General features: G+C 38.3%; 1 protein-coding gene and 1 pseudogene across 1 annotated transcript; one reads left to right on the forward strand and one right to left on the reverse strand.

Moving 5' to 3' along the window:
- Positions 1–30,493: 30,493 nt before the first annotated feature.
- On the reverse strand, positions 30,494–66,231 carry LOC139716252 (ectonucleotide pyrophosphatase/phosphodiesterase family member 5-like; annotated as a pseudogene).
- Positions 66,232–68,482: 2,251 nt separating this feature from the next.
- Positions 68,483–102,006, forward strand: LOC139716209 (uncharacterized). Its single transcript, XM_071627771.1, has 9 exons — positions 68,483–69,408; positions 73,988–74,071; positions 81,376–81,594; positions 85,922–86,108; positions 89,360–89,436; positions 91,824–92,921; positions 93,243–93,319; positions 98,539–98,658; positions 100,174–102,006. The coding sequence occupies exons 1-9, from the start codon at positions 68,487–68,489 to the stop codon at positions 100,369–100,371; spliced, it is 2,982 nt and encodes a 993-aa protein (XP_071483872.1). The 5' UTR covers positions 68,483–68,486; the 3' UTR covers positions 100,372–102,006.
- Positions 102,007–118,304: the final 16,298 nt, after the last annotated feature.

Raw genomic sequence — 118,304 nt, forward strand, 5'->3', positions numbered from 1 at the left:
CCTTCATTCATCTTTTAAACGTTTTCTGAAAGCAATACATTATTATTTTTTTTGAGGGGGGGGGGGGGGGCTTTCCAAAGCTCTTTTTTTAAGGCTCCTTCAAAACATTCTAGTTCGATTAGAAATTCTAAAGACAGGCATTTGTTACAAACCTGGGACTGTATAGTTACAAAGTCCTACTAGCCTACCTTAAAACTGCCCCAATTTTTACACGTGGATGGACAATCTTTCACGTCTGGCTCCAGAAAGATTTGGAACCAACGCCTTCATTTCATACAAAACTAAATCGAGAATATAGATATCTGTTACACAAAGATATTCAAAAGGTTTGTAATGAAAAAAGAAGCTTTTGTTCAACTAATGTGAAATTCATACATGGCAACAGTTCCATATCCCTCTGCTCATTTCTACACTGCAAGAGGTATGTAGGCCCTACCCTTTCTTTCCTCTGCCAAATACGCGGTACTTTATTCAAACGGAACTCCTGCATCAAAGAAGAGATATAACTGGAATGTAAAGTTACAGGTGTGGATGGCACGCATGAACGCCACATGAGTTGACCCTTTTCCTGGTAAAGCACATCCGGGTCTTAAAGGTCCTGTTTACCTTTGGGAGCAGTGATTTAAAAACATTTGAAGATGTCACACTTGATGCATATGTGTAGGTCTGTTGTATCAAAAAACATCCTACCATATAAAATTTTCGCAATAAAGCCTAAAATATGAGGAGATGTCAGTATTTGTCTTAATAAACCATAACTACGGACGGGTTTAGTCTGGAGACATTTTTGTTATAACTATTGTTCACAATTTGTGTATTTAACAGTACTTAACATCGATAATACGGATTTGAATTTTACAGTAGTTGTTTCTATCCTACCTCACCATTTCAGAACTATTTCAAAGCACTAATGATGGGTTTTCGTTTTATCTGCAAATGGTAAATCATGCCTTTAAGCAGTGTTAAGTCTTCTCAAAGTAGACAAGGACCGTTCTGCAGTGGCAAACAAACACACACACTCAAAAGTTTCTCTACCTATAGCAGAGATTTCTAGTTTGCTTAGATGACTTATTGAGGACTCTCGCTACATCTCTTGTATTGTCTACAGCCTAACCTTCACAGAGAACACGGATAAACTTTATACAATCTTTTCGCAATCGCTGAAAACCTTCAAGCACTGAAAGAGACCATTTTACGAATTCTTTTCAAAAGTGGGAATGCAGGATACAGATAATAAGATCACAATGTAAAAGCTTTGTTTGTACTTTTTATATGACATTCCTGGGCCTTTCATAATGATGAAATCAGCCTTTTGAATGGGCATTTTGTAGGCAAGAAGGATGGCGTCCTTGGTAATCCGTATTGAGAATGATCATGACAATATTGTTCTTCAATTCTCCTTAAAAAAATGTATTCATCCGAGCGCGATTTCCAAGTTTGGGAATAATAGGTCATTCATATGTATGAAAGGCTGAAAATCTTTATCATGAAACTGCAGCGTGGCGGGATGTGTTTTGACCTGATTTTGAAAGAAAAAAAAAAATCAGTATTCATTGATTCCAGTGGTGCAAAATAATGTCGCGCAATATACAACAATAGATGCACAGTATTATTGAAACTGAACGCAGGTCATGATTTTAAGATATACAGTATGTCCCCCAAAAATACAATCAGATTTTCACATTGATAACACCCAATATGATTAAACTATCTAAATGCTACTACAGGGTCTTAGAATATAACACCTTAGCTCTATTTTGCAGAAAACCCTATTCAATTTGGTTAAGCGGTCACAGAGATATGTGGATTCTTGTAAAGCATGTCATGAGTCTGATTCTTCCGAGTTTAGCACTTCGATGCTCTTGTAGACCGGGGGCCCAGAGCATTTATTCAGCTGAAAAGGGTCACACTTTTTAATGGTCTCATCGTATAAGGATGTGTTCAAGGGTCAATAAAATGAATTGCTGGCAAGTCACATCCTGTACCGTAAGCCTAGGGACCACAAAAAGGGACCCCGAAAAATCGATTTATTCAGCCGAAGGGGGTCACGGACAAAAGTTGGTGGATATTGTTCCTTTGGGTGTACTTATCATGAAAACAGCAATGCCAGCTATTTTATCCTGTACGGGGCCCCAGACAGTAGCCCCAAAGGGCCCCACAACTCTATGGTGTTATTCAGCTGAAAAGGGTCACGGCTAATTTCTTTTGCAATGGAAGTAGTTCCCATCAGAGATATCCGAAACACCAATGCCAGCTATTTTATCCTGTACGGGGCCCCAGACAGTAGCCCCAAAGGGCCCCACCCTCCATAGGCCTACGTACAAACACACACAAACATTGATTTTATTCAGTTGAAAAGAGTCACGGCTTATTTCTTTTGCAATTGAAGTAGTTCCCATCAGAGATATCCAAAACACCAATACCAGCTATTTTATTCTGTACGGGGCCCCAGACAGTAGCCCTAAAGTGCCCCACCCCCATAGGCCATACGTACAAACACACACAAACATTGATTTTATTCAGTTGCAAAAGAGTCACAGCTAATTTCTTTTGCAATTGAAGTAGTTCCCATCAGAGATATCCAAAACACCAAAACCAGCTATTTTATCCCGTACGGGGGCCCCAGACAGTAGCCCCAAGGTGCCCCACCCCTCCCCCCCCCCCCCATAGGCCATACGTACAAACACACACAAACATTGATTCTATTCGTGCAGTTGAGAAGAGTCACGGCTAATTTCATTTGCAATGGAAGGAGTACCCATCAGAGATATCAAAAACACCAAAGCCAGCTATCTTATCGAGTACGGGGCCCTGGACAGTTGGACAGTAGCCCCAAAGGAGCTCCCCTCCCCCCCCCCCCCCCCACACACACACACATTGATTTTATTCAGCTGAAAAGGGTCACGGCTACTTTCTTTTGCAATCGGAAGTAGTACTCATCAGAGATATCCAAAGCACTAAAGCCAGTTATTTTATCCTGTACGGGGCCCCAGACAGTAGCCCCAAAGTGCCCCCTACACACACACACACACACACACACACACACACACACACATACATACACACACACACATATTGGTTTCATTCAGCTGAAAAGGGTCACGGCTAATTTCTTTTGCAATGGAAGCAGTATCCATCGTATATCCTGCACGGGGCCCCACACAGCAGCTCCAAAGTGTTTTGCTTTATTCTCTTTATTGTTTGCATCTCTTCTTCTTCTTAAATATGCGCTCCTTTGTCTTCATTTTCGCGACAACGACAACGTCCTCCTCATCATCATCAGTTTTGCTGTTCTGGCAAACATTTTCCAGCGTATCGGCTACGTTCGATTTTAGAGCGGCGAGAGCGGGGAAAGCGTAGGAACAGCGTAGCTAAAGCGGCCAACAGCGTTATCGAAGCAGGAATGAAGCGTCGTAGGAACAGGCCTTGATTTTATACGGGAGTAGAGAACTTATATTAGTGAGAGCGTCGTTAAAGCGGGAAGGGCGTGCTTTGATCAAGAAAGCGGCGCAGCAGCGGGACCATGTCGTCGGTGTCTAGTTTAGACTATACTTCCCGTTCTTGTGCCGCTGTTACTACGGTCAGTAAAACCTTGAATTGTTACGCTCATCCCGCGGTATTTACACTGTCACTGCTCTCTCCCCGTTTGAGCTACGATTCAAAATAGGTCAATCTTAATGGGGAGATGGGGAAGAAATTTTGAACCAGTTCAAAATTTCTTCCCGATCTGTAAAATTGCCAGATCCAACCCCATCACCCAAACGCTGCTGCTACGATGCTCTCGGTTCCCGTACACTTTTGCCGCTCTCTCCCGATCTGACAGATTGAATAGATCGGGATGCAGGTCTTGATAGTGGAATTACATGTGGGGACACTTGGGGCTCCGTACAGCTATATAAATGGTTTCGGTGTTTTTGATACCTCGTTGAGTACTACTTCCATTGCAAAAGAAATTATAGCAGTGATTCTTTTCACTTAGAATAAAATAATACGGGAGCACTTTCCAGCTTATGGCTGGGGGCCCCTTAACTGGATGGGTTTGTGTTTTACGTATCTCAGCTGTCAATTCCACTGCCAAGGAAAATAGGCATACATGAATCTTTTCACTTAAAAACAATTAATTCATATGGGGTGGGGATACCTTGGGGTTATACCTGTCAAGGGCCCTGTATCCGGGCCAATTTCGCACCTCTTTTAATCGAATTCTTTAATGATTAATTAAATTTAGCAAAAATTTCGCCTAGATGACATGATAGTTCAATGTCATAATCTCTTCATTCAAATTTATTTTGAAACATTCACATTGCCTCTAACCTTATTCTAAATTACACTTTTCAAGTGAAATCCATATATAAGACAAGCACCATTCCACTATCCGTTCATTCATAATGATATAGTCACGTGATTACATGCTGCTCTCGTTCATTCAAATTGATTTCTGGCCATCTAATTTAACATGTTCTGCAGTCAATTAAACAGATATGTTCATGCTTGGCCTCTTTCCTTATTTTCTTTCATCGTAGTTATTGCTTTGTAAGCATCATAGCACTTCGTGTTTTCGAATTCGTTTAAGAGACTTTGACACCAGTTTGTTTGTTTGTTTTTTTTTTTTTGTTTTTTTTTTTTTTTAACGTGCTTTTTGAATCTGAAGAAGTAAGAAGCCACAAATTATCTGGCCGTTACGAGCGCTTTATTACGAGCGGTCGGCCAGTTCCAAGAAGTCAAGGTTATGATCCTCAAATGTTCTCAAATGTTCTCAAATGTTTTAAATAATTCTTTCTATGTTTTCTAGAGATATACGTCTGTATCTATTGTGCTGTCATGACTATAAAAAATGAAGTTAATGTGCATTACTGGTACACGTGATAGGCCTATCATGACATGTATATGAAAGAGAAGGAGCGTTACCAGTCTAGTTACAGAACAACCAAATCCAGTTATACTAGATAAGAAAATTATACTTTTACTGCTTTATAACAGTAATTCATAGATGAAACGAAAACACACATACAAAGACACGTTAAAATGATCTGAAACAAAGAAATAGCATGATTTGAATTTGAATTAACACGTTTGGAATTTGACTGTCTTTCGCGAAATGTAATGACTGAAATACCCTTTTCGGCAAGTCAAGGCGAATTTGAATGAATGTAGGGTACCAGCCAATTTGAATACCCATTTTACGAATTCGAACCCTCTATCAACTGAACCAACAAAAGTGCGAAATTGGCTGGGAAAACCTAACTGGCTTTGATGTTTTGGGTATCTATGATGTAAACTAAGGCCTACTTCGATTGTAAAAGAAAAACAACTATGACTCTTTTCAGCTAAATGATGTCATCGTAATTATGTGGGGGAGGGGCACTTTATGGCTACTGTACTGGGCCCAGTACAAGATGAAACGACTGGTTTTCGTAATATGGTCATCTTGATTGTGCACTATACAGAAGTACAGTTGTATGCTTCCTTTGCAAATTTCTTGAGTGTTTTGCTACTGTAACCTATAGGACCCCGTATACAGGATAAGATAACTTGCTTTGGTGTTTGTGATATCCCTGTTCAGTAGGGCCTGATATTTACGTTACAAAAGAATTTGTAAGACCATTTTCAGCTGATTCACAGTACATGTATAATGGATGGGACACTGTGGAGCTACTGTCTGGGGCTCTGTACAGGATAAAATATCTAGCCTTGGTGTGTTGAATATCTCTGATAGGTACTACTTCCAGTGCAAAAGAAATTACCCGTGTTTTGGGCTATACTGTCCGGGGCCCCGTTCAGGATAAAATAACTGGCTTTGGTATTTTGGATATCTCTGATGGGTACTACTTCCATTGCAAAAGAAATTACCCGTGTTTTGGGCTATACTGTCCGGGGCCCCGTTCAGGATAAAATAACTGGCTTTGGTATTTTGGATATCTCTGATGGGTACTACTTCCATTGCAAAAGAAATTAGCCGTGACCCTTTTTAGCTGAATGAAGCTAATGTGTGTGTGTGTGTGTGTGTGTGTGTGTGTGTATGTATGTGTGTGTGTGTGTGTGTGTGTGTATATGTGTGTATGTGGAGAGGGGGGGGGGGCACTTTGGGGCTACTGTCTAGGGCCCCGTACAGGATAAAATAACTGGCTTTGGTGCTTTGGATATCTCTGATGGGTATTATTTACTCCCATTGCACAAGAAATTAGCCGTGACCCTTTTTGGCTGAATGAAACTAATGTGTGTGTGTGGGGGGGGGGGGGTGCACTTTGGGGCTACTGTCTGGGACCCCGTACAGGATAAAATAATTAGCTTTAGTGTTTTGGATATCTCTGATGAGTATGCCTACTACTTCCAATTGCAAAAGAAAGTAGACATGACCCTTTTCAACTGAATAAAATCAATGTGTGTGTGTGTGGGGGGGGGGGGGAGGGAGCAATTTGGGGCTACTGACTGGGGCCCCGTGCAGGATAAAATAGCTGGCTTTGGTATTTTGGATATCTCTGAAAGGTACTACTTCCATTGGAAAAGAAATTAGCCGTGACCCTTTTCAGCTGAATGAAACTAATGCGTGTGTGTGTGTGTGTGTGTGTGTGGGGGGGGGGGGCACTTTGGGGCTACTGTCTGGGGCCCCGTACAGGATGAAATAGCTGGATTTGGTGTTTTGGATATCTCTGATGAGTACTACTTCCATTGCAAAAAAAAAAAAAAAAAAAATTAGCCGTGACTCTTCTCAACTGCACGAATAAAATCAATGTTTGTGTGTGTTTGTACGTATGGCCTATGGTGGTGGGGCACTTTAGGGCTACTGTCTGGGGCCCCGTACAGAATAAAATAGCTGGTATTGGTGTTTTGGATATCTCTGATGGGAACTACTTCAATTGCAAAAGAAATAAGCCGTGACTCTTTTCAACTGAATAAAATCAATGTTTGTGTGTGTTTTGTACGTAGGCCTATGGAGGGTGGGGCCCTTTGGGGCTACTGTCTGGGGCCCCGTACAGGATAAAATAGCTGGCATTGGTGTTTCGGATATCTCTGATGGGAACTACTTCCATTGCAAAAGAAATTAGCCGTGACCCTTTTCAGCTGAATAACACCATAGAGTTGTGGGGCCCTTTGGGGCTACTGTCTGGGGCCCCGTACAGGATAAAATAGCTGGCATTGCTGTTTTCATGATAAGTACACCCAAAGGAACAATATCCACCAACTTTTGTCCGTGACCCCCTTCGGCTGAATAAATCGATTTTTCGGGGTCCCTTTTTGTGGTCCCTGGGCTTACGGTACAGGATGTGACTTGCCAGCAATTCATTTTATTGACCCTTGAACACATCCTTATACGATGAGACCATTAAAAAGTGTGACCCTTTTCAGCTGAATAAATCTTCTGGGCCCCCGGTCTATTGTGTGTGAATTACAAATTCCATGGACAGAACTTGGAGGGAAGAGATTCTGATTCTCGATATCCTCTACAAAATTCCCCATTTCTCTTTGACCACTGAAGCAAATCGAATATTTTTTCTTTGTAAGATATGGGCAATGAGTTATAGTTTCATACCCTCAATTTTTATTCAGATTGAGTCACTATGAAGTATTTGTAAAGATATCATTGCGGAGGGTACCGTTGTATTTTTTTTTTTTTTAAGGGGGGGGGGAACATATGGTAGAGTTTGTCCGATGTAGATTCATAAATGGGATCATACTGGCCTCATTGAATTCGATAATCTACAACATGGTATGATATGTCAAGGAGCTGATAATCTACAACATGGTATGATATGTCAAGGAGCTGATAATCTACAACATGGTATGATATGTCAAGGAGCTGATAACCTACAACATGGTATGATATGTCAAGGAGATACTGAAACTGGCAAGAGTGCATCCTAGGCTGAGTTTGTGGAGACCATCACACTCATGATACTGCTACATGCTTATAACCCCTATAACCGCAGACCACGCCAGGTCATTGCACAATAAAAGTTAAGTAAAGTTACCTGTCTTGTATCAGCAAGACTTCTTTCTTCTCTAGGTAAGAAGCAGGCATCAGATGATAGGTTTTTGCCCCCCCCCCCCCCACTCCCAAAAGTCAGGAGCGCTGCAAGCAACAACTGCTGCTGAAGCGACTATTCAATTTCAATTCAATTCAATTCATTTCAATTCAATTCAATTCAATCCAATTCAATTCAATTCAATTCAATTCAATTCAATTCAATTCAATTCAATTCAATTCAATTCAATTCAATTCAATTCAATTCAATTCAATTCAATTCAATTCAATTCAATTCAATTCAATGAATGCCTAGCTGTGGAATTAAGTATGTATTATAGTGCCACGTAATTTGGCTTTCGCAGTATATTTAATTGATTATAGGATCTCGATGATTGTCTAGATATCACTGCAATAAAAAAAAATGTGGTTATGTGTATAGGTAAGAATAAAAGTCATACTCTCATACTGTCATGTTTAGTGACGCAATAAATCAAGATCCCTGTATAACATCGGACAAGATTGGTTTTAGATAAACCAAGCTATACTACAGAAACCTGGAGAAGATGATATATTTTGCAAGCTATACCTACCCTGTCTCTTAGCCTTTAACTTAACCAAGCAGCAGTACCTTAAAAGCAAACAACAAAAATGATTGTATAAGATTTGTTTTGAAATACACTAATATCTACAACTTTATGTCTCGATACAAGGACAATTTGGAACTTTGGCCGTAATGGAATACGAACGCAAATGTGTGCAATTTTTTGTTCGTTTGATGGCTTTCTTTTTATAGCGTTCTTGGCCCCATGTGATTGATTCTCTGTCATGACCCTTGCTTTCTTAGAATCACCAAAGAGGGCGTCTTTTGACTAAAGATAATTCCCCCGGAATAATGTCAAAACATAAGAAGTAAAACCAAAGCAATGATTTATGTCTTTATGTCTTACAACCAATGACAAACACCTCAAACATTCGACGATAATGCTGAATGCATAGAACGTAGGAATATTTTTTTTTCTTTTTATCACTGCTACACCTAAAACAATTCGATCAACATTTTAGATCAAAAGAGCCTTGTTCAAAATGTTATGATGCTAAGAATGTGTCTACTGTGATCAAAGAGAAATGTGACTGAGCTTTAAAGAGTTTTGAAATGTGTATCACTAAAATTGTTGTTCACATTGGTTGATTGATGACATATGCACACTTTGATGTCAATCTCTCAATCGATTTCCATAATTTTTATACCTAATGTGATGCATTTTGTCCTTTCGTCATTTCTTGATGCTAATGTATTTATGTTTATCATTTGATGATGTTATGTATATTATCATAGGTTATCTGTTTCTTTCTGATGAATTTAAAATAGTTATATGAATTTGAAGAGAATTATTGTGGTATGTTTGTCTATTTTTCTCAAGTTTTGTGAAGAAAACTTTAAAAAAATTATAACTGCAATCAGACGTCTTTGAAAAAATGAATAATAAATGAATTAGCACATAACTCATCTGTCTTCTGAGTCTACAAACAAAATGTAGTCCCTCTAGATTCTCCTGATAGCGTGTCAAGATCTTAGTTGTCAAACCTTACCTAAATCCTCTTGTTCTCAGACCCGAAGAAGGTCGGGAAGGAGAGAACTTTATCTCGTCTCCTCCGGGGCACTTTTAAAATTAACCGCAGACTTGCCATAACCTCAGTACACACTTAGACTTAGACCATCCCGCGGTCTATGTTTGAGCATGCTTTACAATTACTGCTTTATTTGCTAGTTTATTCATGTGTTACAAATTGTCCCGTTTACAGTGTATTCATACTCTGTATTGAGTAATAATGATATACCTAAAAATTGAAAAGCATATCCGCAGGCCATTAGTGGCACGGGGTTTAAGATGAATCTTGGGTATTGTTGTCCCACTGTTGATAATGGCGGACATTTTTTTTTTTTTTTTTTTGCGCTTGAAGCCTTTGTGTTAGCATGTATTACGAGTAGGTTAAGTATACAGCTGTGTGTTTTGTACAGATGCAAATCGAATCGTACTACTATCGTGCATCCTCAATTACATTGTATATCCTGTCCCATATACTGCACAATATGCCAAATTCTCAGCCATATAGAGAGAAGAAACAAGGAGTAAGTCGAAAATAAAGTAAGTTACTAGAATTCCACCAAAAATGGTATCCGATAAATTGTGCTTGAGGGCCGCTATCAAAAATATTCTCAATTCCAGTGACACTTCAGGTTAAAATCCCTGTAGAGTATCAGACGAGGAAGATTGGTCCTGTATAAACAAAGCTAATATAAGATCCTAGAGAAGAATAGAACGATGGTATGGGTTATGCACTTTACAAGCTACAATAAGGAGATGTGCATTTTGGACAAGCTTACTTACAGACATTAGTCGTGTCTTTGCAAAATATATATCGCAAAAAAAAAACCTAATATGGGTGTTATGTCATGATGTCTCGATGGAACAATTTTAAACTTTGGCTATATAGGGTAAATTTCTTCTCATCATTACCCTCTCATGGTAACCGCAGTGTACCATATCTTTATAAAATCTATGAATTCGAATATGAAACTAAATGCATTATTATGTTCAGGGTTTTTTTTTTTTCTCCATCCTGCTAAATACATTATAGGTCACGTATGTAGGTTTCCTGGGCTGCCACGTGTTCAAGCATCCGCTTATAGTGGCAGTCCTTCTTCTGTATAATTTCTTGATAGGTAATTACTTGCATTTTTTTTTTTTATTTCTTGGAATAAGCGAAATTGGCATCTTTTGGCTGAAAATGATAATCAACCCATACAGGAAGGAAGTCAAAATATGATAAAACCAGAGCCATGACGTACGTTGTACATCCAATCATAATCGCCTCAGTGGTCGATAATGCTAACATGCATACATGTATGAAACAGCTCGATCTTCTTCTTTGAGGTATAGAAACCCCCATTCCAAATGTTATTATTTTGAGCATATGTCAAAGTAGCATCGACATTTTCCCCCTTTTTTTAAGTGTTCCTGATATTAAACCTAACTAAGCCCCCCCCCCCATTTCGCGCAATTTCTCACCATCGCAAAAAGTTACCGCACCACTTTTTGTTTATAGTCTCCCAAATGTTTTGACACCAAATTCACGTTGTTTTGAAGTTACGCATATGTATATCAATTTACACATAGTGATTATACTCAATAGCAGACACATAAATGCACACACAATCTCGTCATGGTCTTAATGGCCAAGTTCGACAAAGATTATCTTTTTCCCAAACAAATCAACGCATTACCCTGAAAACAAGATTACATAAATGATCTCTCTTTCCTCACACACTACATAGTTATTCAGAAAGAAGCAGACACCCAATTATGGTATATCACATTATCAAACCATCGGAACCTTACCTTTATAATGGTCTGAGCTGAATTCCGGATTGCAGGTTTCCTCAGGACCGAGGTTTCAGTCAGGAGCCAGGAACAAACAAGTGACTCGAGTTCAAGATATTCCATATTTATGTCTCAGAAACAATGTAATTTTTACATCCTGGTCACAAAGAGATATGAATATCAAGCTCAAGTTTATGCCACGATTGTCCCCCTCATTGGTTGTTGTATTACGTCCGGATTACAAACTCCACTCAGCCTTGAATACAGAACTAGTCAACCAATAACAACTCTCTATAGGGATCGCTAGTGGTGGTTAGCTTCAGAATTCCCGAAAGAAAGATCATGATGTCATAGTACAGTACACACCGTCGCGAGATTAGCTTTAAACTGTAAAAGGGGAATGGAACCTAAATTTATATGTGTATTGAGAGAACGAAGTGATGAAACTAGAACTCAGCTGTGAAGTTCGAGGAAACTCGGGCTATCCATTAAAAAAAAAAAAAAAATGAAATTATTATCGTGGGTGCCGCCATCGCTGCATGACAAAACATCAACAGTTCGTGACGTCGCCACATCAGTGACGACGCATAAAAATGTGAAGAGAATTCAACACACATTCTCAACATTATTTTGCAAATATCATGAAAACTTGGCGTCACACATAATTTCTTGATTATGCTATTATATGTGTATATATATTTCGAATATGCATATTACTTTTAAGCACATGTTTTGTACATGTACACTTATATATTCCTGAAAATATGTCTGTGATATTAATGTGACCAACAAAATACATGGCGAGGGAACATGCAAGTTATGCTGAGTCGGGGGGGGGGGGGGGGGGGAGGAGGTGCATTTCAATGTCTTTTGTTAAACATTTCAGTACCTTGGCAATGATTGACAGATGATGTCATCTGAGGAATATTGGTTTTGAAGGATTTTTTTCTTGGCGTTCCCAAGTAATCTGAAGAAAAATAGAAAAAAAAATCGTTAAAAATGTATGGAATATGTTTCTAGATATTCGTTCCACCGCAAAAGAGATGTTGAGGGTATCACAAATCAACACAAATCAACATGCATTTGGATTTCAGGGGCCTTTAGGGACGGGCCTCGTGATCACCGGCCCGTGACTGACAACCAACTAACGTTTAGATCATTATAGTAGTCGGCGACCAGTCGGTGACTAGTCGCCGCCTATAGTTTTCGCTTATAATGCAACCATAGATTAGATATCAATAAAACCTTCGGATGGGTTATGGACCCCGTATTCACCGGCCGCGGCACTGCAACGACGATAGTTGTGCCGACATGTGCGCTGGCAAAGCAGGCAAGAAAGTTTGTGCGTGGCGCGTGCCTGGAAGGCAACATGGCGTTTCGTCAGCCGTTTTCAAGCGAAGAGCGAGGCTTTATGGTCCTTACTTTAAGAGTGGATATGTAAATGTGTGCATATTATAGAACTTACATGCCACAATTCAGTTTGGACTAAAGCGCCGCATCTACGCCCCAATCACATTTTGCCAGATAGGTCAACCGTTCAAGAAACGGGCGACATGTGTTCATCCGTTGTTCAAATCGTTAGTCCGGTGGACAAAATGATGTAAAGTTTCCGTTTTAGAGGGGAGTACATGCACAGTCTATATGATAGGGGCCGAATAAAATGAAGAAACAACGCACCTGGGGTGATTGTGCGCAGGGTACTGGAATGTGCGCAAATGCATGAGAAATAAATATGAACCGCATGCCCATGGGACAAAACGCACGATTAACAAACGGGTGACGCATAAAACGTAAATCGAACGTGAGAGATCCATTCATATGACGGCTATCGGGCTATAAATACAGCTGTACTTCCATCATCTTGGGTCGTTCTGGCTCTATTACCTCTACACTTCACTTCACATCTCATCAGCTTCCATCAATAAGCCAAAGGGATCGAAAGCAAAGACTTGGCTTTGTCCTCAATATGTGGCTTCTTTTGCTAGACCTTTGAAACTACTTTCTTCATTTTGGTCCCAAATATCACTTACATGCAGGTTCATCCAAAAGTTTCTAACTTTACACAAAGTCACTTTCATACATGCCCGGTGTTACTTAAAAATATTAAGCTTTCTCTATGTTTTCTCTTTTTTGATTTTTTTTTCCAGATGTTTTATTATGGTGATTAACAGCTGGATCAACATTGCTTTCCTCAAGGAAAGACACATAATTATTCTTCATTGAACTCATCCAGTGCATTAGAAGATCATGAAGTCAAAGAATATTTTACTGCATTCAAAATATCAATTTCAAGTTGGGACATGGACTCAAGGTTTTAAGCAGTCTCTTTTTTCTCTCAAACAGTTTCTATGATACATCAATTCTAATGCAGAACAGTAAGATGATTCATTTAGATTTCCGAATTCAATTCAATTCAATTCAAAGTCTATTTCATTTTTCGACAAAACATATAAGTTACACTTCTTTTGACAACAGAGAATAAGGTAAACAGAACCTTATGTATCGAAAAGAATGTAAAACAACTGAGGAGGACCTAATAGTAATTATACATTGTAGTAAAAAAAAAAAACAGAATTGATCGAAATAAAGTACATGTGTAACTTTGCTTAAAGTGCGAAAAATGGCGAGACCCACTAAAAACAGTCCAAGCAACTACCCTGTGAAGAATAACGCCGAAATACCCTATAGAGGATAAAACGGGAGAACCGAGCGAGCTCGCCGAACTTAGGCTCAGTGCCAAGAGAATCGCCTTCACGTGTAAAGTCTATGGGAACCGACAAAACCGCTTCGACATGCGTGTGTTTAAACACACACCGTGTATTTTGCTCCCCTCGGATTGCGCTCGTTTTCCCTTAGAGAGAAGATTATTAGTCTTTCCTTTCATAGACCCTTTTTAAGAATAATCCGCGGGGAGCAAAATTCACACGCTCTCTGTCATAGCACAACATGTTCGAAAATTTTGTCCCCTTAGCCTCATTCAATCCGGCTTGAATTTTTTCAGGCTATCGCTACTGAAACAGAAAAACGCGCACACACCGCGTGCCTCCGTGCAGTTAGCCCAAGTGGAATGGTGATCGTATTGCTCTCTGGCTCGCCTTGCTTGCTTGGTTGCCACTTTCGTGGGCTAACGTTGGCTGCTGTACGGAGGAAGCTCGCTCATCTCACATTCGATATAATGTACATGTAATCACAACTGTAAATTTTGGAAACACATTATGTAGGATGAAATCAATGCTTACATCTTTATAGTATGATCTTCAGGGGACATTAAAAGATGGTATCAACGCAGTTTATCAGAAAAATCAAATGTGCATTGATTACGTCCCTGCGTCGATCTTGAGAAAGTGCTGTGACATTGCACTCTCGCTCGGCAGTGTCTGCTGTGGAAAATCACTGTGAAACACATACCTCCCTGCATACACATACCATCCAGGCCCTAATCAACCGGTGGGGGTGGGGGAGTAATGTTGTTTTTGTGTTTTTATCTTAATTCCTTAGTCGGGTTTCCTCGATACCAGTCAGCTAGCTGCCACTGAGACCATACACGGTTCAGTTTATCCCTGTGCACTAACTAGGCAGAATTATTCAAATCTCTTTCCACCTCCCTGATGGTATGGAATATACGCTGTCATGACTGCATCGATAACATTTTTTGAAGACTAAGATGGCGTTTTGTGTTATATCTACTTGGGACTGTGATAGTGGCTGCACTGCAAAAACTAGGGTGTTAAATATCTAACACCAGCACAGAATCGAAAAATATTAACACTCTTGGTGTTGATTTTAGGTCCCGTTCAGAAAGAATCACACCAACTGGTGTCGAAATATTCAATTACAGGTTGATGTTAGAGTTTTGGTGTCATTAATTGGTGTTGAAATTGCACATGCGCATAAGTCAGAGAATTCGAGCAAAATCATTGGACGAAAGTTGTCATGTGACCTCGCTCTGCGCTCTCGGATCGCGCTGCTGGCCGGCATTTATGGCTAGCTAGCTAGCTGTGTGTGCGCGGTGCATGCATATGTTATGTGTATAGTATGCATTATCAAGGCCATTTTTTATCGATGAGGTTTTCTTCGCCTTCGGGCCGCGGGTAATGAAAATTCGACTCAATAATATCCTCATTAACCAGCAGTTAAACAGCACAATCATGCCGATAAGTGTATAGATTTGTTCTGGAGATCGCCGAATCAGAAAGTTGCTAGCTGCCACTAAATCCAGAAGACATCGTAGGATTCTTTGAACTGAGTAAGTGTACGGTACCTGTTTTTCAGGTGTTTGTCATGAGTCGACTGTACAATACTGCTAATGCATGTGGAGCATGTGGAGCTGCAGCTAGAGTGCGTGCGACAGCGTTGCACCCAAAAGTACTTCTCCTACTATCCTAGTCTACAGACTACAGGTAGTTTTCTAGACTTAGAATCTAGTAGGTCCTAACGTTAGAAACTAAATCATCCCATTAAATTTAGAGTCTAACTGCTACAACGAGCCTTGGGCTTGGACCAAGCCTTCTTGAACTTGAAGCCTTGAGCCTGGGGACCACGCAAAATACTTCTTTATAAGCGAATTTTGTTTGGCAAGAGGAGTTCATATCATGTGCAAATGTACAAAACTACAATTGAAACCTTATCTACTGGTATGTTATGTGATACAATGCATATAGATCTATAGCCATAGAGTCTAGTGTTACTGTAGTTTTTAGATGATAACTATTTCTCTATTTGTGGTAGGTGTCTATACTTTACGTTAGATCTAGACTCTGTAGTCTAGTCCAGGTCTACAGAAATTACATTATCTTCTTGGATAATCGGTGTGCTCTCCCGATGTGCTCCGCTTGTAGTGGGTGCAACGCTGTCGCTTTTGCAATAGTATGTGTGTAGCTACTGTATAGTGTAGTCTGTAGCTAGTCTGTGCAGCTAGTCTGTTACTAGTGTTAGTCTGTTGGTCTGTTTGTTACTTTAATATTAGTCTGTAGTGTTGGTCTGTTACAAAAATGTGAAAGTTTTTGTTGAACTTGCTCTCATTTAATTCTTTCTTTCTACATCAATTTTGTTCTATCTTGGAACAAGTGATCCTTGGGCTAGGCCGGCCTTGGTAATACCAGGTGTGAGTTAATGAGGTCAAATGTCATCTAGGTGGTCAAAGGTCAAATGATAGGTCTGTTAGTCTGTTACAAAAATGTTAAAGTTTTTGTTGAACTTGCTCTCATTTTTTTTATTTCTGCATCAATTTTGTTCTAACTTGGAACGATTGATCCTAGTTGGGTTAATATCAGATTTGAGTTGATAAGGATATTGTCAATGGTCATCTTGGGGTCAAAAGGTTGCTTGTTGTATTGATTGCAAAATCAGGCGAGACTTGTGCCGGCCATGGTTCGAGAACCACCTTGTTATTACAAAAAAAGTTCTTGGTTTGAATGTTTGGAATGATAGGATTTGATAAATTTTATGGACATCTTCAGTAAAAATGTAGGGACAGCTTAAGCCCTAAGGGGGCCGCTCACTTGGTCTAGCCTATCCTGGTCTATCGAGGTAGGCCTTAATACTGTCACAGCCGGGTTCAAAAAATTGCATGGCTATGTAATTCTTTCACCTGGGGTGGCAGTAAGGCCTACCTCTAGACCAGAATAGGCTAGTCCAAGAGCTAGTCTCTAGGTCAATAGGGTTAGAGCACCAGCGAACGACTCCTTTAGGCCTAAGCTTTTCTACATTTTTACTGAAGAAGATGTCAAAAAAATTTATCAAAACCAGTCATTCCACTGGCATTAATCGGGGGGGGGGGGGATAAAGTATGTGATAAATGAGATATGTGTCATTGTATTAACATCATATACTTAAAAAAATTGTCAATGTCTTTCCCAAAAACACTGAAAATTGCCAGAATGTTCAAACACACTAGCGGTATAAAAGTTATAATGCTACTACAACTGTAGCTATTATCCTGTCATGAAACCATACAAACTGCAAAGTATACTTAAGTCATTTTTTTATTACATTTGTAAATTGTAATAGTTTTTCTCTCCCCACGCCCCCCCCCCCTTACAGTCAGAAGAAAATTCAGCTTCAGAGATGGCGAAGATCTTGTTTTAGTGGATGAACATGAAGGCTTTAGTATCGACGATGATGTATTGGGAGATATTGTGACCAGCCAGCCTGATGTTAGCCTCATGGTCCTGAAAGAAGATGAAGAATGGTCCAGTAAGTTTTTAATAAGAGCATTACATTTCTGGAGAAGTAAGCAGTATGCGAACAATTATAGGAATGTTCCATTGAACATTCTCTGTATTTGCAAAAGGTGCTACTGGATACAGCCACTGTATTAAAATGAACAATTCATTGCAAATTAAAGACAAAGGAAGCTAGTCTTCAGCATTGCAAACTTGCATTTTTGCAGAAATGTTTTCTATGCGATCATCTTGAAATTTGTTGGAAATTCCTATCTATAATTATGTCCTACCCATTCAAGGATGGTATTTATTCATGAATGTACGGCTCACAGTTTCCTGGACCTACATGTGTCTTGAAGACACCTCAATATTGTGAATGTTTGATTTAAAAAACATTTTGGTGTGATGTTTGAGTTGAATGATACTGTCCAAAGGATTACATAAACAAGAATCTACAAAAGTCTGGAAACTTATCATTGTTCATCTGTATGGGTATTACCAGGGAGGTGGCCATCTCCCTGGTATCACCAAGTCCCTGGCTGGTGTAAATTTACTCCTAATTCAAGAAGATCTAGTAATTGCAGTGTTTCTAGTATAGTACGCCTTTTTAATTATTTGTTGTGCCTAGCATTCTTATGCTATAAATGTATGATTACGTATTTCAAATCTGGGCGGACAACTCTGTCAAAGTTTACAACAGTAGCATATGACACGAGTGCTGTTTTTCCCATGGTTGGCCCCAGCTGATAAATACTGTGGGGTAAATACTGGTCTTTGCCGGATATTACCGTCTCGCTATTTATGATGAGAATGGGAAACACAGGGGAATAATCAATAAGTCATTTCATGAATTTTGTTAATAAAGGAATACACAAATCATTGTACATGAAGTATGATTAACCAAAATAAGAATAATAATAATAATAATAATAATAATAATTTATGGCAGGAATTCATTCTTATTGCTGGGACAAATTTTTGCGCAACGTTTTCTGATCTATGTATCTGATACCATTTTTGCTGTGTACAAGAATTCGAAAATTGTAGCAGTCACTTGGGAAGGAATTGCTTCTATTGTAAATGTTTACTCCAATCATTCAGTGGCACTTGCTCGACAACTTCTGAAGCTGAATGGAAACTTGACAGTCATGGAGCCCCTGTCATCTTTTGACAGCTCTGACCAGAACAAAGAAGGTATTTTTGCACATTCCCTGGAATGCACCCTCTAATTTCATAAAGAGTCTGAAGTGTCATCAGAAGTTAAAATTAAACCAACCTTATCATTAAACATTCTAGTGATGGTCAATTTTTCATGGAGCATAATCACACTCCCACATAAACACAACACAAATGTGGGCCAGGAAGCTTATTTTCGAGTAGCCATACACAATTTTCCCCACCCTGAGAGGGGACTCCCTCCCGGATCATCCCCTCATCTAGTTATTTCACTCCATAGGATTTTTTTTACAAAAAACAATTTCCAATACTCTGAAAGTATATTGTACTCACTTAAATGTGCATCAGAAAAAGTTTATTTCTAAGATGCCAATTGCTAAATTTTCCCTACCCTTAGATGGGGCAGTCCCTTCCAAACCTTCCCCTGCATTTTACCCATCTAACTTTAACTTTTAACATTTTTAAGTCGTCCAAAGGAAAGACCTTATGCCGTCATATTTGTCCGTCTGTCTCTCCGTCTGTCTGTCAACAATTTGGTATCCACTTTTTCATCGATCTATATCTTGGCTCCGAGTTAACCAAACAAGTTTATATTTGGTATCGGTATCCTTTAGGACTTTCCTGATATTAAGCTCATTTTTGTGTTGAGGTTGAGCTTAAAGGCAAAGATCAAAGGTAATTCAATGTCACATGGGTTATATAAAACAAATGAAAATAGATCTTTCTCGCAATATCTCAAGAACGGTTTGGGCAAACAACTTCAAACTTGGTATATGTATACCTATGGAGGTGACAATGATCTTTGACCTCAACCTTTGACCTTGACCTTTGACCTTGATTAAACATGAAAATAGCTCTTTCTCGTAATATCTCAAGAAAGGTTTGGAGAAACAACTTCAAACTTGGTATATGTATACCTATGGACGTGGCAATGATCTGTGACCTCAAGCTTTGACCTTGACCTTTGACCGTTGCCCTTGTTTATTTGTAGACAACATTTTGAATACTGTCCATATTGGCACGGTTTTCAATTACTCGACACTGGACGACTACTTTGGACGTCGTCCATATTATTATACACTTGGCTTGATTTCTGCTATTCTGATGGCAGAACCCCTTCCCACACACTCCCCCTACTTTGTCCCTTCACTCCCTCACTCAGTGCCCCCCCCCCCTCCTTTTTGTCTCACCTGAACAAAGTTCTGGCAGAGATTGACATAGTAATCACTTTTCCTGTTGCTGTGTTAGAAAAATGTTAAAGGCTTTTGTTGAACTTGCTCTCATTTCTCTATTTCTGCATCAATTTTGTTCAAACTTGGAACAAATAATCCTTGGGTATTACCAGATGTGAGTTGATGAGGATGATGAGGTGAAAGGTCATCTAGGGGTCAAAAGATCAAATGATGCGAGGCCATGTGCATCATTTTTAGCTCACCTTAGCCGAAGGTTCAAGTGAGCTGTTGCCATCCGTTTTTGTCTGCCGTCCCTTGTCCGTTGTGCGGTGTGCGTCATCTGTAAACTTTTATATTTTCATCTTCTTCTGCAGAACGAATGGTCGGCTTTTAGTCAAACTTGCAGAGAATCATTCTGTTGGGTAGAGTTGTTCAAATGATAACTGTAGCCCCATGGGGGCCCAGGGGGAGGGTCCCCAGGGTGCAAAATTCTCAAAATTTCAAACATCTTCTCCAGATCCAAAAGAAGATCAGTCAAGTTGTTTTGTGTGTAGATACCTTTATAAGTAAAGAATGAAAGTTGTTTATGACAACTCCTGTTGTGCCCCCTCCTTGGATTATTCTGTGTCAGTTTTCCTAAGAGTTTTCCCATTCAAATCTCAAAATAATTATATTGCTATAGCGCCCTCTAGACAACTACTGAAACTCCCCTTTAAATGAATGTTGAGTAAAAGTTGCCTTCAATGAGTTTGTACAGAAATTACCAATGAGATTGATAAGTCAAAGTTTAATTCATGTCAAAATGAACAGAGCCCATGGAAGTACAAGAATTGTATATTTATTAAAGGAAAAAAAAATATTTTAATCTTTTACAAAAAGGGAACAATTAAGCTGTGATCATTCAGAGCATTACAAGTTACATTTCAGTGATCACAGCAAGTTCCGAAAATGACCACAAATTACTCACTGGACCATCTCTTCATGTATGAATGATCAAGGTTTTTAATTATAGACAATCAATGACTACTAATCTGATACATGTGATTGTAATAAAGTATCTGCTCACCATGCACTTGTAAGATTTAGGAATAATCTGCATGTGTATTGTTACTAATTGTTTTGCCAGAGTGTCCAAATGGGGGGGGGGGGGGGGGTAAATGATTTTACATGCAACTGTAGTAACTCAGTGAGTAATCATTTCAGGTGTTCACAGTGAGTTTGACTCTTCATTACAAGGTGAGTATTGATCGAAAACTCACAAAAAAGTGCATGTCCTACTTTTCTCCTACTTTTACTGAAATTTAGCTCCTATTTTTTTTTCTCCTACTTTTTCACCATGATCTACGAGAAAGCCTGCTTGATTTTATTATTTTGCATTTTGAAATACAGGATGGAATTCTGGTACATCTGCCATCCTCCTCCTCTTGTGCCTGTTGCCTCCTGCAAGCCAAGGGAGGTCTAAAGCTGCCTCAGCAAAAGTATCCATTTCCTCAGCAATCTCAAGGATTATTCAGTTTCAGAAGGTATGTAGCTTTTCAGTATAAAAGTGGACTATAAATAAATAATGTTATTAGTACCCTCGTCACACCTTGCATGTTCTCACTGCATTCTAGAAAATGTTGCCAAAACTGACTAAATGTGTGTACACAGGGAGTAGATGTAGCAATGGTCTATCTAAGAATTTCCTGAATGTGCTTAGACTGGCTTGGACTAAGAGGGTGCTCAAGAACTTTGGGCCTGTTCAAAAACTGAACCTATCCTAAGATTATTAGGAGTGACAATGCGCTAGAACGAGATGGACCTACTGCAAACAGGGTTGCCATCCTTCAATCCTACTAGGAATATGTTTCAGCGTGACATTTTCACAGCCCTAAATGTAGAGTTATATCAATAAACAAAAGGTCAGTACTTTTTGCCTCGATATTGGAAATTGATTACAAATTTGCAGCAAGAAAATAATTGTGAAGGAAATTTTAAAATCCTTATTTTCACAGTGTCTCCTTTTGTGTGAGTTGAAATGACTCAACCATATTAGAAAGACTCTTCTCAATCAGATACTTAAAACCTGCTTTGAAAATACTTGCATTTTTTACCAGGCCTCTACAGCCTACCTCTATACGTTTATAAAATTTTCTGTGCAAAGTCCTGGTTGAAGAATGTAGCTACAGTGTATATCTCTGTTCAGTTCATTAACCATAAAGTGAATTGAGCGAGATACAAGTTATAGGGGAGACTACGCTGCACATGGATGTCACCATCATGCACAAGCCCTGTGATTTATGCACTTTTCCTATTTGCTCAAGAGTTATGATGGAGCATCACTTGCAGCCAAGCCTTGATAGTCTGCAACATGCAGCCTGAAGGCCACTGCATATCATACAAATCTTTGGTCGCACAACTTGCCGACTATCATATGTGACCGTGCACCTCAAAACGAACATAAAGTCGCACACCCTGATTTTTCGTGAGGACTGAAAATAAGTGAAATGGGTCAACCTAGCCGAACTTGACTTTTTCATATTTTCTGAAAGAGCGGGTCTTCTTTTACATTATGCTAAAATTTGGTATCATAAAACGGGCAGGAAAGTGTGTGTGTTTTTTTTTAGCAGTTTATCTCCAACATTTTTGGTAGAGTAGTGTGATTAGGTGTGTCTTTAGAATCCCTTTTTCATTTCTGAGAAACCTTGTCCACACTCTTCACTTTCAACTCTAATAACTTTTAAAAGGATAGTGCTACTGCTTTTAAAGTTGGCGTTAATTGTGGACAGAATGTGTTAATGAGGCATGCTTAATTATACCCCCGCCAAACGAAGTTTGAAGGGGGTATATAGGAATCAGCGGACGGTCGGGCGGTCGGTCGGGCGGTCGGGCGGTCGGTCGGGCGGTCGGGCGGTCGGGCGGTCGGGCGGTCGGTCCGTTGCAAATCTTGCGTCGCGAACTACTTCCTCAGTTTTCAACCGATTCCCATAAAACTTGGCACAGATGTGTGCCTTGGGTTGTAGATGTGCAAGACGTATTTTTTGACAGTACCCAAAAGTACGTTGCCATGGTAACGGCATATTATGGGCAAAAATGGGTACAAATCTTGCGTCGCGAACTCCTCCCACAGTTTTTGATCAATTTTTATGAAATTAGGTACAGATGTTCATCTGAATATGTTAATGTGCAAGACACATATTTCCGCAGTGGCAAAAAGTGCGTTGCCATGGTAACGGCATGTTGTTGGTAAAATATAGGGCAAAATGCTTCATGGCAAAACTGCTTCATCAGTGTTCTTCCAATTCTCATGGAATTCATATTGAATGTTTGTCTTAGGATATAGGTCAGCATGACACATTTCTTGACAGTGACAAAAAGTATGTTGCCATGGTAACAGCTCACATATTATGAGCCAAAATGATGGAAAATTTTGTGTTGCAAACTACTTCCTCAGTTTTAGCCCAATTTCCATGAAACTTGGTACAGATGTGTGCCTTTGGTTGTAGATGTGCAAGACGCATTTTTTGACAGTACCCGAAAGTACGTTGCCATGGTAACGGCATATTAATGGCAGAAGATCAAGGAAAGATCTTGCGGATTTAACTACTTCCTCAGTTTTTTGACCAAAGCTTGTGAAATGTGGCACACACCTTGATCTTGGTGAGAAGATGTGGAAGACATATTTTTCGGACGTGTCGGAAGCTGCGTTGCCATGGTAACGGCATATAAATGGCAGAAGATCAAGGAAAGATGCGGATTGAACTACTTCCTCTGTATTCGACTGAAGCTCATGAAATGTGGCACACACATTGGTCTTGGTGGGAAGATGTGCAAGACATATTTTTTGGACGTGTCGGAAGCTGCGTTGCCATGGTAACGGCATATTAATGGCGGAAGATCAAGGAAAGATCTTGTGGATTGAACTACTTCCTCAGTTTTTGACAAAAGCTTATGAAATGTGGCACACACAATAGTCTTGGTGGGAAGATGTGCAAGACATATTTTTCGGACGTGTCGGAAGCTGCGTTGCCATGGTAACGGCATTTAAATGGCAGAAGATCAAGGAAAGATCATTCCTTGGGTAAGACTGTCGTCACGGGGCGGGGGTATTAATCACCTTAAGTGATATTTCTAGTTTCAGTTTAATCTGATAATCCCTTCATTGTTGTTACTCTGGCGGTTTACTTCCTGTTTTTTGTCCCATTCATCGCACAGCCAGCACGGTTTGGTAAAGATTAAGCACTTGAATAGACACTGTACTTCAGAGCCTCTTTTCTCAGTTCACACTTCTCCTGAGTTTGTGCTTTCTTTCCAATATTTAGATATGTTAGGAGAGTCCATTTGATTTGAATCATACATCATTTTAAAGCTTAAATTCTGCTCTTTCAGAATATGGTCTTAACCAAAAATTCATGTCTGGCGACTTTTTGTTTGTTTTGAGGTGCAGGGTCACATATTAAATAAACAGTGCGTATATTCTGTTTTATTTCAGATCTTAAGTCGCTGAGTTGTGTGACAGAAAGTCATATCGAATGCGGTGGCCTTTAGTCTAATCAGGCCTCTTAAATTGAGAAAAAAAGTCAGAAAACGTTGTGCTGCTTTGCACATTGCAGACATTTTCCACAAAACATCCAGATCCCCCCACTATATATGTATGTATGTATGATGATGGTAACAGTGATGATAAAGATAGAGTTTTGATAGAATTAACAAGTGGGAAAAGGGTAACTGCTAGTTTCATCGTTTACTAGTACATGTAATTTGTTTCAAACACAGAGTGGAGGGAGCATTCAAGATTTTCTGGATGGCACCAAACAGACCCAGAGCCAACCGTTCCTTCTTGGAATTGGAAATTCTAAGGCCTGTATCAGCAGTTACTTGCTCATTGTCGATCACAAGGCCATTCCATGTGGTGCCCGTACGGTGGAAGGAGCAGTAGATGAACTCTTCAAGACGCACTTTGTCTTTGGCTTGCATTACTGCCAGTCTCTTCATCAGTTCTGGACCTTCATCCAGACAGCTGTTTTCGAGATTGATGTTGGAGTTTCCCGCGAATCACCGAGAGTGCGTGAACTAAGATCCAAATTATTCACACCATGATTTGCTTCAAATGCAAGAGAAATTTTGCAATACCAAAGTTGGTGCAACATTTAAGATTAAGTCATGGACTAAGTGAAGGAGGAAAAGAGGTGTTAATCTGTGGACAGGGAGCTTGTGCAAGAACATTTTATTCTTTTCGTGGATTTCGAGGGCATTTGCAGACTCACCTTAAATCTGGTTTGCCAGATAATCAAGAACAGTTTACTGAAAATGAGAAAGCTGGTGAATCATTCGAAGAGAGCTTTGCAGGAAACAGTAATGATAATGACGACAGTGATCAAGATCAGGATATGAATGCAGAAGATGACATTTTATCCGCTGAAGATTTGAATAGGCAGTGTGCAAAAGTAATTTTAAAATTTTCAGCAAACAGTGCAAACTCTGGAAAAGTTGTAAATGACATTGTGGAATCAACCAGTTTGATTGTAGGTGATGTAGTAAAAAGTGCATCAGCGGCAGTTAAGGCTACTTTCTTGAAACATAAACTGCCCATTGAGTCCGAAGCTTATAGAGAAATACAGACGCATTTTGCTATGCTTGAAAAGCCATTTGAAAATTTGAACTCAGAATATAAGCGGATGAAATATTGTGCAACACTTGGACTTGTTGAACCACAAGAAATAAAGTTAGGCATCCGGTATGAAAGTCGTCTAAATAAAAGAAGTAAGCAGTATGAACAGATTGCTATTGAAGATACCTTTGTTTATATACCCATTTTAGAATCTTTAAAGCAACTTTTGAGCAATGAAGATATATTGCATTTTGCTACTCATGACCATAGGAGCACTGATGGTGTAATGAGAGATTACTGTGATGGTGCACAATTTGAGAAAAATCCCTCTTTTCCATGAAGATGAAAATGCCCTACAAATTCACTGTTTTTATGATGACTTTGAAACTGTAAACCCCATCGTTTCAAAAACAAAAATTCACAAGTTAGGTGCCTTTTATTTCATTTTGAAAAATCTGCCACCAAAGTATAATTCTATTCTTTCCAATATCAATCTTGTAGCTCTGTGGTATGCTGAAGATGCCAAAAAATATGGATTTAATGCTATTCTCAAGCATATTGTGAAAGACATTAACATTCTGTCAACAGTTGGCATTACTCTTCCTAATGGCATTGTGAAGAGGGGAACCATTACTCAAATTAGTGCTGATAATCTAGGTGCAAATGCCCTGTTTGGTTTTGTACAGAGCTTTTCTGCTAATTATTACTGTCGATTGTGTGTGACAAGCAAGGAAGAGGCGCAGAACACATTAAAAGAGGTGTTAATGGAAATGCGCACCAGGCAGACTTATGAGCAACATTTACAAGAAGCTGACGCTCAAACTACACTGTCACATGTGTTTGGAGTTAAACAAAAAACTGTATTGAATGATTGTATTTACTTTCATATCTTGACAAATTTTTCACTTGATATACAGTAATGCATGATCTGTTGGAAGGCATAGTTCAGTATGAGCTGAAACTTGTACTAGAATATTTCATCTATGAAAGGCAACCACCACTCTTGACCCATGATGAACTGAATCAGAGAGTTGCCAGCCATTGCTTAAACCGTACAGATAACAAGAACAAACCATCCTACATTAAACTGAGAACAGCTGGCAATGATGTGGGTCAAAAGGCAATGCAGGCTTGGTGCTTGATAAGAAATCTTCCATTCATCATAGCTCATGACATTGAAGAAGGAAACGTCTACTGGGAACTGCTGCTAAGATTACTAGATTGTATGGATATTATTTTTGCTCCCCAATTAACAGCAGGCTTGATAGCCCAGTTGTCTGTTCTCACTGAAGAACATCACACACACTTTCAAAAAACATTTCCTGCCAATAGGTTGTTGCCAAAGCATCATTTCATGGTGCATTATGCTACATGTTTGAGAGAAGTTGGGCCACTCGTACATGTATGGTGTATGCGGTACGAAGCGAAACATCACTATTTTGGCCGTGTTGCAGAATCTGTACGTAATTACAAAAACATATGTAAATCACTTGCAAAGAAACATCAGACAGCACTAACGTTCCATCTTCAGTCAAACCATCCTTTGGAGTGTCTCGAGGTTGGGCCAGGTACTTCACTTTTATTGTCAGATTTAGATGAAAATATTAGACAGACTGTGCAAGAGAAACTCCAAGTAGAGGAACTCTCTTCTGAAGTCTTTGATGCCAATTGGGTTAAAGTGTATGGTACACATTATCAGTTGTCTCTTTTGGTCTGCCATGATGTCGATGAGCTTCCACTGTTTGGTCAAATAGAGCATATCATTGTACACAACAATGACATTTTTTTTGTACTTCTCTTGCTAGATACATTGCATTATAATTCACACTATCATGCCTTTACAGTAGAAATAAGTTTTCCACGTGGTCATGTTGTCAAGAATCAAAAGGAACTTGTTGACTACAAACCACTAGATTTAATGACAAATTTGTCAAACACAGACTCGAGGAAGTACGTGGCACCAAGGCATGTTCTTTTCAAGTAATTTAGACCTGTAGAGCCGATGTTATGTATGGTTTTGGTAAATGGTAACAAAATGTGCAAAAATAACTTCAATCAATAAGATATTGTGGACTCTTGTTAACCCTATGTAGCCCGGGCTATATTTATCTGTAGCCCCCCCCCCCCCCCCCCCCAGATCTTGGCCGCCGATCATTAATTTAATCTTAAAGAATGCTAATTTTTGGTACATTTTTCCTTTTGAACATCTGACCAAGTGTGCACTGAAAAATTTTATAATATTTTTGTAATGTAATATATGTAATATTTTCCATCTTTTTTTCTTTCAGGAAAAGCAAATTTATGATGCATGTGCATGAAAGCCAAGGATTTGGAAATGCACAGATTGATTTGTTGTTGCTTATTTCCTGGAGGAAAAAGAGAAAGGAAAATGCATGTTTTGATGTACAAATAGCTTTTTGTTAACTTGAATGACAAATATGTCAAACACAGACTCGAGGAAGTACGTGGCACCAAGGCATGTTCTTTTCAAGTAATTTAGACCTGTAGAGCCGATGTTATGTATGGTTTTTGTAAATGGTAACAAAATGTTCAAAAATAACTTCAATCAATAAGATATTGTGGACTCTTGTTAACCCTATGTAGCCCGGGCTATATTTATCTGTAGCCCCCCCCCCCCCCCCCCCCCCCCCCAGATCTTGGCCGCCGATCATTAATTTAATCTTAAAGAGTACTAATTTTTGGTACATTTTTCCTTTTGAACATCCTGACCAAGTGTGCACTGAAAAATTTTATAATATTTTTGTAATGTAATATATGTAATATTTTCCATCTTTTTTTCTTTCAGGAAAAGCAAATTTATGATGCATGTGCATGAAAGCCAAGGATTTGGAAATGCACAGATTGATTTGTTGTTGCTTATTTCCTGGAGGAAAAAGAGAAAGGAAAATGCATGTTTTGATGTACAAATAGCTTTTTGTTAACTTGAATGACAAATTTGTCAAACACAGACTCGAGGAAGTACGTGGCACCAAGGCATGTTCTTTTCAAGTAATTTAGACCTGTAGAGCCGATGTTATGTATGGTTTTGGTAAATGGTAACAAAATGTGCAAAAATAACTTCAATCAATAAGATATTGTGGACTCTTGTTAACCCTATGTAGCCCGGGCTATATTTATCTGTAGCCCCCCCCCCCCCCCCCCTCCAGATCTTGGCCGCCGATCACTAATTTAATCTTAAAGAGTACTAATTTTTGGTACATTTTTCCTTTTGAACATCCTGACCAAGTGTGCACTGAAAAATTTTATAATATTTTTGTAATGTAATATATGTAATATTTTCCATCTTTTTTTCTTTCGGGAAAAGCAAATTTATGATGCATGTGCATGAAAGCCAAGGATTTGGAAATGCACAGATTGATTTGTTGTTACTTATTTCCTGGAGGAAAAAGAGAAAGGAAAATGCATGTTTTGATGTACAAATAGCTTTTTGTTAACTTGGTTGAGGGAAAAAAAAATGAGAAAGAGACTCAAGACAACCAAGTACCTACATGGGTATTTCTTTTCATATGGGTACCAGGAGTAATTGTGTGATATCATGTGATGTCATGTTCATGTTACACATGAAACATTTAGGGGCTAATTGTGAATGAACATGTTACCAAAGAAATATGCGAGTGTTTGTGAGTGTAATGATTATTGGCTTTTATCTTAGGTATAACACAGTACAAAACAGCTTAGTTTCATTACGTATTAACCAATTTGAGGTCATACTTTGGTACCCATATAAATAGAAATACCCACATGCATATTTTTTGCCTTTAACTACTTTAGTATACAGGGTGGCTCCCAAATTGGGCAAAACTTTGTACATTTTAACATTTTCTTCTCTTGATCCAGATGTAGAATACAAGTTGTATTCTTTAGGTGTAAGTTGTGTATTGTTCATCATGAAAATTCCTTTTTCCAGTTTCTTGAATAAACAAGAACCAAGTTTTGTTTGTCAAGATAATTTGGTTTGTTCCTTTTCCCTTCTCTATGTGTAATGTGTAATGAATTTCTGTGTTTGATTGTAATGCATTTATAGAGTGAGTTGGATTGAATTGTTGGTGCTGAATCGTTGGTTTTTGTTTTAACAACAATTTAGGGTTGAATTCTGCATATCACTGTTGTTAAAATAATGGTGTTAAATTTTATCACCGAAAATAGAATTGAATTGCAACACCAAAGATTGGTGTTGGAATCTTTCTTTTTTTTTTTCTTTTTAACACCAAAAATAGAATTGAATTGCAACACCAAAGATTGGTGTTGGAATCTTTTTCTTTTTAATACCACAAATAGAATTGAATTGCAACACCAAAAATTGGTGTTGGAATCTTGTTTTTTACACCAAAAACAGAATTAAATTGCAACACCAAACATTGGTGTTGGATTTTTTTTTAACACCAAAAACAGAATTAAATTGCAACACCAAAGATTGGTGTTGGACTCTTCTTTAACACCAAAAACAGAATTGAATTGCAACACCAAGAGTAGGATTGAATTGTTTAATTCCAGAACTTGGTGTTAAATAACACCAACCGGTGTTTTCCGATATAGATACCGGGAAAGTGTTAAAATCAACACCCATGGTGTTGGATTTAACACCATTGTTTTTGCAGTGTAGATTATTTGAATATGACATGTTTTTGATTTGTTAATTGCAAAACCTGTGACATTATTTTGAATGTTGGATAACATCATTATGGGTGCTTGAAAAGACATCACGTGGATGCAAAGTTGATTAGTTCGTTTTCCATCTTGTTTTCAACTGAAGACGGATGAGAATCGGGTTTTCTTTGATTTCATGTATTCCACAAACTTAAGAGATGTCTAAAAAATGTCAGATGACATCTACTTTCACCGATTGGGTTAACAATGTATCAGCGAAATGATCGATGGTTCTGGACTCGTATGTCAATGAAAATGTTCCCGTCTATGAAATGTCAAGTGTTTCATGTCGCGTATAGAGGATCCAGCATTCAGTAATACTAATTTCTTACTCGTTGTTTTCAGTGGAGTAGGCCTATACTGATAATGGATCCTCAACTTCTCACCTCTTCTCGTGCTGTCGTTCCGGGCTGGTCAAAATACAGAAGACCGAGATTTGTTCTCTCTTCTTTCATCATATCGATCACCGTATCGATACGTTCGCGGTATTGATACGTCTCGTTGTATGTCGTCGGACAATAGGTTGCTGTTTGACCGGATATCTCGACATTCGCACCAGGATAGAAGGAAGACACACTACGACCGCCAGCTAGCTGATTCGTCACCCATATCGGCTCGCCGCCGTAGTTCCACCATCGGGGATCGGTGGTCGTCTGGTCGAATGTAGAGTCGAAGTCGGGGTCGTACATGTTATTTCCTAACAGAAAAGTGGGTTCATGGTGATCAATGTGCATGAAAGAAAAGAGGTGTTCATAGATATATTGCGTTGTCTGAGTACTCTCAGAACGGACGCAATGCCCACAGATATCAGGAAAAGGTAAATAAAGTAGACCTAATTCTCTCAATGATTCTGTTTATATGTATATATATATAATATTATATATATATATATACATATATATATATATATATATATATATACACACAAAATATGTCCGAAGTCAGTGTGCACCTGTGTCATGTGCGACATTGTCGCTTTGGAAACCGACGTCGTCTTTTCCAATGACTCGCGTTCCCGATAAGTTTACAAGATTATAACCCCACTACCGTGCCAGACAAGAGCCCTAGCCACTGTACCTATCATACCATCGCACTCTTTGATTCTCTTTACAAGAACAGAAGAAACCAAGCAAAAAGAAAACCACAATATCCTTTGATACAATCATGTGAATCTGTTCAGTAAATGGATGTGACAGAGTCTTGCTGGATGCATCTCAAAATAACTGACTTATGGTTCATAAACATCAAGTTGAGGATCACGAAAAGTAATATTTCTACATGACTATAAACCTGTGGGGATATTAAATGTTCCGTATTATAGAAATGACTGATAAGTTATCAAAGGATTAATGCGGAGAGGGACCAAAATGGTAAATTCATGCTACAGTCGGGAGGGGGGGGGGGAGGGATGGCGGCGTTCAAAATCACCCATGAATCATTGTAAATAGCAGGACATATTGTCCGCTTACCCACGATGCCGTGTGCCTCCTGGTAGAGTCCTGTAGCGATGCTGTGAAGGCTGGGGAACGTCTTGGAGGCAAAAGGAGGAATGACGCTTGGTGCTGTGGCCCCATTTTCCCTCAGCTCGTTAAAAGCTAGAAGGATGTCACGTTTCTCAAGATAGTCGGCCCGAAATCCATCAAACACAACGAGAATCAATTTTCCGAGCTCGCTTAAATCATTGCTCGTTGTCTCAGATGTAAACTTGGACAATACACACTGCGTGTTAATGAATAGGATCCAGATGCAAAGACCTCGGGAAAGCATTCTGGAATGACCAAAGCTATTTTAGTATCCTCTACAGGATGAAAGACATGACAGACTAAAAACGCAACGTAAAATAAAATGGACTTTGAGCCAAACACGTGAGCTATCATGGTCAGACATGATGGTATGCAATTGGTTGCGTTACATAGGACGCCATTGGAATAGCTCTATGCTCTCTGTCTTTTAACAGCTGCGATATTATTGCTTCTGTGCCTTCTCACGTCATAAAGTTCATCGACATGCGCTTGACAAATATTTACATATTTTGACGAAGCGAAACCTTCTGCTTGTTGAGACAATTAATGTTCTGATCTATAGTTAGAAAGGGCCGATACATATCAAACAAAGAATGATCGAAGGCCAAAGATATTCAGATATTGGTCCTCTCAGCATAGTTAGGGCGCATTGCAGACGATTTACATTAGATTTACGAAGAGAAGAAAGCAGCCCATTTCAATATCATGGTCAATTCTGGTGAAACTAAGTGACTTAACAGTATGATGCAAGGAGTTTGATCGATCGATAGATATTGACGGATCCCTGGTGTATTCCTTACATGAAAAATTACATTAAGGCAAACGTATAATTATATACACATTGTACCTATGGGCCGTATTCTGCTGGACGATTTTACGTTCGTGGGATGTTTTTTTTTTTCTCCTAATATACAGTGAAGTTCAACTCAGTGGTCAACTTGACTGTAATGGGTATATATCTCGCACAAACAGATGATCCACTCCGAGTTTACAGAAAAACCCAATAGATTGGACACACGGCTCCCGTTCTCACACTGGGTTGAAAACGGACATAAAATGCGGGACTTGAGTTTTGGAGATCACTATTATACGTTTTACTGTTATGATAGCACGATGTATGATTCCATCCCTAGTTTTCGCTTAAATATCGCCGCCCGGATGAAAACACCACGAATAGCATACAAATATTGCAATTAATCATAATTAGAAAGAGTAATGGATGAAAGAATCAACAAAGATTGTAACAGGAACAATCTTTGTTGTAACAAAGACCGAAAGACCGAAAGATTGTAGCAAAGACCGAAAGATTGTAACAGGAATAGATTAATAAATAGGGACATTCGGTGCGTTGCATGAGTGACCAAACAAGTATCGTTGGGGAACTTGAAGGCGACCGAAACAATGTGTAGAGCATGATAAGGTGCATCGAACAAACAAGGGAAAAACGCACATGACATCAAGCATTTTAAGAAGTCACTGCAAAACAGTTTCGTTTATTTTGAATGTGAATGACTCTTCTGCATTGTTCTGGCGCCTTTAACCTTTCGATTATAGGCTAAAAGTTACCGGAGGACAATTCCTATCCTATCCTCGACCACTGAATCATTGTGATTGATGCCGTCTTGGAGATTGTGATATTTTCTTCTGTATCCTTTATTTATTTTGTTTTACTTTTGGTGTTTTGTTATTGTTTTGTTCCATATTTTTTGTGCCTCTTATGTTCTTTTGTGGTCTGTGTTGTGTTTGTTATCTGTGTGTGTGCACTTTTTTTAATGCATCCGTTAGTCAATAGTTCATTCATGGTAGACCACGCAGGCTTTCTTCCAAAATTACGACCATGAATCAGAACTTCCGATTTGGTTACTATCATCAGATTTGATGAAGGTGACATTCCCATTCATTAAGAAGGAGAAAGGGAAACATGTTCCCCGTCCCCATCAGCAATAATCAATAATCACCAAAATCATTCTAACACTCTTTCGCAATTCAAAATCGAGAGCTGTCATTGATAGAAGTAGAGAAGAATTTCAGGCACTATACGTATACCAAGATACATCACAGTTGTCTAAAATGATTCAAGTCATACGTTTATTATTGGCAATATTTCTCTTTTCTATATACAGAAAATAAAAAAGGGGTATGAAGTTGCAAGCGAAGATTCAAAACGACATATTCATGTATGTCATACAGAGATATATAGTAGAAGTTCTTTTGTTCGCCAAACAGTGATCACCGGCATTCATTTTAAGCAAACGAAAACGAAATCGTGCATGTGAGATATATTTTATGAATATTCCTGCGAATCAACAATTCAGTGAAGGCCAGTAAAGTAAGCAAACGATGTTAGCCTGAAATTATATTTTATATGCCAAATCAACCAAACACAGCGTATAGATGAGTGAAATGAGTGGTGTCATAATCAATTACTTAATATCATTATTATACGCGTATAGTCGCGTTCATTGTATAGTGGAAACTCAATCATAGTCATCCTCTCAATTAGTCATTATTACTCTGCATTTGGCTGGGACGCTCGAGAACTCATTGTTGTGCCAGTACGTGTCGACAGAGAGAAAAACATCAAGAACAAAAACAATATTAAAAACATGGAAAACCTCTCTTTTTTTTCGGGGGGGGGGGGAAAGTAGGGGGTTATCGAATCTTTCTTCAAGGTGACGCGAGTGTATTTAGTGCTTACTGCAATTCCCATCTCTTCTCGTATTATCTATCTCCCTCTCTGTGAGGATCTTAAGTTAATGGGATTTTCGTGACATGAAGTCAAGGAGCATCACGAACAGAATCAGAATGAGTGCTTGTGGTTTACGTTACAAGATAATATACATTATGCAGACTGAGCTAAACAGAATCAAGAGGAGGTACAGTCCTATTGTATTATGAATGCATGTGTGAGGACCTATACATAGAAAGTCTGGCATGACATGCATGATGAAGTTTCAAGATGGGGGAGATCATCATGAATAATCTGCTCCATCCCAACCCTGTTAACCAATGAGGATTTTACATGAAACGAGGCTGAGAAACAACGCGGCAAAGGACGGCAACACAACGGTCACGGCATTGGAGAGAAGCGGCTCCACATTACTGAATGTTCCGTTGTTAGGGGTGGGGTCTATCTCGAGCACACGACACATCAAGTTGTAGATGTCGACCGCATAGAACGAACCGGTTAAGGCAAAGTTTGACTTGAAGGCGGGGCCAGATGCGATGAAGATTGTTTGCATAGAAGGGAGTGTGTTCAAGAAGCCATGATTCCCGCGATATGCTGAAAATAGTTGTAATGTTGAAGCGGAGAAAGCATTAAGACATTATATTCTTATCATCATTTAATGACAATGATGCACGTATTGTATCATGTTCATGTGATAATAATGACATGTATATCTATTACAGAATACTTTAGCTATCTTATTTAATGATCGATCGCTACTGAGAGAATGCTAGGAATGAAACAACGTAATGCGCCAAAATCTTTTGGGAGTGTATATAGAGTATGAAAATAACAATATTCGAACAGATTAACACGTAGAAGGGTTCAAACACACCTTGATAATAATTGCGTACTTTGAAACCAATATAGATAAGCGCATTACTAGATAAACATCATTGAATAGTCAAATTTGGAAAGAGCAAAGAAATTAGTCTCTTGGGTTTACACCAATGAGGAAGTCAGAGTCCTGCTTAAGACGTCCAAACTAACGATGGTCTGAGTTTTTGCACCATACTCGCAAACTAAATACGGCAAAGGTACAATTTCATGTTTTTCTTTTGGGAGTGTGTTTTGGTGTTCAAGTTTGTTTCCAAAATTCAATGCTTTATAGATCAAAGATGTTGATAAAGCCAAACGATTCTTGCATTACCACAGCACTTTCGAAATATATTTTTAAGAGCAAATTAAAAGGTTATTTGATATGCAAATTTTTGATAATCCCCTCCTTCTTTTATCCCTCTCTCTCCTTCTCTCTCTCTCTCTCTCCCGCTCTCTCTCACACACAACACACACATATACACACACTCCCTCTCTCTGGTTGTTATGCATGTCAGTGAGCTATTGTATTTCTCAGCACTCACCATGATAGTTATTATCTTTTGAACTATCTCGTGGTAAACATCTGTACAAATCTCAGATGAACATTGTTTATTTCGGTGTATGTGTAGATTTATTATAGTTACTCTGTTAAAGAAAGTGAAATATTACAGTAATCATGATTACCTAGATTTCGTATACTTTTGGCCATATTATCATTTATGGGCAACATATTCGTTAGAAACTGTATATTTCTTAATTATTACGTTTCCCTCCACAGTGATTTATTGTATAGTTTTTTGCCAGTTTTAAAAAAATGATAATATTGTTGATGCATTTTTGCCTAAGTTTTGTATTGTTGTTTCAATGTTTGTGTATCATTTCTGATGAATCAAAATCAAATCAATACTGCAATAACAGAAGAACAAGAAAAGATATATCTGAGATGGAAAACTGAACGACCGGGAAAGCAACATGAATATCACCATCTATCGGAGAGTTCAACTACCGGTATACCTACCAAAATGCTTCTGTATACCCAATATGTGCATCAAGCACTAGACAATTTTCAGATACATGTACTGGAGAATAACGATCACTTGTGAATCAAAAGTGACGGAGGCAAACTTAGGAGGACTGTTAATGGAGACTCACTCATCCAGTTCCCCTCCACGCTCCTGTTGGTCCAAACGTGCCATCCCTCATCCATGACGATCAGGATGGGACTGGTTCTCCGGTTGTCACGGTAACAGTATTCCTCTGGGATGTCTTCCTTCCAGTAGACGTTCATTTGAGGATGCGCATCCTTTAATGCCTCGTAAATAGTTGTGAGAGATCCGTCGGTCTCTGAAAAAAACAACAACATATGAAATACAAACGAAAGATAATCAAGGTACTATTGTATGACATACTAAAGGAATAATGATGTGAACAAAATGAACGCTATTCATGACCATAACAGTGACAATAATAATAACGTTCATAATATAACGATACAGATAAAAAATGATATAACAGTCATATTGATAACAATAACGAAATTTAATGATAGCCCTAATTAGGATAACATCATACTATGTATAATACCCGTTACCAAATGAAGTACATTCCTTTCGTCGTTAAACAGCGTAGGTTAGAGTATAAAAATGATGGACCTGCCTATCTACCAAAGGGGGAAAATAGTATGGAGTGAAAGAAGTGAAGAATGCCTAAAGATATGACCTTTGACCCTACACTGCAAAAAGTCCGGTGTTGAATAGTGAACACCGAGCTGGTGTTAAATTTTCGGTGCTCATTTATGGTGTTAAATTAACACCTCCGGGTGTCATTTCCAAATATAAAACTGTTTTTTGAAGAGTTTCTTAGTAACTGCACTTCTTGTTGATTTTTAATTTAAACAAGACGATCAAGAATTTTACATTGAAATACTAGATTTTTGAAAAAATGTGAAAATAGATTTACACCACAGTAACACCAGCTGATGTGGTCTCTTATTGAGGCTGGACGGGTGTTAAACCATTGATATTAACACCAACAAATATCAAATCAACACCATGTGGTGTCATTTTTTAATCAACACCAGTACAGTGTCAAAATAACACCAGGTACAGTGTCAAATTAACACCACGAAGTGTCAGGTGAACACTTTTCAACACCATCACAGTGCATTTTCTACACCTGTGGGTGTGGTCCTCTATTGAAGTTTGATCGGTGTTAGATTTAACACCCATGGTGTTAAATCTAACACCGATGTTTTTACAGTGTATAAAGGATGGAACACTGAGAGATGCATTTCGAGATAGTTTTGACCTAGTATAAAATGCGGAGCATTCGTCGCATGCAGCATCATGAATACTATAGCTGGGTTTCGTGGCATTTCGGTTTCTGCGAATATTGCTCCCATGAACTATCTGCACGATATATGTTAATTAAAAATTCTACCTACAAGCATAACCATATAACCCTAATCCAAATCTTCACATCAAATTAAACCTAAAACCATATCACAACCCCAGTTCTAATTAGTCCTTGAAAATGAGACCGGAGCGATTGTTGCAGGAGCAAAATGTCGTGTCACCTAAACTATGAGTTCATGCAGACTCGACTGTAACTGATAAAGCTCTGTCAAGAAATATAGCTCGTAGAGCGCACACAAATATATAGACCCTATAATAGAAGATCAGAGACAGATCAAGAGTGAGGACGCTACCACGAAAAAAATAATAGACGGCTGGACTTTTAAAAATGCACCTCCATAACTAATTATGTTGAATATAATTTGTCAAGAAATGTGGCCAGTATTGGGTACACGAAATGTGATGCGGCGGCAATGCTGGCGGCGCGTCGCGGCGGCGAAGGCGGCAGCAGCGTAACAAAGTTGAATACAAAGTATCCTCCAGTCCTGTAAGCAGTAGTAGAAAGTAGAAATAGACCTGTAAGTGCGTGTATTCATTGCATTATATATAGCCAAACAGAGGTGTGAAACGGAAAGTGTTGCTCAAGTAATTTCGAAAAAATATGGGTTTGCAATAGGAACTTCTATACTAGGTAGAAGTGGGTGAAATATGCACAGAATCAGCTAAAAATGTATCTTTGATTTTTTCCCTTTCCCAGACAAAATCTAGAATATTAGTAAACAAGTCAAAGACTATAACAACAACTTTCCATCTTGGAGTAACAGGAAGAATATCATTTCATGACTAAGGGTGACATGTTATGTTTGGGGAAGTTCCTTGAAAAATTGAAAAATAAAGACCAACAGTGCTATAGTGTGCATATAGTAATTGAAACTTTAGAAAGTATTTTACCCCCGTTACAAAATTACGATGATAATTACGATGATAATGACAACAACACTCAACTTAAAGTCTCGAAACAGCTAGCGCACAGTATAGTGCCCATGTCCAATAATGTACATAAACATTAAGAAAATCAACCAAACATGGATGTTATGCCAAGTAAAGTGCGTTAAGAAGAGACAAGAATAGTTCAAGAGAGGAGCATTTTTGATACCCATTTGGGAGCCGATTCCAGATTATGCTGATTTTGATGCAGGAAAATATGAGCCAAAATAACCCTAGCAAATGTGTTACCGTGTGATGTATAGCTGTCCTCATAATTACCGTTATACGGCCAAAGTCCGAAGACAGGATCGTTGTTGGTGTAGAAATACAGCCCGCTGTCGACGTAATCGTCGAGGAACACCGTCTGCTCGGCAGCAACGTTCGCCATACCGTGGTCACTGGTTACGATGATATTGACGTCATCAATTAGCTCCGCCTCCGTCAAACTATCCAGGAGGTATCCGAGTGTTGTGTCGCACATGGAAATGGCCTCCACAATCGAATCTGAATCTGGACCCTAAAAAAAAAAATATTATTCTACGAGAGGCAACTTCTTTGTCGATTTATTTCACTCTCATTCTTTTTACGAGACACTGACATCATTAAAATGAATATTCCGTTGGAACACTTTTTGGAATACCTTTTAGTCATCTATCCTTGAGAATGCCTTCATTGTATTTCAAGAGTTTGATAAACGGCGTCCCTTGATCTGCTGTATCATCTCATCTTTAGAAGATACGTTCACCTTAATATACATGTGAAATGAGTGAATGCAGCAATATTACTCAAAACACGTCAATGAAAGTTTGAGGAAAATCGCACAATCTGTTCAAAAGTCATGAATCTTTTTTATTGCCTCCATCTCTGGATGAGAAGACTACTACAACGTTGGATGTGACGTAGAACGATAAAAATAAAGCATAAAGAAAATTTACAGAGCAACATTGTATTATTTTTCACTCTTCTCGCATGATAAAAAAATTGTCCTCTTTGAAAAGGCAGGGGGAATGGCTATCCTTGCTGCTTGACATTTAGATCAGTAACAACTTGAGTATTGTTGAGGGAATTGATGGCGAACTTTATAAAGAGACCGAAGTTATGTGGAATTCTCATTTTATATTTCCTTATAGTGGATACGCATGTGACAGCACAAACTGTAGTATAGTCTTCTGGTCCAGCAGTGACTGCCTAGAAACTTAAAAAAAAAAACCACTTTTGAAGGGTTTGTCTGATTTTCCTTAAGCTTCCACTGATGTCTTCTGCTGATATTCGTGTATTCATTTGATTAACATGTATATCAAAGTGAATTTGTCCTTAAATGTTTAGCGACAATATACCTAATCTAAGGTTGTGAGCTAAGGTAAGAGTGAAACTGGGTTTGATCTTTATAACCAATAAAAATTAATCCCCATTATCATTGAGTTTGATTACTTTCCCCGTATACAGAACTGCTGGAAAGGTTCCAGCCAGATTGCATTTAACATACTATAAATCTAGGCTTCATCATGCAATCCTTTAAGCATCAATGATTGTCATTTTGTGTAATATGAGTCTTCAGCCGTAAGTCTGTATATCAAAGAAAACTGCATTGTGGGTAAAAAGTCGCTTACGCGAGTAAATGTCTGATAGACACGTTGGTCAATCACATGACTTTTTAGTTAATAAGGAATCCCCAAATCATATCTATATACATGCAACACGCAACACGTTGTGGAGATTTACATTGATTCACAAAGAATGATTACACCCTTGTTACTTACATTAGATTAAATTATGTAGATTTAATAATTATACGTGTCTCCATTTTTCGTAATCATCAGATCATGTTGCTATATTATCATAGCATGATCTCTGTGTATACTCAAAGTATTCATTGTCACTGTTATATACCTTACTTATCCCCTCATAGTTTTTTTTTCTTTTTTTATGGTTTTGATATTCCTTTTGTATGCGGAATGGTAGTCCTATATACTAATCATTTTATCCAAGCTGACGCTTAGTTAGTTGGGTTAGTCACTCTTTGTGGGTCTTTGTGCTTGCGTTATTTGCTCGACAACAGAACTCCTGTTTATCAGTCATGCCTAGCACGCCTTTTAGATCAAACCCCTGCGAACTAATATATTTGATGATTAAAGACGGTTATTCAAAATGGCATATTCTCGTACCATCCAGGTGAGAAGTGATGTATAGAGCCCGTATATTCTCGGAAGATTTTACATGAAGTGTCATCACAAATAAAGTATTTGGGTGACGTTTATCTTATCAAGAATCATAAGGATCGAGAGTAAGCAATTATTTGCGATGAACCAGCTATCGTTCTCGACCTTTTGCCTACTAGCCATTTCCTATACATCCAGTGGTTGTCAAGGCAAGGAGGTATAGTCACCGATGGAATTCTGTTTTCATTGTCCAATTCTTGTTTTCACGTCACAATAACACTGGTTCTTTGGCAACAATTTCCATGAATTTAAAGATTGAAGGGAAACTCTTAAATTTTTATTTAGAATAGCCAATTAAAGTAGGGGGTACAGTTTAATGACTATATCAATATTGTTAATAATCATAATTAAAAAAAAGGTGTGCGAGCATTAAACATAGATCTTTATAGATTTGAGAGGTGTAATTATAAAGAGCTTTCAACTATCCTTATTGAGCAAGGGCAGAGTAAAAAGATGGAAAAGATTGTTCTTGTTATCATCACTATGTTGTTATCACTATCATCGTAAGTGTTGTTGTTATTATCAATATAGACCATTATCATGATTAACATCGCTATCAACTAATTTGTAACTAGCGCAGTGAAAAATACGCATCATTTGCAATAGGGGTTATCCGTAATAGTAGCAAGAATAATAGCGACGACATAATCAATTTCAGTATAATTATCCTTACAGTGATTGTAAATATCATTTATCACCACCTTCTTCATCACCTCATTGGTAATTTGCCTGTCACGTATACCTGAAGATGACCCGTGCTATCGGGCTCGTGGAAATATAACAAGCCGAGGTTTGCCTGGCCGCTGGCCATCAACTCAACCACGAGGTCGATACGCTCTTCGAACGGCATCGACTCGTCGTACTGAGGTTGGTAGTAGGTAGCCGTCTGCCCTGAGATATTCACCCTCGCCCCAGGGTAGAAGACGGACACACTGCGACCGCCAGCTTTTTGGTTCGTCACCCAAACGGGTTCGCCACCATAGTTCCACCACCGGGGTTCTGCGGTGCCATCGACGTGGCATCGAACTCGGGATCGTACATATTGTTTCCTGAATGAACAAGAGAACAATATGAACAACAGACGTGAATCGATGAATGAATCTGGATAAGTAAGATCAATAATGAAGGGTGCAAATTGCAAGAAATTGTTGTTATATTTCTCACTTAATAGTTCACCTCTTTATGTGTGAAATTTCATTATGATGATCATTAATGATTTTTAGGGTTAACATTGTATGCAGAAATTCGCTTGAGAGACAATCAAACTTTACCGAGTAGTTGTTACGAGTTATGGCAAGTAGCACAGATACGTAGGCCTACCTTTTAATATCAAGAATGAAGATGTTAAAAAACAGAAGGATTTCATTTTATAGGCATATGAAACTTGACTGTTGCATAAGTTGTGAGAGTTTAACGTTGGTTACAAGTTACCCATCACTTCATATCCCTTAAAAACTTATAAACAGCAACGACAGCATTAAATTTGTTTTCTTTTTTTATTGTGGAGATTGTCATCATTAATCATTTCATATCTATTCAAAAAGAAATTTGTTGGGGAAGGAAGATAGGAAATATCAATGATAACCTAATCTTTGTTGGCACACTCTCTGAGATTATATATTCGATTGTCGTGTCTTTCGTCGTGGATGCATACTTGGAGAAAATATCTCTATGTATTTTTTCTGCTCCTGTTGTCCCCGCACATTAACAATATATATATATATATATATATATATATATATATATATATATGTATATAATCATTAAATTAAAGCACACTGTTGTTGAAAAAAATCGTGTCCATTCATGAAAGGTACTACCGCAATTATTCTCACCCATGATGCCGTGACTCTCCTGGTACAGCCCCGTGGCAACGGTATGGTGGCCGGGGAATGTCTTGGTGGTGAAGGCTGGGATCACGCTGGCTGCTTTGGCTCCAGCCGCTAGCAGACGATCAAAGTTAGGCGTATCGGTTTTGTCGAGGTAATCGTGCCGAAATCCGTCAAACATAACCAGAAGTAACTTTGATTCCACATTCTCCACAGTCTCGCCTGTAATCTCGACAATCAACGACGGAAGAAGGAAACCAATGAATAATAATGAATGACCAGCTTGGGTCCTAGAATACGTCATATTGAACCGATCCAGCCGAATACTGAAAAGGAAGGGAGATTTACAGTCCCGTAATTAGTGATTATCTAAGCAAAGTGACAAAGGTGACAACTTACTGCTAAACTATGCCAGACTACCTGCCCGCAGTGCACGCCTACAACAGTGTCACGTGACTAGGAAGTATCGTACACGCTTCTGACAGAGAACCAGATCAATGGCCTTGGCACTTACACAAACAAAACAAAACAAAACACGGGAAACAGATTCTGGAGTCGTTACGGTTTATCATGGTTTCACTATTTCACTCGTGTACTCGGAACAAACATACATCATGAATAATTGATGAAATTCTTGCGTCGAGTTGTTTTCATTGAAACTGATTGTCAAATTGCCCTACATCAACGTAAATGAGAACTGAATTGATCGATGTTTTAGTAGAAACCACGACAAAATAAATCTTGGACATACATTATAGTTTATACTCAAGCAAGCTAGATTAGTACCTGCAACCTCCTGATCACGGGACACGCGTCTTACCAAATGTTCAATAACAATAAACACCAAATGTGATGTTCAGTGCTTATTTACGTAGGGCAATTTTCAATCAGTTGCAATCCATCATGAAATTTCTAAGTATACACTGCATTACGTGTTTTGTTTAAACAAGAGAGACGAGAGACGAGTCACAAAACCATCGCAAATGACAATCTACTATGTACATAAGGCACTGCATCTGATGCCAGTCTTGCAGGTTTCCAGAGGACTCTTTGTGCAGCAAGCTCATTTTCCCTCTGTCAAGGGTCATTGACCCTTCACCCCTTGCAAACGGCTCCGAAACTGCCTCCACGGTGACTATACAGTACAAAACATATCGAAACATATATAATAAATCATATTTCACTGTTTCATCTCACTCAGAATAAGTATTAGGCTAGAAATTGATGTTGAAGTATACATTGTGTCACGATTTTTTTTTAATGGCCACAACTGCTGTCAGTAATAATAATGTACATGTATATGATATAGCTTCTGGGAATCTACGATCGATGCTTATATGAAATGTACATTCCACGTATTTCACGTGTAATAAATTCATTCGCTTATTTGTTTGTATTCGACAATTTGTACATTTCATTCTTGATATGTTTAATAATTCATTTGCAAAATATGGAATATGGGAGGATAAAACCAAACCTAAACGTGGTGACACAGCTCACGATCGCAACTCAAATGAAGCAATATTGTGTCAGTCTTGTTTCTCGAAGATTTTTTTAAACAAACTCATTTTATATCTGTGCACACAATTCCTGCAGTAATCTTGGCTCACATATTGTTATTTATGTAGTAAAGCTGATCAAAATGTGAATGAAGATATGTCTCTAAATACAAATTCAGAAAACACCTACTCTCTACTTATAATTCTAGATAATTCAAATTACTTTAATTCATGCTTGAGCTTTCACCTGTCCTGATGTCGCAGCACTTGGCGCGTTCTGTATGCAGACCTCTCTTCTTTCTTCTCTCCTCTTCCTTTCCTGTCTTTTGTTCTTCGTAGACTTGTTCTGTTACCGTCTTCTCTCCTCTAGTTACTGTCTCGCGTCTGTGTGGGGGTAATTTAATGTGTGTACGAGTGTGTTGTCCTTGTCACGGTACACGTAGTTCAGCGAACAGTGTCCGGGCATTAGCATTGATACTCTTTTTTAATTCTTTATTTTTTCCCGACCTGCGTATCTCAAAATAAATACATGTATATCTTTACAAATGACTTAAATAATCTATATCAAATACAATAGCTATAAAAAAATCAAATAATATATTATTTACTCATTATTCATCTAGCGATCCACGTCCCACAAGCTTTGCTTTTTAGTGGAACATTATTTTCCATAATCGAATTTATTTTCCGCACGCCCACGAAGTTTTATAAGCATTTTTCCTTCTAATTATTGTATATATTATGTGTGTTATATAATTTATCTCGTATTCTACATGAATCTTTTGCAAATGTTTGAAAAATATATTTTAATGACATGTATACTTTGTACTATGTTTTGATTTTCGTTGATTGGAAATAAACTATTGAATAATTGAATTGAATTGAAAATTGAATTGGAGAGAGAGAGAGTGCAGTTATCTGTTTGTTTGTGTGATATTGTTTTGTTTTGTTTTGTTCTGTTTGATTGCCTCTTGTTTTGCGCCTTTGGGGTTTATGAATTTGCTTCTTTGTTTGTTTGTTTTCTCTTTTACTCTCCGTAAGACTGAATGTTCGATCTTTGTTCACAAGCGAGCCTGGGGGGTGTTTCATAAAGCTGTTCGTAAAGTTACGAACGACTTACGAGCGACTGGTGATTGGTTCTTGTGCTACATTATGGAAATTCTGATAAGTATAGCACATCAGAACTGATCACCAGTCGCTCGTAAGTTGTTCGTAACTTTACGAACAGCTTTATGAAACAGGGCCTTGGTTCTCTTTTTTCCCCACCGCAATCATACTATACCGAAAGTAACGCGAAGAAACGTTAGTCAAGTGTATGACTAATGAATGAGTTCAATGTTTGAGCGAGTAAAGGTGTCCCATATAATCTCATTACATCTTTCGGGAGGATTACGTGACAGTTTTGATCGCGTTGAAAATCTGTCTGATCAAGACCACTGACTGTAAGCTGTATGAGTCTAATAGATTTTGAAGTTGAAATGCATACATGTTTAGAGATAATGTCTTTATGTGATACAGTGAGCAAAAGGGAAATGCAGAGAGGTCAAGTTAAATTTTGCTTTTCAACATTGTTTTGTCAAATAAGGGAAAATAACTCGTCAATGTCAGTTCATATTCCCATACGGACACTTTGATTTATATATAGGCTGCTTTGATATAGTCAAGATTGTGAGGAGATTGATATGTCAGCTATAGGTTCCATTGTTGAGGCATGTTTTGCATACCTGCATGTTAATAATGTGTTCTCAGTTTCGATGCTCGCGGCATAAAACCAAAAATATCCCAGGCTGAAGTGATTACAGACATGACAATTGTGTCATAATGTTTGGAAGCAAAATTATCTTGGCCTGCTGGAGGAATACTGGTTGAATTGAGGAGGCAAACAAGGAGAGAGTACATTGTGCATATGTGGGGCCATTTAAAGGCACTCTAGGAACTCAGGAAGTGTAAAAAAAAAAAGAGATAAAATGACTGAGATATCAACTGAAAGAACCTGAAGCTTTCCCTTTTCTTCTTCTTGTTCTTTTTTTGTTGGGGGTCTTATGTCTTATGTTAAGAAATGATATCAACACATTATGATCAGGTCAAAGCTTAAATGGCTATAGTATACCTAACCATAGTCTTATGGACCGAGCCCTTATTTAAATCATTGATGATTAGGTCAAAGGTTATACGGCTGTCGTTAATGGTGATTGAAGTAATGAGGCCATGGCTGTCTATAGTTCAGTGAAAAGTACAACATTGAGGATCTTTCATAATAGAGATAAGTTATCTAAGTTTGTCGTTAAGATTGATAGTTTGTTAGTATATGGTGTCTCATCCTTAACTCTCCAATTGTTATTTGTGAAGTGTTAATGGTTTTAGCCTAACAGATGATATTGATATGGATATCGATAAACTATAGATTCATTTGAGAGTGCATATGATGACGTCATGTCTGCGTAATCATTATCATATGAAAATAATTCTGTTTAAGCTGTTATTTATTTTCGCGAGGGTTTAATTTTCGCCAATCTCGGGAATCACAGTTGGATCACGAATTTTACAACACGCGCTATCGTATAGGGTGATAATGCATTTACCATAGCGTCCATGTCAATTTGCGAAAATAACATCTCGACAAAACGTCTGGACGCGAAAATAACAGCTTATATACAGTACAAAAAATTAGTAGGCCCTATCTATTAATAACATTCATTGCCACGCTGACGGCCTCTAATACGACATGGATTCTCTCCAGGTGATTTAAATGCTTGAGAGCATCATAGTAACAAGATCAACTAACTTAGTATGCTTATAGGACGAGCAGTTTTTTAAGCAAATTTGCATTATACTGTGGTAGAATTATTGGAAAGCTTCTTGAGCTTCAGAACATTAAATGGAAGCACGAAATTTTTATGCTGATGATTTACAGTTTTGGTGCAAGGGTCCATCTCCTAATCCTTTAATCCATCTCCAAATTGCATACAGGCATAATACAAGAAACTTGGAACATTTCATTCACGTTTTCATTAGATTACGAGAAAAACACTTGACATAGTGGCTGCTTCAAGTTTTTGATTTGATTTGATTTGATTTGATTTCTAGATTTCTTTTTCAGACATAAATGCGACACAAAGTCAATCGAACAAAGCTATATCAAGTACTATATTGTTTTATTAACTGATAGCTGATTCTGTTTGTACTAGCAAAGGAGTATTGTAAAGTTCAATGAGGATAAAACATGTGTTTATGACAAAGTCTGGGCTGCATTGCTTATGAATGTAATTATTGTTAACTGCCTCTTATTTCTTAGAGTTTATGCTTTAACGACCAATTTCGCACTTTTGTCAGTCCAACTCCTTATTGGTGCATTCAATTTAGCAAAAGTTAGCGTAGATGACATGTTCAGTATTTCAATCTTGATCTCTTTATTCAAATTCATTTTGGAGCATTCAAATGACCTTTAACCTCATTCTAATTGACACTTTTTCAATTTAAATTCGTAAAACATGCACCATTTCGTTATTCGTTCTTTCAATTTAGAATTATATGGTCACCTGATCACGTATATGCTGCGCTCGTTCATTCGAATTAATTTTGGGCCATCCAATCTAACATCTTTTGCAATTAATTTAGCTCAAATGTTTATGCTTTGGTTTTTTTCTTTATTTTTTCAATGTATAGTTATTGTTTTGTAAGCATCATTACACTGCATATTTTCGCATTTATTTTACAGATTTTGGCAACAGCTTTTTTTTTCCAATGTGCCTATTGAGTCTCCCAGTCCGAAGATAATATAGTGCATGTAGACACAACTTATCTGGCCGTTGAGCGCTTTATTCCGAGTGTGTCGGCAAGTTCTAGGAAGTCAAAGTTAATATGATCATCTAATGTTCCTATAATTCTTTCTCTGTCTTCTTGAGATATACGTCTGTATCTAATTTGTGCTGTCATGGCTGTAAGAAGATGAAGTTAATCTGTAGTATAGGTACATGTAGGCCTATATGTATGAATGAAAAGGGATGTCACAGAACAACAAACTCGAGTTATATCGGGTTAAAAAATAATACCTTTTCTGCTTAACAGTATCCCCGAATGTGTGGATGAAACAAAAAGTCACATAGAAATGCACATGTTTAAATGTTCTCACCTTTTCACAAAGGAAATAACATGACGTTAATTTGAATGAAAATGTTTGGAATTTGACTGCCCATTCGCGAAATTGAATGACTCAAATCCCCTGTTCGGCGAGTGGTGGCGAATTTGAATGAACGTAGAGTACCAGCCAATTTGAATGCCCTTTTAACGAATTCGAAAGCCACATACGTGTGCAAATTTCATTGATCGAAATGCTAATTGAACGCACACATTGCAATTTTGAAAAAAAAAACAGACTGTGCAATAACGAGGGGTTTTGCTAAATTGAATGAACGTTCTATCAAATGGACAGATGAAAGTGCGAAATTGGTCGGGAAAACCTACTATTATCACACTTTTCAAGTCGAAGTGACGTGCTCGAATGTCAAAAGGTCATGTTGATATCTAAAAAAAAAAATCCCTCGTATCTTTTGGTAGATGCCAACGAAGTGTCCAATAACAAATGCTGAGAACGTTGTACAAGAAGCTACATTACATGCCTACTATATATACTGCATATCCCTACATGATCCTCTTGTCAAGGCCGCTGGCATATTGTGATTTTCAAAGAAAGATACATGTACATGTTTATAAAATGGGTTTTAAAACCTCTGCAATCTGATTGGTCGATTGTCATGTGTTGATTTTTTACTGATCCACACTGAGCCATTGTGTCCGATTCCGCGGTAAAATCAGACGCCGCGGATGGCTCAAGTCTATAGTGTCGTAAGTGTAATCGGTCACATTACAGGGAGAAAGGTTGCATTTCATGAATTTACTGGCCCGTTTTTTAACACGAATGATGTACAGGCCTATTTCGTGGATTAGTGAGTATAAATGCTGTTGTTTAACTTTGGAAACAGTCTAAAACCCACTCGTTGCGCTCTTGGGTATACATGAGTTCAAGTTACACTCGCGCATCTCACCGATCCACTCTGACCACACAACCTGTGCATCGCCTGCCACAGACAGAGAAGTTTCTCTTGCGTTTGCAAATCGTGATGACGCCATCTAGAGGTAGGAATTGTGGATGCACATCACAGTGTTAGAGGAAACCAAAACCCAAAAGTAATGTGAATTGATTGAAAGCAGCAACATTAGTAAAACACATAAGTGAAAGTTTGAGGGAAATCGGACAATCGATGCAAAAGATATCGATTTTTAAAGTTTTGGTGTTGTAGTGACTGGATAAGGAGACAACAATATTATAGAGTTCATGACGTCTTCATATAGTGTGGACAACAATACAAAGAAAATATAAAGGGAATTCCACAAAAATGCATTATTCATGAAAATTACACATTCCATCAATTGAAACTAACATATCGGCAGTAATTATTCCCCCTGCTTTCTGAAAACGGTTAGTCAAGTGCTCGTTTTTTCATTAAACGCTAGAGAAGTGAAAGCATGTTGAATTTTCTTTTAATTATTATTTTCTTTATTTTGTTGTCCACGCATGATGCCATAAACTCAAGTATAATCTCCTCATCAAACGGTTCCAACACCAAAACTTTAAAAATCCATCACTTTTGCATCGATTGTCAGATTTTCCTCAAACTTTCACTGATTTGCTCTATTAATGTTCCTGTTTTCACTTAATCCACGTTTCTCTGTGGATTTTGGTTTCCTTTTATAGAACAAGACAAAAGAGACGTCTGTAGAGAATGACAATTTATTTGTTTATTAATTGATTATCCATTCACTTATTTTGGGGCCTGAAATTGATTAAACATTTTATGAGTCAAATAATAGTTTAGAATATTACCTTATATCATAACACAATCTCGGCGCCACACATTTACACACACACTGGAAAAAAAAAAGTTCAATGAGAGATAATTTTGACCTAAGTCATGATTTGGTTATATACTAAAAAAAAAGATAAAAAACTACAAAAAACTTATTTAACGTGTGAAAACAGATTCGTTTCTCCCATTTCCAAAATGCGTCTTTGAAGTGTATATGCAGCTACCGTAAACAGTGAGAAAAAAGTAGTTTAATTATTGACGTACAAATTACTTTACCAAGATCTACAAGGTATTTTGAAACACAAAATAAGGCATACATGATAAAAATTGAAATTATGCAATCATTCAGATGTGTATGCTGACTATGTGACTGTTCGCGAATTATATGCGGATGGCATAGTTCTTTCGTGTGAGGAAACCATTCCAAACAGCATAATAGTGAGTCAGAAAACAACATCAACGGAAACTAACTGGGAACTAAAATAATTATTGGCAACAGCGAGTTAAAGTGGATTCTAGATGGTACAGTATTAAGCAGCATGATCAATAGTCATCCCAGCCAGATCAAAATAATCATCCCTCAACTTAATCATTGCATACAAATACAATAATAATGGAGCAATTCATGATTGAAAAAAAAACAACAACACAGACAGACAATGCCATTACATGCACACGCACACGCACACGCACACATGCACACATGCACACATGCACACGCACACGCACACGCACATGCACACGCACACATGCACACGCACGCACGCTCAGCGCACATGCACACACAGACACCTGCACTTGCACTCAAACCTCTTCCCACAACCCTTCAATTTCTACTCATACCCCCACACCGACAATGATCCCTCATGGTATGATCTTTGATGATCAAAGTTTGAATGACTCCGAAAGTACTTATTACACAACTGCCGAGTTTAATGCACTCATAAAACAAAATAAATTTCAATCATTTTTGGATTTGTTTAGTCTTCTTCACATCAATGCCAGAAGTTTAAATAAGAATTTTGATTCCATAGAATCATTTCTTTCCTCTTTACAAAATTTTCAATTTAGTATAATTGGCATATCAGAAACTTGGCTTAATACAAATTCACCACCAATGTTTAATTTAGAGCATTATCGAATGTATCGTTCTGATCGTTACTTAGGCAAGGGAGGTGGGGTTGCTTTCTACATTAGAAATAACATTGATATAAAAGTCAGGCATGACTTACATATCGAGGGTACGGAAGATATTTTTGTTGAAATTGTGAACAGTAAAGCAAAAAATATAATAATAGGTAATATATACAGGTCCCCAAGAAATAACATTGATTGTTTTCTAGAAAGTTTTGATCAAATTCTGAGTATTATTTCTCAGGAAAAGAAAGACACTTTTATAATGGGAGATTTTAATATTGATCTTTTAAATAATTCTGATAATCATACAATGCAGTTGCTAAGTTTATTAGCAACTTTCTCATTTCAACCACATATCAACAACCCAACAAGAATTTCTAGTACATCAAAAACTCTTATTGATAATATATTTTCAAATGTAATAAACACAGAATTTACAAATGGTATATTTTATTATGATATATCCGATCATTTACCTGTTTTTACCATCAACAATAGTTCTTTGAAAATAAAACAATATTTTGAAAATAAAAAATCTCAAATGTATTATAAGGAAACAGAAAGTAATATAAATTCTTTGATATCTGATTTAGCGCAGGAAGAATGGGACGATGTATTTGATGAAAGCAATGCTGATACTGCTTATGAAAAATTTATCAGCAGATTATTGTATTATTATCAGAGAAATATTCCTTTGGTTAAACGGAAACCTTTAAAGAAAAATAGACAACCCTGGATTACCAAAGGTATTATGCGGTCTATATCAACCCGTAATAAGTTATATAAGCAAGCAATAAAGAATCAAAGAAATAACTCATTTATGAAATACCGGAAATATAGAAATCAATTAACATCAGTAATAAGATTGTCCCGAAAATTGTATTATTCAACTAATATAGAAAAAAATAAGGATAATCTTTTTTCATTGTGGAAAACTGTCAATGCTCTTATGGGAAAGACGGTAAAAGAAACTACCAACTCTATCATCATTGACAATGAGGAAATTACTGATTTTACCACAATTGCCAATTCATTTAATGATTATTTTATAAATATTGGTCCTAGTTTAGCATCTAATATGAATTCATGTAATACACATTTTACTGATTATTTACCCAATCCTTGTGAAAATTCATTATTTCTCACGCCTACCAATGACCATGAAATAATCAATATTGTTCAGAATCTGAAAACAACTAAATCGAGTGGGCATGATGGTCTTAGTGTTCATTTATTGAAACAAATAATCTTTTACATTGCAAGCCCTCTAACTCACGTATTTAATATGTCTCTTTCAACAGGCATTTTTCCGAACTCATTCAAACTTGCAAAAGTTATTCCCATTCATAAAAAAGATGACTTTAAATTAATGAGTAATTATAGACCAATTTCATTATTACCAAGTATATCCAAAGTTCTTGAAAAAATTGTGTATAAAAGGTTATATCAGTTTTTACAAACCAATAATTTATTGATACCCAATCAATTTGGATTTAGAAGTGGATATTCTACTGACTATGCAATCGCTCACATGTATGATAAAATGATTGAAGCTTTTGCTGATAAAAAGCATGTTATAGGTATATACATGGATTTGTCGAAAGCATTCGACACCATCGACCATGAAGTATTGATACATAAACTTAATACGTATGGTATACGAGGTCACGCTCTGCTCTGGTTTATAAATTATTTGCAAAACCGTCAACAGTATGTTAGTTTTCAGTCTTATGAATCACACAAACTTGATATTAAATGTGGGGTACCTCAAGGCTCCATTTTAGGGCCTCTGTTGTTTAACATTTATATAAATGATATTATAGGTTCTTCTCCATCTTTGAATTTTATACTTTTTGCTGATGATACATCCATTATTACATCAGATTATGATATAGGGACACTTGTTAATCGTTTGAACACTGAATTATTGAATATATTGAATTGGTTTAAATCAAACAAGTTATCTTTGAATGTTAATAAGACAAATTTCGTTTATTTTAGAAAACCCTACTCACAGGATCTTAATGTCAACATATCAATTGATGGGTTTTCTCTTTGCGAGAAACAGGTTATTAGATTTTTAGGCATTACAATCGATTCTCATTTAACATGGAACGAACATATATCCTGTTTACAAAGGACCCTATCAAGAAATATTGGTGTACTCTGGAAGTTGAAAGATCTTTTATCAGAACGATCCCTGATTATTTTATATAATTCTTTAATTTTGCCTCATATATTGTATTCAAATATTGTATGGGGAAATTGTAGTATTACTAAACTGAATTCATTGTATTTACTCCAAAAGCGTGCTATTCGTATTATTACTAATTCCACATATTTATCTCATACAGATCCTTTATTTCATCGTTTGCATACTTTGAAGCTTCAGGACATCCACATTTTACAAACAGGTATATTTATGTACAAGTATGCAACAAATCAACTTCCCTCTTTATTTCATAATATTTTTCACTTAAATTCGAATATACACACATATCCAACTCGCCGTTCGACAGATTTTCACCTTGTAAACCCCAAAACTGTTTTAGCTCAGAAATCAATTAGACATTACGGCCCCGATGTCTGGAATAACCTACCTGATCAATTAAAGCAGTGTACTTCACTGTTTTCCTTTAAAGCTCATTTAAAAAAGTATTTATTATTGAAATATGTCTCCAGTTAGTAGTTTTTGATCAATGTACTTTTTCTTCTTTTTTTCTGAATTCTCAGTAAGCCCTGATCCATGCAAAGTGGTTTTTTTTTCATTCCCTCCCGTTCCTTTCCTTTCTTTGATAATGATATTGCATACATTCATTAAAGCGTATACCTTACCCCCAAAATAGGCATGCTACAGCCTTTATTCTCTCTTGCACTGTCACCTGCACACACGACGCGCTGTCACTCGCACACACCTACACTTTTATTGTCTACTATACCATGCAGCAGTCAATGGTGCTGCGTGCTGTTTTTTTTTTTTCTTGTTCTAAAGCGCCAAGTCACTATTTTTCTTTTCTGTTTTTTTTTTTCTGTAGCAAAATGTGTTTTGTGTATTAAGATTAAGAGTTTTATGAGTACATATATAATTGGTGTTGTATTACATTGGTATCACATATTCAGATAGGGCCTCATCCACGTCAAGCTCTGCTTATGATGACGGTCCCCTGTATTGATTTCTCCTTTGTTATTAGATACAGTAAGCCTTAATATGTTATTTTGATTCATAATTATGCCACTTCAGACTGAATGTTGTTACGCAAATGATTTTTTTTTTGTATTGATTTGTATGTATCTGTATCATTTTGTTTTCATTTGCAATTGTATTTGGAGAAAGAAAATGCAGAAATAAACCAAACAAACAAACAAACAAACATACTATCCGTCTCTATTGACATCCGTTCCTTCTGATGGTTCGTATCATGATGAAAGTAGCGTCATATTCCTCATAGTAACCTTTCTTCCGTGAAAATGGTTTGAAAATCGCCACAAAGGCTGGATCCAATAATCATTGTCTTTCGATCTCTGTACAGATTCCCGAAGACAATATGGCGCAGTGTATATAGCAACAAGAGAGACTACTATTAATGAAAAGAACGATTCATTGTTTCTTTGTGGTTTTACTCAGGAAAATTTCAGCATGTTTCAATTATCAAACGTTAAAAAGGAATCCAAAACCCAAAGAGAAATGTGGATTGATTGAAAGCACCAACATTGGTAGATCACATCATTAATTAAAGTTTCAGTAAAATCAGATAATTGGTGCAAAAGTTATGAATTTTAAGTTTTGGTGTTGGAACCGTTTGATGAGGAGACTACTTGAGTTCATATAACATCATGTGTGGACAACTGCAATTAGAAATATAAATAAAATTAAACATGATTTCACTTTTCTAGCAGAATGAAAGAGCACTTGACTTACCGCTTTCAGAGAGCAGGGAGAATAATTACTTATAAAATGTCAGTATTGAGTTGATGGAATGTGTAATTTTCATGAAATTTTTTTTTTGGGGGGGTATAATATTCGTGATTTTATCAGCCATCATTTATTCGAGACACCAAAGGATAAGTAAATACGATAAAACTGCATTCATTTCATCTGAGAACATGGATACCAACATTATAACCGTCATATACATTGAAATAATTTGTAATTTTGTAATTTGTGACCTGCACTGCTGGATCAGTGCAGTTGACGTGACACGCTACCCCAAAGTTTTCACTCGAATAGTTTGAACAACAGTGATACAGTAATTGCACTTTCTCCGCTATGACGGGTACGCCCACATATCACACACACACATAAACACACACACAGGTTGTTGAGCCCAAGAGCCTGCAACCCAGTTCTCCCTACACGCGCTCCGTGTGTCTCTTTCTGCAGCTGCATACATTGTGCACTTTTCATTACATTGCCTATCTACTGTACACTGACAGCAGGGCGATCGTGAGAACACAATTTAGGAGACTGCATTAATTGCAAACATGTTTACTCAACTCTTCCCATATCAGACGGTGCTGTACTGGAAACTCTGAGGTAAATATTTGCGAGATTTCCCAGATATTGTATCACGTAATTGTGTTAGCGATAGGATTATTATAATAGTGTTTTGCAACCAACTGTGCAGATTCGATCTTCGAGTCGGACTCGGGCATTCGTGACGGTCACCGTCCAATAACACTAGACTCTAGTCTAAGTTACAGAGTAACATTGCACATCTATCAATACATCATGTCTTAACAACGTTACATTGTAGAATCTGGTTGGGAATTATCAAGTAGGATAGACCTACGCGACCCGTCTGGCTTCGCTTCGGCTGTGTTGACGGTGATTATGACCGAATGTTGTCATCTTGTCTGAATGGCCATGGGCTCCTACGGCGCAGCCCATTTACTGCTATACAACCAAATAGGGCGGGCAGGTGTTCGAGATGTGCAAAATGAGAGTGGAATGTCTGTAAAATCTGCAGGTGACAAGAATGCAGATGACAAGAATGGAAAGGCCAAGGGTAAGTCTAACAAGTTAGTGCAATAGTGACGTGTATAATAATGACCTGCCCAGGAGAGAATATCTATCACTAAAATTACCAGGACAGTGTCACAAAATGTAAACTTACAGCCAGATAGATATTAAATGTTTACTGTTAGGGATTGACCGAAAAATCGGTCTGGCGTCTGCACGGTCTGTATCTGGTCGTCGGGGATATGTTCCGTGGCCGTATACCGTGGAGACTGCGTCTAGTCTGGCTTCACGGCCTGGATCCCTTCCTAAGACTTTAAGAAGAGTCCTAGAGTCCTATAGTATAAGTATAACGTTACACATCTTCGGAGGAGAGTGATAACGTCAATAAAAATAAAAGACTCTTCCGCACAGACGGATCTTTCTGTCTACAGTATGTTAGGGACTACTTGGAATTCAACTTGTGGGGCACAAATTGTACGGCTGCACACTCTCCCGAGTCACACTCTACCACTGCTGCACACTACAGTGCATAATCTTCATGTTCAAGCAAGCTGCACTTAACGGAATTACGGAAGAAGCCTAGAGTGACTAGAGTAATCAACCCTGTTTGCGTCAGGCCATGTACAGCATGCCTATTTGCGGCAATGGCATTTGGCAGGGGCCATTTAATTCATTGATGAAAAGGCCCAATCAGATCCACAGACAGTTGCCACTTCACATTAACACTTGCAAGTTGACCGAAAGATTGGTCTTTATCTTGTTGGGAATATGTTCTGCAGAGACTGTCTGGCTTCACAGAATCCCCTTGTCTACGGAGGAGAGCCATAAAACTGAAAAGTTAAAAAAAGATATATATCCGTAGATATATTATTATCAAATGAAAAACTCCTCCAGACAGATTTTTCTGTCTTTGGGAGTAACCTAACTCTGTCCTGCTTTAGGATCTTGTGTATACTAGACAGATATGACTGTGATACTGTATATCTGCATGGTGTTTTTGTTTTATTTTGTTTTGTTTTGTTTTTTATCTGTTTGTAATGCACTTGTCAATGTAATGATGCACCCCACTACCCCCGGACATGGGTGCGTCATGGTCATGTTTTGACTGACCACACGGGGTTTTTGACGGACACCACAGTCACTTTTTTGACGGACAATAACGCTGCAAGTGACGAACACCACAGTCACTTTTTTGACGGACAACACGTTGAAAGTGACGCACACCTCGGTCACTTTTGTGACGGACATCCTCGGTACATTTGACGCACCCCCGTAAATACTGAAACGATTTTTGCATAAGTTTTATTCAAGCAATTTCATTTTCTTTTGGTTCGTACACATAATTTGTAAAAGTTTCGGCAAGTTTCCCTTACCATGTAAGCACCGTATTGTCATTCACCGTACATCACGCTGCTGCTACGATATTCCGTGCAGTAGTATGTATTCTGTGCATGCAATCCATACATGACAATCACATGTGTGCAGAATGCGCTGTGTGTGCGCGGCCATTGCTAGTGCGGTGGATGCATACTGCTGCAGCGCAGGTAGGTACACACCACGCCACGGCATTCATATTCCCGCTCGAGTACTGTGTAACTACAGCCAAGTCGCGGTACGTAGAGATTCGCACAGCTACAGTAACAGCGTCGCGCGCGCGTCTGGCCAGCTGGTCGGGCTATCCCGCGAGCAGAAAATGGCATGCGGCAAGCAGTTCTTCTGCTGCCGTTTCGACAGGAAAGATTTAACTAAGTTGTTACATCGCTGAACAGTCCCTGGTTTGAGATTGAGTATGCATGATTTCATGGGTTTGTTGGAGGGAAAATGTAAGGAGAAAGGGTGGCTTTTAAATTCTTTGCTTGCCAGATTCTGGCAAGCATTTTTTCCTCTTATTCCAAAACGCTTCCCGACTTTGATTTTCACTTGCCGCGGGAAAGCACTCACTGTAATTTCACTCGCGGTACGTGTATCCAGCGTGCAAAAATGTGTGTTATTTTCCATAGCCAAGTGACGTACCATGACGCACCCCTCGGTCAAAATTTTGACCGACAATGATGGGATTTTGACGCACCCCTCGGTCAAAAATTTGACGGACAAAGCTGGTAAAATGACGAACACCTGGGTCACAAATTTGACGGACCAAACGAGGAAATGACGCACCCATGTCCGGGGGTAGTGGGGTGAGTCATTACAGTGACAAGTGCATAAGGCCCCCCCCCCCAAAAAAAAAAAAAAAGAAAGAAAAAAAAAAGAAGGTTGTATTGGCGTAACATGCGATTTTCAAATAGGGTCGGTCGGGCAGATTTTTTTTTTTTTTTTTTTTTTTGCTACCTGCATTTTACGTGTAAAACTCGTGCTCAGCTCAGTAAACAGTTACAACTGCTGCACCGGATGTGCTGTGTTCATCTATTCTACAAATCATTTATGAGGCCGATATTACTGGAATTATACCCCTTCACAGAATTTAAAGATGTTGAAATCCCTATCCTGAATGTTTTCACTTCATATTTTACTATTTTGACTTTAGATAAGATTGATGCAAATTGACCCATATGTACGATCTTTTCATCGCACACGGCGATCTCTATTACAGTCCCACATATACAGACTCGTGTAAGTTCTCCACACAAGAAACCTATGGCAAAACTGTGCACAATACATCGCAGTCTGAATGCTAAGTACATGTATACACTGAATAAATCTTGTTAGAGTACGCGTCCGTGTTGGAAACAGATGACGTACTGATCAAGCGAGGCTTATGCGATGCACTAGATCTCTCCCTCGTACATCCGATATCCCCAGAGCCGTTTCCACTTCCGGGTTTGTGCGATCGTGATCGCAATCAACAAGATATTTGATATCGATAGCAAAAAAAATAATAAATAAACATGGGGTCGGCGGAATTTTTAGGGTCGGGCGGGTTACGCCAATACAACAATTTTTTTTTTTTTGGCCTAATGTTACTAATATTGCAATGACAAGGGACCAGATCCATGAGACTTTTAATACACAACTGTATATGGTCATGACCAGTTGTTGCCTCAAAGTATTTTAGAGCTCTGTGGCAACTGGAAAGTGACTTGCTATTATAAGCCATTGAAAGTTCAAGGTAGCATTTGATATACCGTATGTCCCCCCAAAAAAATTTACATCGGGAACCTCCGCAACAACTTTAGAAATAGTAAATCAATCCAAATACAACTTTAGGTTATGAAATTATATTTAATATTACTTGTACCCTCATCTTACAGAAAACCCAATCTGATTTGCTTCAGTGGTCAAAGAGAAATGAAGATCTTTGTTGAGCATGTCAGGAATCCCTTCCCTCCAAGTTCTGTCCATTGTGTTCACACATTATGCAATTCCAAGAGCATCCAAGAGCTAAATTTGGAAGAAACAGACCCAAGACATGCTTTACAATGATCCACATTTTCTGTGACAACTTAACCAAATTGAATGGGATTTTCTGCAAAATGTAGGTGAGATGTTATATTTTTAGACCCTGAAATAGCATTCAGACAGTTTAATCATAGATATTGAAAGTTATCAATGCAGAAATCCAATTGTTATTTTTTTTTTTTTTTTTTTTTGGGGGGGGGGACAATATACTGTACCAGTTGTACAGTAACATTGTACCACCTACTATTAAAGCTGTACGTCCTATTTGCTAGTTCATACTACAATGTAGCTTTTGCACCTCCGCTATTTAACAGAAAAGAAAAAAATGTTACTGTTTAGATGATATCACTATCAGACTGTAGACAATCTACAGTTTACTTTAGGGTCTCCCTGTGTTTGATTTTTGAAATTGATGTAGTGATTTTGCTCATGATTACCATGATTACTAAATGAGTAGTAACAGAAATATGTTGTTTATGATACAAGTACATGTATCTATGGATGTATACTGTATGGATTACAACTGTGCATGAACGTGTTGGTGTTCCTGTACCACATACTATTATTACAGTTATTGCCAGTGATTGCTGCGATGTAACATACAATGTATTCTACACATTGTATGTATACATACAATGTTGTAATTATGGACTTTCAACTCCTTGTTTACTGTGTGTAAATTCAGTGATCCTTTACTGTCCTTCCATGAGCTGAGCTCAGGGACAATATTTTGTGTGCGTGTACATTTACACTTGGCCTACATGTATACACGTGTACATGTACATTGTACAACACTAACCAGTAAGTTTATGACAGTCTGTAATTGAAATGTTTGTGTATGTAGTTGTTCAAATTTATTTGAAAACTGCTAATTTCCTGTGAGTGAGAACCAAGATGTAGTGAAACATTGCACAAACCTCCTCTATCTATAGGTAGACTATACAAATGTCTGGTTCTTTCCCTAATTTATCTCTTATCTAGCCAATTATTTCTCTGTTTATCTCTCTTTTTCTGTATGTACAGTATCTATTCTCTACTGGTAGTTTTACATACATTCATATTAAATGGGTTAGTCAAATACCGGTTAGTGATTGGCTATAAAACCAAGGAGGTTCAAGAAATGGAGTCACAACAGTCTTATTCGCTTTGATCCCATGCTCGAAGCCGCCACTCAAAAATATTTGAAGTATGTGTCAAACTGGATCTGCAGCTCAGATGCGAAGACAATTGACTCGTGTCTCATTGCATAATCACCAGCCACTTTCCAAGGAAGATATGTCTTTGTGATGGTAATTACTTTTCGCTATCCTTAATTTCAAACGATGGCGGTAGACAATGGTAAAGGCACGGGGGTGCGCGAATAGAAATTGCTCAAATATTGCTGAAATAGATCAAAATTACTCGACTTTACGTGTCTGTACACTAATCTGACATATATATTAATTTATAAAGAACTATACTTTAAGATGATACCATATTTGTTTCATTTGGCGGAAATAAGGAGAAAAGTGATGAAACCGGCTTTCCACAAGGGTAAAATTTCAAACCCTTTCACAAAATACTGCTCAAATTTACACTTTTGCACATATTTTCGAACGGAATTGACTGTTGATTTATATGCTTTATCATTACAAAGTGTAGGTGAAATTTCATTGCATTTGATATACGAGCAGCATATACCCGATATTATGTTAGCGTTAAAAATGATTCTTTAGATTGCTAAGAAAGATGGCAGCTTCAAGCATCGAACATCAAAGGCACAAATGCACCTGTGGAATTCTTTTGTCCATCCATAGAAAACTGACAGCTGATTGAATAATAGTCAGTTGTAACTCCATCTCTCGAACCTCCTTGGCTAAACACAGTCACGTGATGGAGGCACATTGGTTATGTTCGCCAATGGGCAGAACATTTTTGTAATGTTCTCCCATGGGAAAGCATTTTCACGTAACAAATGACAAACGATACCAAACGATTGAACGATCATATTTTTCACGCAATCGATAGGATAAATTTGCCTATTCCAAACAATGTGAAAAAGCAGATGACCAATTATTGTAATGCGTATGCTGTATGAAAGTGTGATTTGAAGGACCTGTGCATAGTGAATTTGGCTCTGTGCGAGTGATCGAGTGCATTGTGCTGATGGTTGACGTTGCGAACATGGCTTCCACAGAAAATTCAACCCATAACAGATGATGGTATTTGACTATAACAGATGATGACTTTTGATGTCGGGAACATGTACCGGTACCAAACGTTCCACCCATAGGGTTTGAAATGCTATTTTGGGAGGCTATAAGTCCCTCAATAGCATTTCAAACCCTTCTGGTGGAACATTCGGTATGCTCCCTCCCCTGCAAGTCATCATCTACTATAATGTACAATGTTCGAGTGCTGCATACACGTACATCTGCATATATTTTTGTACAACTGTACATCAATATACAGTTGTACATTGTATATCACCCAAGTGTGTGTGTGTGTGTCACACACAAACACACTGCAATAGCTTCTGACCATCCGAGCATTGAGAATTTAAGGTTCCTGGGACAAACACTGAACTATTTTTGTTTTTAAATTATATGTTACAAGTACTGTGTATACAGTAACTTGCACAAAATTATAAGCTGAGTTTATTATATTTAGTAACCATGACCCCCCCCCCCCCCAAAAAAAAAAAAAAAAAAAAAGACGAAGAAGAAAAAAGCGTGGCTTCCCTTTTATTCATTTTTACTAGTGAATATTTGTTTCTCCTTTTTTGTTTGTAATGTGTGTTTTGGTGGCAGTGTTGTCTCAAACAGTGACCAGTACTCCTAAAACATCATGCAAGATACACTGTACACTGGTTAGGCTACGGTCACAACTCACAGTGGTAGTCTGGGTGCCAAAGGCTGAACCTTGTTTTGCCGTCCACCCAATGTTTTTTGATGGTTTTACCCTATTTTGGGGGTGCTGAATCCGAATCTGCATGATGCAACTCTTGCATCCTTGAGGGTTTTGAGATATTCAAGATGGCCGCCAAAATGGCCGCCCAAACCGGAAATTCCCATGTATTTCCTTCTAAATGGTGAGAAATTGAAAACAATTCACGGTTTTACCTATTTCGAGGGTGCTGAATCCAAATCTGGATGATGCAACTCTTGCATCCTTGAGGATTTTGAGATATTCAAGATGGCCGCCAAAATGGCCGCCAAAATGGCCGCCAAAATCGGAAATTCCTATGTATTTCCTTCTAAATGGTGAGAAATTGAAAACAATTGATGGTTCTAAGCTATTTCGAGGGTGCTGAACCCGAATCTGGCTGATGCGACTCTTGCATCCTTGAGGATATTGAGACATTCAAGATGGCCGCCAAAATGGCAGCCAAATTACCCGGAAATTCCTATGTATTTCCTTCTAAATGGTGAGAAGTTCAAAACAATTTATGGTTCTAAGCTATTTCGAGGATGCTGAATCCGAATCTTGCTGATGCGACTCTTGCATCATTGAGTATTTTGAGATATTCAAGATGGCCGCCAAAATGGCCACCCAAACCGGAAATTCCTATGTACTTCCTTCTATAGTGGTGAGTAATTGAAAACAATTGATAGTTCGAAGCTATTTCGACGGTGCTGAATCCGAATCAGGATGATGCGACTCTTGCATCCTTGAGGATATTGAGATATTCAAGATGGCCGCCAAAATGGCAGCCAAATTACCCGGAAATTCCTATGTATTTCCTTCTAAATGGTGAGAAGTTCAAAACAATTTATGGTTCTAAGCTATTTCGAGGATGCTGAATCCGAATCTTGCTGATGCGACTCTTGCATCATTGAGGATTTTGAGATATTCAAGATGACCGCCAAAATGGCCGCCAAAACCGGAAATTCCCCTGTATTTCCTTCTTAATGGTGAGAAATTGAAAAACTATTGATGGTTTTACCCTAGTTTGAGGGTGCTGAATCAGAATCTTGACAAAACTCTTACATCCTTAAGGGTTTTGAGATAATAAAGATGGCCACCAAAATGACCGCCAAAAATGGAAACTCACATGTAGAGTAGAGACCCCCTTTTTCCTTCTAAATGGTGTAAAATTGAAAACAAACTGATGGTTTTACCCTATTTTGAGTTTGCTGAATTTCAAGCTGCAGGATCCAGCTCTTGCATCCTTAATGGTTTTGAGATGATAAAGATGGCCGCCAAAATGGCCCCAAATGGCCGTCAAAAACGGAAATTCCCATTTAGGCCCCCTAATTCGGTCTAAATGGTGTAAAATTGAAAAGAATTGGTGGAATTACCCTATTTAGAAGGTGTTGAATCCGAACCTGGTTGATGCAACTCTTGTGTTTTGGGGGGTTTTGATAATTCCAAGATGACCGCAAAAATAACTGTCAATATTGAAATTTTTGAGACCCTATTCAGCACCCTCGACATTTTGTTGTTGCCATTTTTGCGTTCCTTAGGGTTTTGAGATGTCCAAGATGACCGCCAAATTAATTGGCAGAAATTGAAATTCCAATGTTAATTTTTTTTTTTTCTAAATGGTAAAAATTTGAAAATAAATTGATGGTCTCACCCCATTTCGAGGGTGCTGAAGGTTTTGAGATATTTACAAATGTCCTGTATGAACAGAAATTCCTTGATATTTTCTTATAAATTGTGAAATATTGTGCTATAAAGTGAAGCGAGTGATTAAAAGCAATAATCCGTATTCTTGAATTCAACTCGGTTGAGCAAATTTGTCAAATCAGCCAACAATTAATGGCATCCAAAATGAATGTCACAATGGTATTGTAATATACTGAGATATTCCGCCATGTCTCAAACGGAACTTTAACACGTAATGGAAAGAAAATGATATTGACATCATACTGAAACGTACAAACACAAAGATAAGACTGAAAATTTCTTTATGCACAATAATTGTTATAGAGTAATGCCTGTGGTAGCCAATAAGGGCTCCGCAGACTGATGTGAAGTTAATCCTTTTTGTTATAAGAGTAATATTAAAATATGGCCTGCTGGTATTTGGTGTTCAAATTTGTCTTGTATTCTTGTGAGTCTCGCCGCGTACTCTTATGAAACTTGTGGCATATTCTGATTACGTCACTAGAAATGGTTGCATCCATGACCACTATAGTAGATATCAATATAAAGGTAGTTTCAAAAGCACTCTGCGTGATTATGATATTCGTAAGTACTGGACTATCAATTTCTCACGATTTAAAAGGAAATACATGGGAATTTCCAGTTTTGGTGCCCATTTTGGCGGCCATCTTGAATATCTCAAAATCCTCAAGGATGCAAGAGTTGCATCATCCAGATTCGGATTCAGCACCCTCGAAATAGGGTAAAACCATCAAGTGTTTTCAATTTTTCACCATTGAGAATGAAATACGTGAGAATTTCCGGTTTGGGCGGCCATTTTGGCGGCCATCTTGAATATCTCAAAACCCTCAAGGATGCAAGAGTTGCATCATCCAGATTCGGATTCAGCACCCTTGAAATAGGGTAAAACCATCAAAAAACATTGGGTGGACGGTAAAACAAGGTTAGGCCCAAAAAGTGGCTTTGGCACCCAGACTATGGTGTCCGGCCGATTTGTAGCCTGCCTGGTGGCTGTCCTACATGTCGATTTCCCGTCAGTCACCGCTCGATTCTAGGTCACAATTTGGCAAAATAGGGGGATCTTCTCTGTGCAGAGTCCAAGCAGTCACTGATGGCCCACTGGCAACTTTACAATCTCCCACAGGCCACCGGTGGATTTTAAGAAATCACTTGGTGGCCGGACGGTGATTGGTCGGACATCTGCCTCTTTGTCCCCTACACTGTAGGCATACCAGTGATGGCCTGCTGGTCTATGCCAGAAATTTCTCATGAGCTACCTGGGTATCTGACTGCCCCGCGGTCATTGTTCAATTTGATTTGTGTAAACTGTACTACAAATTATGTATGTTTATGTTTTGTTTTTTCCTTTTTGTTAGTTGGTTGTTGAGTACCCAATAAAAACAAACAGCAACAACAAAAAACAATAACACTTGTGCTTTGCACCTGAGAAGGCAACGAGGTCTACGACTCCCCTGGTTGTACCTCAATGACTTTGACAGTAAGGTTCACAAGCCCAGCACTTTTGTGAGAGAGTTAACAAATAACTTTCCTTCTACCTTGTTCTTCTCAAAATAGAGCTTAAAAGGTAAAACTCTTGGTAAAGGATCTAAACATTAAATTATGCACTATCAACCTCCGTTGTGAAACCAAAGATAGATAACGGGTAGAAAATAGGAAATCAAATAGATAATGGTACATAGGAAGGAGGAAACCAAGACAAAAAAAATTGTTTTCCTAGATCAGAATGTTCCAAAATACCTGTCCTTGCTACTCTACTTGTACTATATACTGTAAAAGTGGATATTTTCGCGCGACTAATTTTTCGCGATTGGCCGGGTCAGAAGAGTTTCGCGTGTTTTTAATTCCGCGGAATCAAGACGGCACGCACAGGAACATATGGCAAGCAAAAATATTCGCGGGCTTTTATTTTCGCGCTAGTTTCTGGTTGCGCGAAATGCGCGAAAATTTCAACACCGCGAAAATTTCCACTTTTACAGTATTCTATTTCCTATTTAATCTTATATTTTCATTATCCTCATTTCCTTTCATTATGTCTTCATTCAATAGGCCTACCAGTAGATACAGTAAATAATAGATAACATTTAGAAACCATATATTACCACAATGTCAACATAACAACCCAAACTTTTAGTTTTCATCTCGTCTGCCCCAAAGTGGCTGTCCCTGTCTTCCCTGTCCCCCATGTTGCTAGCCGGGTCCTCTGCTGCATGGCATGGGCTACCTCTTAGAGTGTCAGGTAGAAGCTGCAGCTACCTGTTTCTTCGTTTGACGGAGAAGTTGGTGGGGTTCCTTGGCTCTGTCCGTTCCCCTGTCTGTTCCAGATAGATGGACTGATTTTGCTTCAACACACATTTCCCATAGACACCTGCCCGAGTATACTCTGGACTCTTCAGCAACCGTGCAATTGTACCTAGCACTGTATAGAATAAGAATTTCACAATGCAGACTTTACTAAGCTAATTCCGCAACTTCAAGCATAAATCTAGTCAAAGAGCTTTCTTTAATTTCAGTGTACAAACACACACCCAGGCAGTGGATTTATTGAGACCCTGCAAGTTACAGAGCCATGACTGATTTTCGAGGTCTCTGTGCAACATGGAATTTATATCAATTCCTGTAAAATTAGTTTCTTAGTTATTGAGACTTATGAGGTTTGTCATTTGTAAATTCACAAAAACCCAAAGAAACTGCAGATGAAGCTGAAATCCAGGGCGTAGTAATTGATTGCGTCTACAAGTTTTGGATTGCTTTCTTGGTACCACTGGAATTGCAAACCATTAATAGCACATGTTCACAAGCTAGTATGGATACTATTGGAACACATTGTTGCACACATATGGGTATAAACTTATCACTATGCTAAAAAAAAAAAAAAAAAAAATTGATGCAAAAAATTAGGGAGGAATTAAGGCATTGGCCTGAACATGAGTCACGTCACATTTTGCCAGTGTCCAGAGGACGAAGTATGAGCCAGTTTCCTGCTGGCAGTACAACCAATTAGTAAATGTCAGACGTGAGTCAGAGGTAAACCCCCTCCCTGTCATCAGGCTTTGCCACTGCACCTGTCTGGCCGTATACTGGTATACATGCCCTTCTAGATGACCACCACACTGGCAGCAGTGTCCAGTCATGTTCAAAGAGGTGAGGGGTATGGATTGTGCTGGTGGGGTCACTCGCCTTTTTCTTGAGACACGTGCTGTCCTACCTCTGGTACATAGGACACATTGTGTAGACCCTCTTCATCCCTACAAATGTACTTTTTTTTACTGAACACTTTTGCATGAGGCTTTGCTGTGCCCTTGCTTTTTTTATGGTGGAAGGTAAGTGGTATGTATGGACACATAGGATTTGCTGCCTTTGTTGTGTGATATGTACATCGTACATGATGTATTTTAATCAAATCGTGCCAGGAGTGTGTTTTCAGTACAATCACTGCAAGCATTGAAGGTGGAACTTCACACCAAGGTTAAAGTCTATATTGATGGTTAAGATAAAAATCAAACCAACAAAATGATTGAAGGTTTATTTAATTTTCTGTTGAAAAAAAAAAATACAACGATATGATTTTTTCATTTTCATGTTTGATACTTTTATATTGAATGCACAGTGATATTAAAAAGAAGAAATACACTTTGTATGTTTGCATGAAATATTGATGACTTTTAGAGAGCTGTACAACAAATACTGTCTGCAGTCCGGTTTGTACAGCTTGCAACAATGAACCATAGTAATATTGTTATTTGTATACCAGTATTGTTCAAACCAAGTAGAGAGTTACATATCAAACAGCACTTTTTCAAAAAACAAACAAACATAATTTTCAACCTTTTTTAGTGTATTCTGAACTTTAGCTGATTTTACTGAAACTCTACTGCAATGATTTGTTCAAGCATATGTTGTAAAAGCCAAGATCCCAGGGCATTTGGAGTGTAGTAATGCTGAAGAATAAAAATGCTGGTATTGTACAAATCCCCCTTTCCATGCAGAGTCTGCTTTGAAGTATACCACCACAAGGAAGGTAGTTGAAGCAGCCTTAGATTTGCAAATCAGGGTGTAGAAATTGATGAATGCTCAGTGATTCATATTTTGGGAACTGTAAACACAGTGAACTTGCTTTGAAGTGTAGCCATTACTTTCATGATGTGCAAGTACATTTGTATACTGTACATTTTTTTTTCTTAACATTAAACAAAGACCTCATTAACAGGTCAGACTGCTTTAGATCTTTGTGCATTTAATGTTTTTCTATGATATATAATTTATTAGCTTCAAAGCACAACCATAACATCACTAGCAGTCCAGCTGACCATGAAAAATGCAATTCCCTTTCAGGTACCATAAACTTTCCTGTGGGATATTGTTACTGTATGATTGCGTTTGTTAGTTATTGTGTAATTAATTCATACTGTGTGCATTCTGTCTCTCCACAGAGGCAGTCATGGATTTTCTGAACAAGCCGATGCTGGAGGCCTGGAAGGCCACCAAGAGAACCCTTGCTGAAATTATGGACAGCAATGACGGTGGGAGGAGTCCTGGACCTTCCAGCCAGAGGAGCAGCTTTGACCAGGCTTTCAGTGGGGAACCGGGACCGTCGGGTCTGTCGCATGCTTCTGGCACTGGTAGAAAGTCCAGGTCTAGCATAGGTTACAGCAAGGGTCATCACAAGTCGCTGGAAAGTAACCTCAATGTGGTCAGCCCAGATATGGAGTGTGAGAACAGGCCTGTGGATTATAATAACATTGGTGGCTCTCGCGTTGGGGGGAGTGGTCTTCCTCACAGTACTTCAACAGACTCACTGGACTTTGCCGAAGTCCAGAAATCCCCTAACCCTGATCAGACATCCCCACAGAGTGTTCCCAGGATCAGGTCCAAGGACAAACAGGGGTCTGATAAGGAGAGGACTAAGAATGCATGGACCAAATTTCGATTGGGATATCTGAGCAAAGGGACAAACTCTGTAAATGTGAACGATACAGATGTTGGGAGTGCAGAAAAGTCGCCCATCCTTCCCACGAGAATGGACAAGACATCTCCAACGCATACCATTAGTAGCAGTGTGGGCAGTCCTGGCAAAACCAAGATGGGCAGTCGCACCTCCAGGAGGTCGCGGGGTGACATCACTCAAAAGGGTTTTGACTTTCGCTCCCGATTCCGCAGCAACTCCAGCGATCGTGCCACCATGAGACGGCGGGAGCGCGAGGAGAAAGAACGAACGAGGAGACTGTCCTACACGCGTTCCACCTCCTTTGATGCCAACGAGGCTCAGGTGGAAGATGCGACGACGTCGGAAGATGCAGGGGAGGATCAGGCGGAGAAGGTCAAAAATAAACTGATGTCTATGTGGAATAATGTCAAGTATGGTAGGTATTACATGTTACTATGACATTAACCTTGAATGGTGTTAGAGCCAGTACTTAGATTTGTCATTCAAAATTATCTAGGGGAAAACTGGAATATAAACAGAAATCAATCTCCTTTGCAGCTTGAAAAGGGAGAAGAAAGAACTACAATGTACACTCAAGAGGCTCAGATCTATGTCTTTCCAAAGTGAATGAATTCAATGCAGAATGCATGCAGAATGATAAGTGTTACACTCGGTGAAAGTTTGAGGGAATATAGACACAGTTTAAAAGGTGAGTCTGATTTTTTTTTTTTTAAGTTTGATTAATTCCATGTGCTGCTGTGTCTAAATAGACACAATTAATGACACCAGAATAGTATAACGTTTCATTGTGAATACTACCCTGTAAAGTATTCTCTCAAATTTTAAATGATGAAAAACACTTGGATTTATATTCTAATATTCTCAATCATTTCCAATGGTATTAATAGTGCAGAACACTTTATGCCTTCTGGAGGAGCTTGAGGTGTTTCATTGTCATAGAGAAATGAACTTTTCGGGAAAAAAAAGGAAGAAATCATGAATCAGGAACAGATTGTCAGATTTTCCTTAAATTCACTGAGTGCTTCACAAATCTGTGTGCAATCACTGAACTTACTGAACAATTTTATGAAAAGTATAAGAATTACAAATTGATGTTAATACAGAGATGTACTGGAGCCAACTTACCATATAAATATGAAAAGGAAGGTAGTGTGCCCACTTCTATTACATACCTGTAGCTTTCCATATTTCAGAGATCAGCGTTCAAATTCACAGATTTAGCAGATGAATGCATCAATTCAATCAGTAATCCGCCACTGAGTACGTTATCATGTACAGAAATCATCATGCATGTGTACCGTAAATACTGTAATTCATTTTTTTGGGGGGGAAAAAAAAAGAAGAATATAAAGTATGGTACCCTGTATTCCATTTCCAGATCTGTGTATTGCTTGGGCTCTGTAATGTATGTGTTGTGTTTGTTCGTATCCAAGTCTGTTCGAAGTGTGACTCAGACGTAAAGTGCCTTCAGCAACCCTTATGAGCAAGATGTGATGATAGTACAGGTATAAATAGAAACATACTTTCCTTGACAGTTGGGAATTCTGTCAGTTTGCTGAACTGTATTTAGATCCTCAATTTCTAGATATATCTTATTCGTCACACTGCATACAAAACATCCAGGGCATTTATTCCTTTACTGACAAGCTGCTATCATCTGTTGCTGAAAACTGTTCTGTTGTGTAGTGTGTGTGTATTTTTTATTTTCTGTTGATACTCTTTCAGGAGTTTTGCAAAATGACAGTCTTTGGTGGCCTAGAGAAGTGGAATAGAATCATGACCCTAATAAACAGCATTAATTCTTTATTTTCATGAATTAAAGCATTTATCATGAATGAACAGAAATTCTGTAGCGCGCAAATGTACAACATGATGTGTATGATACAGTAGGGTCACAACATAATGTAGAACTGAACGATGTTCCCCTTTCCCAGCCTACAATACTTGTATGATGCACAAATGTGAATTACCGCATTGTTTATTGCATCATTTATTTCTGTTAAAGCCACTTTATCAGTATTTAATTACTGTAGTGCCCTTTAAATTACAGGGAAAACATACCTTGTAATGTGTTTGTATTGTATACAAACAAAGATTTACTCACGTCTTGTAACACATTATTTTCGACACACACACACACACACACACACACACACACACACACACACAAAAGAAGAAGTATGTACTGAACTTCTTGAGAACTCAATACTATTTAGCCACATTCCATTAAGTGTGCATCATTGAGTGTGAATACAGTCTATGGAACCTGTAATTCCCTGTGTCTTGCCTGGGTCCAGCATTTACCGGTACACATACTGTATCATACACTGTAGGTGTCATGATGCACTAAAACAAATATATTTGTCATATGTACAGTATCAACAAAGTGGACTTTGCCTGTTTGAGTTGCAGTTGAACACATGACTTGTTTTATTGAGACATGTGACGATACGTTGCAGGTCAGGTTTACCATCTTTTATCCAAATGAACTGTGCTTGGTACAATGTACATTTTGTGTGTGTAATACACAGATTATTAAAGAATATGCCCTCTCTTGATATCACTAATGCATCAATGTACATACACATGTACAGTGTACAGTGTCTCCATTCTATGAGATCAATTGGAATTTCCTTTACTTCCTTTACAATAATTCTGACAGAGAATGAGTGGGATATAGAATATTGATGCTAAAAAAAGAGAATACAAATGGGAAAACTGTGTACTTTATGTTTTTAATCCTTCGGTATAAATGAAAAGATAGAAAGCAAGAGAAGAAGAAACAAAATGAAACTTAGTAGCAGTACTGTTCATGCACAAGCTCGATGGCTTTGTGACATTGTGTGTATAATGTATACCCTAAAAAGATGTGTAGATAGTCCCAGTACATCACAGCACCTTCCCCCTCCTTTTATTTTTCGTGACGATACCAGATTGCCCTGAAATAACTAAATTCATTTGTGCCTGAATATGAGACCATCAGTGTAGTCCACCATCCTCAATGAATACACTGGATCTTTAGAGCCCAGGTTCATTCTCTCTTTGCCAAAGCAATTGTGGTAGTATTAATCATGGTAATGTGTCACACTATGACAGTGTGATCTCCAGGGCTTGTCTAACTGTTAGAGGGCTTTACAATTCAGCACTCGGCTTTAATAGAGTCAAATTGAGGTAATCAGGGACTTCCCCTTTAAAAAAAGAAAACAAAGGTTAGGAAAAACGTCAGAAAACTTCTCCCGCTGTGTTTCTAAGTCTTTCACTTTGCAGGTCATGAGGTTCAGAAAGTGTAAGAGAAATACAGCACCTTTCATTATCACCCTAATCATCACCTTGTTTAGGTACATCGAGCGATGCAAATTTTCAAAAAGTGATGTCTTTTTATGACAGATCGCCTGTTTGAAGATTTTTAAAAAGAAGTGATGTTTTTCTTAAGGTTTTCCACTTCATTATTCAGAGTTTCTTATCAGATTGAGTTAAATTGCCTGTTATCCAACAGTGGTTGAAGGTGACATCATGCATAGTTGAGTGTACAAATTTGATTACCACATTCATGTGATGATTAATGACTAGATGTTGCGCTGAATGAGCTGAGCATGATTTCTTCCTCTTGCTAGAGGTGAATGCATAAGGTGCTTCATAAACACTGAATACCATTCAATTGCAGTTTTAATAGAGATTATACCGCCAATAATATTAGGTTTTCCTCGATCTCGCAGTTACATGTGACATTGTAGTAAAGTCTAATGATATTCTGAACAAGGTGCCCATAGTGAACCTTGATGAGTTTTCTCATATTTTATTTAACTTTTATTGCTTATTTCATTTTGGTTTGATGCTCTTCCTGCAATATTCTGTTTTGCCCTCGTTTGATTCCATTGCCATTTACATCAAGGAGGTATTATTTTGAGTGGATATGAAACAATGACGTACTGGTGTTGAGTGCTGTGGAGAGATTTTTGTTACGTGTCAGTGATGCTGCACTGATGTACAATTGTAACGGCATCAAAACCGAAACATTCTTTGTTAACGAGGGCATTAGCACACGTGACGCCACAAATTCCATTCAGGCAGGTAGTAAAATCTTGTTCACTTTCCTCTTGGATCAGATAGGGGATAGACAATTATTTATCTTAACTCAGCTATGAGAGCAAATTGTTTTCTCTGTTTCTATTACAGTTTTTTTTTTCTGTTTCCATAACTAATTATTTTGAAGTGAGAAGTATATGTCATTTGGTATTGTTGGCAGACATGAAAAGCATTGAAGTTTGGGTTTCTATTTTCAATACCAAATTGTTTTGTCATCCTTCAGCAAATGTAACAGTGACCCGTACTTCACACCAATTCAATCTACCAGGCTATGATGACATTGATATGTTGATTCTACAGGCTGAATACAGTTTGATGGAGCCATGCAAACAAAATGGAAATGAAAACAACAATAGTTGCATAACTTCAGTTGTAAAACCCTTCATTCTCTTTAAAAACAAGCAAACAAACAAACAAACAAATAAACAAACAAACAGGGAGGTGAGACAAAATCCGGTGTAAAAACAAAGATGTCATGTGAAATATATGAAAGTACAATGTACTGTATGTTACAGACAAGGAGGTGTTAGAAGATCAAATTTGACAGACACCTTGATTTACTTAAAAATTATAAAGGGATTATTCTAGTCACATACATGCACATACAATGTACATCTGGTAAGTTTGTTCACACTCTAAGGTGAACGTGCACAAAATGTTCAGCAAATTTTACAATTTTACAATTCAGTTTTCAGTTTGCTAAAGTGTACATTGATTATGATCAATGATGTTAAAATGATCAGTGCTTTTTACAGGCACCTTTGTGGCATTTACATTGTACCAACTCAGAACCACTGTATTATTTGCTACTCTCCTTAAATTATTTAGTAGAGACTTTGAATCTAAAGTATCAAACCCACAGTCATAAAAGTGGCATCTTACCCTGTGTCATTTGCCTCTCATTACAGGATGGACGGTTAAGACCAAGACCACTTTCAGCGCCCAGAAACCAATCTGGTTCCTCGGCAAGTGCTACCATCAGAGGCCGGAAGGTAGGTGCTGATATCCATTTGCCCGTACTTTATCTGGAATGGCCATAGACAAGCTCTCCTTCAGCTGTAACACAAAAAGCATTATGTATTCGTGGAATTGATGTCTTTTCAATGTGATTTTTTATTATTGACAGACCTTTTACCAAGTTTTTCTCATGCCAACACACCTGACAAGCACTTTCTCATGCCTCTCAAAAAAAAAAACCACCACCACCAACAACAACAACAACAAATAAAAAAACCACCCTAAACATGGATTTCCAACCACCAGAAAAACATTTCATTTTAGTATAGGGCACTCCCCCTCCATGATTGCTGCTGTAATTGTTTGGCAAATTCTATAATTCAGTATGGAGGAAAATAACTGAGCCTGATTCGTGAAGAGAAATTCCACAATGATTTACAAGTTGTCTTTGATAAACACAGTAAAATCAAAGACATAATTGATCAGTGAAAGCCGTGTTAGAATGAGAAAATACCAAAAACAGAAATAGAACCCCCCCCCAAAAAAAAAAAGAATGGCAACAACAATAACACCACCACAACCAACAACAACAGCAAAACTGGCAAGCTTATTTACAAGGTATTAACACAGGCCTCTGGCACTTAGTTATAACTTGCCATGCTTTTTATCAGCATGCAGTCAAGTCATCGTCAGATGAAAAAAGCAAATTCAGGATGAGTAACGCTTAAATTGTACAAACCAATGTGAGAGGTGTATGTCTACATGGCATTATTATATCATCCACAGAGGAAGTGGCATTATGTGTACATGACCAACATTTTTTGTTAAAACAGAATAGATAAAGAGTCTTTAACTGTCTTTAATAGGAATAATTTCTCTATTTTAATTAAACATAAAGTTAGTGTACATTTTGTTACGCCAATTGTTTAATTTGAAAAGTCACCTTGAAAATAGAGTGAAATCACTACCATTAGCCAGTAGAGTCAAGCACATTTACCTGATCCTTTTTAATTTTATGGTAAATTCTAGGACACTCTTGATACATGTTTTGCTGGATGTGACAGTGCAAAACCAGTTTTATATAGTATCAACTGACTAGTCATCAAGGTTGTGTGACTGAATTCAGAAGTGCAGTCATCTGCAATGCTAACATCGTATACGACAGGAAATAGCAAAAGTTCACTGGAAATGCAAATTGCCTGGTATCGTGCAAGTTTGTCCCAGTGCAAGCGTTTTATCAGAACATGTAGGCGAAGTTAATTGGATGAATAGATTAGGTGTTCACACACCTTATACTTTCACTGTGCAAGATTTTATCAGCATTTTGACTGATTATTTTAGTTGTTTCACAGTATGAAAAATATTACCACTCTTTCAGTCAGTTTTTCAGCCAGCTTCTCTTGTGAATCTTTTCCAGCAACAGCAAATTCAATGGCTGTCTTCACTTGTAATGCATTTGAACTTCAGAATACAGAACTATGACAAACTTTGCACAAGGGTACCATATCTGTACCCCTGCTCAGTATTACCAGTGTTAATACCAGTAGTTCAGTGAGCCCTGCATCAGAATCTGAATGCTTCAGTGTTATCTGGTACACCAATCTGTTTGTCATCTTTCAATATTGCCGTCCACTATTTGAGGTCAGGGGTACTATTGTCCCACTGGTAGCAGCCCTCATTCAAAACTGTAACAAACAGTGTAGATTTGCAAGCAGGTGAACTAGTGGTTGTGAACGCCCTTGTATTTCGACTGATACCATATAAAGCCTCTGGTGCATTATCCCAGTGAAATAACCTGCCAATTACGGTCTCCTCCCCCACAAACTTTAAAATGTGTGTTCTCATATGAACACATGATTTTATTGATTGCTTGTATGTATTTATAGTAACGTACTGTTATTCATATTTTGATGAAAAGGTTGTTGTTGATTTATCATAATGATTTCATTTTAGTGGAGTAATACTGTAAAAGTGGATATTTTCGCGTGACTAATTTTTCGCGCTTCGCCGGGCCAGAAGAGTTTCGCGTGTTTTTAATTCAGCGGAATCGAGACATCACGCACAGGAACGTATGGCAAGCAAAAATAATCGCGTGCTTTTATTTTCGCGCTAGTTTCTGGTTGCGCGAAATGCGCGAAAATTTCAACACCGCAAAAATTTCTGCTTTTACAGTAAAACAAACTGAAGCTGAAACAAACTGAAGCTGGGATAAAAAGGAAACTATGAATTAAACTTCTTTATGGTCTCAATATCTAAATAACCTGTGCCAACCTTGAAGTGCAGTTCAACACCATTTTGAAGTTACTGTGGCTGTTGATATGCAGTACTTCCACTGCATTATTATGATAAAAAAGTAAAATCAACAAAACTTAATTGAAAATAGGTTAATGAATCAAACTTTGTCGTGAAAAGAGAAAGTCACGGAATGTTAAAGTAATTCACAATTATGTTTATGTGAAATAGTGACATAATTGTGGCAAACATGGTAATTAGGTGTTCAAAGTAAAGGTGTAGCAATGTCCTGGCCTCACAAGGCCTCGAGTGACCTACACACAATACTGTATTCACTACATTAACTTATGTGAATAGGTTCACAGTAAATGAAATGACAGCTTGCTTCACAAACAGCTGTTGCATCACAAGAATCATGTACAGTGTAGGTGTTAATATGGTCAACTCTTTGTGCGCCATGCTTCCATGTCTGACTCAGTCAACAGCCACCTTCACGTCTAACTCAAACACACAATCGCACGTCACATTTGTATGTTGTACTGATTGGTAAATTGCAGCGTGTTGCAGTACATTAAAAGCATCCTAACCATAGCTTTGTCATAAAATTTACATCACAGCCAAGCTTGTCATTTTCTGTCGTCATACTGCATTTCTAGCATAAACACTACAATAAAAGTTAATGGTTTTGAAAAACAATATTTTGCAAAAGCGCTTATGAATGCATTGCCGTGTCAGATCAATGTGGCACACATGGGGTTTACCTTGTACGTGGTTCACAAAGGGAAGAGAGATTTAAACACAATTAAAAAGAGATTTCAAGAGTGAGAGAGTGACCATCATGATATCAGTGCAGGTCAATAACTTTGCACTTGGTCTCAACAAGGAGGTTCTAGAGAATGGAATCACAACTGTGTAGATGTTCGAAGCCGCTGCTCAAAAATATTTGAAGCATGCGCCAAAAAGGATATGCCGCGCAGATATGAAGACAATTGACTCATGTCTTTATGATGGTAATTACTTTTCGCTATCCCTTCTTATAAAAGGTAGGTGGTACAGACACGAGGATGCGCTAATAGAAATTGAGCAAAAAATGCTGAAATAAAGATGAAAATATGACTGGGCATACCCGAGCACTAATCTGATATATCTATCAATAAAGAATTATATTTGAAGATTATTCCATATTAGTTTCATGTGTGGAAATTAAGCAGAAAAGTGATAAGACCAGCTTTCCAGGATGGTACAATTTTAAACATTTTCACATGATACAGCTCTGATTTTACACTTATGCGCAAATTTCTGGATGGAATTGACTTTTGTTTTACATGCTTTATCATTATTTAAGTGAAATTTCATTTCCTTTAATGAATAAATAAGCAAAATATGGCCAACATTATGATAACGTTCAAAATGAATCTTCAGATTGCTCAGCAAGACGGCGGCGTCGAACATCGATCATCAAAGGCACAAGTGCACCTGTGGAATTCTTTTTTACATCAATAGAAATCTGACAACTGTTTGAATAATTACAGTCAGTTGGAACTCCAGGTATAAAACCTCCTTGGTCTCAACAACTTGTTGCAGGTACCCTCATCACATAGACCTGATGTTATCATTTTTGGAAGAATCCCTTCACTACACATACAATTGTAATGACATTGATTTTATATCTAGAAAACAAGAGTCCTGATATTGTTTTCCAAGTGCTCAGATGGAAAGTGTTGTTATCTAATTCAAACAAATAACATTGCTGCAACCTGATCATTTGCATTTCGGTATCAAAAGGATGTTTGTGTCACGATGGCTACTCAAAAGTTACTGCTTCTTTAAGTTTCATTTTAAATGTCGTAATGCTCTGTCTCTCAGGGTACAAGTATGCATAAAGTTGCAAGGAATGTATTTCAAGTGCTATGATAGTGCTCTGTTTTGAATCCACATGAAAAGCATTGATTTATACTTTCGCAACTATTCATAGAATTTCCTATAGAATGTGTAGATACTGTACCTCTGCAATATATGGATACTGCATGCTAGATTTTGTATCTTTTATAGACGGCCTGTGACAACACATGCAATCATATCCTGTTTAAAAGTGATACTCATGTTGTGATGCAGCACCTTCTCAATTGTATGATCAGTGGTCTATTGAAAATACATGCTGATTGAACCTGTTTTCAAGAAGGATTCATGCAAAAGTAATTCAAATGACACAAAGGACTTCAACTTCCATATTAAAAGATGGGCATTTCTACGGTAAATGGGTACTTTTCAGGGATATCTCTTTGTTTTTGGTTTCCTACAGTATGTGCATTACCCCTGAACACAATCTGATCTTCTAGAACACTTCAGTGAGAGATAACTTTGTCCCAAAATTGCTTCAAACAAGCAATTTATCAAAATTTATGCCAAAATAACAATTTTGGGTGAACGCGTGTAACGCAGGACAGAAATCTATGTACTAACATATTGAAGTGAAATTATGAATGTTCATTGAAACTTTGCTGTTTTTCAATTGAATGGCTTGATTTTGATGAGAGAAGATAACAGCTGTAAAATTCTATCAAAAATTGTGTTTCATACCATTTCTAGACTTAGTGGTGGGCTCGTGTAACATGGACAGACTGTCTTGTCGCATTTTGGTCTGTCCATGTTACGCGCGTTCACCACTTAGTCTAGAAATGGCATAAAACACAATTTTCAACTGAATTTTACAGCTGTTATCTTCTCTCATCAAAATTAAGCCATTCAATTGAAAAACAGCAGTTTCAATGAGCATTTATAATTTGACCTTCATATGTTAGTACATGGATTTCTGTCCTGCGTTACACGTGTTCACCAAAAATTTTTCATTTTGGCATAAATTTTGATAAATTGCTTGTTTGAAGCAATTTTGGGACAAAGTTATCTCTTACTGAAGTGTTCTAGAAGATCAGATTCAGGGGTAATGCACATATATAAGAAACCAAAAATAAAGAGACATCCCTGAAAAGTACCCATTTACCGTGGAAATGCCCACATCTATTGTTTGACAATCAGATGAAATGATGAGAAGTTTCTGCAAACTTTGCGCTTTTTATTTGAACATCTTGATTCCACACTTCCGAAGTTCCCAGAGATGACATTGATTTCACCGTATTGTGATAGCTTGTCTCGGAGGCTTATTCTTAATCCATAGCCAACAAGGGCATCCTATATTTGTCAACATACAGCTGATTGTAACTTCCATGTTACACGCATGGTTGACATGGGTTTCGATGAGATGAAATTCAATTTTGAGCGTTCGACCCGTAGTTGATGGAGCCATTCGATTGCGCACAGGAAACTATGGTGAAGCGCAGCGTGCACGCGAGAGATTTGTGGCGGTGCGCCGTGTTTGGCGTCTTTGTGAATGATTTCCCATCTCTGTCAGCTGCAGGCCTTAAAAGGTCTGGCAAACTTTCCCCCTTTCCCTGCTTCAGTTACATTAAAGGTGCATTACTGTTTGGCCAGCAGTGAAATTTATGTGGGCTGTAGTTTCCTGAAGAATTTACAAAGTGTACCAGGACATGAGGGATATAGCTACAATGTGTATATATGTACAAATGTACACAGCAGAAAACAAACCTCTATTTTTTAAAACCTCATGCAGAGTATCCAGAACCGTTGTTGTTTTACTTTCTATCAGTATGAAGTCAGTCTTTACATTTTCATAATACGGTATGGCTAAGAATTTGTAGTCACATGCAGACTTTTGAGTTTTGTTTTAAATTTTTTTTTTTTTTTTTTCAAAATCAATTCATGCACACAACTTTAGTGACAAAATGAGACAAGTACCAGGTCTCCAAAAAGAAAGTCAATTATCAATTGCTATAATTATTAGCAAAAGGTGGTCATTAAAAGCTCATTCATTTGCATTTTGAGATAGGTACACGTGTGTGTTTTCTGTTCCTGCAATTGCAAGACTCTTGGGTCCAGATCGCAACTTACACCTGATGCAATGTTAGAGTGCTAATTAGATATCGGAATCACTTCGACATCAGGTCTCAACCAAACATTCTCTGCCTTGCTTGGATGTTTTACCATGCTTGATGATTTTGTCCTGTCTTTATTCTATTCCCCTTTTGTAAGAGCCCTGTTCAGACCTTTAAGATATGGTATAGATGTGATGAGTGGCTTGTAGAGTCTCATGTATATGTGAACCAGATGCTGCTAGTTTACTCACTTCCTCTCCATCTCTGACAGTGACTGGGTCCTTGCAATATGTGACTCACCCTGCTAACTCTGTTCACACTCTCAGATCCAGCTCGTACCTATCATTCAAATGGCGATAGCAAGCAGGGTTATTGATACAATCAAACCTGTGTATAGTGGCCACCCAAAGGAAATGTAAAACAAAAAAAGTGGCTGATGAACATGTAGACAGGTGACAGCTATAGGCAGGGTCTTTAACATGGCCTTCTCTTGCGAAGGCGATTTTTTTTATAGTGACTGCTATTGACAGGTGACCGTTGAGCCAGGTTTGACTGTATTATCTTTTATGTCATTTAGTTACATGGTTGTGATGATAATATGAATGATATGTGTACACTCATGTATTGGTTGAAATGATACTTTTACTAGAGATGATGGTAAGACAAATTATACAAATTATCGTCTCTATCACTTCTTTAATTGGGACTGAAAGTCGTCGGTCCAGCATCATTATTAGTATTATTATCATTTAGTCATTGTTGTACCTACAGTATACGATATGTTCTGGTTGGACTCATGACTATATGCCCATCATCATTCAGTAAAACAACTGCTCTCTGTTGTACCATGTATAGTGTGACAGCTTCATATACAATGAACGTCGCACCTATCTGTAGAGATTGTATGGGTTTTACAGATACATGTAGAGTAGGATATCTTCAAGATCCACGGCATTGATTAATGATGTCAAACATCATTTTCAATAATTGCTTCTGTGTGCAAAAGCTAGCATATCTCCTGTAGGATTCCTGATGAATGGATTATTATACTACCACTGAAGAGACAATGTTTCACAACATTGATGGTCCCCTTCTCAGTCATTTAATTGCAAACTAATCACCCCATACCCCTTCTCATTGTTTGTTGGTTTCTTCAGACCCTGATCCTGAGCGGCCCATCGGAATGGAAACAGTCCGCTCCATGGTGGTAGAGGAGTTCAAGCAGGATTTCAGTTCACGCCTCTGGATGACCTACCGGAGGGAATTCCCCACGCTGGCCGGGTCCAACTTCACCAGTGACTGTGGCTGGGGCTGCATGCTGCGCAGTGGACAGATGCTACTGGCTCACAGCCTCATCTTACACTTCCTTGGCAGAGGTACGGTCACATGTAAACCAACAAGGGTGTGCTCCCATACCACACCTCAAGGTGGAGTGCATGGTACAGTATATTTTAATAAACCGAGAGGCTAGGTTGTGGTGGGCTGGTTCTGTGACAGGTTCTTGCCTGAAGGCTGTTGCCCAAGACCTCATAGCAAGACCTCATAGCAGGACCTCTTAACCCGTTGAGGACAGGCTGATTTTGCTAAAACATGCATTTCCCATAGACACCTGCCCGAGTATACTCGGGACTCGTCCTCAGCGGGTTAAAGTGATACCTCAAAGCAGGACATCATAGCCAGACCTGGTAGCAGGACGTCACAGCAAGACCTCCTACATGTTTGTACCAATACCTCCCAGCAAGACCCCATATAGTAAAGCCTTATAGCAGACCTTAACAGCAAGGAGCCTTCCTTTGTGGGAGTCCTACAGGTTTCCAATAATCTTCATCACTGAATGGCATTGGGTACTATAATACTTTGTATCAACTTACAGTGGAATTCACTGTTCATGTCAAGAAATTGAATGTCTTCTGAATTCCATATTTTTGAAAGCGCTAGTTATCTCAAAGGTGCCTTTATTGAAAGGGTTTGGATGTCATGATAATGTACAGTGTAACCATGAGCTTTGTAATTCAGTGCATGAAATATAGACTTGACATTTAGGGAGTCAGTTTAAAGTGTACACCGTATCTCATGTGTGTTTTGGTGATTTTGTCGAACCTGTATTGAATTATCTACCATGCAGCCATTTTGTGATGGGACAGTTTTGAGACAGGTTTCCAGAATCAAATCAAAAGTTGAGAAAAAGAAAGAAAGAAATAAAAAACAAATCCTACTTGAAGAAACTTCACTCATAAAATTCTGAATTTTTGTTCTATTTTTGGTTTTATGCCATAGTTTCAAAGATTATTATCTAGATTTTTTTTTTTTTTTTAAAGAGGATGTATACCAGGAAAGTAGAGTGAATGTGGGAATAATGTGTAGAGTTGCATTTAAAAGAATGATTTTCTAACCCATCTTCAAAGTTTTCTCTACACCCTAACATTGTTACACAACTCTCAATCGCATCATTGATGAGCTCCATCATGGTGTAATTTGGAGAGTCATTATTTTGGAAAGGAAAGCAAGAGGTGATGTCATTAAGGTCACTCATTTGTAGGTGTATTGTGAGAGTTAGAGGGTTAAAAGAGAGTGATATCCGCTCCCCACGCGGCGAAATAGGATATCCGTCATTCCCATTGGAACGGCGTAAAAGCGGGAGTGGTGAATCACCGCTGTCGTGTAGCGCTGCCCAGAAGCCAGGAAGCTATCTGTGTTGTACGTGGGAAGACCGTTTCCTCGATATGTGCATCTTACCCGCCGACTGTGCTTGGATTTGTCGTGCGGAGCAGTGCATGCTGGGAATGACCTGTGTGGAAGATTGTTGTAACCCAGTCTTAGCCTGCCTTCACATTAAGTCAACCACTTTTCCTTTTCATTACTCATTTAACATGCATGGTTCATTGGACTCTAACATGATGAGTAAGTTAAAGAGACAGAACAGCACAACCACCAGAAAAATTGAAGAAATGTAAAGTAAGAAAGTTCTCAAATTTTAATTGCCAGTAGTTCTACAATGTACTATTAATACTTTTTTCTTTTTTTTTAGAGAAACTTCGTGAGAATGTTTCTTTTTATACTGTTACTCTCTCCTGACATACCACCAAAAGAAATACTTTGGTTCAACTGTATATAAAGGTTGACTGTTAATTTTTTCTGTGGAGTCTATTATCTGACATGTACATTATCAAAAACCTTCAGTGTATTTAAACAACTGATATTTTTTAGACTTTTTATATAAACTAATGTGTCAAAGCCGTGAATATACCAGATGCAATCAAGTTCTGAACAAGTTTTGAACACCATGACCTACACTCCTGCGATATTGCAGAGAACATTTCCTGAGATTCAATGGCTTCCACTAGCAAATGAGTCACTTCCACAGGGAATGTGACTGCTGACGTGTGCATTTAAGAATGAATTACTTATCACAAGATATCCTGTGGTGTATCCCAGATATCACAACATCTTAATGAATAGGTTCAGACTAAAGCCAACCCAACATGTGATACTGCTGGTTTCTCGGTACTATTTGGTGTAGGAAGGAAGTGTTCACTGAGATCTATGGACAGCCCAGGTGCACCTTGGCGACATGATATGCTAGTCTACTTTGTACCCACGTGGATACAATGTACCTGTTTTTTCCATCGCATCAATCATTTCAGTGTTTTTCTCATCAGGTTGGCTTGGAGGGGGAAGATGTTGGGGTTGGTGACTAACACATGGCTTTGTCATAACACTCCAAACCTGCTGGGTGCGAATACCACTGATTACGGTCATATGAAGTCAATTAAAGGGTGTGTACAGTTCTGGTCGAGGTGTAGATTTAGCTTTTAACATTTTGCGAGATATTCAGAAACCATTCTATGAGATGTCAAAGAGCATGCAGTTTTAAAGGGTATCAAAAGTTTATTCGATGAAAATCGGTTTTGAAATGGCTGAGATATCCAAAAACAACGTGAAACAAAGAGATCCTAATCAAGTTGTGGCATGTCGCCTTTTATTATTAGCACTTTTTGGGATATCTCAGCCATTTGAAAACCAATTTTCATCAAATGTTGAATCCTTCTTAAAGTGACATGCTCTTTCATATTTTATAAGAGGCTTTTCATTATCTCACTTTATAGGAATGTTCAAAACATGAATTCCTACCTCAACCAATACTGTACAGTCCCTTTAAAATACAGAAAATAACAATGACAAGACCATGCACCACCTTAATTTTGATACCAGTCACAGCATGTTTGTGTATATAATACACCCACTGAGATAAAGAATTGCATGTTAAGGAGAGGTAATGACTATTAAAGGACATTTGCTTGGTGGACTCATGTGGCAAAAATATTTCAGGTTTTCAGCTCTTGGGCGAATTTTTATTTAATTTGCACCCCTTTTCTGTCAAAGAAAGTTAGCTGCAGGAATCTGAAAACATTTGAATTAGTTAAGTGATTGCCTTTCTGTGAAGCTTGATTTTACCCGGGAGTAAAATTCAAATCAAAGAATTTGCTCTATCATAAAGGTTTGTGCCTTGCATATCATAAATGAAATTATATTCACACAACACAGAAATTAGATTCATTGATGAGAAACTCCACTCCATGTTGAAGCAGATAGGGCAAAATCAAAAGCTTTCATTAAACAGATGCATCACACATGCATCAACTTGTTCCTCCCTCAAATTGACATTTTTTTTTTTCTTTCCAATTTGGCACAAACTTCATGAATGTAACTAGTTCTCTTTTAATCTTTCTCAAATGTAGGCTAGGCAATGACATTCAGAGTTGCCAATTTAGCAATGATAAGATGATGATTCCTTAAGCGAATTTCCACAGAACCTCATGGAAAAAAGAATAGTAATGTAGATAATCTGTGGTGCGAGTGATACACTCTTTGTTGTAGTATGTCTGAATGTCTGTACCTATTACTGGTATACTAGTAGATATTCAGAACCCACAGCTTTGTGTAAAATGGTTGTCTCCTTGGTCTAATGATAGAAACTCTGTGGTTTCAGAAAGGAAGGGCTGGAAGAACAAGGCTAGGGATCAATGATGGTCACATGCATACACAGAGAAATGTGCTGGATAAACAAACTCTAGGTTATCTCGTACCTCCGCTAAATCAGTCTTGATCAGTCTTTTGCTGCAATGGTGGTATGTTGTTGGATATTAGGTGTGTACAATATAGGTACACTAAGGTGACATTTCTGTAGCTGACAATGATTTGTGCTTTTGTACATTTAATAATAGTCAAGGACATTGATTATCAATTGTTTTGTTCCTAAACTATTGATCGGCAATGACATGGAACATGAATGTCTATCAAGGGTGTGTGGAGACAAAGAACAGATTGTCAAGATATAAACCCAATGTAAACAGATCAAATGCAACCAGATGCATTGCAGATCCACAAAAAATTGCATTATGGATTGATATTCCATAAGGTCTGAAACTATCTATTTTACGTTAATTCAACTAATTTTTATTTGTGTGTGTGTGTTTTTTCTGACACCTTATATAGCAACTTTGTGCCATTGGTTTTGTGATGCAGGGTCACAAATGCTTAATATGTGATCATAAATGAGTTATTCTGAAGTAGACTTTTTTATGAGGCTTTACAGTAATCCCTCTAAATATTGCACTCTCTGTGATGCACACTGTACCTTTAAGTGACGAAATATTATGAACTCTCTTTTTTGCTTGATACCTTTATTTCTATTTTCCTCAGAGTGGAACATATACAAGGAGCAGACTCCCGAGACGCAGGCCTACCATCGTCAGATCATCCGCTGGTTTGGAGACCAGCCGCTGGACATGAGCCCCTTCTCCGTCCACCGACTGGTCAGCATCGGTCAGCTGAACGGGAAGAAGGTCGGAGACTGGTACGGCCCGGCCTCGGTGGCCCATATCCTCAAGTGAGTGATGACCTGTGTCTGGCTTCCTCCATCCAATATTCCTTTGATAATGTCTCCTCAAAAAATGATGATAGGGCTTCGTATTGTTGTAGATTTTCTTTGTGTGTTTGTGTGTTTGTGTGTGTGTGTATGCATGCACACAACTATACCGCCCACCCCCCCCCCCCCCCCCCCCCCACACACACACACACAGTTGTCATATGACATGATTCATGTGCTAATGTGCAGGGGTGTGGAATATTGACTTTACAAGTCACATGAATGCTGTGTCTCCCATGTGGTTTATCTGCCCATGTGAATAATATGATATTGCGTCATCTTTCTCAACCACATGGGCCACATGTTTCATCTGTCATATGTTTCATATAATATGTTAATGTGCATATTGCTACAAAGGTCATTCAGATAAAATTTCAAAGTAGATAGGTATTGACATTCTATATAAGACAATATAGTGTATTACAGGAAGTGTACATTACTGTAAATTGAATGTTCACATAAATCTCTGAAAACAGCTGAGGGATTGAAGAAAGAGTTACTCCATATTTAAAGAGAGGCTTCAAATTTTCCCATGACCATATGTGCAATGGTCCGAGAGATCTCCAGGATAAGAAATCATTGTTAATGTGAAGGCAATGGTATGAAATAACAAACAAAAAGATGATAAAAGCCATCAAACAAACAAACAAACATAGTGACACTGCATGGCAGTTTTTCTGACAGATACCAAGAGAGTTGTCATATGAATCTCAGCAAGAGTAGATTAAAGAATGGTTATAACCTGTCTTGTTCAAGTGTCTAGTTTGTTTGTTATGTTTGTTTGGGTTTTTTTTTTTTTGGGGGGGGTGGGGGTGAAATACTACAATCATGTGTTTTGCTTGTTCAACCAGGTTTTCGTAAAACTATTATCAGTCTGGGCATGTATGTTATTGAAGGTACAAAGGTAGGTCATTTATTCCTTCCAGTGAATACAGACAAAAACATATTTTTCTTGTGTCATGTACAAAATCTTTGATAAAACCTGAGCAACAGACATCATTGCTGCATAATGAACCCTGTTATCTATACATCCTCCATTGGTTCAGTGCAAGAGAGTAACAGTTTGAGTCCATTTCCCCCTCTTGATTTTCTATACTTCTGTATTTCAGTTTCAGGTTTTACAATTCAATAGTAACTAAATTTATGTATAAATTTGTATCACCTTCATATTGGAAAATCATCTTGATTTGTCTGTATGTGTATTTGTTCAAGAATTAATAGTGATTGTCCTTAACTTGTGATTGTGAATGCAAAATGCCTTGAGTGATTCCTTTTGACAAATTTCTGTAATCAGTTTGCAGGAAGGCTGTATCTGAAAGCACAAGTAGCAATCTCCCATCAGAGGATGGTTATTACATAACCAGGATCAGTTTTGCTTTCCCTGTTAAATCCTGGCTGCATGTGCCTGAATCATATTTTCTTCCTACCTGGTATTAGTGATCAACCCAGTTTTGCTTTGGCCTCTTTCATTCCCTTGATTCAGGCTGTCATCTCCACTGATGAATTGCCGGGAATCAGAATGCCCATATTTGTGTCTGTGCAGGAGCTGATCTAGCTTTTTGCTGAAGGGAGGCAAAAAAAAAGAAAAAGAGTCTTCATATTTTCGGTGCCACTTCTCACTCGAAATTGGCTAACAAAAAAAAAACCAAAACAAAACAAAACAAAACAAAAAACGCCAAGAAATCTCCAGGGGGTTTAAACCCCTACACCCCAAAAAAGAAGAAAATAAAAACACGGCAACAAAACAATAAGGAACCCAAGGGGGGTCAAACCCCTACCCCCCCCCCCCATTCTTCATGAACTCTTCAGTAAATCTTGTCTCTGTTTCATTCTTCAGAACATTTTGCAGACATGTGAACAAAAGAAAAACACAGAGACAGCATTTCTAATTTGCACTTTGTTTGCTTTGCATATACGATCTGTATATTGCACCTGCTTGAGTCTTAATCGTTGAGGACGGTTTGATTTTGCCGCAACATGCATTTCCCATAGACACCTGCCCGAGTATACTCGGGACTTGTCCTCAACGAGTTAATAAGCAAGTGTGATCTTGTGAGAATTTGCTTGCTCAAACACATGGTCATAATATGATTTTTATATGTCAGTATTACAATCATTTTTTTTCCACGTATCAGTCTCTAGAACAAACTGAGAAATCCTCTCTGAGTAATGCATTTTTAGTTTTTACACTTGTAGAATAAACACCAAAAGAAATCTATTAAAATTTTTACACATGTAGAATAAACACCAAAAGAAATCCATTAAAATACTCTTGAACCCACAACATTATGATCTGTTGTAAAGCATCATGAAAATACAATGTAGGCTCTTTAATTTGTACCCTCTGTAGCCCTGTGGATAGCAATGTTTTATGAGTGTGTTTGTGTGTATGGTGTGTAAATAGACAGAAAGCTGTGGTGGTGAATAGAGTGTTAAAGACAGTGTTCAATGGCATATTGGAATTCTAAGAATAGGTTTGGCAATGTATTGTATGGATCATTCATTAGTCAGTTGGCTTTGCGCAGACTGAGTAACGAGTAACCTTGGAAGCATCGTGTAGTATGGGGTTGAATTATCTATTGTTGTCGGAACACACGTATAGAATGTAGGACAAAGACTTTAGCCTCCTTCTCTGGGTCAGAATGATGATTGCCTTATATCTAGTACTTTGAATGGCTTACCAGTGACCTAACACTATGCGGTGACTAAGTGTATCAGGCCTCCAGGGTTAATCCGTCGCTGTCCTTTGCCATTGTGACAGATACACTAGCTCAGTGCCATTGGTTGTGTGAATGAATAGAGGGGAGAGGAGGGTGAGGTGGGGGGGGGATCCCATCTTTGGCTATGGCCATTTGAATACAGCTCAGTCTCTTTCAGGGTTACTCTGGTACATGCAGTAATGCCTTATTTTCACACTCTCATTTGAATCAGCATTCAGTTGAATCAGCATTCAGATCATGTCAGCACATTTTACTTACAGAGTACTTACAGAGGATGTGTGTAAAATAGGATGTTATCCTTTATCTGCAGTTTATAGTGTTTGATAAAAGAAGTTCCCCCTCAAAATTTGTAATCTACTGTTGATGTTATTGTTCACTAACCTTAAGCAAAGATGATGAAACAGTGTATCACATGACACTGTCAAGTATGACTTTAATCCATTTTAAATCCATTTCTCCATTTTTGTTTCTTCTTTTTAAAAATCTTTGCAGGGAGGCAATGGATGATGCACATGAACTCAACCCACTGCTTGGCCAAGTCTGCATCTATGTGGCACAGGATTGCACAGGTTTGTAGGTGGTAGACGTAATGAAGGACGCCCTCGTGTCAAAGCAGTGTGCAATGGAGTTTAACCCTGTCATTATCATTTGCAATCTCTCCACACGCACTGTCTATAGCATTTTGAGGAGGTGGTCAACGGAGAGTTTACAGACCTGGTAGCATGGGGATGTGGTTAGCCTGATTGAATCGATTTCCCTTCACTGCCCACCAGGGTAAACTCGAAAGCCACGACTAGCCCAGGCAAGCTAGAATAGAATCACATGTTCCCGTCACTAAGTATGCACATTAAAGCCATATATGCTATTTGGTAACATTTGACTCCTGGCGAGATTCTTTGGCTGTGTGTATACTTACATAGAAATCAGTATATAAAGCTATACACAATTCCTTTTTTATAGGGGATTCTCAAATACACTGTATATCCAAATCAGGCCAGCCATCCTACAGCATGTTATCCCCCGCTACTGGGTGTTTATAAAGGAGAAATTAGATAATTATGGGTTGAAAACAAAGATGACATGTTGAGTAAATGTGTTACAGCATTCATTACAGGGTGGAAAGACAAGATGCTTTATGAAATACAATCCTGTAAATCAAAACAGAGATGTAAAAATGTTCCTCTCTCACTTATCTTGGTTTTTTTTTGCATGAATAAAGAACATTTACTCTTAGTTTTGTTTTGTTTTTTTACAGAACTTTAGATGTTGAAGCATGGTTTATAGCAAAGACCTGAAAAAAGATGCCATTCATCTCTCAGGGCAGGGGGAATAAATTAGTGAGGAGCCTGTGTGAGCAATGCTTACGGTTGCTAGTCCCTGGCACACAAGCAGAACTTCACGAAGTTTAAGTGTGTAAAGTCTAAGTTCTCAAAGTTTTGCTAGTGTGACCATAGGCTTCCTAAAAACTTCTCGTAAAATTTCCCACTCAATCTAGGGGAATTTCCTGAACCCCCTCAAAACTTTGTGAGTTTGTGCAATCTGAACGCTCGCAACTGAAACTTCGCAAAGTTTGTCATGTGACCAGTCCACTGCATGTGTGCAATGGTGCCTCCAGAGTGCAGTCTTTGGGATGTAAGTGTGTGCATCAAGGACATAACAGTTAATATCTGTCAGACGGCATGAGCTCTCTTCTTTGTTGCGTGTGTGCACCAGTGATCCAAGCTTTGAGAATTTTATATCAAGTACTGAAAGTTTAAGAATTTTGGCTGCCGAAGGGAACGATGCGCAAATTTGGCAAAGAGTTCTCAAACTTCAACTTCAAAGAGTTTTGCCAGTGTGACTGTGGCTAATGACATCATTTGTTATCCAAAATCACTTGATGAAATAAAAAACGTTTCAGTGACGTCAAAATTCGAAATTTAATTGAATTGTATAAAATGTGACCACCCAGCTCAAAGACCACAAAAAGTCGCAGATTTTCTGTAATGGACCAAGATATGTCATTTTGGTTGTCTGACTCAAATTTTGGAAGTTTCTCTTACCTGAAGAGTGTTAATCTTTTCTCCTTTTGTCAAATTTGGCCGCTTAACCCTAACTAGGCCGGGCTATTTAGGTAGTTGATAGAGCCGGAGGGGCCTCCCAGGCCCCCCCCCCCTCCAATCTCGGCCGTCGACCGCGCAATCGCAACGAAAATTGGCACACACATTGCCTATGATGTAATCTAAAATACCATGAAGTTATTTTTTCAAAAAATCATCGTTTATGCTAAATTATGCTAATTTATGCATGATGATGCATAAAATCAGACTATTTGGTATAAATCACAAAATAAAGCTCAAAACAGGCACATTTTTTGTGTAAATATTCTTTTTAGTGTCCTTAGCAAATGTAAAGAAAAAAAATTGTGATATCCGAAAAAATTCTTAAATATTTTATTGTTTTTTTGAATTCCTTATGTATTTCTTTGTTTTTCGACTTTATGTTTTTCATTGTTTTTTTGATGAAATTTGTCCGCGACATTGCTCCGAACAAGAAAATATGTTATTCATCGATTTTAATCAATAAAACACCAGAATAATCATGCTTTTATGAAATTTGCCTATAAGCACAGTTTGCATTGAAATTGTACACGAATTAACGTTTTTGAGCAATTTTTGGTCTGACATGCATGTACATATTTATGCGTAACTTCAGAACCGCGCGCCCGGGCGTCGCAAATTTGGTGTCAAAAGATGCGGGAGACTCGAAAGAAAAAAGTCATGAAACGTCGCGGCGATAGCTTTTTGCGATTGCGATACATCGCGCGGAACGTCGAGGGGGGGCCTCTGAGGCCCCCCCCCGGCCTAGTTAGGGTTAAAACTAAATTGAAATCATTTTAAAATGATATATGAAGTAGTATGACCTTAACATGCTTTGACAGTTGACTCACATGTATGAACTCCTATTTTCTCAACAGTGTACAAACAAGATGTGATTGACCTGTGCAGGAGTAAGTCCCAAAAGTTGTTGCAGCCTGTCTACAAGGACGTCTGCACAGAGCGCAGTCAACCGATCCGGTGCGTCGCCAGCAGCAAGGATCAGGCCCGCACATCAGGACTGCACCATCAACAGCTGCAGCGCTCCAGTCCAGCTTCCAAAGACCATCCGCAGAGTACTACTTCCAGCCTGGAGTCCAGTCGGAGAGTTGGCTCCAGGCTTGCCCATGGCTCTCCGCAGGGACCCGGTCTGTATGGCATGTCTGCAATGGCGGGGAGGCTAGAACCTCCCGCAGGCAGTGGCAAGGACTCTCCTTGCGAGCTTACAAGTACTAGTACTAATCACTCTGACAGAGACAGTCCAAGCAATTGTGATACAGGTGCAGGAACTCCTGGCATTAAGCCAGGATTGAGTAAAGGAGAGGACAATACACTATTGCCTTCAAGGACTAGTCCTGACTGCCATTCTGGTTCGCCAGTGGATGAACAAGGTGAGAGCGAGACGAGTTCCTGTAGTAGAACAAAACCTGAGACAGAGACATCACAGGACATTCTCCTAGACCCTAGTGATGTAGTTCACAGCACGGTGGATGATGAGAGACACGGAAATGTGGAGATGGAGGATATGTCCAACTTTTCCAGTCCTGTGGATGAGGATAACGAGGTCTTCGAGCTGGACGATGGGTTGCAGGGGAAGTCGGCACTCTCTCAGCAGGAGGAAGCAAAGGAACTCAAAGCAGTCTTGGAGAAGCCTCCCATGGCGCCGTCAGAGAACACCTCGAGACATTTGCCATTGCACTCTGACGATCCTCGCTCAAGCCGAGGAAGCAGCGGCAGCGATGCGTTCAGCCGAGGTGAAAGTGTCGCCCATGACCAGCGGACCAGGTCAAGGACTGGGTCTTCGGCAGAGGGCGAGAAACCATGGTGCGCCGTAGTAATCTTGGTACCGGTCAGGCTTGGAGGAGACGAGGTAAATCCTGTCTACGTGAGAGCGATCCAGTCGCTGTTCACCCTAGAGAGCTGCCTGGGGATCATTGGAGGAAAACCCAAGCACTCGCTCTTCTTTGTTGGTTTTCAGGGTGAGATAACATTTTAGTGTAATTGGTACATGTCACTACTGAATCCAGTCTGATGATGCATTTGTTCATGAGATGTAATATATCTCAACATTCAAGCCAGTGATGGCTTTACATGTATCAACTGTTCATGTAGGGTTTGTAGTTGATCGTCACACACTTTCCAAACATCTTAATTGATATCAGTGTTGATGCTGAATATTATCATTCAAAGTTGCAGCAATTTATTGAAATGGATGTGACATCATTTGGAATTCTTATGATACATGTATGAACCTGTGTCTTGAAGTTCTCACAAACTTCTCTCCTTTTATGCACTTGCAGAGGAGAAACTGATCCACTTGGACCCCCACTACTGCCAACAGGTGGTCGACATGAGGAGTAGGGACTTCCCCCTCTGGGTATGTACACTGTGTCCCAATATCACAGCCATCTGTACTTCCTAGTCTGGCTCTCAGGCTTTTGCATGATTTTTTTTTTCTTAATTCATTCATGTCGTAACTTGATTGGATAGTGTTTCTATGTTGCAAAGATTTTGATTGCTCCTCTTGTTTTAATGGCATTTCCAATATGCTGTCATAGACATTGACAATGCCACATATATCGCCTCATCCTTCTCCCCCAGTGAGAGTCATGGTTTGTGTGACGTATGACCTAGCAGTCAACCTGTGAAGTGCATATTTTTGCTTTGAGAGTTATGAGATAGTTTTTAACTAGAAAAGCACTCTGAGAGCGCAGACCTCTGCCAAGCAGCTACTTTCCACCAATGATCTTGCTCTTCCCAAAGAGATTTTTCTCCATTCCACCACTGGGGAAAAGCTCTTTGGGCTCTTCCATAGAGATCTATTTCCACCCATAGGTATACATGCTGAAAAATCGCCCGATTTCCCAATATAGAAGCCTTTGTTACGTCATAAACCCTCAGCTGCGCGGCGCGCCTCGCCCTAGCAGAAATTAGAGCACGCACTTTAGTGCGCGTATGTTTACCTCAATAATGCGCAGCTTGAACTCCCAAGTTCATTGACCCTACCTGCCAAAATATCAAAAATCCTTCATAAATTCCAAAAAAAATCGCGGATCACTACCATAATTTAATCATCTGTTACTTGTGTCATTCTCAACCTTTCGTGTAAGTTTCATCCAAATTCGTTATGTACTTTTTTAGTTATTTTGCACATGGACAAACAAACTAACTAACAGACAAACGGTAACAAAAACATTACCTCCTCCTTTGGCGGAGGTAATGATAATAAGTTGAGCGTATATATCATTGTGAAATGAATGGCCAGGTATTTTCATTGAAATTTTCTTTACTTCCCTGATATTTCTTTTCTTTTCTTTTTTTATTTGCTTGTTTGTTTTTGCTGGCCTTCTTGAATAAGTGGCAGTAACTTCCCCATCAAAGAGAGTCTAATTCAAATTATCAGCTACTGAAAAACGGTTTGAATAAATCATTAATACTATTAGCATTCAGCATAAAGAGAGTGGCTGGGGACATTTTCTGTCAACCACATCAAAAACAAGAACAAAAACAAAAAACAAAACATGTCTACGGTGTATATCCTGCATGAAGGCATTGATTATGTCGTAGATGCATTCAGTTAAGAAAGCATTCACGTTAGTGCTCATATTGTATTCAAGGTTGAGCCGCAAATATCATTAACCTACACCATGTACATGTACTTGCAGCAGGGGGGTGCAACCAATCCCTTCCGTTAGCATTTGCGTATCGTTGCTTGAGAAACGGATAATTAACATTATGAACTTTACTCATCTCAGAAGCCCTTATGATGCTGAATAAGCACCAAACTCAGTAAGCTCCACTTTTCATGTCTTGAATATGATGCACAATGAAAACAAGCATCGGAAATGTCTAAGTTCTGTATATGGAAAAGTCATTCTGTGCAAAGGTCAGACCAGACTAAATGCAAAGGTGTGACTGTCTTTGAACTAAAGGAAGAAGGAGAAGGGGAGGGGCTAGGAGGGAGGGAATAAGCATGAGAAGGAGAGAGACAATATTAAGAGAAGGAAGAGAGAAATATAGGAAGGGAGAGATGGAGAGAGAGAGAGAATGAACAAGCAGGAGTGGAGGGGGAGAGAGAGAGAATCACATGATGGTGAGAGAGAAGATAGAGGAGTCTGTCGGCACGGCAACAGGAATAGTAGTCTGTGGCCAGGAAATGTACGGTGATGATGGAATCACTTCCATGATGTAGTCTAGCTCTCCATGTGAATGTTAGAAATGGGTAGGACCTACTTGAGTATTAAGGGACATGCAAAGGTGAACACACCACAGACCTGTCCTTGTACAGTGTTAAGTATTCGACAGCTTCAAAATTGAATGCTGTTACATGTCAAATACATCAATTTCTGCCAAGCTATTCTAAATTCTATTCAGTCATTCACTGTGCATAATCACTCTACTTAGCTACATATATGTAATTGTTTATTTAAATCAGTGAGCACTATGATGTTTGTGAAATGTGATACCAAGCCATCCCTCCCAGAAAAGAAAACATAGAGCAAACAGAAGAATAATAACTCAAAGAAAACATTTTCAGTTTATTGAGTAAAAAAAACCCTCTCACAGTGTTGGTAAACATAAGAGTAGATATAAATTTATGATACCATCCATGCTATATCAGAATAAGAAAAGAATGACAAGCATGATAGCAGATTTTGTAGGGACAACAAGATTAACCAAAGTCGCATAGAGGTATATCACAATCTTCTCTGGCCAAATATCTATTCTGTATTTTGCAGCAAATCAAATAGGATGGGGTAAAAATAAGTTCAAAGAAAAAGTTTTGAAGAAAGTGGTAATGCCATATAAAGATGATTTGTATCAAGCAATGTAACAGCAGAGTTATGTTCACAGATTAAGATGGAAGTTAAGCATTTAAAATATAGATCCAAGAATTTGCAAGATGCACATCAAATAGGTATTAACACTTTCCACATGGGAAGCAGTTGTGTCATGTATTAACCCTGTTGGGAATCATGGTATCTTGGAGGGAACGGGTTAAGAGTTTATGAGTGACCTTATCCCATGCAGTATCTCTTGTCACTGGGTCATCTTTTACTGTCCGTATAATAGGGCTGTAGCGTCAATGGGTACATTGGTCATCTTTTGTAGATACAGGCATACCAGGGGTATATACATATGTAGAATGTAGATTAAATGAAAAGTTAAAGTTACAGCCGTTCAGAAACAATATCATACTATATACGCCATATATTTCGCGAGTCTAAATTTTCGCGAATTGGGGATTCCCGATAATTTTGCGAGTGGTTAAATTTGCAATCGTGGAGTCCTGTACTGAACGGAGAAGTGTACACGCATACGTCACATTCACATCGGGATCAGAGTCAATATTGTCGCGTATCTTTAATTTCGCGAATAGCACCTGACTCGCGAAATTCGCGAAAATAAAAACCTCGCGAAATATTTGGCGTATACAGTAACTGGTTTGTAGAGAGATATAAACTTTTTTAGAATTCATCTCTTGCATCTATTCTGAGAAAACATTAGTTGACTGGGATGGATTAATGAGGAAAAGCCAGAAAAGAGAGGTAATCAGTTTATCTTGACTCCCTGCAATCTTTATATTTCATGTGGGTGGTACTTGAAAACTATGTTGTAACTGTGCATGTTAAAACAGAAGTTCAGCAAAAAGACCCCCTGGTTTTTATGACAGTCAGTGGTACATGCTGCACATGCAAGGTAGTGGGTATGACTCAGCCATGTTTGGTTGGGTCACCAGGCTCAGCTGATGTGTGTCAGAATAGAGTCGAGGGAATGAGACATACTGAGGTGACCAATTCACACTCGCCTTTGTCACTGCCTTGGATTAGGGACCCCTGCCTAGGTGTCTGTCTTCTTTAGGAACAACCACTGTGAAGTGTGTTGTCTTTAGCTGTGTTGCTGATGACCCTTTCAATTTCAGAATTACAAACCATTTGTGACTGAAGTCATTTTTTTTCCCCCTAGAGGATGCTTTAGATAATAAATGTATTTGAGATTTTTTTTCACCAGTTTGCCTTATTTTGCAGGTACATGCCTTAATGCGAACTGCTTGCTTTTAACAGTGTAGAGCACACAGACATTCATATGAAGCATACAACTCACAAGTATACAAATGTGGCTCATGTTACGAGTATTGAGAAAGCAACAGCTGTCATGAGAGCATAGTGTCTTGATTTAAATCTTACATTTGAAAAGGGAAAGACATCTAATTTGTGTGGCTGTAGTTTGTTTGTATGCTTGTTTTATTTTTACCGTCTTGACTGATTGAAATATCTCATGGTTAAAAAGCAAATTAATAGCCTCAAATGTTTGGCAGTTTGTGATGCAAAGTCAAGAACAGATTAACCTGGAAAAGTCCTCGAAGAGCGCAGACCTCCCCTAAGCAGCTCATTTCCACCCATACACGCATGCTGAAAATCGCTCAATATCCCAATAAAGAAGCCTCATCAGCCTCCTGCTGCGTGGTGCCTCGAGCAGAGATCGTGCTTTAGATAGGGCACCTGTATATATGCAAACCTCAATACACACAGCTTGAACTCCCAAGTTCATTGACCCTATTTGCCAAAAGATAGAAAATCCTTTAAAAATTCATAAAAATCCCCAGATCCCTTCCAAAATTTCATCATCTGTTCCTTGTGTCATTATCAACTTTTCCTGTAAGTTTTATCCAAATCTGTTCACAATTTTTTGAGTCATTTTTGCAAACAGACAGACAGACAGGCAAGCAATCAACGCTGACAAAAACATAACCTCCTTGGCGGAGGTAATTAATAAATACAAAGTGTGACTGGTTTAAAGGTCTAGCTTTAGCTGTTGGGTTTTCCTGTGATTAGACAACACTGGCTACAATTATGTAGCTATCATTAGCAGAAAATTGACTTGAGGCCTAAAAGGCATTCAGCAGTTACAGACAATCTACTGTCGAGCCATGTAGACAAAATTGCTTTGCTCCAAAATTTCTCACAAAAAAGTTACCACGTTTTTCAACTTATTTTTTTTTCATCTAACATTACAAATGAGAAAGCAGCTAAACCAACTGTAGATATTAAATAAAGATTATATTTATTTATATTTATTTCTGCTTTAATATTGTACAATGTTCCCAAGGTTTGTCATTTGAATCTATTTGTAATATAGAATTTTAAAGGACTTACTCCATCTGTGTATGCTATTGACACAAGATTTTAGAACAGTCGATATTCACTCACTGCCTCTTAATGTGTCTCAGAGAATGTGAATGAAATCCTAGTCAATGTGATGTAAAATCAAGTGATGGTAATGCCATTGGTCAACAGGATCTCCAGTGTGCTGACACAAGAGGGCGCCCTTCAAAGTATCCACCTTCAAAATTGTAAATGTACATGAGAGCACTATGGTAATCCAACCTGGTTCAACAAATTTTGTGCATTACATGCTGAAGACAAAACTGGCAATTTAAAAAAGAAAAGAAACTAAAATCAAATGCATTGAACTCTTTACTGTATAAAAGGAAAAGGAATCAAATCAAATCAAATCAAATCCAAAGCTCGCAATGATTCCCCCTATGTTGTCCATACGAGTTAATCTTGAGGAATTCTTTGTCTTTCTTCTCAGTCATTCCACTGCATGTCTCCTCGCAAGATGAGCATCGGCAAGATGGACCCAAGCTGCACAGTGGGATTCTACATCAGGACAGAGAAGGAATTTGAGAACTTCTGTGATGTCATCAGCAGTGTGAGTCCGGCCCCCCGAGGCCTTTTCTTTTTATCAACCGTTGAGGATGAGTCCTGAATATTCGTGGGCAAGTGTCTATGGGAAATGCTTGTTGTAGCAAAATCAGCCCGTCCTCAACGGGTTAGAAGGAGATTTGCATCCATTGTATAAAAGCTGTCACTGCAAGTATTGAAAGTTGCACTGGTTGAAAGTATCTCTATCAAAGGGACCCCAGCTCAGGTTTCTTCTGTAGGGAATCCCAGGGCGCTTCAAACCCAACACAACTGTGTGCTTGCCAGAGTTGGTCAAAATTTTGCTGTCGGACAAGTGAAAAATGGGATTGCTTTCCAAGTTTGGCAACTATTACTGTGCCCTGCTGTAAAAGAAACCGACACACACACACACACAAAAGACTTGAACACATTATCCAATTATCAAAATGAAACAATGAGTTTTGGTCATCATCAACTATGTTGCAAATTATACTCTCACTTACATTTTTGCCACACTTTTGTATGTCAGTTTCAGGGCTTTCTGCTTGAACCCCCCCTGCACTCATACTATTGTTGTTGTTGTTGTTGTTTTTTCTTATCCTTAATCTTTGTGTTGTTCCTGATCTTGTTTGATGTTGCCTCCCTATTTATCTGTATCCTTCACAAGTTGCCCTAAATGATCCTTGGGATCATTACTGGTCCTACCTCTCCCTTTTGTTTGCTCATCCCTTTGCTTTAATCCCCCTTACCTGTTTGGCTCCCTGTTTGACACCTAACCCTGTGTACCCCTTTCGTTTTCTTTGTTCTGTTTCCGTAATAGCTCCTCCCAGACAGTGCACAGTGTGTAGTTCATTATGTGCTTACTGTAATACCCTGTATGTTTGTCATTTGGCCTCTGGCACAGATTCTGCTAGGATTAAAAGCTCGGGCTCTTTTTGACTCCACTGCATATTATAATACCGATAATACATTTCAATACAGTGTACTTAGCATGAATCTATCTTTGGTCAGGCAAGTGATTACCAGTATGGCTAACCATCTCAGCCATCGTTTTGTTTCCACTGACACATGTAAAAAGAAAGAAAAATACACTGAAAGTAGAATTTCACAAGTCTTTCCACAGATGAGTTAACGGATCAAAACTATATGCATTGCAGTTATCAAAAAAGCACAAGCAAAAGTATCAAAGTGTAAATAACAGACATAATTTTTGTTCACGAGTGCATACAGACTGCTACAAATTCATTATTCTACTCAATCAAACATCTAAATATTGAATCAATATCTGGATGTTTGATCAGCCTCATTGTATGTGATTGTTACGATCTGCAACTTCAATGCGAGTCCATTTGTATTCTGAAATTGTAAGTTACGTACAGTGTGGCATATTGTTACTCATTTCTCAACAGCATGACATCTAATTTTTTTTTTTCAGCTTGTCTCATGTTTGTATTCATTTCTGAGCTGTGGATGTCCCTGGTATTGAGTCTGTCATAAATATCCTACCACATCCTTCCCTTCTTCCTGTCTCTTATGCCAGCAGGTGGTAACCCCATTGGGCTCCCAGTCCAGCGACTACCCCATGTTCATCATCAGGAACGGCCGCTGCGGCGACTGGCAGAACAAGAACATGAACACGAACCGGCCGGAGCGCTACCTGCGGGTCAGACACGTGGACGAGAACGGACGGCTCATCGCACCGGTCCGCGAGTCCGAGGACTTTGTCCTCCTGGACAACTAAACTAAATGGGAATTGCTGACTTTGCATTGATAACTCGTTTGGACCTCAGAATTCTTTCACTCTCATACCCATGCATAACGCTCAACCGTTATTAGTCTGTAGAGGGTTAATGCCGTGTACATGTTGACAGTTTGGGAGGGGTATATACGAACATTTCTCCTTCTAAGGATATTTCTGTGTTGCATACAGACCAGTTTCCCTACTATGAGATCATATTGGTCCTTGATGTCAAGACATACCGTGATTTATTTATCAACAAAGATTACTCCATCGTATGTAGGAACCAGGTGCTAGATGAGTCATATCTAGATGTATATACAAATTATGTGTCTCTATAGAAAGGCAGTTGGTTGACATGTGCTGTGTTGTTTTGGTCAGTGAGCATAGTCCCCCTGTATTCTCTCTTAATGCAAGTTTCTTCCAGCTGTTGGTGTTTGAACAAGACCCTCCTTCCTCCAGAAAAACAAAAACAAAAACAAATAGTAAAATATCCCCTGCGTGTAATTATTATGTAAATGAAATGGTAAACATCCCTCACGTATCACTTCACTAGGAGTTTTTGCCTGTATCATTGTTGCAAGTGTCTGGGTTGGTCATGGTAGTAGTGGCTGTATAAAGCCAAGGAACATAAAGTGTAGCAATGTCAGTAGCAAATTCTTGCTATTCATTTGCAGCAAGATTATTTTAGTTAGTCAGTTGGCAGAAAAAAAAAGTCTTAATGTTGTTTTCAGACACCAAACCCCAAATCAACTGCAGATCAAATGATTATGTGAAGTCTCGTAATGAAAGTGGTAATGATAGACATACAAAACTATGGCAAATTTTCCTAGTTGGGACCTCATCAAGTCATCTGCTGCATTTGGCATCTATGGAAATATCAGAATTTTGCACTGATGTAGTATGGAAATTCCCTTATGATGCATTTAACATGATAATTCATTTTAATTAGCTCGTAATTAAAAAGCCCAAACACACAAACAAATGAAACATTCCGGACCAAATCTGACTTAAACTCTTTAGATAGTAGGCACATATATCAAAATCAATGTTCTGCCGACATGAAATCTTTTCTGCCAACATGACAGAGTATCACTATCATGCCTCATATGAAGAATGATGATGCCAGCATATGGTATGAAAGCGGAAAAACAAAAATGAAATAATATGAAAATGTACAAGCTGTGATTCACTGTGTACGTGGCATATGACCCCTTCCACTACCAGCATTGTTCTCATGTGAAGTCCGTACCAAGCTGTAGTTTTCAGCCAGCTGGATGAGAAGTGCTGTTATTGTCAGTCTTGTGCTCTCAAAAGTATCAGAAATTAATTTCTGTCTCTGGAATGAGTTTGGTGTATGTCTAGCCATGTAGATATGCATTCCCATTTTAGCCCTGAGACAGATGTACATCATACATTGTCAAACACACTTTTGTGTTTGCATTTTGATAGGGTGGTGTAAGACACACTGGGGGTACAGGCAGTAGGTAGAGCCACTGTGGATTGCCCCTAGTGCACTTCAACATCATTGTGAAAACTGTCATACTCTCTTCTGTTGCCCTTGTGCACTCAAAAGTTTACATCATTTGTATATCATTGATAAAATGAAGCAATCATCATTTTAAAGATGTTATCTTGTCTCAGGTGGAGTAGGCTCAATGTAGTTCAAATGATAAGAGATTAGAAGAAACGTCAGGTCTCATTGATCAGCCTGTGCTCTAAATGTGATGGTGGTTACATAAGGAATTGAGTAACTTGCCTCACATAGTAAAATGAAGACACTCTGTGATAATTATCAAGTTGATGGATTGAGAAGAGGATTCCTAATGAAATCAGAATAAGTGAAAATATTATGGCAGAGAGCCAGCCTACTGGATTTGGATTATAACTTTAGGATTTTATGATTGTGATGATGATTGGGATTATGATTTTGATATACTGTGTACCATCTGTCTGTACTCAGCATGTGAAGTATCTCAAATTTCTGTGTATTAGGCTTTCAGGGAAAGGTGTATACTTATACACAAATCTTGCGGTAATGTTTTGTCATATTTTTTCTCTATGACAGGTCAAAACACTTTCAATAGACTCGATCTTTACTTTTATGCGATTGCGTATTTTATCACCAAAATTTTTTGACATGAAGTTGTATAGTAAAGACACCATGGCTATTGTTGATGGGAGGATCTCAAGTTATTATGATGGCTCCTTGAGTTTTTAGCTTTAATACTTTTTTCTTTCATAACAGGTCACATGAATGTTGGTAGCAAAGAGTTTTATGAAGTATATCTATCATTTACTTCTCTGTTTGAATAACCTTTTATCATATGTTTATCCATAATTAATGACTTTTTTTTTTGCATACTGTCTACAAATGAAATGTTGGTGTGATGCAGGTAAAGCCATATACAGTTGAACCTCTATTATCCGGCCTCCCTTTATCCGGATCTCTCTATTATCCGGCCTCCCTTTATCCGGATCTCTCTATTATCCGGCCTCCCTTTATCTGGATCTCTCTATTATCCGGACGCAATCTCACCGTGATTTTTTTTATCTTTTTTTAATAATTACGGGAGGAAAGGGGGATTCCCAACTCCTTGAGAACAAACACACATGAATTACATATACTTGATACATTTCTTAATAATTATTTAGGTAAATCATCCCAAGAATTCATAAAAGAAAATGATTTCATTCTTGCAAACACGGACCTCTATTTTGGGGTTTGTTACTGAGTGTAACAATGAAAAGGTTGCAGTATGCACATTACTACATGTGGTACTACAATGGGCTACATCAGTACATGTGTATGTATATGTACACGTATAAAGCATTGAGTCTCCCGTATCCGACCAAATCCCTTATCCGGATGAGCCCCGGTCCCGACTTGTCCGGATACGAGAGGTTCAACTGTATTGTGCACAGGAGATATTATTTGTATTTGTATGGGCAATGGAAATCAGTCAACTGATCATTACATTGTACCACCTTGCTCCAAAAGGGATAGTGGAGTGTATTACATATGAAGGTGTGGAACACACTGTCTGAGTTGGGGAGACATTCAGCATTGGAGTCAGGCAAACCAGCCAGTGTTTTGACAATTATTTATATCCTAGATTCTCCAAGGAGGCAAAGAAAACAAGCAGAAAGACAGTATATTGTGTGATGACACTCTTCTCCAGGTGGTAAAATGCCTGTGGTTATTGTAAATATCTGGTACTAGATGCATATTTTCCTAATATCAACCTGTGTATATTGTACAGATTATAGGAGTGACAGATGTTTGTAAATTGTAACGATGTATGATATGTAAATGCATAGAATTATATTGAGTAAATGTCTATGAAATCCACCAGTGTACCGCAAGGAATACATGAAAATTCTGAGTGAAATACCTAGCTGTATCCAATATGTGCATTGTACTGGTACTTTTAGTTATCAAATGTGGATCTTTGCATCATATGATAATGATATTAATGCAGGTTGAATACTAAATTATCATGATACAACTGATATTTAATACAAGTATGATAGTGAAAGTATAGATATACTCCCTATACAGAATATTCAACATCTCAATTTGGGCAGTGATTGATTGATATGATAGATAATCAATATGCCAACACAATGTATTGAATAGGACCCTCTCTTTCACAGCCTGAAATTTGAGACCAGGATAGAATGTATAAAGGCTGATTTCGGTGAATCTGCTTCATCAGTATTATGCATGAAAGGTCAGTGTGTCATGTTTTCGAAGTGGAAACCTTTCTTTCTTGTTCCTATCCTGGTCCAAGTGGCCGTGATACATTTCAAATGAAATGATAGTGTTCAGTGAATCAAAAGTAACGTAAAACCAGAAATTTTCACCTGCATGAAACTTGTGCACATTTTCGTGAGGAGCCAAGTTTCATGAAAAATAAAATGCATATTAAAAGTATTTATCTACACAGTGCATTGAATGCAGTGGCAATTTGCCAAAGTTTCATGCCACGAAAAAGGCCATTGGCTCCTATTCGTGAGAGTTTCATGCCTTGAATGTTCCTGGCTTTGCAGTATTTGACTGATTAAATAATGACTTCTGGGAAATATTATTCCAGAGTGACAGTGCTGTCATGTCCATTCTTTCAAGCTGAAATAATTTGACGATGCTCAATTTTGTTCCACATATAAAATTTTATATGTCCGTAGTAGTTACCACATTTACTGTCAGATATCATGATACTGCTGTCTTATCAAATAATATATGTTTTGTTGTTTCTGTATCTCAAGCATTGATGTTGTGCATATCTTTATATATCAGATCAGAAGTTTATCTTCCTATTGAGAGGTTTATTACATGTTAGAAGTACATTTTGCTGCTTCAGTGTGTATTCATTGGGGTCCTTTCACGGAGGAGTGAATTTTAACACAAATTACATTGACTCACGAGTCGCTCTGGTAGCTGCTGGCTAAATATGTCAAATTACGGAACACAGTCACCACCATTGCATTCAGATTGGGATGATACAATACAACCACCACTGTTCAATGTGGACATGGATAAACAGTTGTGCGATGTTTTCATAGGACAAATCCATGGTAATATTTCCAAGTTACGCCAAACATTTATTACTGGGCAAGACTGTACTGCTGTTCAATTGTGTGCAAGTTTACAGTATGATGTATAGTCCTATATCATATAACTAAATAGAAAAGGCATGATTATATAGACTACTGAAGGAGATATTAAAAAAACCTTTATTTTCCATGTTAATCCTCATGAGATCAACTTGTAACATTAACAGTGACAAGTATTCTGCATGAAATTGTATGTCTCCTGAAGCTTTTACATTGAGGTTTTGTGCAATGGTGCATGAAGTTTTTACACATTATAAATTATGTGTAATACTTCCACAAGCTTGTATTGTGCATATGCTAATGATCTGGTGAAGTGTTGAGTTGAAAAGTGCTCATTATGTTTTATATCATTTGTGTAGAGACACATTGTGTTCTTGTCAATTCAAACCAGACATATGACAAATGCTGGATTATTTGAAATGGTATACTGTTCACATGCAATCAGGTATTTTAATGAAACATTTGTGTGTTCAGGATTTTTTTCATGAAATTGACCCCTTCCATCATATCAGACAACTTGCTGATTTTACTCTGTTGACTTGAATTGATTGAAGGTATTTTATAATTTGCATTGTAATGCATCTCAATCTGTGAAGCTTTTAAAACTTTTTTTAATATATAATATTATTTAACATGATATCCTATAGAGTGACTCATTGGAAGATCAACTACACTTTGCACTTGAACCATGTTAGAATGAGAATTATTATCCATGCTAACAATGCGCGTGAAACATGACTGACAATCACATAAGTCCCACTTTTGAGTGTCGGTAAAGTTCATTGAGACATAAATGATGGAGAATAAATACAGATTCACATTTCAGTTGCATAGGCAGCCAGATTAGATCTAACCTTTGCTGTAGTCATCAGCTTCATGTTAATAAAAGTCATCAAGAATTTGTCATGATGTTTATTTTGAAAAAACAACAACATTGTGCCATCTTTCACATCTTCAAATATTTCCAAACTCAGAATTGATAATGAGGATTTTTCTGGGGGGAAGTGCATTACAATCTATCACTACCTGTCAAAAAGTAGATGGGCTGAGAGTAAGGTCCACTTCCCTCATTATTGTCTGAATAATTGCTTGTTAAAGTATTAACAAGAACACTACTGTAATTACACTGCTTATCTTCACCTCTAGTGGGTCTTGTGTTAATGTACATGTACTGTATATCTTTGTGAATCAAAGTTTATTGTCACAGGAAGCTAAGAAAGGAATATATTTGAAGAGAAGTCATGTGCCGATAACTAGTTTAAAAAAATAAAAAAGATAAAACAATGAAGCACCTCTGTCTCTGCAGTGATAATTTGTATGATGTTTTTGTCTTGTTAATTTTTGTTGTATGTATAGTATAAATATTCCTGAAATTCTTTAGGCCATCATCTTGTGGATGATGTGTATTATTCCAAAAAGTGAAATAGGGTTTGTTCTTCCAAGGATTTGTTTTTCCAAAACATATAAATTCCTTCTATTGAGATATTTGTTAATGAGAAAATGAACAAGGGTTTGTTAGACTGAACTTTTTTGGAGTTATTCTGAAGGTTTGTTTGTCAGAAAATGAAATAAGGTTCATTATTCTTAATGTTTACTAGTCTAGAAAAAAGGTTCTTCAAACCTAAAATGCGTAGGAGGTATGTACTGAGGAACCTTCAGAAATACCAACCTTTTGTAGAGTTTTTCTGAAGGTTTGTTGTCCCCGCTGAACGAGTTCGAGCAGGGGACTATGAAACGGGCTCCGTACGTGTGTGTGTCCGTGCGTCCGTGTGTCCGTCCGTGTGTCGTAGCGTGTGTGCGTCCGTGTGTGCGTCCGTGTGTGATCAAATCTTCAATTTGCTACTTTGTCATTTATGAGCCAATTTTGATTCTGTTTGCTTTATATGATAGCACTACATGGGAGCTTTGAAACTTTTACTCAGAATTTCAGTTGTGACCTTTGACCCTGACCTTTGACCTATATTGTACATTTTGCTACAAAATGCTACTCCTTCGCCATTTCTAACCTGATTTTGATTCTGTTTGCTTTATGTGATGGCACTAGGTGAGGGCTTCAAAACTTCTACACAGAATTTTGACCATTGACTTCTTTTACCTTTGACCTTGATTTTTGACCTATATTGTACATTTTGCTACAAAATGCTACTCCTTCGCCATTTCTGACCCGATTTCGATTCCGTTTGCTTTATGTGATGGCACAAGGTGAGGGCTACAAATCTTCTACGCAGAATTTTGACCTTTGACTTCTTTGACCTTTGACCTTGATTTTTGACCTATATTGTACATTGGCTACAAAATGCTACTCCGCCATTTCTAACCCAATTTTGATTCCGTTTGCTTTATGTGATGGCACTAGGTGAGGGCTTCAAAACTTCTACACAGAATTTTGACCTTTGACTTCTTTGACCTTTGACCTTGATTTTTGACCTATATTGTACATTTTGCTACAAAATGCTACTTCCGGTGGGGACATATATTACGCACCGCGTAATTTCTACTTTTCCTTGTTCATCAGAAAATGAAATAATGTTCATTATTCTGAATGTTTACTAATCTGAAAAAAAAAAGGTTCTTCAATCCAAATATGAGAAGGAGGTATATACTAAGGAACCTTCAGAAATACCAACCTCATTTCATTTTTGTATTCACAGACCTATGGAATACCAACCTTTTTTTTAATTTTCGGATTCATGAACCTTCAGAATAACAAACCTTATTTCATTTACGGATTAACAGACCTTTGGAATAATGAAACTTATTTCATTTTCAGATTAATGAACCTTTGGGATAATGCCGGAATCTTTGAAATAATGAACCCAATTTCATGTTTGGATTAAGAACCTTTAGAATAACGTATTGTAATCCATCTTCTTGTAACCTGAAGGAGAATCCCTCTTAAGAAAATGCTGTTTGGAAGTAGCCTGTTACACAATGGCATCAGATGAGTGAAAATTTGTGTCCCATCATGTAGTAAAAGCAATAGGACCTAATGTTTTAATGTAAGGAAATTGTCTTTCATTTCAAATTAGCCTGCTGGAATTCTTGAATCTTTTTGAAAGTTTTACTCTGACATGAGTAGTAATTTGTGCGAGAGTGCATGCATCTTTCACACTGTTATTGTACAAGGTGTTACAAAAAAATTTCCCACTTTTGATCCATAATAGTTCAAAAGCTATATATCAGACAGCATTGATATTGATATGAGCAATAGCTGAATAGTGTACAATTTTGTTGGAGGTAATTTAGAAATGAAAGCATAAATCAGTTTCATTAGATTCAAGATTTATTTTTAAGTTAGGTTTCAGATTTTGCACTATTTTCAACCCTCAGTACAAAACTTTAACTTTGCACAGGGGACAATTGGTTATCTTTAATATTTTTGTTAAAAAAATATTTCAGCCATTTAAAAACCGATTTTCATCAAACAGTTAAAGGGATCGTACAGTTCTGGTTGAGACCTAATTTCAGGTTTGTAATATTTTTAGGTGAGATAATGAGAAATCTCATATCAAATATGAAAGAGGATGTAATTCTTTGAGGAATTCAATGTTTATTTGATAAAAATTGGTTTTGAAATGGCTGAGATATCCAAAAAGAGCGATTCTCATAAAGTGTGGGACCCACACTTTGTGACGACCGCTTTGTTTTACTTTGTTTTGGGATGTTACAGTTATTCCGAACCCGATTTTTATCAAATAAACTTTGAACTCCTCTTAAAATGGTATGCTCTGTACTATATTATAAGTGTTTTCTTGGTATCTCACAAAAAATTTAAAAGCCCAATTCTCATCTCCACCAATACTGTACTATCCCTTTAATTGTATGCTAATCAATATTTCATATAAAGCTACATGTAGTGGTTTCTTAAATTATTATCTCACAAAGAATTAAAACCTGAATTAAATCCCCATCGCAACCAAACCTATACCATCCCTTTTAAATCTGTTATCTCTACTTTCTTGCAGCCATTCATTATCTTTTCTTTCAGCAATTAAACTTTTGTTTTTGTTTTTGTTTTTGTTTGTTTGTTGTTTTTCTTTATGCAAGTACCCCAAGCAAGTATCATGTACTAGTAGTACATGAGGCCTACTAGAAAGGAGTAGTAGGCCTGCAGTACACAGTTCTAGTAATGCCTCCTCAGGCCATCCCCCTTGTACCCTCCCTGCAGCAGAGACTGGTTGGGTGGGGGTAGGGCACTGACCTGACATCAGTGGGGGTGGGGGGCTTGGGTAAGCGAGAAGAGTGGATCGATACAGGCAGCGAGCACGTGGGATGATGAAACGACGTCTGCGAGCGCTGGACTGGCTGCGCGCAGAGGTCATGTTGAATTTTTCTTGCTTTGAGCACATGTATACATACATGTACACTGTACATGACAACACGCGGTCGGTCATGCATGTGTGCGCGCTCCCTCCCCGCGGGTCGGGTTGAGATGAGAGTGACAGGATTCGATCCGTGCAGTGCGCCGACCGTACAGCTTAGTACCGTACCCACTCCTGCCATCACCCTCGCCTTCGTCTACACGATCGTAATAATACTAGTAACACACGCAGGCCGCGCCGGGGTGGTTTGAGGGTTTTCCGTGTATTAAACACGTGTTACGTATGAGTGCTTTACAGATTTTCTCAGTGCAGTGGTTACTGTTTACGTCTTTTATGCAAACGTCGTCATTTTGTGCGCACAAACACACAATTCATTGGACATCGTGGACGTCTTCTGTGATGTACAGGTAGTCCATAGTAAACTTTCGACTCTTTCCTGCAGTCGTCAGAAAATTTGTGAAGTCTGTATCTCATCGCAGGAGACTCAATCAGCTCAGGTGGTGGACGAGGCCGAGGCGAAGGCTTCCTGGATATATCGTTAGGACTGATAGGAGGAATCTACAACACAGTGCGTGCTGACTGGACGTCACCCCTCGCGACGTTTTATGCGACCGCAGTTGATGCGCAAAGCTGCTACAGTACTTGTCACGAATTGCACGTGTTCAATCAAGATTTGAATTGATGCCATTGTACTGTAGACCTCAACTCTCAAATTAAGATTTTGAGCTCTCGTTGACATTGATCGAGGGCTGACTTCGTGGGTCTATAGAAGTTAATAATAATAAATTTAGTAGGCCTAAGTCTTGTCATTCGTTTTGCTTGTAGAGCCAGCCAGAGAGGCAGAGTCTGTCCATCATGTCGGAAAATTGGGACGATGACGATTCTGGAGGCACCACAACAGCACCATCAACAGTGAGTGGAGAATACCTCGGCATGCATGATTTGTGTACGCCCTCCCCTCTAAAAGTTAATTGTCATTTAACAGAGACTCCAACCCCAAGCACCTTCTGATTGGGAGATTCTCCCGCCTGAAACCCCTAGCAAACGGGAGACTCCAAGTTTATGTGTGCGAAGCGCGAAGTTCCTAGGGTTATCATGGTTATAGATGCTCTCTGGTGCTATCTAAGGCTTATTTTTGCAACATACGATAGCTGAAATCCTTTCCAACGGGAGACATTGAGCCAGGGCGGGAGAAATTAAATCTCAAACGGGAGAACGGGAGACTTTGCAAAAATGGGTTTTCGGCGGGAGATCTCCCGTCGAAAACGGGAGAGTTGGAGTCTCTGATTTAATGGTTGACTCAACTTTTAAGACTAGCATTTCTTACAATTACATCATGTACTTTAGTCTGCTTAGATCTATAGAGATTGGTAAAATTGCAAGCACATGCTGAGTTTGAACATGAGTTCCACGCCTGCGGCAGTCATCCACACAACTACCAAAGCAATACTATTGCTTACGTTAGCATACAAATTACAATGGTAAAATGAAGTTTTGGAAAGTGGAATTGGCCTAGATTTACATCATTTTATTACATTGATGGTAACTACACGCAGCGCTGGCGACAGCGCTGCACCTCTATTCCTTCGCGGACGTTGTTATCGTTCACTGTTTCCTTCATGAATATCTTTATTAATCGTGGAAAACTAAAATATAAGGAATTATCGTAATCTATGACCATCATTCAATAACCGGTATGCGATTTTTTGTTTAATTACGTCTAAAACTTACCGAACTCTATGGCTGAAATCAGGTCTGTAAACGTCCTTACTGCTTCACTCCTCATCTGCGTGTTATATGAATGGCATTCACTCTCGTATACTACAACGTAGGTAGTCGGGGCGGAAGTGATGAGATAGTCGGATGACCCCGACTAAAAAAGTTCAAATCATTGCCGGTGCAGCACGCGCGGATCTACTACAAGCTTTACGTAACACATGAAACGCACGGGCGCACGGGCGTACGTAAAAAGCAACCACTTCTGAATGCGCATGCGTGGTAGTTTGTTGCTTTTGTGAAGCTCTCGAAGGAAAAGATGCCACCGCACGATCTACTCCGAAAAATTCAACAATAAGGTCTGGATACCAACAAAACGCCGAATTCAACTCAACCATCAGGAAAATACGCTGTAGGTAAGTGTTGCAAATTATATTACTCTTAAAATCATACAAAATAAAAGGTATTTTATGTGATTTTGCCGTCAATAGTGACGGTCGTTTACAACGTTGAAACACTAACACATGTCAGACCCTGTGCGCAGTACATTGATGGATGTTATGGCCATTGAAAAACTTGGTGACTCATTGCAATTGAATTTGCATGGGAATTTTTAGTAGTGCTGGCAAACTACATAATTACTTTGAATGTTAACGAGTAAATTAATCATTAACACTGTGACAGGCCTTGTACAGCCTACAGGTTAACATACAGTGCCAGGGTGCCTACATTTTGCTGCAGGGGAGTTGCATTCATTAAATTGTAGGCCCAATCACTTGGGTGTCACTTCCCATACTGCCACTGCTTGAGTTCTAAAGTGGGACTAAAGTCTATGCACACGATATTCGTTACTAGACACGTTCTAGACAGAAAGATCCGTCTGTCCGGAGGACTCTTTTATATTTTGCCATTAACGCTGTCCTCCGTAGACAGACGGAAGGTACCAGTACCCATTGCTGTGTGGATATTCTTAACCACTGTCTCTATGGAAAATTGGGTGAGGTACCTCACCCTTCTCGATTGCGTAATTCACGGCCCTAGGTCGGCAAATTTAAGCTTGTATAGTGAAATCAACTATTCAAGAATACACTACACTCACCAGATTAATGAATAATCCAACATTTTGGTAGAATTTTCAACGTATAAAAACACACATCAACCAGCCCGTCGGGTTGTCATGTTCAAAGTACAGAAACATACAGTCATCAGTATGAATCTATTAGCCAATCACATGCGAGGTAGTTTCTATGTGTTTTTTTTTACGAAAACACGTACTTCGCATGTGATTGGTTTACAGATTCAAAATGGCGACTTGCGGCTAGCGAACGGCGATGTTGCGATATGGATAAAATTTCTGCATTACAACCGAGTTACTGTGAGTATTTTGATGGCACAATGTGAGAAATTAAACCCAAATATTGCTGCATAATGTGTCATGTCATGTCAAACTTGTTTGAATGTAAAAAAGCTGTCTGAAATTTGGTTTATCGTAATGTTTGATCTGTGCGCAATGCTCCACACAGGAGCCGGGATCATTGACTTCGGTCTGTATACGGAGGGGATCCGTGAAGCCAGACGCAGTCTCCGCGGAACATTCCCCGACCGACGGACAGATACAGACCGATCTTTCGGTCAAGACACGTTCTAGACCCTAACCACGTTACTAATCTTATTTCTAGACCTCTACTAGTTGTGTAACTAGTCATTACAACTAAATTTGCCAGTGCTATTGTGAATGAAACTGCCTCTGCCACAAATTGGCACCCTGTCGCAAACAAGGTTGATTAAAGTTTTGATAATCTAGAGACAACGCCTAACGTGTTACAGTCGACACAATACACATTTTATAGATTCAACATTTGAATTTAGAATCTAAATCATTTAATTTATTGTCGTGCACTCGGGCATAAAAAGCATTTTAACAGTCTCCAGATATTTTTACTGTGTAAACATAAATTTATATTCGCAAGAGAAATATTTAGACTACATGTTTGTTTATTGTTAGGGCTTTTCCCACAGATCGTGTGATTTTACCTTTATCAAAGCATGGTAAAAATCGAACAAAAATTTCAGAGCTGATAGTTACAGATACATGTATGTAATCCATTGATAATCAGCAATAACAATCTTTTTAAAATATGCAAATATTGTACAAGACACTTATAGAAACTAGTTTTTACGTCAGTGTTTATTTGTATCTTGATAAAGCTCATCAGTTAAATTTGTAATTTCTTGTGCATTTTGGGGTTTACTCTATACGCTGTAGTGTAGAAATTCCATCTTTTCTGCACTTGTTCAACTATCCATAAAAATAAAGTAATAAGCAGGTGCCCTTGCAGGGTGCTACACTGTACATAACTTTTTTTTTTTTTCCAACCACTTGCCTGGTCGTGCAAGCAGATCAGATTGCTGCAGAACACTTGGCCAAATATGAATTTTACTTGCCCAAAAAGAATGAGTAAGAACATAAAAAAATGATATAGAAAATGACATAGTTGTATTAAAGTCAAGGGCTTTCATAAATAAAACAATCATTTTGAATAAATATCACACAGTGATATGCATGCTTAAAGGGACAGTATAGTCTAGTTTTGGTGGAGGTGAGGGATTCACATTTTAACTACTTGTGAGATACTACATTTTGTAAGTAATTGGAAACCACTTTATTACAGAGAATACAATTCTAAGAGGTATTCAAAGTTTATTTGATGAAAGTTGATTTTGAAATGGCCGGGATACAGGCCTACCCCCAAACAAAATGATATGTAGAATGAGGTGGTCCCGATAAAAGATGGGTCCCACCTTTTATTTGGACCCCTTTGTTTCTGGATATATCGGCCATTTCAATACCAATTTTCATCTATCCTTGTAGAATTGTATGCTGTTTCATGTATAATAAGAGATTTCTCATTATTTCACCCCCAAAAAAGTCGAAAACCTGAAACCCAATTTCAACAAAACTATACCATCCCTCACAGTGGAATAACAAACTTGGTTCGATCAAGTGATGGTGTTGCAACTTTATCAGAAAAATTGCTGAAATGAAATTAAAGTGCTTTGCTTCACTAAACAGTCACTCTTGGTGGGCTTCTGTATGGTTGACTTCGTGGGATTGTAGGGGGAAACAATGAAAAGGATGGCTTCAAAACTTCTCAAATTTTTTTTTTTTCATTGTTTCAAAATGCTTCCCTGACTTTGATTTTCACTTGCCCCAGGCAGTCGGGCAAGCGCTTATGTGGCACCTTGCCCTTGACGTTATATTCAGAGTGGTGAATTGTGTTGAGTTCCAATTGGCAAGTAATGTTTTGATGATCAAGAGTATCATTTAATATTTGATGATAAGGTTACAATGAGTTACAAAGTTACCTCCTTTAAGTCTACAGCAGTACGTGGATGGCTGCAGTGCAGTTTTGCGTGTATTAGTCTTGGCACATGCAGACTCCTAATACGACCAACAAGGGTTTGTGCCTGCAAACTAGTGACCCCCATGCATTTACGTCCTCCCACCCCCCCCCCCCCAAAAAAAAGCAAACAAAACAACATTTGTGAACCAAAACAAACCACCCATGATTAACAATTGGATATTGATCTCATAAGATTACGTCACATTCCATTGCAGGGGGCAGATCCAAGAATTCCATGTTGAGAGCCTAGGGGCGCTTAAAAAAATTAGAAGGGGTGCACGCCCCCCCCCCCCAATTTTTTCTCTTTTATTTCTTTTGTTTTTACGTAAAATAATGGGGGCATGCCCGGTGCGCCCCCTCCTGGATCCGCCACAGCATTGTGAATATCTTTAATTCTAATTCTAACTTGGGCATTTTCTTAACTTGGACCGAGTGGAGCACATTTAAAAAAAAAAAAAAAAAAGGGGGGGGGGGGGGGGGGACGACCCCAGGATATCAGTAGTTGTAGGCCCTATAGTCGTGAATGCAAGCCAGCCATTCATGCCAGGTTGTTTACTGTATGATAAGTGTAATGTAGTAAGGGCCATCACTACTCACTGAAGAAGAATGTTTTATTTTGCTTTGCTCTGTAGTAAGTATTTGTAGTGCCAACAGATGCTGTATTGTTCAGTTACCAGTGCAGGTCACTGACCTGTACAGATTGTAACCAGAAGTTCATGACCCTTACCTTTTATCCAAGGTCATGCATAAGTTCATATTAAGATGAGCCATGGGGAGGGGGGGGGGGGGGGGGGAGATTTGTGTACGTTGTATGGTTGTACTCTAAGCAATCGCACAAAGTTCTGCAAGTCCATTGGAGGGACAAGCAGTCATGTGGTGATGCATTGCTCAAGGAGCATCCATTGCTCTTCCAGGGCTCCATGTATAATGAATTACAATTCATTGCAGTTCATTCACTTTGATTCTGGTATTTGTGTAGAATGTCATATTTACAGCGTTTATGTACATGTAAGTGAACATGCACCTGTTTGGGGAATGCTTACTGTGTGGAGTGTTGTGCCATGTTATTTTTCATGTGGGGTTAGTTATTGCAAAACCTGATGACACATACGCATGACGATTAGCCAACTTGTATCTGGTCACCCCTGGATTGGGGCAGTATTTCCTCATGAAATCCAGGGTCACTGTCTGTACACTGCTGCCATACGTGTATATGCAGAATGTGCTGTGTACAATGTTGCATGAATGAACATGCACCCCTTCCATGAATGCTCAATATGGAATGTTAAATGTCATTTTTCATGTTGTGCGTCAGTTTTTTCAAAAGCTGGTGACACATACACTTGATGATTAGCCAACTTGCATCTGGTCACCCCTGGATCAGGGTAGTGTTGCCTCATGACAAGAAACCCAGGGACACGGTTTTGTCTGTACCATGGGTTTTTTATGGGGCTACAACACAATACATTGTACTTGTACATGTACTCTCTCCACGAGTCCATGGTCTGTACACTGCCACATGCAGAATGCACTGTTTACAATACACGTCTGTCATACATGTAGGTACTAGATCACTGCACCACACAGTGTACAGTGTATGGCCTTATTCTTGCCCTCCATAGAAGAATAAAGATGGAAGCCACCAGTCAGTTCCTATCTCATTAAGAGGATTTTTAGAGTGCTCTAGGAGTGCTCCTTAGCCAAAATTTGTATAACATAGGCCTAAAAATGGTCTGTCAGAGACTTTTTCTTTCATTGCAATTTCTGCCTGCTGACATTGGTCATTATTGTAATCCTAATCTGTTCATGTTCAGACATTTTTTGTGGTCATGATTATGTGTTAGAGGTTTAAAAATATCAAAATCTAGCATTTCTTTCATTATCGTACATTGTATAAATTTCATGCTCACATGCCCTGCAGAGATTGCATGGAATTAGCATTGCTACACCATGACTGTTGTTGTTATTATTATTTTAGTTTAAAAATACCATTGTATTGGTTAGTCTTAATTAAAGACAGTAGAAAACCAGAGAATATTCAAACAGGGAAAGAGTTTTAGAGCCCATTAAAGATGCGTTGTAATCCTGAGAAAAGAGCACAAACTTTAACAAAGGCTTTTTTCCCCACAAGATTAGTGTCAAGTGTTAGAAGCTGGTTTGTGGGATGAGACTAATGGGTTAACAAATCCTTGAGTAATTGGGCAAATAAACTTGCAGGCTGGAAACTAATCCATTGGGATATAATGATTGGGCAATGAAGGGCATCCAGTAGCTACTTGGAGTTGGCCCTTTGTGGTGATTTCTCTCTTTTTGGTTGTTTTTATCTGAGTTCTATGTACACCCCACCTGTGCTCTTGTAGATTGAGAACTGTATTGTGTGAAAGGCATTATCAACTTGCAAGAAAGATTTACCACCCCAGAAAAACAATGTGGTTATCTAGATGTGTACCATGTAAAATGGCAGTGTGATCTAGAGAGAGCAGTTTTTGGAGCTACTGTACTATCAGTGTCACTAAATTTCATCAAATAAGATTTCAAGTTCAACTCAATAATCTTCATCACCTTTGCAAAAAAGAAAAAAGGAAGAGTGATGCCTACAATACACATTATTTTCATTAAAAAAATAGCCAAATTTGTACAAAAGCTGTGCTGCACACATTGCCCTTTTCAAATCTGTGTCATTTTGTGTTAATATGACTGTGTAGTGCAACATGGGAATCTTGGGAACTTGTCTGGAAGTGTAGGTGGTAATCAGGAGTTACAAGGAGTCTTACTTGTACATCAGATACTGTACAGTGTACGTTGTAGTTTACAATGTATGTATTGAATTGATCGTGATTGACTGCCCACTGTAGATCTTTCATAAGCAATTTGTTACAAGCCATACCTTGGTGTGTTTACTGGAAGTGAAGTTAGCTGTCCAAGAATTTAATAGCAAAGCAACTTTTCCTCCCTAGGTCCTATATAATATTGTAGCAGAATGTGCTTGTAATGCAGAGCCATTAATGTTTGGTTTGTTTTTGTTGTTGGTTATCATTTTCGTCTTTTGTTTTTAATTTGAAGTAATATACCTTTTTTTTTTGGTTATGCAAATGAATGAGTCATATCAAGAAAATGTGACTCATAAAGTTGAAGTTATTTTTTTTTTTCAGATTACTACAACAGTGTATGTTAAGCTGAAGTTCTTGCCTGAAGAAACAAAGAACCGCAGGCTTTATTTTGTTGTTTCATCTGCTCTCCTACCGGTGTATTGAGCTGCTTAAAGGGAACGCAAACCCAAAGAGCAATGTGGATTGAGTGAAAGCAGCAGCATTAATAGAACACATCAGTGAAAACCACTAGGTGAGGAGACTACTAGAGGTTATGACGTTTGTATGAATGGACAACAATACAAAGAAAATATAAAGGAAATTCAACAAAAAAATCACTTTTCTAGCATTATGAAAGAGCCCTTGACTAACCGCTTTCAGAAAGCAGGGGGAGTAATTGTTACCCTTAACATACAACATGTCATTATCAAGTTGATGGAATTTGTAATTTTCGTGAAAAATGAATTTTTGTGGAATTTTCTTTATATTTTCTATATAGGCCTATATTGTTGTCCACTCATACGTCATAACCTCTAGTAATCTCCTCACCTAGTGGTTCCAACACCAAAACTTTAAAAATTCATAACTTTTGCATCGATTGTCCGATTTTCTTCAAACTTTCACTGATGTGTTCTACTAATGTTGCTGCTTTCACTCAATCCACATTGCTCTTTGGGTTTGCGTTCCCTTTAATATGCTGTCAGTTCCCCTACCTCTTACTGTTAGTAAAACAAAAGCAGAGTTGTATAGTTATGCATTTGGTGATTATGTGCTGTTGTCTTATCATA

The sequence above is a fragment of the Diadema antillarum genome, unplaced genomic scaffold, assembly GCF_040938485.1.
Source record: "Diadema antillarum isolate AM-2024a unplaced genomic scaffold, OU_Dant_1.0 scf00000063, whole genome shotgun sequence".
NCBI lineage: Eukaryota > Metazoa > Echinodermata > Echinoidea > Diadematoida > Diadematidae > Diadema > Diadema antillarum.

Bases quoted from the DNA above. Each gene is read 5' to 3' on its own strand.
- LOC139716209 (XM_071627771.1), top strand. From the start codon at position 68,487: ATGGATTTTCTGAACAAGCCGATGCTGGAGGCCTGGAAGGCCACCAAG. The intron at 69,409-73,987 runs GTAGGTATTACA...CTCTCATTACAG, and splicing joins GTGGAATAATGTCAAGTATG to GATGGACGGTTAAGACCAAG. The intron at 81,595-85,921 runs GTACGGTCACAT...TATTTTCCTCAG, and splicing joins CTTACACTTCCTTGGCAGAG to AGTGGAACATATACAAGGAG.